At 40.9% G+C, this 144,179-nt stretch overlaps 1 protein-coding gene across 5 annotated transcripts; it reads left to right on the top strand.

Annotated features, from left to right (window-relative positions):
* The first annotated feature begins 58,844 nt into the window (after positions 1–58,844).
* SMCO4 (single-pass membrane protein with coiled-coil domains 4) lies at positions 58,845–143,621 on the top strand. Of its 5 annotated transcripts, XM_043991014.1 has the most exons (4): positions 58,845–58,982; positions 81,053–81,109; positions 96,205–96,263; positions 142,831–143,621. In XM_043991014.1, exon 4 carries the CDS (start codon positions 142,930–142,932, stop codon positions 143,107–143,109), a length of 180 nt encoding a protein of 59 aa, XP_043846949.1. In that variant the 5' UTR covers positions 58,845–58,982; positions 81,053–81,109; positions 96,205–96,263; positions 142,831–142,929; the 3' UTR covers positions 143,110–143,621. The 5 variants fall into 5 exon arrangements, with proteins under 5 accessions (XP_043846949.1, XP_043846948.1, XP_043846950.1 ...); XM_043991013.1 differs by lacking the exon at positions 96,205–96,263 and having other exon boundaries at positions 58,846–58,982; XM_043991015.1 differs by lacking the exons at positions 81,053–81,109; positions 96,205–96,263 and having other exon boundaries at positions 58,851–58,982.
* Positions 143,622–144,179: the final 558 nt, after the last annotated feature.

Raw genomic sequence — 144,179 nt, 5'->3', positions numbered from 1 at the left:
TAATTTGTATGTTGGTCGTGTGTGAATTGATGCTTCTGGAGATCTGAAATTTTGAATTTTTCTCTTATAATTTTGTGATTACTCTTCCAATATTTGAAATTTTTCTCTTATAATTTTGTGATTACTCTTCCAATATTTGAAATTTTTCTCTTATAATCTTGTTTATGTGATTACACTTCCAATATAGATAGGCAGCTAGGTGGTGAACTGGATAGAGCACTGGGAATGGCATCAAGAAGACTCGAGTTCAAATACAGTTTTAGACATTCATTAGCTGTGTGACCCTGGGCAAACCACTTAACCTTTGCCTCAGTTTCTTTAATAGGGATAATAATATCACCTACTTATCAGGGTTGTTGGGAAGATCAAATGAGATAATATTTGTAAAGCTTTTAGCACTGTGCATGACACACAGTAGATAGGAGCTATATAAATTTTATCTACGTTGATGATGATGGTGGCAATGGTGGTGATGATGGTGGTGAAGTAGATAGAGCACTGAACCAGAACGAGAGTCAGGAAGACCCAAGTTCAAATCCAGCCTTATTAGATGTGTGACCTGGACTATTATTATGGGCAACTTAGTTAACACTTTGTCTGTTTTTGTTTGTTTGTTTGTTTGTTTCTTTTTTGTAAAATGGGAATAACAATAACAACTCTCTCACAGGATTGTAAGAATCAAATGGCATAATATTTGTAAAGAGATCTGCAAACTTTAAAGTGCTAGATATTATTATGATCATGGAATAAGGATGTAAAAGCCAGTCAGTCAGCAAGCATTTATTAAGCATTTACTACATGCCAGGCACTGTGCTAAGTGCTAGAACTACATATACAAGGAAAAAGAAAGCTAGTGTCTGCCCTCAAGATGCTTATATTCTAATGGGGAAGGGCGGGGGAGAGACAATACATAAAAGGAAGCTGAAAGGGGGAGGACAAGGAAGGCATCTGGCTGGGGTTGGGGGGTGGGGTAAAACAGAGAAGCCGGGATTGCAGCCTGATAAGAAATAAAGAGATGGCAGTCTGAGTGTTCTCCTTGAATGGAGATTCTGGGAGGAGTCACAGGGGTTGACTTGACTTCTGAGGCATAAGTTCTGGTGCTGAAGTGATGAGTTTTCTGGAGCATGGTGGAGTCTGGATCACAACTTATCGAAAAATGAAGAGATATCTAGCCTGGGAATTCTCCTTAAATGGAGGTTATGGGGCATAATGTGCCTTCCCTACCCCCATTTTCCCACACACACTTTTTTAAAAAATCCTACAACATCTAGAATCAGAAAGACATGAGTTCAAGTCTTGTCTCTGGCATGAACTTTCTGTATGGTCCTGGGAAAATCACTAAACTTCTTAGTGATCATCTCAGTAAGCTCTCTAAGATTATAAATTGCAGAGAATATGAATACTTTACCCAGCCATTTGTCAGATCTGGACAAAATAAGCCATTTCAGTTACATTAAAATAAGAAGCTTGGGGCAGCTAGGTGGCGCAGTGGATGGAGCACCGGCCCTGGATTCAGGAGGACCTGAGTTCATATCTGGCCTAAGACACTTGATACTTACTAGCTGTGTGACCCTGGGCAAGTCACTTAACCCCCATTGCCCTGCAAAACAAACAAACAAACACCCCCCCACCAAAAAAAAAAAACCAGCAAAAAAAGGAGCTAAACTACATGCCCAGAGATTAGTGGAAATTCTTCTCCAGTAGTTCCCTACATCTAGGAAGTCACAGGTCCAATAAAAAAATAAAAAATAAAACAAAAGGAAAAAATCAACAAGACATTGTAAGTAGTTGTGGTGAATGAGAAAGAAAATTCAAAGATGACTCTAACTTGCAATCCTGGGTGATTGAGAAGGTGGTGGTGCCATTGTTGGAACTGAGGAATCATTAGGAGTAGGGACAGGTTTTGGAGGAAAAGTGAAGAGTTCTGCTTTGACTTTGTTGCACTTGGGATGCTGATGGGGTGCCCATGAGCAGGCAAGTTGAAATATGGGAATGAATTTTGAAGGGGAGGGGAGGAAGGAAAGGGAAGATGTGGGTTGGGAGTTTTTTGCTCAGACCAGAACAATTCAAGTCCAATGCCTTGTCTACAACATGACACCAAATACTTGAAAGTATTAATCATTTCTTCCCTTAGTCTTCCCTTTTCCTGGTCTTTTCAGGCTTTTTCAGCCTTCCTGTTGAAACCTTAGGAGTAAATTAGGGATTCAGAGAATAGTGAAAAGAGGACTAAGGACAAAATTTGAATGCTCACCCAGGAAAATCTCTCAGTATTAATAGGAAAGAGGAAGGAAGAGCTATTGAACTTGTGTGAATACAAAACCACTAGACCAAGACTATAGGTCAATATCATTTCCTTTGGGAAGAGGATAATTATGGAATGCTTCTTTTCATCAGTACTGATTTTTAAATAACACTTTTTTTTTTTGGTGGGGCAATGAGGGTTAAATGACATGCCTAGGGTCACACAGCTAGTAAGTGTCAAGTGTCTGAGGCTGGATTTGAAAGGTCTTCCTGAATCCAGGGCTGGTACTTTATCCACTGTACCACCTAGCTTCTCCCATCAGTACTGATTTTGCCAACACTGAAAACTGAGAAGAATCTGTAGATTCAAAAGAATAAAAGAAAAAAATCAAATATAGAACTAACTGGTAACAAAGAGTTCCAGACGCCCACACAGATCAATATGACTACCTACTCAGCCACTTGTCAGATCAGGACAAAATAAACCATTTCAGTTATACTAAAATAAGGAGCCGAACTACATGTCCAGAGATTAGGTTGGAAGATTTAAGAGGTTTTAGCTTCCAGCAAGCTCAGTATTAATTCACCTTTGCATCACAGCATTTACAAATTCTCAGAATTGAGAGGGCCCTCAGAGGCTGTCTAGTCCAAACTCTATCTGAACAAGAATGTCTTCTACAAAATTCTTGACAGATGGTCATCCAACCCTTTTTTGAAGACCCTCCCAGAAGGGGAATCCATTACTTTAGATAGGGGGAGAGAGAGAGAGAGAGAGAGAGAGAGAGAGAGAGAGAGAGAGAGAGAGACAGAATGTTTGTGTTGGGGACAGAGGCAGTCCATGCATGGGATCAGGGTAGGTGGCTAGATGTGATGCTGAATAGACTGAGCTATTTTGGCATATAAAATGGAAAGCCTTGCCTGGGACCTTTTTTATGGATAAGTATTTTATATTTAAAATTTAAAAAAATTTTTATTTAAAGTTTTGAATTCCAAATTCTGTCCTTCCCTCCTTCCTCCTGTCTACCCCCACCCCAGAAGACAAGTAGATATGGGTTATACATGTGCACTTATGTAAAACAATTCCATATTAGTCATTTTGTACGAGAAGACTTGAGTAAAAGAGAAAAAGAAAGTGAAAAATAGCTTGCTTCAGTCTGTATTCAGTCAATATGAGTTCTTTCTCTGGAGGCAGATAGTATGCTTCATCATTAATCCTTTGGAATTGTCTTAAATCATTGTACTGATGAGAAAAGCTAAATCATTCACAATTCTTCTTGGAACAATATTGCTATTATTGTGTACAATGTTCTCCTGGTTCTGTTCACTTCACTCAGCATCCGTTCATGTAAGTATTTCCAGGTTTTTCTGAAATCATCCTGCTTGTCATTTCTTATAGCACAAAAATATTCCATTACAATCACATACCACAGCTTGTATAGCCCTTCCTTAATTGAAGGACTTCCCTTTGATGTTCAATTCTTAGCTAACAGAAAAATAGCTACTATAAATATTTTTGTACAAATAGGTTCTTTTCCCTTCCTTTGGGTGTTTTAGGGATATAGACCTAGCAGTGGTGTTGCTGAATCAAAGGGTATGCACAGTTTTATAGCCTTTTGGGCAAAGTTCATGGGACCATTTAGATATAGTGGGCCAAGTGTCGACTCATCCCCCATCAAGACAGATTGATCCCAAGGCAGAGTTCTGCAAATTACTAGATCAGCCTTCCCAGGGTGATATGGTTTCTGAAGTTCTAATTCCCAAGAGTTGGTGTTCTTATTGGGTGTAAGTTAGAAAACAGCCAATTTCAACTCAGTATAAGTAAGAACTTCCCCACACTTTGAGCTACTTAAAAATGACATGAGTTGCCAGTAAGTAGTGAGTTTCTATGACCAGAAGCATTCAAGTATTGACTGCCTCTAGTGATATTTAAAAAACAAAAATGAAAACAGAAGTCCATCTTGGGCAAGCTGTTAGAATAGATGAACTTAAAGACCCCTTTCCAGTGCTGATTTCATGATTCTATTATTCTATCATCTATGACTGGATGTTAATCAGTCAACTAGCATTTATTAAGCACTTGCTGTGTGCCTAACACCATTCCAAAAGCTAGGAATACAAGTAGAAAGAAAGATGCTGTGGGTTATGTGATATGAAGGGAGGCCATGGTAGAAATGGAGGAGGAAAGTACAATGCTGATAGACACAATAAACCATATTCCAAGTGGTGCCAGATAAATAATCCCAACCCAGTGTTCAGCAGTGGTTCCAAGGAAAAGGGTGTGAGGCTGGTCCTGACTTGTTACAATGAAGACTGACCTGTTATGTGGGATTATGCCAGAAGTTTACAGTGGAATAACACTAAGGAAATCAAGCAACCTTAAGTATCTCGGCTTTATAGGAGCATATTCTATTTCAGAAGACTTTCCTATGAACATTATGGAGTCAAATATGGTCCTTTGAACTAGTATTTGGGCTTTGATGTGAATTTTCTCTTCAGTACAAGTTATTAAAACAAAAGCTACTCTATTTTCCCAATATATTCCAACAAAATCCTTTGTAACTTTTAGCTTCTATGTTAACAAAGGTCTCCTGGACTCAAAGAGCTTATATTCTACTGGGGGAAGACAATACATAAAAGGAAGCTGGACAGATAAGCGATGTGTGTGGGAAGGTAAAGGAAGTCCTGAGCACAATCTGGAGAAGGAGACAAGATTGACCTGGGCAACCTCCTTAAATGGAGGTTCTGGGAGGGATCATCTTCATCAAAGGGAGAGATTACAGAGGGTATCTTGACTGTATGGATTCCAGGGCTGGAATGAGGCTTCAAATAAAGAACTGGAGCATGGTGGAGGAAGTCTGGAGTACAGCGTGGAGAGGAATGTGGCACAGTTGGTGGCTGGAACCTGATTGACAGATGCCATAGAATATAACCCTCCTAGCAAGAGCTCTTTGTAAACAGAATTTATGGTCATGATTGGTTCATGTTTAGTTGGTTATCTATACTAATTACTGTGTTTATTGCTACTAAGGACTAAGTATATAAATGTATGCATCCCCAGGCTCTGTAACTGATTCAGAGACCAAGCAGGCCTAGCGCATCAAACATTTTCATTTGTAGCTTAAAAATGTAACTTAAAAAATAAAAGCAAAAAACTGGAAACAGAGTATGTGCCAATCAAGTGGGTGGATATCTCAACAAACTGTGGTCTATCAATGTAATGGAATATCATTGTACTGTAAAAATGACAAATATGTAGGATTCAGAGAATCTTGGGTAAGCTTGTGCAAATCAGGGCAGAGGAATGTAAACAGAAGCACAACAACAATATACACAGTGATACCAACAATGTACAAGAAAATGACAATGGAAGGCAGAAGGAGCAAGAAGCAAGGTAATAATCAATCTTGACTCCAGAAGCCTGATGATGAAATGTACATCCCTCCTTCCAAGAGAAAGGTATGGAGCGAGACAGATGTTGTCAGACATGTTCAATGTGTCTTTTTTGCTTAATTGTACTTCTACATTATGAGGAAGGATTCTCCCAAGGATAGGATGGGAGGGTTGGGAAATGACAGTGATGCAAAAAAAAAAAAAAAGCATCATTAAGAAATCATTGGAAAAATGCAGCCTACAAAACCATTGTCACTAAAAATTTGGCAGTTGCTGTCATGGAGATAAGCATATGAAAACATTTTTTAACAGAAATATTTGATTCAATGGTTCAGCACAGCTGAGTTAAAGTATTATTTACAAAGAAGCAGGGATAGTGGAAAGGGTGCTGGGCATACCAGTACCTTATTCCCCTTATATATCTGTGATGAAGACCAAATGATGTAATGTATATAAAGTACTTTGCAAATCTTAAAAGTGATGTTTAAATGTCAGGTTTTGTTTCAAAATTAAATGAAAATGACAACTACACAGAAAAGGTTTATTGAGTTTCCTATTTAAGATTACTCTCTGATTTTCTTCTTTTAGGCTCTGAGCAAGTGACCATTGTGTACTCTTTTACATGGCTGATGTTATGTACATAATTCCCAAATACTGAGATTCAGTTATAAAATACCAGAGAAAATGACTACTTATGATTTCCCCTAATCCTTTTTTTTTTTTTTTGGTGAGGCAATTGGGGTTAAGTGACTTGCCCAAGGTCACACTGCTAGTAAGTATTAAGTGTCTGAGGCCAGATTTGAACTCAGGTCCTCCTGAATCCAGGGCCGGTGCTTTCTCCACTATGCCACCTAGCTGCTGCTCCCCTAATCCTTCTTAAACATTCCAATATTGACTCCAATAATAATAAGCACAAGTTGCCTGAAGAAAGACCATTGACTACGTCTAGCTAGAACAATTTATTCATTCACCTATCTAACAAACATTTTGCCTATTGAATGTAGAGCCCTATTCTAAGAATTAAGGAGATAAAAAAGTTAGATAAAGATGCCCTGCCCTAATGGAGTTTATAGCTGGAACGTAAGACACAAATGCAAATAATTATATACTGTAATGTTTAAAATCTAATTGCTATGATTAAAATCTAATGAGTGGTCACCTTAAATTAGAAGCGTACAGCACCAGTCTTTGAGTATTAAGTATTTATTAGAGTATATTAGGGGTTAGTAAAGAGAAGACGTGGAGTTCAGAAAGAGCCTAGCTCCCTGCACTTGCTGCTGCTCCCACGACCTCCAACCGACTTCCTTGAGTGGAAGCCCCCTGTGGGCCCACCCAGGGGAGGTCCCCACACACAGCTCCAAGCTAATTGTCTGGTAGCTGTAACGATTGGAATGACGCCACCTGCTGGAGACTTACTGTAGAAGAGTTCTGCCCATGAAGCGAAGGTCTTTGAGGGCAAGACCAGGAGTCAGGAAGTGATGCGGGCTAGTGGGAGGAGGAAGGAAGAGACTGGCGCTCAGTCTCGCGCTCTCTTTCCTCGGGACTCTGGCGGAGAAGGCAGCTAGAAATGTGCTCTCCCTTTAATAGATAGGAATCTAGGCCTTTTTCTCTCTCTTTACCAAACTCTTATTCTCCTTAATAAATGCTTAAAAGTCTAACTCTTGCTAAAGCTTATAATTTATTGGCAACCACTCATTAGATATTTTAGACAGTTTAGCTAGAATTTTAGCCCTTAACATAGCATTGATTGACATGACTTACAGGCAGTTCTGTGAATAGATGTAACTTCCGGATGCTAGTCACATGCTTTCTCCTCAGCGGGGCATTGCCCTGGTTCTCCCAATGTCTTTCTCAGCAGGGGGTGGCACCCTGATTCTCACATTACATGACAAGTTAATTAGAGGATTATAAAACAAAGTGCTATATGAAATCTGAGCGCACTGGAGAAGACCATAGTGGAGGTGGCATTTGAGTTGGGCTTTAAAGAATGGATAGGAAACTCAACAGACAAAGAGGGGACAAGAAGGCAGTCTGTGTATAGGTGCCAGTATGAGCACAGGTATGGAGATAAGTGTGTGCAGGGTATGTTTGGGAGCAGAGTTGACGAGGTTGTAGAATACTTGGAAGGGAGTTGGTTGGTTGTTGTCCTTCATTCTCAAAGAGGACCAAAATGACATCACCAGGTTAGAGTCAAGTTACAGTGTGTCCCCCTGTGGCTGATCAGACCAATAGGAGCTCGGAAGCCTCTACCACAGGTCAGGCACAAATAGTTCAGGTGAACATTTGGGGTATATTCTCTAAATCTGCATATCTCTTATTTCTTTTGAGTTACTTCAGTTCTGTTTTGCCCATAGAGCAATTGCCTTCTTTGATGAGGTACGCCATGCTTGGTGGTCCTTTGCCAGTGACTCCCATGTCATGCAATCAATGCCAAAGTTTTCTAGAGAAGAGAGGAGTAATATGGAATGTCTGGAAAGGTTTGAATGCCAAGTTATAGAGGGTAATGAATGTCAGGCAATGGAGACACTTACTTTATATGGCAAGCAATAGTGAGCCACTGAAGATTTGTAAACAAAAGAGTGACGTGATTGGATCTGGATATAATAAGATCAATTCTGTCAGCTATATGAAGGAGCAATGTGGGAGACCTGTCAGTAGCTATTGCAATACTCTGGACTGGTGGAAATGAGGGCTTGTACTAGAATGATGTTGGAGGAAACAGAGAGGAAATGATGGGTGTGAGTGCTGCTGTTCCATAGAGATAGACTAGGCAGAATTTCATAACTGATTAGGAGTTAGAAGTGAGATGGGAGGGTCAAAGATTCACTTTAATCTCATCCAATCCAACAACCATGCATTAAGCACTTTCTTGTGCAAGGCACCATGCCAAGCATTGGAGATACAAAGATAAAGACAAAAACAAAAATGTTGCTGACCTCAGGAATTTTAGATATTCTTGGTGAATATAACATGTAAATAATAAGTAAATAAGTAAATACAAGATAATTTCAGGATATAGATAATGATAACTAGAGTGATAATGAAAAGCTTCATATATTAGGGAATACTTCAATGAACCTTAATGGAAGTTAAAGACTCTTAAGGGTCAAAAGTGAGAAGGCAGAACATTCCAGGCATAGGAGACAGCCTGGGCAAAGGCATTGAGGTGGGAGATGGGAATCCTAAGTAGGAAACATCAAACAGACCAAAGCTTCTTAAACTTTTTCTACTTGTGACCCCTTTTTGCCAGAGAAATTTTGACATGACCCCGAGTATATAGATATATATAACCTTTTACTGTTGCCAAATTTTTCACAGCCTCCACATTCAGTTACGAGACTCCATATGGGGTTGCCATATGGAAAGGGAACAGAGGAAAGGAGAACAATTAGAAAGCTACAGCCCAAGGGAGAAGCAATAAGAGGCTGAACTAAGGTAGTAGCCCTGTGAGTGAAAAAAGGGGACAGATGTGAGAAATGTTTTGGACTAGAGCAAAAAATTGGTAACCAATTAAATATGAGAAGTAAGAGGGAAGGAAGAATTGAGGATTACTCTGAGGTTATCAGCTTGGATTTTTGGATAGTAATTCTTTCCACATAAGCAGAGAAGCTTGGAGGAAAAGGTGAGTTTGGGGAGGGGGAGAGGATAAAGAGTTTTATTTTGGACATTTTGAATTTGAGATACGAATGAATGGGGACATTACTTTTTTTCCCCCTTTTTTTTCTTTGTGGGGCAATGAGGGTTAAGTGACTTGCCCAAGGTCACACAGCTAGTGTCAAGTGTCTGATGCTGGATTTGAACTCAGGTCCTCCTGAATTCAGGGCCAGTACTTTATCCACTGCGCCACCTAGCTGCCCGGGACATTACTTTTTGTTGTTGTTCAGTTATTTCAGTCTTTTCTGATTCTTCATGACCCCATTTGGGGTTTTCTTGTCAAAGATACTAGAGTGATTTGTCATTTTGTTCTCCAGCTCATTTTACAAATAAGGAAACGGAGGCAAAAAGGGTTAAGTGACTTACCCAGAGTTACACAACTTATAAGTGTCCAAGGCTAGATTTAAACTCAGGTCTTCCTGACTCCACTCCTGGCTTTCTACTATCACCTAGCAGCTCCCAGGGCCATTACTAGTCAGTCATTACTTTGCTCCAGGTTGTTGACATAGAATTTCCTACTGTTGCCCCTTCTAATCTTCACCATATGATCATCCATCAGGCACCTACCTTGGGCCATGGTATATACCCCTAGAGTTCTGTCACTATGGTCCTCTTCTTGTGGGTCTTACTTTCCTTCTCAACCTGAAGAGAAGAGTCAGACTGCCCCTTCTCCCAGAATGCTATGCTGGCTGTCATACTGTTCTCTGCATCACAACTACATTCCCACCCCACATTTCAATGGGGTGAAAATATTCTCTGTTATGGCTCTGCTGACTGGACATGCAGAAGCTATTGAACAAGTAAATGACTGTGAGGGATTAGAATCCAGGAAAAGAAATGAGGGCTAGATGTATACATTTGGGAGACAACTGCTTAGAGATAATAACTGACTTCATGTGAAGTTGTAGGATTTAAGTCTGGAAGGGAACTTCCAACCTCCTTTCATAGATAAAGAAATGGAGGCAGAAAAAGCTAAAGTGGCAGGATTTGAACCCAGGTCTTCCTGACTTTAAATCCAGGTGACAGGGCAGCTAGGTGGCCCAATGGATAAAGCACCGGCCCTGGATTCAGTAGTACCTGAGTTCAAATCCGGCCCCAGACACTTGACACTTACTAGCTGTGTGATCCTGGGCAAGTCACTTAAATCCCATTGTCCCACAAAAACAAAAACAACAACAACAATAATAATAAATCCAGGTAACGAGATTACCAAAAGACAGTATAGCAAGAGAAAGGAAGAGGACCCAAAAGCAACCTTTAGGGACATTTTCAGTAATTGGATAGAAGATGAATGATGATCTAGCAAAGGGGATATTTACTTATGTTTAATTTTCTAAGAACCGTGTAGTATTTTAATCAAACAATAATGTAATAATAATAATAATAATAAATGGAAAATATTAATGAAGCTTTGTGAGGGGTAGGAATGCCTCTTCTTCTGAGACCAAATGCAAGGAGAAAATGAGAGAATGATGTGTAGAAGTTTTGATGAATAGAAATGGGAGGCTGAGTAACTCACACTGCATAGTCTCATTCTCCTTAGTTAAGCAGGAGGACAAATTATACGTCTTAGGTGTGGGGTATGGTTGGAAGCATGATGAGAGAAGAAAAATTTTGAAATAGTCACAGAAGAGAATTAAATAGAGAGACAAATAAGAAAGATGTTAGGGCATAAGCCCCTTTGCCTATAGGAAAAAGACAATCTATTTTTGCCTAATATTCCACGCTCTTTCCAATCTGACTACAACTCATGTCCATAGTTTTATTTCACACTATACTAAATCATATGGATAATACCCTTTCTAGAGTATCATTCTCCCAACTTGCATTAATGCTGGCAGGGTTCACCTTGGGCATAGCATGTCTGCTAGATGGGTTACCCAGTGTCTTTTCTTCATAGTCCAATTCTATTCTCTGCTGTCAAGGGTCACACATCTTGAGGCTGCTCTTTCCCTTTGGTGATTTTCTCTATATTCATGTCTATCTGGAAATGTGAATGTCTTTGACTGATCCAGTAGCTCCCCTTCAAAGCTCCATAACTAATGCTAAGAGATGTGGGGGTGGGGGGAGAGGGAGAGGAGAGACATTCCTTTCTCTGTCTACACTTTCCACTCTCCCATTTTCTCCATAGGCAGCTCCTGACTTACAATCTCTTCCACTCTTGAGCTGTTGTAATTTGTCCAGGGTTTGGCTATTTTAAAGCCCCATAGAGGGAGCTAATTTGTTTGCTTAGCTAATTGCATTGTTCCTGATCAGAGAAGTATATACACTTTATTTATTTATTTTTTTTTTAGTGAGGCAATTGGAGTTAAGTGACTTGTCCAGGGTCACACAGCTAGTAAGTGTTAAGTGTCTGAGGCCGGATTTGAACTCAGGTACTCCTGACTCCAGGGCTGGTGCTCTATCCACTGCGCCATCTAGCTGCCCCTAATTTCTTGTTTACCTCCAGATCTGTGGCCAAAAATGTGAGAATCTCTTTTCCTCAAGAGATTGAAGCTACTTGGGAAATTCCCCATTTCTTAATAGAAGGCAAGATTCTGGGCTCATACTATCTAGGAATTTTCTCCTCCATCATGTAGGAGACTGGAGATAGAAACTTGAAATAATTGTCCAGAAAACTGAGGTTCAGGGTCTTCCATCCCATTAACCATGTGGTATTCTCCTTCATAACCACCATCACCCAGGTTTCCATTGCCTTATCAAGACTGGGACCAAGAATTTGGAGTCTAAGAACTTTTCATTTGGGTTGTGTGAGAGAGAACACATGAAGAATTTATCAGCTCCTGTTGGAACCTTATTCCAGGACCAGGATCCAGGCCTAGCACATACTCTATTAATCTTTCATGATCATTTGGTGGGAAATCACCTGCCACCCCAAAAGGCCAAAAGCCCGATTCCTCAGTGAAGACTCCTTTTTTCATAGGCCACCAAAAAGGGTGGGTGTTCTTCACCCAGGAATCCAAGCAAACCGATTCACTTTGTTTGGGACAAACTGCCTCAGTTTACCCAAATAACTCGAGGAGACCACCAAGTCAAGCAGAGACAGATTTATTACATCCTCATGAAGACGGGCAAAAACCAATTACACATTGGAGTCTTGCAAATATAGGCCCAATCCTCTAGGTTTTTATAGTAATCTTTTATTTATTTATTTTTTTAGTGAGGCAATTGGGGTTAAGTGACTTGCCCAGGGTCACACAGCTAGTAAGTGTTAAGTGTCTGAGGCTGGATTTGAACTCAGGTACTCCTGACTCCAGGGCTGGTGCTCTATCCACTGTGCCATCTAGCTGCCCCATATAGTAATCTTAAAAAGGACTGTCTCCACGTACACCTAGGGTAGATGAGCTCACAATCTAACATCCAATCCTGTCTCACCCAAGGTGCATACCCAGCTCGTGATCCATGTATGGAGACATGTCCAAGAACAAAGGGGAGAAGGGGAAGGGGTACAAGTCTGAGGAATGTCAAAGAAAGAGGGAGGCAGAAATCACTCCCTTATCTGACTGCAATTAATCATGACAGGGACTGGGGTTTTGACATGTGAGAGGGGAGTAAGTCGAGTATTCGGAGACACGATTTTTATTACAGGCCATAAACCAAGGTGTAGCTGGCATGTGGGAATTAAGCAGAAGTAAAGTAAATAGTGCTAATTGGTAGAACTGTGACAAGTAATAAAACTTACTGGGGGACTGGATATCTCCCAGACCCCATCCCCAAAGTTTACAGAACTGTCCCAAGTCCATTATCTCAACAATAAAACTTAAAGGAAACAGTGAGAATTTGACAAGCAATTAACTTTTAGGCAAAGTGAGAGGCTAGCTATTCTTGGGGGCGGGGCGGGGCTAGGTATCTTTCATACTCCATCCTCAGAGTTTAATCTGACTCAAATCCATAATTTTCCCACACAACTTCTAATCAATGAGGTACCAATGGGCTTGTTCAAAGCTTCAATAGAGTTAGTCTCTTAAAAATGCCCCTCTCCCTACCCCAGGCTAACTTCTCTGTCAGCTCATCTAATTTGTTATTTTGACCCTGTCAACCTCTCCTGTAAGACTTTAAGTTCCTTGAGTGAGGGACATGTCTTAATTACCTTTGTCTCAAGGGCTATAAAACTGTACAAACGCACCCTTTGACTCAGCAATATTACTACCAGGTCTGTATCCCAAAGAGTTGTCTTTTTTTTTTTTTTAAAAGCAAAAGGACCTTTATGTACAAAAAATATTTATAGCAGCACTTTTGTGGTGGCAAAGAATTGGAAATTGAGTGGATGACCATCAATTGGGGAAGGCCTGAACAAGTTGTGGCATATGATTGTGATGGAATATTATTATGCTATAAGAAATGTTGAACAGAATCCTTTCAGAAAAATCTAGGAAGACTTACATGAATTGATGGAAAATTAGTTGAGCAGAACCAGGAGAATATTGTACACAGTAACTGCACTATTTTACAATGATCAATGGTCAATGACTTAACTATCCTCAGAAATAAAATGATCTAAGACAATTCCAAAGGACTCATGATGAAAAATGCTATGCAACTCCAAAGAAAGAACTGATGGATTCTGAGTGTAGACTGAAGCATAATTTTCAAAAACGTTTTTATTTTTCTTGGTGTTTTTATTGGGGAGTCTGTGTTTTCTTTCACAACATGGCTAATATGAAAATGTTTTGCATGACTGGACATGTATAACCTATATCAAATTGCTTGCCTTCTCAATGAGTAGGGAGGAGAGGGAAGGAGAAAGACAATTTGGATCTCAATTTTTTAAAAAAATGAATGTTAAAATTGTTTTTGCATGTAATTGGAAAAAAGATTAATTTCCTTTGTATCCTATAATAGAATGTAAGCTCCAAGAACCATTTCATTTTTTTCTTTGTATGCATAAAACCTAGCACAGTGTCTCATAGTAGATACCGAATAAATGCTTTGTTGATTGATTGATATGGGCAGCTAAGTGGTGAACTGAATAGAAAGCTGGACCAGGAGTCAGGAAGACCTGAGTTAAAATCCATCCTAAGACACTTACTAGTCCTGTGATGCGGGACAAGTCACTTAACTACTGTTTCCCTCACTTTTCTCAACTATAAAATAAGGATAGTACTAACATTGACCTCAGGGTTATTGTGAACAGCAAATGAGATATTTGTAAAGTGCTTAGCACAGTTCCTGACACATAGTAGACACTCAATAAATTCTCCCTTCCTCCCCCCCTCCCTCCTTCCTTCCTTCCTTGTATCTCCTTTCTGCTCCCTTCTCCCAAAGCTAGGCTATTATGTCTCTAGGCTTTAATGGAGAGTTGTTAAGCTGAATAAATCATTAAGCAGCCTGTTATAGTGAAAAAAGATCACTGGATTTGGGGTCAGACTGCCCAGCTCCTATATGCCTACTCCATCAAAACCCTCAATTTCACACCAGACAGACTAATGTTTTTAAAAAATCAAATGAAAAACTATAGTAAATGACTTTTTCCACCCTAGATATTCACAAAATGTCTGCCAGAGGCCCACAAGCAACAATATCCCCTCCTCAGCCACCCCTAGCAAAGCCAACTTGGGGGGGAGTGTGTGTGCAGGATAGCCTCCCAGCATAACCAGAGACAAGGCATGTGTGGCATGTGGCTCTGTGTCTGCAGGCAGCAAGAGTGGGAGGCTCCGCTGAGAAAGCCCCAGAGTGGTCAGAAAACCTTAGAAGCCCTGGGGAGCAGCAGTAGGAAGTGGGCAGCAACCAAATGGGGACAGCAACCAAATGGGGCCAGCCTAGCCCCAGGGATTCTGAAGTTCCTAACATTCTATTCTGAGGTGACAGAGAGGTCCTTGAAAATCCAGGGTTCTAAACATCAAAGGTTTGAGGTGGAAGGTAACTCTGAGGTGGCGATCAGGGTAGAAACCTAGGACAACCAAGTAATCTGAAGCAAAAATACCCACAAAATAATATCAACCACAAGCCTCCCATTTGTCAAGTTTGGTGCTCTCTGCTTTTTTGTCTTGGCTCCAGAGCTGTCATTTCACTGTTTTTGAGAGATCTCCTGGTGTTTTAATCCATCTCACCCCCACCTCCCCATTCATTAGGTATTTGTCTCTTTATCATACTTGGCCTTACATTGTTAGATAACTTTTAAAAAGCACTAATCTGGTCTTCCCTATAAGAAGAAGATTCCCAAGAGCTCATACCTAATCTTTTCATTCTTTTGTATGCTCCATGGTGCCCAGACCATTATAAGAGATCAATGAATACTCACTCAATTGAATTGAACTCTCTGTTTCCTTTGCTCTGCAGACTCCTTGCAATAGGTTATTAAAGAATCTAACTTTCTCACAGATGGATTTCCCTTAGGCTCAACCTAATCACTTCTAGGCCCTTGCTTATTTCTATAGCTGCTTTAATGTCCTTGGGATCTATTAATACACATGGCAGATCTCGTACTGACTTTTTGTAAGCAGTGCTGTTATTACTTAGATCTGAGTAAATAAGAGAATTAAGGTTTTCCATGACCACAACTCATTCTGAAAAAAAAAAATGTTTTTTAGTAAAGCATACTAAATACACACACACCAAAAAAAAGCAAAAAATTCAGAAAAAAAAAATGAACAGAGACTCAGAGGATCAAAAGGCTGGGGGTTATTGGCGAATAAGTTCTAGGGGAACAAATACTCTACAGCCCTCCTACACATAATAATGTGGAGGTAACTCTGGGTTCTTAAGGCTATGTCTATGAAAACCAAGCTCTTGTCAGGTCTTTCCAACCTGGAATGGCTGAGCATAGTGCGTGGGAATGGTGTGTGTGCGTGCCTGTTGTCAAGGCCTGGATAAATGAAGTAAGCTTCATTGCTACAAAGCTGGTCACCAGGTTGGCCATAGCAACGCATGAAGACTGCTTGAAAAGCTGTAGAGGCATCTGTTGAGGGGTTGCACTTTTCAACAACCAGAGATCTTTCGTAGTATTCAATTGAGGCTTTGACACAGCAAAAATGTCATATGGCTCTTGCTAAGTTAGTGTTTTGCTAATTAAAAAAAATATTCTTTTCTTTTTCTGAATTTTAATATTTTATTTTTCCCAATCATATGTAAAAACAATTAAAAACCTTTGGTTTTTACAATTTTGAGTTCCAAATTCTCTCCTACACTCCCTCCTCTCCCCCATCATTGAGAAGGCAAGCAATTTAACAAGGCATAATTATACATGTACAAAACTGATTTTTTCAATGATCAAGTATAAATCCCATGGGTCTAATGTTGATCTCTAGATTGGTGATTCTCAAATCTACCTATCCTGACCCAATCTTTCTGCTGAGCTCCAATCCCCTATCTACAAGTACCTTTCAGAAATCTCAAGTTGAATGTCCAGTAGTCATCTTAAACTAAACACTCTTACACAAAAACTTAAACTAAACACTAAGAACTCATTATCTTTCCCTCTAAACAATGATCCCCTCTCCCAACTTCCCTATTACTGTAGAGGACAACACCGTCCTGCCAGTTTCTCAGACTTACAACCTAGGTGCCATCTTTGACTCCGCATTATCTCTCAACTCTCATTTCCAATTTTTTGCTAAGGCCTATAGACTACTGCCTCTCTAGAGCAGGTTTTCAACACCTCATACCTTGATTAGCAGTAACCTGTTAGTGGGTCTGCCTGCCTTAAGTCTTTCCCTACTCCAACCCATCCTCCATTTATCCATCAAAATGATTTTCCTAAAGCATGGTGCAACTGTGTCACAAAGCCCCCCAGACACCCACCCCCAGTTTCCCTACTCAATACATTCTTTTTTTTTTTTTTTTGCAGGGCAATGGGGGTTAAGTGACTTGCCCAGGGTCACACAGCTAGTAAGTGTCAAGTGTCTGAGGCCGGATTTGAACTCAGGTACTCCTGAATCCAGGGCCGGTGCTTTATCCACTGCATCACCTAGCTGCCCCCTACTCAATACATTCTAATGGTCTTTATCACCTCCAGGATCAAATACAAAATTCTCTGTGTGGCATTCAAAGCCCTTCATAATCTAGCTCCCTCCTACTTTTCCATTCTTCTTCTTTTTTTGTTTTTGTTTTTCTAGTGCAATGAGGGTTAAGTGACTTGCCCAAGGTCACATAGCTAGTTAGTGTCAAGTGTCTGAGGTCAGATTTGAACTCAGGTCCTCCTGAATCCAGGGCAGGTGCTTTATCCACTGCACCACCTAGCTGCCTCCTTTCCATTCTTCTTACACTCCCAAAAGGTACTTTTCAATCCAGTGACACTGGTCTCTAGGCTTTCTTGGACAAAACACTCCTTCTCTTGCCTTCTGGCCTTTTCTTAGGCTGCAACTCTCTTCCTCCTCATTTTTACATACTACCTTCCTTAGCTTCCTTTAAGACCCCACTAAAACCCTGTCTTGTACAGGAAAACTTTCCTAACTACTCTTAAACCTAGTGTTTTCCTTGTGTATCCTATAAGAGAGGACCCCCCCCCACACACACACACCCTGTGATTGTCACAGGAAAACCCATTTCCTTTTCATTTATAAAGACAGACAATGGAGTCCTCCTTGAACTCCTGGGGGATAACCTCCTCTTGACATATAATCTAAAAGATTTCAGTCAGTTTTTATATGAGTAGTAGACTCCATGCCTTGTAAATGTCCACTGGAATAAAATCAGCACCAGGTATTTTGCCACACAAGAGGAAACTAAGGGTATTTAAAAATCTTTTCTTCAGTTGGAAGTTCAGCTAGAGAGGGATTGACTTCAACCTGAGGTATATGGTCAATGGCTTCAGCATTGATTGATGACAGTCTGTTGAGAACACTATGGAAGTGATCAGACCATCTCCTCAGGATCATATTCTTATCACTAATCAATGTGGTTCCATCAGCACTGAGTAGTTGAAATGCACCATAGATCTTTGGCTCACAAATAGCCTTCAGGGCATCATAAAAGCACTTTGGATGGCTACTATAAGTGTAAAACTTGATTTCATCTACCTTCTTACTGACCCAAGAATCCTGCTTCTCTCTAGGCCTTGCTTGCACTTTACTTCCAATGGATTTAAAGGTTACCTTCTTTTAGACAGAAAAACTATCCTGCTAGTAAACTCCATGAAGTTCTTGTTTTTTGTTTGGCAGCTGCTGAATTTCCCCATTGTCTTCACCAAACGGATCTTAGTGTTTTTGTGTACTGTACACCAAATCTCTGAAATTTACCCATTCCTTCTCTGTTCCACTGTGGCAACCATATGTTGCCTCAGCTTTCCCTCCAAGTTAGCAATGAACTGGGAGAAGAGCTCTAATCTGTTGACATTAATTCTTTTGGTAGTCATCTTACCTTGGGGTTGCTGCTTTTTGTGAATGTAAATGTTTAGCTTAGAGAGGATAAGCCTATAATCAGTCTAGCACTCTGCACCACATATCAACTTCCTCATTCTCACATCCTTTCTACCTCTTCTCCTTACAACGACATATTAAATACCAATATCTGCTGTGAGGGTGCATTTGCAATGTTTTACTACATTTAGGTAAATGGAAGACTGTTGGTGATGAGAAAGTCAAGAGATGTACAAGTCCTCATTAGTAAATGATTGTTGCTATTGCTGTTTCTGACTGCATTCCTCCCAAGGACTTCCTGCCATGTCTGATAGTTTGAGCCTATTCCATCGTTGAAGTCGCCCAGAATTATAAGCTTAGCCTCTTTTGGCACATTGATGATGAGGACTTCCAGGTCTTCATAAAATTTTTCTTTGACCTTATTAAGGTTCATCATGGTAGGAGCAGAGGCACTGATGATTGTGGTACGACACTTTCTTGGAAGTGGCAATCACATTGTCATGAGCCTGTCATTCACTCCTTTTGGGAGGCAAACAAGCTTTTGGACTCAATTAGTTTTGATTACAAAACCTATGCCAGCTTCATGGAATTGCCATCATGGTTGCCACTCCAAAAAAACATTTATCCATCCCTGACTTCAGTAAGCTGGCCTTCATTTGCCAACTTTGTTTTTCTCAGGGCTGCTATTTAGATGTAATACCTCCTGAGTTCCCTCACAACAAGAGCTGTTTGTCTTTCAGGTATACTGGATTTTGTGTTTTCCATAATTGTACTCACATTCCATGTACCAATGGTGAATAGAATCATCACACAAAATTTTTTGTACTTTTTTTGTATTTTGATCACAGGTTAGGATCCCCACCTGCTGCAATAAGCAGGCCAGGGTTAGGTTGTGTGAAGCAGGCAATTTTTAGGGTACCTTTTCCACTCCCTTCCTCATGCCAGGAGGTGAGCAGTGTGGCCCTTTCAAAAGGTTGCTCAGGGGGTAGCTAGGTGGTACAATGGATAAAGTACCAGCCCTGGATTCAGGAGTACCTGAGTTCAAATCTGGCCTCAGACATTTGACACCTACTATCTGTGTGACCCTAGGCCAGTCGCTTAACCCTCATTGCCCCGCAAAAAAAAAAAGAAAAAAAAGAAAAAGGTTGCTTAGACACCCAGGGGGCTGCTGAATCCCACTGCTGCTTCTAGTGAAAAGAGGACTCCTGGACTGGTCACCTCAGTGTATCCGCACCTGTTGCTTTATCACCTGCCTATCTACATAGGACTCTGAGGCAGGTAAAATTGTAAGAGGGTATGGGTGATGTCTTTTGACTTATGCATAAGTGGATTTAAGTGACACAGAGTTGTGTGAGGTCGTTGGGCCTCACCTTCTCTTCCAGAGCCACTGGTGTCCAATGGCAAGACAAAAGTCAAGATTACTGATGACAGCTGGGTATACTGTGGATGGCCTTGGTGTTTTCAATGTCTGACTGAGTTCTAAGTGCTCCACAGTGACTGCTGCTTCAGCTGCCTTCATGGATGTTGAAATTATTCACATACACCTGTTCCACTGGGAAAAGTCTTCAGGTGCTTGGGGTAGACATCCCCCTAATTCACCAAAGTGTTTGAGAGACCTCAGTTATCCTCATCCTGATTCAGCCTGTCTGCTGAAACAGTTTACCAGTATAAGGACCAAATTTAGTATGGGGAGAGTTAATTGGGCAGTTTGCCATAATATTGGGTTAAGAAAGGAGATTAACAGCCTCTTAAAAAAAAGCAAAACAGGTTTTATTAATGGGAACAAATTTAAAACACAAGTGAGGTTAATAGAGCTAGGGACAATGAGAAAGGGAATAGGGGAAGAGAAAAAATATGACCTGCTTCCCAGATGATTAGAATCTAAATCTCTGGGATTAAAAGAAAAGGCCCCAGGCACCCAGAACCTGCTTCCAGCCCAGCTAGCTCCAAAGAGCTAGCCTTGCCTCAACAACACAAACTCACCACCACCCAGAATCCGCAGTTTCAAGAAGAACCAGCTGCGCAGCGTTCCTGGCTCAGTCTGAAGGTCCACCACACCAGCATCTCTCTCCCTCTCTCTTGCACTCAGGAGTGAGCTCTCTGCTCCTGAAAACCTCATCGAAACCAGAAAACAGGGCCGTCTACACACACACACACACAACTCCAAGTTAATTGGCTGGTAGCTTTGATTGACAGAACTAACAGGTGGCTCTACAGCTGCAAGCTGGCCAGCTTCCCTCCTGCCTCCCCAACCGGAAGGCGGTCCTTAGCTATGCTGAGTCTCCAATTAGTTCAACATACCCCCTGAGCTGTCCCCATTGTAATTTGGCCAGACCCATGTGGGCGTGTGGGTGTCTGGCATGAGGTCAGTGCACAAGGGAAAGCACTAGGACTTCTAATTTTAGCCCAAGATGGGGTCATAGAAACCCCAAATCACAATTACTTCCTTATACCAGGGTGTGGTTGCTGCACATGCTATGACTTCTTGGAGCTGCCAGTGAGAGTTGAGTGGCAGGTGTACAACAAAGATGGAAAACAACCCTGAAAAGGGCTCTGCAGCCCTCACACCAGAAGTATTAGTCTGCCCTAACATCTATATACCCCACAACACAACTGGCAACACTACTACTACTGCTGCTACTCTACTACTACTACTACTACTACTACCACCACCACCACCACCACCAATTTTAATACCACTATGTCTACCACTACTACCACTATACTACTACCACTATACTACCACCACTATTATAATTACTGCTACCTGACCACTATTATCACTATACCACTACCACCACTATCACTCTTCCTTCTCCTCATCCTCCAACTATGACAATGACTACTTCTACTACTACCACTACCACCACCACTACTATATCCCAACTCAACAAAAATGCAAGTTAGATCAAGAGCAAAACAGAAACTTTGGTGCCCTGCTAATATAATAAATGACAGAAGAGTTACCTCAAGGAGGGTAACTGAAACTACTTTCACTGCAAAACTGGATAAGTAAAGTCAGAGAAGATACATGAGAAATGGATCAAACATCAGAGTGGTACGTTGATTTCTGATAAGGCACTTTATCTGCTTCTTTTAAGACTAAATCTGATTCCACATTTCTAAATAAAAGGCACTATTTATCTACTACCCAAAGGTGAGAATACCAGTGATCCTTCCAAATATATGCCAATACTGTTTTTGTATTTTATTCAAAGCATTCAGAAGTTGTAGCACACACACACAAAACAACAAACAAAAACTCCTTCAACTACAAATACAAGAAAACAGTAGTTTGACTGAGGAGGAAGAGAGGTCTTAAAAAGGTTCCAGGGGTATAAAGCAACTTGTCATTAATATGGTGATTATTGAATAAGCCACCCCAATAACTTTCCTATTGCTTTTATTGACTATTGGAAAGGTTTTTTTACTCCATTTAGCACTCATGGGTTATTCATATACTGTAAATATGGAAAATAGACCAGAATATAGTGAGAACTCTGGAATATTTGATGTCTGCATAGAGAACTATTCCTTATTTAAACATTCCACCAATCAGCCAGTCAATCAACAGGCATTTATCAAGTACTTCCTAGGTTGTTGTTGTTGTTTTTAATTTACCAGGCCCCATGCTATATTCTTAAGATGAAAATAAAAGGGAGGGGGTAAAGAGATAGGGAGACAGGAAAAAAAGTACCTGCCTCAGGAAGCTTGCATTCTAATAGAGGAGCTAATGCCTAGAACAATTGATATAAAACATGATGTCTCTTAAGGAGACAGTTTAAGTCCCTTATGACTCTGCCTGGAAAGGCATTGTGACTTAGCAGATTGCCAGGAAGACCTGGGTCCTACTTCTGTCACTTACTGATAATATGACCCTGGGCAAAAGTCACTTAACACCTCAGTGCTTTAGGCAACTCTCTAGAACCATAAGTTGTTTTGAAGGTGCCAATCTACATTGGAAGAGGGTGTTTGCTCACCTAGAAATTCTTTGCACCAAATCATAGGTATAGTCTCCCTATTACTATGGATCTTCTTGGTCAAACCCATTATCATCTCTCCTTAATAGAATTCATGGTGTCTGACTCCCAAATTAAAGGAGTCAAGCATGGAGGACATCAAGATATATGGTTCCACTAAAAAACATGGTAGATAACTTCTCCATCTCATGGAAATCTTTGTAATAATAATATAATTTCTATATTACTTTCATCTCACATCACTCAGGTGTTTTCTGCTGCTATCTCCTCCTCCCTATCTCACATGTTGAGGTGACTCTTTTCCTTACTCTCTATGAGCACAAGTAATTCATTTCATCCTGTCTTCTCCAGATGGTTTCCCCTCCCATCATCCATTCTCTCACTTAACTTCAATCTTTCCTTGTCTACTGGCTGGGGCAGCTAGGTGGCACGAGCAGGGTGCTGGGTCTGAATCAGGAAGACTCATCTTCCTGAGTTCAAATCTGGTCTCAGATACAAGCTAATTGTGTCACCCTGGGTAAGTCACTTAACCCTGTTTGTCTCAGTTCTTCATTTATAAAATGAGTTGGAGAAGTAAATGGTAAATCACTCTAGTATCTTTGCCAAGAAAACCCCAAATGGGGTTACGAAGAGTTGGACGTGATTGAAAACTCCTGGCTGGTTCTCTACTGCCTACAAGCATGATAATGTCTCTCAATTTCCCAAAAAACCCTTCCTTGGCCCATCTATCCATGTTAGCTATAATCCCATATATTTTCTCCCTTCTGTGGCTAAACTTTTTTAGAAGGCTGTCCTCATTCCTTTTCTTCCCTCTTTCTCTCTCTCTCTCTCTCTCTCTCTCTCTCTCTCTCTCTCTCTCTCTCTCAGCTCTCTACATTCTGGCTTCTGACCATGTCATGAACAAAAACTTCTCTCTCCAAGGTTACCAATAATCTCTTAAATGCTATATTTAATGGCCTTTTCTCAATCCTTATACTTCTTCACTTCTGTTACCTTTGACTCTATCAATCAGTGATCTTTTTGTTACTTTCTTCTCCATTGTTTTCTGCAACACTACCCTATACTCCTACCTGCCTGATTGATTTTTCTTAATTTCCTTTGTTGGATCTTCATCCAGATCAAGGCCACTAACTGTGAGTATTGCCCAGGGCTCCTTTCTAACCCTCTTCTCTTCTCTCTCTATACTACTTCGCTTGGGGATCTCATCAATTCCCATGGATTTAGTTATCATCTCTATGACAATGACTCTCAAATTTACTTCTGTTAAGGGGCTAAAATTCTAGCTAAACTGTCTAAAATATCTAATGAGTGGTCGCCAATAAATTATAAGCTTTAGCAAGAGTTAGACTTTTAAGCATTTATTAAGGAGAATAAGAATTTGGTAAAGAGAGAGAGAAAAGCCTAGATTCCTATCTATTAAAGGGAGAGCACATTTCTAGCTCCGCTCTCCACCAGAGTCCAGAGGAAAGAGCCCGAGACTGAGCGCCAGTCTCTTCCTTCCTCCTCCCACTAGCCCGCATCACTTCCTGACTCCTGGTCTTGCCCTCAAAGACCTTCCCTTCATGGGCAGAACTCTTCTACAGTAAGTATCCAGCAGGTGGCGTTATTCCAATCGTTACAGTCCCCCCTGTTGTTCCTCAAGAAACAAAATGTTTCCTTGACGGAACAGTAAAAAGAATATAATAACTATTGCTAACTAATAATATGTGAACAACAATATAGAAAAGGAAGAGAGGAAAGTTTTGTCCAGAGGGGTGATTTTTTTTTTTTTGTCCTCATGAACCGACGCTTTGACATTGGTCTTGCAAAGGGAGGGCCTCTGCAGAGAATACATGTTACAGATGGTGTATATTATAACAGAAAGAGAAAAAAAAAAAAACAACAAAAACAACAAATCAAAACTGTTCATTTAAAGTCTCTGAAAGTCTTTTCTCAGATGTCCTCTAGGTGTAGTCGTGCAATGGAAGTCTTTTCAGGGGTTGATGTGTGGATGCTGGTAATCAGCCAGGAAAATTTCCTACAAAATCGAGCTTAACACAACTTTAAAATAGCTTTGTCAATAATCAAATCAAACAATGAAAGTTCTCAAAAACATGTCTAAGGGAATTCATAATCTTAGTTGTTACACATGAAACATATAATAAAACAAAAATTGAACCATTCTTTAAAATTATATTATTATTATAGTCCCCCTTTATGGAGGGTAATTGAGAAGACAATTGCTGCGATATTAATTTTTAAAAATAATTTTTATCTTTGTTTCATCACTTTTTGCATCATCTGCCTAATTATCCTCATGCCATTATGAGAAATTAGAAAATCTAATATAATTGGTAACAGGTGTCAAGGCCAAATTCAACACTGTATTTATCATGACACCTGAGATAATTATGGGGGTTACCATAAAAGAACAGAGAAATGATGGGATATGAGCATTCCCACACTTGAGCAATATATACTGCCCATACAGTATGCCAGGCTTAAAATAGGTGGATGGAATATACGTCCATGCCACCGAACATGTTGGAGGAAACTGAGTCAGACTTAATCAGATCCATGGGATTAAGATGTCCATGGCATCAGGCATATAGGAGGGAGCATAGAAGCCAGGTGTAGAAGTGAGATGGGTGGGATGAATACTTCCAGCCATCTGTACAATATTGTGGGGAAAAATAAAATAAAATATTAAACCAAGAGAATCCAACCTCAACATTTGTCAAAAGCCGTTCTCTCGGCCATACCTTGACTTCATGCATGTCTCCCCTCATGTGACAGTTCAGTGTCTGCTCTTGCATGTATTCCTCTTGTGATTGGATGGCACCTTGGCCAACTGGCATCTGATAACTCAGAATAAAGGTAATTAGTGTCTTAAATGATAAGTTCCCATAATCCAAGTCTCATATGGATTTAAAAATTGAGGATAATAAATGATTGCAAAAAATGCGAATACATCTTGACTCAGAACACAATATATAATTATGCAACAATTTCAAATAATACCCCTTTTTTTAACTAGTATACAATTACTTTTTTGAAAAATCTGAACATATTTAAATACAAGTTAAAGCACAACACAATCTCAAAGAAAACTTTTACAAATGTTCCCCTCTTTTTTTTTTTTTTTTTGGAATATGCTTATCAAAAATAATACTTCTAGAATCAATTTACACTTGCCATGGCAAACAATTTGCCAGGGAAATGCTTTAAAGAGTTTGATCAAATAATCAGTTGAGAAAAAATAACAAAAACAAACAACTCAGAATATGGGAGCACAATACTCCTAGAATTAACATTGTATAATAAAATCAAAACCATCTTGCAATGTTTCAAAATTAGATAGACAAATGAATAGAAGAAAATACACATGGAACAATAAAATACAGTGAAATTCAAACTAAGGAAATCTAAATGAATATGAACTTAATATCAATAAGAGTATTATAAAATATAAACTTGATCACATGACTATAAAAAGCTTTTACAAATATTCTCCTTGTTTTAGAAACTAAGTATAAGACACAATCTCAAAAGCATGAAAATCTCTATGAAAATAAACCCATACCATTAATTTCAAAATGTATATATAATAGCACAGAAATCCTATGTAACCTCTGAACTGATACTATTACTCTGAGTGAATTCAGAACACTTTTGATTCTGATATCTAAAATCCCCAATACTCATATCAATACCTTGCTGTTTACTTCTACATTTCTGTAAAATATATATACTTCCATGGCAAAAGAAGCGGAGTCTTGAACTATGGTGATGATTGTCATTCTCATTCAGCTTAAGTTTTTCTTCTTTAACCCCTCTATATTGTCTGTCAGTCTTTTCACCATACAAATGCTTTATAAGATTACTAATTAAAGACAAAAGCAGGTTAGCAAAATTATGAACAAAACGAGTATATCTGGAATTTAAAGGGTTTTCTAAGGTTGTCTCAGAAGCACAGCCAGGCTGGGGAAGGGCTGAGCCTGAAGCTGCAAATGTAGTTAGAAAAAGGTGAGCATGCGCATCAGATCTCTGGACTTCCCAGGCAGGGGAAGCTATGGGCTTGGCCATAGGAGGAGTAGAGGGTGGGGTCTGGAGAGGAGGGGAGGGACCAGAGCAATTTGAATCAGACTTGATTTTGAACTCAGGCCTGGATTCCTCTTCCCCCACTTTGCCTCCAGGTGCTAGGGGATTAAAAGCTTCTAGAGGGTGGGTCATTGCCTCCAGGCATGCAAAATTAGAGCAACAATTAGTGTTAGAACTGGGAAAAGCTGCAGGAATCTCTTCAGGTTTCTCTGAAAAAGCATGGTTGGGAGAGGGAGAGATATTTCCTTGTGTGAGTAAGTTGCTGGCTCTTTTAACAAAAATAAAAAGAAAAATAGAAAATCCACAAAAACAAAGCATTAACATGATCTTATCTCCCATTTGTCTGGTTAAACAGACTAAAATAAAAAATAGGATAATTAGGGAGTTTAAAAGGTCCATTGGAAAAAATTTAAAGGGAAAACACAGCCAATGCGCCAGTACTTAGCAGTTTAAAGGGAAAGGGAGGGGAAATTTCTTACCCAACCAGAAGATCAGAAGAAGACTGAGGGTTAGCTTTCCTCTTCGTGGTCAGCCATCTGTTAAGGGGCTAAAATTCTAGCTAAACTGTCTAAACTATCTAATGAGTGGTCGCCAATAAATTATAAGCTTTAGCAAGAGTTAGACTTTTAAGCATTTATTAAGGAGAATAAGAATTTGGTAAAGAGAGAGAGAAAAGCCTAGATTCCTATCTATTAAAGGGAGAGCACATTTCTAGCTCCCTTCTCCACCAGAGTCCAGAGGAAAGAGCCCGAGACTGAGCACCAGTCTCTTCCTTCCTCCTCCCACTAGCCCGCGTCACTTCCTGACTCCTGGTCTTGCCCTCAAAGACCTTCCCTTCATGGGCAGAACTCTTCTACAGTAAGTATCCAGCAGGTGGCGTTATTCCAATCGTTACACTTCTCCAGCCTTAAACTCTCTCAACCTCCAGACTTGCATCTACAACTGCCTATTAGATATCTCAAATTGGATTTCCTATAGACATCTTACACTCAATATGTCCAAAACTGAAATATCTTTTCTCCAAACCCTTCCCACTTCCAAACTTTCCTATAATTGGTCAGGATGTCACCATCCTCCAAGTTACCCAGACTCATAACCTAGGAGACATCCTCAACTTCTCACTCTCACCTCCCATATCCAATTTGTTGCCAAGTCCTGTCAATTTCATCTTCATAACATCTCTTGTATATGCCCACTTCTCTCCTCTGACACTGCCACCACCCTAGTGCAGTCCCTTATCACCTAGATTTGACCATGTTACTTTCGTACTCAATAAATTGTAATAGCTCCCTATCATCTCTAGGAGAATATCTAGAGGATGCAAAATCCTCTGTTTGTCATTCAAAGTACTTTATAACATAGCCCCCTCCTATATTTCCAGTCTTCTTACAACCTAGTGAGACTGACCTCTTTGTTGTTCCTCACATCCATCTCCCAACTCTAGGCATTTGCACTGGGGTTTCCCCATGGCTGGAATAGTCTCTCACCTCACCTTCACTTCGTGCCTTCTCTGCCTTGCTTCAAGTGCCAGCTAAATCCCACCAGCCTTTTCTTTCCCTTAAGGTTTATTGTTGTTCAGTTGTGTCCAAGTCTTAGTGACCCCATTTAGAGTTTTCTTGGCAAAGATACTGGAGTGGTTTGCCATTTCCTTCCCTAGCACATTTTACAGATCAGGAAACTGAGGCAAACAGGGTCAAGTGACTTGCACAATGTCACAAAGCTAATAAGTGTTTGAGGCCATATTTGAACCCACAGACATGAGCCTTCCTGATTTGAGGTCCAGCATTCTATCTACTGTGCCACCTAACTGCCCATCTGGTTCTCTTCATTCTGGAAACTCACTCTATCCCTGGACCATTCACAATGTAAGTCCCTCTACACCTAAGTTTTCTTCCTCTAAATAGCTGTCCCCTCCCCAAAGCCTATAAAATGGATAAGATTCAAGAGTGGAATCAAAAGGTCCTCACTGAGAAACACCCACATGCATTCCTCCATCAAACAAATTTAAGTCATTGGGATTTGTTGACAGAAACAAGGCTTATGATAGTAATTTACAGCTAGCTCTTCATCACCAGAAATTTCAGAAGTGTTATCTATAAGGATCCCAGACTTTCTGAACAGTGCATATTATGCAGGGAAATAGTAGCAATTCTAATAGCCATGAAGAATATAAAAATGTATCCCCTGCTGAATACCTAGCAACCTGGTTGCTACAATTATACATCAGAAGCTCAGTTTTAAAAATAAAATAGCATTAGACAAATCTCTGTAATACAAACATCCTTGAGGATTCATCATATAAATTGTACTTGAACTGGACCATTATCACAGATAGAATATTTTCCCACAACTTTTTGGACATTACATTGATCCACAAAAATTTAAGAAGGGGGAAGGGAACAAGGATTTGTCAGATACCTACAATGTGCCAGATACTGTGCTTAAAGTTTTAAAAATATTATCTTATTTGATCCTCACAACAACCCTGTGAGGTAGGTGCTGTTGTGATTCCCATTTTACGACTGAGGAAACTGAGGCAGACAAAAGGTTTAGTAACTTGGCAATAGTCATACAGCTAGGGGGCGGCTAGGTGGCGCAGTGGATAAAGCACTGGCCCTGGATTCAGGAGTACCTGAGTTCAAATCCGGCCTCAGACACTTGACACTTACTAGCTGTGTGACCCTGGGCAAGTCACTTAACCCCCATTGCCCCGCAAAAAACCAAAAAACCAAAACAAAACAAAAAATAGTCATACAGCTAGTATTTATCTGAAGCCACAATTCAGCTTAGGTCTTTCTTACTTCAGGTCCAGCCCTCTATTTATCGTGCTGCCTAGCTGCCTCTAAACAATGATTTTAATAGATGTCACCAAACAAATATCCATAAATCTCCAAGAGGTATGGAACAAAAATCTTTTCAAGTAAAGATAAAGAAGAAGAAATCAAAATAATGTGGCAACAGGACAAAGTACATACATTATCCCTGTTATTCTATCTACTATCAGAATTGACTCAGAGATACTTTCAGTGAGCCTACAGAAAATGAGCTCATATCCCAATACTTTTGTTTAATTATAAAAATCATCTATTTTATCCACTTCCTCAATAGTCCACAGAACATTAAATATAAAAGAATAAGAGCAGGGTAATGACATGTCCCACAATCATTTGTATCTGAACTCCATTAAAAAAAGATGAGAAGAATGAGATGAATAACAATAATAAATTCAACAGTAGAAACATTGCCAGACATCGCTGGAACAAAACTGGAGGGCTAAGCAAATCAGAGTGAAGTAAATTGAAATTTAGAGTCTGGATTGGCTCTTCATACACTTAACACATTATAGATTAAGAATATATATTTCTAAAATTTTGTTTTCTAACCGGGGACTTTAAGTCTCAGCACAGAAGACTTTTTTAGTGTTCATACTGCCACAATTAACTGAGAAATAAAAATAAAGCATGATTGTAGATGTAGGGATACAAGAAACTTTAGATATCATCTAGTCCAAGTCCCTAATTTTATATATGAGGGAACTGAGGTCCAGAGGAAGCAGTAATTTGCCCAAGGTCACATAGAAAGTAAATAATAGAGCTGGGATTCAAACCTATGTCCTTTTTTCCCAATAGAATGCTATTTCCCATTTCACTCTGCTGCATTACCATCATCATTTCCTGTTAAATTATAAGCTCTGAGAGGGCATGGGCTATGCATCTTTTTTTCCCTTTATTTTGATAGTCTCAAGATACAGCATAATACTTTGCACAAGATAAAAGTTTAAGAAATATTTACTGAATTGAATTAAATCATGCAGTCAGCTCTCAACTTAAATGCTTTGTGGGTTATTTGTAGACAATTCCTGATGTAAGGCATTGTTCCCTCACTCTTGGGAATGTCTCTACATTGTCAAAACAATAGACCCATACAAAATTAAAATAATTTTCATGTCAGCCTATACTAAATATAAATGATTAAAGTAAACATATAGAAAAGATGTGCCCATGATGCACTGGAACAGAACTTTTAATTACAAAAAGCAGTTCCACAATGGTCCACAGAATATTAACTATGACAATACCAGCAGCATAGTGACTTGTGCCTGGGCCATTTCCTACTTGAATTCCATGAAACAAGACAAGAATGATCTTGGGGGCAGCTAGGTGGTACAGTGGATAGAGCACTGGCCCTGGATTCAGGAGGACCTGAGTTCAAATCTAACCTCAGACACTTGACACTTACTAGCTGTGTGACCCTGGGCAAGTCACTTAACCCTCATTGCCCCGAACTAAAAAAAATAAATAAATAAAAAAGTAGAAGAATGATCTTTCCAGATCATCTGTATTGTTCCTCAACTCAAATGTGGGCAAAATTTGTTTTCATGCTAATTATTATTACAAATAGCATTTTTCACATTCAAAATCTTTCTTCCAGAGATCTCTTTGGCATGGTTACCTCTCCCACTAATATAGCTCAAAAGCCATCCTTGCCTTCTTTATCCTCTGTGATTCTTTTTCATGTTCTCAAATGATTCCTTTATAGAGATCTACCCAACACACTGGAAACTTTCTCTTATTTACCTCATTATTTTGTGGATGTTAGTGTAACCTGTGGGCTATTTATCCATTCTATTTCACTGTTGCTACATAACTAGATCACCTCCTTTTACAGCAATTTGTATGTTTGAACTATCAATCAGTCAGTTAGTTAATAAGCCTGTGTTAAGTGCTAGATATACAAAGAAAGACAAAAGACAGTCCAGGAGCTCACATTCTAATGGGGGAGAAAATAAGCAAACAAATATGTACAAAGAAGTCATGGAAATAATTAATGCAGGGAAGCACTAGAATTAGGAAGGATTTAGAAAGGCTTCTGTAGAAGGTAGGCATTTATTTGGGACTTTAAAGGAAGCCAGGGAAGCCAGGAGGTAATGATGAGGAGAGAGCATTCAGGGTATGGGGAATATCCAGAGAAAATACCCAGAGTTGGGGGCAGCTGGGTGGTGCAGTGGAAAAAGCACTGGCCCTGGAATCAGGAGGACCTGAGTTCAAATGTGGCATCAAACACTTGACACTTACTAGCTCTGTGACCCTGGGCAAGTCACTTAACCCTCATTGCCTGGAAGAAGAAGAAGAAGAAGAAGAAGAAGAAGAAGAAGAAGAAGAAGAAGAAGAAGAAGAAGAAGAAGAAGAAGAAGAAGAAGAAGAAGAAGAAGAAGAAGAAGAAGAAGAAGAAGAAGAAGAAGAAGAAGAAGAAGAAGAAGAAGAAGAAGAAGAAAGGAAGGAAGGAAGGAAGGAAGGAAGGAAGGAAGGAAGGAAGGAAGGAAGGAAGGAAGGAAGGAAGGAAGGAAGGAAGGAAGGAAGGAAAAAATGCCTAGAGTGGAGGGATGCAAAGAGATCATACAAAGTGAAAAGGACCCACATGTACAAAAATACTTATAGTAGCTCTCTTTGTGGTGACAAAGAATTGAAAATTGAGGGGATGTTCATCCACTGGGGAAGGGCTGAACAAGTTGTGATATATGAATGTGATGGAATACTATTGTGCTATAAGAAATGATGAGCAGGCTGATTTCAGAGAAACCTGGAAAGACTTACATGAACTGATGCTGAGTGAGATGAGCAGAACCAGGAGAACATTGTGCATAGTAACATCAACATTGTGCAATGATCAAGTATGATAGACTTGGCTCTTCTCAGCAATACAATGATCCAAGACAATTCCAAAGGACTCATGATGGAAAATGCTCTCCACATCCAGAGAAAGAACTATGGAGTCTGAATGCAGATCAAGGCAGGCTGTTTTCACTTTGTTTTTTCTTTCTTGTGTTTTTCCCCTTTTGTTCTAATTTCTCTCACAGCATGACTGATGGCAGAAATGTGTTTGACATGATTGTACTGTAGAACCTATACCAGATTGCTTGCAATCTTGGGGAAGGAGGGAGAGGGGGGAAATTGGGAACTCAAAATCTAACATATAATGAATATTAAAAACTATCTTTACATGTAATTGGGAAAAATAAAATACTAATAAGTGAAAAAAAAATAAAAGGGAGGGATGGAGTGCGAAACATCCAAGAAGCCAGTGTCACTGGATTAAAGAGTACATGTTGGAAAGGTAGGAGGGGGCTAAGTTATGCAGGGCTTTGAATGACAAGGATTTTGTATTTAATTCTGCAGGTAATAGGGTGCTACTGGAGTTTATTGATTAGGGGAATGACTGTTTTATCTGCACTTTAGGAAAATCACTTTGGTGGCTGATTGGAGTATGGTCTGGAGTAGAGAGGAAGATCCACCAACAGTAGAGTTAGAACTGGACAGGTCCCTGGAGGCCAGTTGGTTTAACCCCCTCATTTTATAGGTGAGGAAAGTGAAGCCCAGAAAGGTTCATTGACTTGCCCAAGATCACAAGGTGGTAAATGGCAAAGCTAGGATTTGAACCCAGGTCCTCTAAGACCAAACCCAGGGCTATTTCTGCTAGGACATACTAATTCTTTTCTACCACTTCTGGCATAAAAATAATTGTTAATGAACTATGGTCTACTTACGCCTTATTTGTTTTTCCATTGTTATTTAGGTCATCTGAAATTTTGATTCTTTGGAGACTGTCTGTATCATATGAGAGATTTGGATCTGTAGCCTTAGAGGAATCACTCCTACAGATTCATGAACTATTGAGATGAAAATCCTACAGGTAAATGCTTGATTCAATACTCAGATACTCCAGTAAACCTGCAATCTCATTGAGGTGGGTGTCCCCTCCGGTCATGCAAAATCCGCCCTATTCATCTACTTATCTTTTCCATCCTTTCTTATGCCCGAATTAGGCATACCCAACATGCTGGGGGCCTTTTTCAGTTTTTCCAGATATTATGAGGACAGATAACATGGGCTATCCACTAATCACCCTCACCACACAACCGGCCCATCTTCTTTTTCAATTACAGGTTTTCTTGATTCTGGTTCTACTAAGTTCCTTATTTGCTATATGGTATAGCTTGTTCACAGCAACCAGTCGCCTCTCTATTGTCCTCTGAATGATACTAATTCTTAATTCCTTGGAGACTATTGTGTTCTAGGACTTTTAGCCATAAAATCTTATCAGTAGAATAGTGTTATTAAAAATATAGACCTTTATTTCTGGAAGATATTTGGGGTCATTAAAAGAGTTCTGCAATTTCCTGAAGGAAATCTAGCCAATTCTCCTGCTTATTCTAGATCCAAATTATTATCCCATTTATATTCTCTGTCCAAGATGAATACAATGAATACATGCTAGTGAATGATCTATGTAAGTTGTCTTTATAAGTACTGTGAAGTATTGCTTGTGAGAGCTTGCCTGTTCCCTACTAATATTCTCACTGAGAATGCCATATATATGGGTGTGTGTATCTATGTGTGTATAGTGGTCCTATCATATCATATATATGTGACATGATAGGACCACTATACACACACACATATACACACACATGTACATGTATGTGTGTGTGTGTATATGACATGATAGGATCACTAGGATTTCCCCTTTTCCCACTACATGGGTCAGGCTAGTTTTTCCCTAAAAAGCAAAAATAACTGTTCCTGGGATTTGACTGATGAAGGATGCTAAACCTCAAGCTGTAGCCCCTTGACACAACTTCCTAGTGGATTCATTCCCTATTGATGTGGCTTTCTGGTTGGCTAAAGGCATAAAAAGACCCATCTACATGAGTTGGGGCCTTTCAGACTTGATGGATGTTCCAAGACTACATTAGTCACAAAACCCTATTCTGTTGATGAGATACGTTTCATATGGAGTTGAAAGGGGTGACATCTACTCAAGCTAAATGTTACAATATCCTTGTTGAATATCCTTTCAAGCTAAGTAAAACTGTTATTAGTGTTAAATGACCTATAAGTGTTTCATTTTGTTCCAGCACCAAGCCTAAATTAATAGGGTACTAGCCTGAGTTAGGTGCTCTCATTTTATATATATATATATATATATAAAAACATACACATATATTATATATATATACATACAAATATACACACACATATATAGGTAAGTTTCATAGAGATTTTATACAGATAGGAAAATGGGAATATAGGTTGGCATTTGTTGATGTCTCAGCTGCCTTTTTTTCAATATTAATAAGATTAATTAATTTTTTTTCAATACTTTTCACATATTCTCCTCCTTCAGATAATTTGTGAATCAATATTTCAAAATTGACACAATTTCATCACCTCCATCATGGATCTCCTCCATGCATATCTGGTCTAATCCAGTTGTTTTTCCTATCTTCATTCTCTTTAGTACCATTTCTACTTGCTCTCCGAGAATATCCCATAAAGTGCTATGAGAATTCATGTGTAGTGATACCTCCAGCCTTGATAATGAACAAGACTTGTTATAAAAATCTTTGCATTTATTCTCCATTTTTCTTCTGATAGCTGTCCTTCCATTTTCAATTTTCAATGCCCTTGGAATGACTTTGCTTAGCTGAGACTCTTCCTAACTTTTTCTTTCTTTCTTTTTTTTTTTTTTTTAGTGAGGCAATTGGGGTTAAGTGACTTGCCCAGGGTCACACAGCTAGTAAGTGTTAAGTGTCTGAGGCCAGATTTGAACTCAGGTCCTCCTGACTCCAGGGCCAGTGCTCTATCCACTGCACCATCTAGCTGCCCCCTAACTTTTCTTTGAACAGGTTTTGCCCTCTGCTACTTGTCTATTTTGAGGCAATAGTGCTCATAATCTTCCATCATCTATCTCCATAAGATTTTACAAATGAGTTTACACTCTAAACTGATGTTACCCTTGGTTGCCATATCTTTCTTGGCAATTAAGTCGAGTATTTCCTGGCTAAGATGCTTCTAAGTCTTTTTTATTTTCCTAGATATGGTAATTGATTTACATTGGTTAAACTTCCATATGTCATTGATATAATTTTTGTCTATAGCCTTTCTTCTGTCCACCTCATTTTTCATCATCAGTAACTTGTTTAGATGGGTCAGGATAGAGGCATTTTAATCGCATTCCATACACTTCTGAGTTTTATTTTTATTCTCTCTTTTAACTCTACTAATTTTGACCTTTACTCTAATAGTGGTTCTGAGTATACACAGACAGCTGTTTCAGGAACAATTCCCACATCGATAATGAGTCATCATCTGTTTGTTAAAAATAAAAACATTTTTGCTAATATTTTCGAGTACTTGCCATGTCCAGTTCCTGTTCCCCACTAATCCTTTAGGATCCTGTTGCAGAGGATGAAGAGGTAGAGAAATCCCACAAAGAACTTGGCAAGACCCTCCAATTAAACCAGAGTATACTTTGATAATTGGTGACTTCCTTGCAAAGGTAGGAATAGGTGAATATGGTAGAAAATATGTTGGAAGACATGGATCAGGAATAAAGAATTAGAGAGACCAAAGACTTGCCAGAAGCGTCAAACATGCCACCACATTGCACCCAGCAACATTCCTGAGTGTGGCAGGAAACAGATTAAAATGTAATTGGGAAATATTTAACAAAATAAATAAAAATACACTAGAACATAGATAGTGTTAATATGTGGTTTTCTTAATCAATATGTAGCCCACAGGGATCCTTACATATGTTGTAGTGGCCCTGTTTCTATTTGTGTTTGACACCATTGTTGTAGTCTATGTTTATACATCATGGATACTTTTGCTGGGAAAAATATATATGTGTGTGTATCTATATGTATGTACGAATATATGTATCTATATACATGCATGTATATACCTGCGTATGCATATACATGTATATGTGTATAGATTTATAGACACACACATATACTTATACATATATGCTTGTATTTGTATATATCTATGTATATATATATATACATAAATATATGCATGGGTATATATATACACTTGTACATGTGTGTGTATATTTGGGTGTGTATAATCTCTGACAGAATACCTACAGTTCTCCAGTTGTCCTTATTCCTCCTGAGTCTCTCCATGACCTCAGCACAACCAGGCTCTTACACCTCAGCAAGTGGTAGCTTGTAGGCAATAAAAAGTGTCCTGCTCACCTCAGGCAGTGACCCCAGACACAGGTGACTGCAGGGCCTACCTCTTTCCTTCTAACAAGGGACAGAAGCCCAGTGGAATGGCTTCACTCAGTTAACAGTGCAAGGAGGTATGGAAAAGCATGAAGTGTTACTCCCTAGGGTTTCTGAAAGCCTAGTTACCAACCTCTGCATCAGAGAACTGGGTTTATCATTACCAACATTTTCTCTTGGTTGAACAGTGTAATTGGAGTTCTACTGAACATAGAAGGCCTAGTCCCTGCCCAGGAAATTTAGCATTCCAAGTGGATTAGGACTTGGCAGTTCCTGCTATCTCAGGCTGTACTCCAATCAGCTGCTGGTGCTTAGTATGCTGTGACATAGTCACCCTCAAAGGGAAAGGCTAGCAGCAAAACTTTGCTGTCAGCAATGCATGGTTGATTTCTGCTCTAATAGTCTCTTGTCCCAGTGTGCCCTTACGTCACTGGGAGTTCTAGGCACTGGAGAAGAATGGGATGTCTGAATCAAGCTCCAGATTGCAATTTGGAAGGGAGAATTTTGCCTGAAGCCATTTAATTTCTTACCTGTTTTTCGGCCTTAAAATATAATTTTGGGGGAAGTCTCTGCCTTTATATGTCTTCATCTTCATGTAATCAGATCTTCATCTGTGATTTCATTTTTATTCTCTCTTTTTGTATTCATGAATTATGAATTAAAGATGTGAACATGGGGGAGAGGAGACCATCCATTACTATTTTGCCAAACTTTCTTTCAAATTTTTATTCTGCTGTTAAGGCAGAATGCCAAAGTTTGTCATTTTGGTGGCACATTGGAATCATTGGATTTAATGTGTCTGCTTTTTTTTTTTTTTAAATAAAAAAATTGAAACTAACTGAATCTCATAGTTGGAAGGAACCTGAGGAGTTATCTAGTCCAACATCTTCCTGATGCCTGAAACACTCACAATATCCTGAACAAAGAGTTATTCAGGCTTGTTACAAATACATACATTCATAAAGAAGCCACTACCCAATGGGACAACTCATTCCAATTTGGGAAGACTCTAGTCGTTGGCAAGTTCTTCTTTCTATTGAAACGCACCATGCCTCCTTTTAATTTTCACCCACTGGTCCTAGTTCTCTCCTGTAGAGCTATACAAGATAAACCTAAATATTAGCTTTGGAGACTTAATTAGAGTTAAGGGCCTGGATCTGATGTACTGTGTGACTTTAGAAGTCACTTCTCTCAAGGGAGGCTTAGTCTTCTCATCTATAAAAGTAGGATGATCGTCTTTCTATCATCTATCAGAAAGGGCTGCTTTGAGAAAATCACTTGGTAAACTAGTAAAATATAAATCTGGGGGCAGCTAGGTGGCACAGTGGATAGAGCACTGGCCCTGGATTCAGGAGTACCTGAGTTCAAATCCAGCCTCAGACACTTAACACTTACTAGCTGTGTGACCCTGGGCAAGTCACTTAACCCCAATTGCCTCACTAAAAAAAAATATAAATCTGGTCTTGTTCAAATGTATGTCTTCAATTTTCTCTTCTCCAGGTTAAACATCCTTTTCCCTTCAAATGATCTTTATTTGGCATGGTTTCAGTTTCCCTCTTCATTCTCTTTGCTGCCCTCTAGACATACTCTAATTGTCAACATCACTCTTAAATTGTGCTGGCCAAGAAATGAACACAATATTCTAAATATAGTCTGTGGAAGGGAGGGCACAGTAGATCCGGTCATGTCGCTCCTCTTTGGAACCTGTCCTTGGCCATTCCCTACCAATTAGTGTTTGAACTCTTTAGCTTGTTGTTAATGACCCAGGATCTGGTGCCAATCTAGCTTTCCAATCTTATCTCACATCACTCCTTTCTCTATAGTCTCTCCTTATATAATCTGTCAAACAGGGACTCCTTCCTTGGATTTCTCCCTTTGTATTTACAGTTCTGTGGACCTCTGGTTTCATGGAAGTCTGTCTACTGGTTAGCAACATCCTTCTTCTTTCTTTCCCCTTCCAGGTATGGATTCATCCCTGATAACAGTTTGGATTAGACTGACTCCCTAGTTCTAGCTCTTCTGTCCCTAAATGCTAGGAGGTATCCCTCCTTTGTGTCAACACCTCCTAAAGGTCTAATGGTTCAGCAGAGCCTCCTGATTCAATTTGGTTCAATTCAATGGAACGATTATTCAATAATTTATTAAACACCTAAAATGTGCCAGGCATCATGCTAATATATCTAGGAATACAAAGAACAAAAGAAAATAGTTCCTTCTGTCAAGGAGCTTATATTCTATCCCACCCCCACCCCCAGTTGTCCCTTTGGGACTCATGAATACTTTTGGGGCCAACTAGGCAGAGTTATTTAAATTAGCTAAGGCTGATCCCCCAAGTGAAAGGTTTAGGTTGGTTGGGTGGGTGGGGATAGGGTGGAGTCATACTGGGGTTATACTGTTAAGGTCTATTTTGAACCTACCCCAGAACCTAAAACAGTAATTATCAGGAGGACTTTAATAAATGTTTGTTGAATGAAGTGAATTAGATTGCATTGCATTTGAGAGTGGTAAAGATTTAGGTCTTTATAATATGAGCTTAGTTAAGTATGAGATGTTGATGGGACATCTAAGTGTAAATGACTTGTATGCACCCAGGAATTCAGAACAGGAGAAAAGGTGAGAGGCCAACTCTGGAGACATAGACTTGAGAGCTCTCTGCATACAGTTGGTAATTGAAATCATCTGAGTGGAACTTAGGCTAATGAAGTAATCTCCATACAGAAGGAGCTCTGAATTAGTTCTAGGGACACAGAGGCAAAAGATCCAAGTCTCATAATTGTTCATGGGGAGGATATAGTATAGTGAAAGGGATTGTTTCCTTCCTATTCACTGCCAAGAAACTGTATAAATGGACAATTTGGCATTCTAAATCATCTGTCCAGTCAAAAAGCAGAAGGAACAGGACTTCTCCATAGCAACCCAGTCATGGATGGGCCTCAGATAAGATCCAGAGCAACCACTGACTTAGGAAAGCCCCTTCCAAAAAAGCCTGGTCAAGGTTTCAGAGTTCTTTGTTGGGATTAGGGTCTGAGAGCTAGAAGAGACTTCATTTTATAGGCAGAAAAACTGAGGTCCAGAAAAGTGAAAGGATTTGCCCATGGTGACCCAGGTAGCAAATAGCAAAGACATAATTTGAACCTGTGTCCTTTGACTCTGTACTCATTCCCCTCTGCCAGACTGCCACTTCCTGTGGAAGTATCAGGAATGAAATACCTATTTGCTAGCAATGGGAATATGCCTATCAAATTATTTCAGAGCAACTCTCAAATCACAAAAACTTTCACTCATCTCATTGTTAACCTCCAATTGCCTATTAGATATCTTGAACTGGATGTCTCGTAGATATCGTAAACTCAACAAGTCCAAAACCAAAACTCATCTTTCTTCCTAAAGATTCCTCCTCTTCCAAATGTCCCCATTACTGTCGAGGGCACTGCCATCCCCCTAGTGCCCCAGGCTCACCTTACTTTATACCTTACACCTTGCCATCTCTCCCCAATGTACTCTGTGTTTCAGTGACATTGGTCTCCTTCCTGTTCCATGAAAAGACACTCCACCTTTGGAATCCAGATATTCTCTCTGGCTGTACCTCATTCATAGAATGCCTTTTTTTTTTTTGTCCTCTCCCCGTCCTGGCTTCCTTCAAGTCTTAGTTAAAATCCCACCTTCTAATCCCCTTCGAGTACCTTCCTTCTGCTGATTATTTCTAATTTAACCTGTATATAGCTTCATTATACATAGTATGTGTTGTCTCTCCCACTAGACTGTGAGCTCCTTGAGAACAGGGACTGCCTTTTGCCTTTTTTGGTAAGTCTGGCACTTAGCACAGTGTCTGGCACATAGTAGTTGTTTAATAAATGTTTGTTGGTTCACCACCACTACCACCACCACTACTACTGAATCCAATTCCAGCATTAAATAGAATGTAAGCTGAGGGAGGGGATTGTTTTGTTTTTCTCTTTATGTCCCTGGTGACAAGGATAGGGTATAGAACATATAGTGGGAACTTAATAAATGAACATTTAATGATTGAGAAAACACTTATTAGCAGTGTAGTCATAGAGAAGTGACTTAGTCCCTCTTCAGTTTCCTCATCTGTAAAATGGGAATAATTATATTTTCACTGCCTTCTTCCCAGGGTTGTTGTAAACCTTAGATCACTATGTAAATGTGAATTATTATTATTACATAAGGTTAAAAGAGGAAACTACTCTCATTTGAGCTGTCTTTTATGATATCTGTGAAAGGGACATTAATGGTTACTGAACATAAAAATAAATGTCAGTGTAAAACTTGAAATTACTGTGTTTTAGGGGAGAGATAGGTATTATTTTTCACATTTTTTATGTAGTGTGAGTGGCATGATATGGAGTAATGTGAAAAAAATTGTAAATAAGCCTGAAGAGTGCTTATTTTAAGACTTGGCATGAAGCCAGCTTATGCGCTATCTTTACAATATTTGCAAAAATGTGTGACATTTGTCACTGTTTAAAGAAGAGACATTTTCTCACAATATTTATCTGTCAAAATGAGATGGTGCAACAAAGCCATAGCTGTGTTTCCGAGGACCTAGTTTATGATCTCTTGCTTTCTAAAAGAGATTGACTCTGCTGATTTTGACTTTACTGGAAGAATACTGGGTGGGCAGACATAAAGAAGATAGCTATGGGGCTGGCCTTAGGACAAGATATGAAAACCATCTCCTTTCCCTTTCCAACTATTTCCATTAAAATACCTTGTTTGACCTTCTATCTTGCTACTTAGGTCCTGTGGCATTAAAACATCTTTTTTCTTTTCAACCTATTCCTAGCTCCCTAAGGGGGCAGCAAGGTAGCACAGTGGGTAGAGTGCCGGGCCTTGAGTCAGGAAAATTCATCTTCTTGAGTTCAAATCCAGGCTTACTGGTTGTTTGACCCTGGATGAATCACTTTACTCTGTTTGCCTCAGTTTCCTCATCTGTAAAATGAGCTGGAGAAGGAAATAGCAAACCACTCCAGTATCTCTGCCAAGAAAACCCCAAATGGGTTCCCAAAGAGGTGTCCATAATTGAAAACATCTCAAAAGTGTCTTTGATACATTTATCCATTAAAATGGGAAGAGTCGAGAGAAGATTGTTCTTCCTGTCCCATCTTCTTCCACTTCTAAGTAACATATGAGTATTTTACCAGTGGTAGAAAGAGACAATGCTTTAGGTCATAGGATTACAGGATTTAGAGTTGAGAGGTCCTAGTCATCCAGAACAACATGTGGAAATTGAGGCCCAGAGAAAAGAGTTTGTTCAAGGCCATACAGCTATAAAGTGGGAGAGCGGCGATCTGAATACAGGTCATCTGACTCCACGTCTGGTGCTCTTGAGCATCTAATCTGAGATATTCATCTTATAAATGAGGAAAGTGAGGTCTAGAGAAGATGTGCCTTGTCCAAAGTTTTGCAGTTAAGTTGCAGGGTCTGGATTCAAATCCTGGTTTTTGACTCCACATCTAATGCTTGCTCCCTTACATCGAACCCCCTCCTTTTGACTGGCATTGACTGTGTTGGGTCTGTATATTCCTGGTGCTGCTTCAGGATGCCAGGCTGCTTTTTTTTTCTTTTTCTTTCTTTTTTTTTGGTGAGGCAGTTGGGGTTAAATGACTTGCCCAAGGTCACACAACTAGTCGGTGTTAAGTGTCTAAGGTCAAATTTGAACTCAGGTCCTCCTGAATCCAGGGCTGGTGCTCTATCCACTGCGCCACCTAGCTGTCTCGCCAGGCTGCTTTTTAATGCTTACAGGATGTGCCTCCAAGTGAAGAATGTGTGATAAGAGTAGTAGCTCCTTTCACTTCCATGTCCCACCTATTTCATTGGGCCTCATTACTCCCCTAATAAACCTACTAATTTTTAGTTTGAGCAATGAATGGATACTGCACAGATTGCTGCACAATTGATTCTTACAACAATCTCATGAAGTAGATAAAGGGATTATGGTACTAATTTTATGAGTGAGGAAACTGAGGCTTAGAATGATTATGGCACTTGTTCAAAGTCACACGCCTATTAAGTGACGCACATTCAGGATTAAAACTCCAAGTTCAATGCTTTTCCCTCTAAAATGTATCCAAATGAAAACTTAAATAATATAAGGCAACGTATGAAGAAGCACAATGCCTTGCACATCTTTTTTCAGTCATGTCCACCTCTTTGTGACCCCATTTGGGGTTTTCTTGGCAGAGATACTGGAATTGTTTGCCATGTCCTTTTCCGGTTCATTTGACAGATGAGGAAATGGGAGCAAACAGGGCTATGTGACTTGCTCAGGGTCATATAGTTAGTGTCTGAGGCCAGATTTGAACTCAGAGAAATGAATCTTCCTGACTCTAGGGCCCAGCGCTTTACCCTTTGCACCATTTAGCTGCCCACTTTGTACACAGTAGTAGCTTAATAAATATTTGTTGAGCAATACCTCTACTTTTGTAGCTGTGGGCAAAGCATTGATCAAAAGTTAGAAAACCAGTATTCTAATCTTGAGTCTGACCTTACCTTGGCCAAAGGATTAAACTACAATATAAGCTACTTGAGGGTGGGTTCAATTTTGTTTTTGTTCCTGTTTCCCCAGTCTTAGCACAAAACTTTGTGCAGAGTCGGGGCTAGATAAATGTTTGCTGATTTGAGTTGGATTAGGTAAGTCACTTTATCTTTCTGGGCCAAAGTTGCATCATCTGTAAAATGTGGGGGTTTAGAAAAGTCAAAATCCTTTCCAGGTGTAAGGTTCTATGATGGGAATTTTAGATGAAATAACATGGCAAGTTGGCAGGGGAATGGTTTAGGGACAAATGAGGTTTCTCATTCTCTCTCAAATCACGCTGAGGAGGCAGCTGCTCTTCACCTAATAGGTCACTGACTCCCAGTCTATGGAATTCTCTTTTGTATAGGTAAGACAGTGCCAGTCAAAGTTTTGCAGAGAAGTCCAAACCTGCCTCCCCAGAACCCAAAGATGTGGGAAAGCAATTAAAAACTCCTAAACTTGATGGGGGGTTGTTCCAACCTTAGTCTTGGGGATGCTAAATCGCCTGAAAACCCTGATGAGCTAACTCTTCTGCCCTTGGGTTAAGAGAAAGAAAGCTGTAGGAGCAGAGAAAAGCCGGGTGATTAGTAGAAAGTGAGGGGTCTATGATATTTCCCCTGTAACTTAGTGATCCCTTTTTCATCTTGCCAGTAAGCAGTAGATGGTGTTGTATAGGTAATTTATGTTGTAGATCATTTCCCGAAAGCTCTCCAGAGTCATCAGGCAACAGCAACTGTCAATCACCGAGGCAGCACTGGAATGTGTGGATTCTGGAAGTGGGAAACTCCACCACCTCTGATCAATCATTGGCATTCCCTGTTCTTCACTTAGAATGAAATTTAGTAGACATATTAAAATGCAGCCAAGCACAATAAAGTGTACTTTGAAGTCTAAAATACAGCTTGTCAGTGGAGTATTTAGTAGTGTGCTTTAATATGCATAAGTGCAAACAAAAACTTAGTGTGTAGGCTAAAATACACATTAGCAATTTCATAAGTGAGATGAAATTGAAGGATATGGGAGGAAGTTTTTGGAGGGTTTAAACGAGAGGGGACCGAAAACGCTGTAAATCTTCAGGACTTCCTCCTTTCTGTTCCCAAATAGAACACATTAGGTTTTCAGGCTAACGGTGGTGTTTTTAAAATTTTATTTCATACACCTGGGTGGATCTCTTGACACCTGCATGCTCTGCTGGGGCACAGGAGATGCCTGCTGCTCTGGAAGAATTCTGATGCTGCAGTGCAGGGGGATGGAAAGCCAGGTTGTTCAAAGTCATTGGGCAAGCAGGAGGAAAGCTACCAGATGGAAACTCAGATTTGCAGCAGACTTTGGAAAAGGGGATTTGGGCTGGCATCATCACCCAAAGTGGAGAAGGATGCTTGCCTTGGTGATTGAGCTCTATTGAGTCACTTGTGATGTACTGAGTCTACAACAGCAGGCAAAGTAGAGGTGCTGAAGAGAGTACTGTTTGTGAGGGGAGAACACACTGCAAGGAGCATGTGTGGATCTGAACTAAGCTCTCTCTGGCCATGTCCAAGGATGCATTTGCTCAACACTGAGGTTCTCTAGGAGTGATGCAGTCATCCCTTAGTTCCCATGATGGTAGTAAGGGATTTGGTCTCTTGCTAAAGAACATGCTCAACTCCATATAGCTCCCCTATCCCATGATAGAGTTCTTCATCAAAGAGGATGGACCACTGACCCAGGAAGAGTGGCCCACTCAGTGGACCTTAAAAGGAATTACTTCACCCCATCTTTCCCCTACTCTTAGAGATAGCTGGTAATGCAGTGGATAGAGCTTTGGGCCTGGAGTTTAGAAGATCTGAGTTCAAATTTGGCCTCAGACACTCACTAGCTATGTGACCCTGGGAAAGTCACTTAATCTCTGCCTCAGTTTCCTCATCTGTAAAATATGGATAATTATAACACCAATTTCACAGTTATTAAGATTAAATGAAATGTAAAAAAACAGCACACAGGGAGCAGCTAGGTATCATAGTGGATAAAGCACCAGCTCTGGATTCAGGAGGACCTGAGTTCAAATCCAGCCTCAGATGCTTGACACTTACTAGCTGTGTGACCCTGGGAAAGTCACTTAACCCTCATTGCCCTACCCCCCAAAAAGCAGCACTTAGCACAATGCTTGACACATAAGAGATGCTATATAAATGCTTATTTCCTTTCCCCCTTCCTTTCCCTTCTTTCCATTGGAGGAAATGGGCTGAGGCTTTCTTCTGGACTTCCCATAAGGAGTTGCTCTTATCTCCTCCAGCTTTGGTGGCTGCTCTGATGTGTTGCCTAGGTAAGTTTGAGCTTGGGCTGCTTCTAAAGCTTTATTTTCCTTTCTTTGACCAAACAGAATCTCGAGATGGACATTTCCTCCTTTGGAGAGGTTGGGAGCCCCTGGGTCTCTCATTTAGAGCTGACTGGCAGTGGGAAGAGCTCTCTGCAGCTATATCCTTTTTGGAGAAGATAACCATTGAGAGAAGGTTGAGCCTAAGCTATTTCCTGATTTTCCAGCAGGTTTTTCCACCTTAAGGATGTTGTTAGGATAGTGTTGGTTGGTTGTTATCCTTCATTCTCAAAGAAGCCCAAAAGGACATCACTTTGTTGGAGTAAAGGCACAGTGCTCCCAAGTGTGGCTGATCAGACTAATATGAGCTTGGAAAATGCTACCACAAATTGAGCACAAATAGTGCTTGTAAATATCTGGAATGGACATGTCTCTGTGCACATCTCATATATTTTCTTTCTTTCTCTCTCTTTCTTTCTTTCTTAGCTACTGCATTTCTACTTCACTCATAGAGTACATATAGTCCTTTCTTTGATAGGGTATGCCATGCTGAGTGGTCCTTTGCTAGTATCTCCTGTGTCACACAATTGATTCCAGAGAAACCTTGAGAGTGCTCTTGTATTACTTCTTCTGACTACCATGTGACCGCCTGCCTTACTCAAGTTCTCTGTAAAATTGTCCTTTAGGTCAATGTATATTTAGCATTCAAACAACATGGCCAACCCATTAGAGTTGTACTCTCTGCAGCAGAGTTTGAATGCTTGGCAGTTGAGCTAGAGAAAGGATTACAGAATGCAGTACCTTATCTTGCCAGGTGATCTTCAGAATCTTCCTAAGACAATTCAAATGGAAGTGATTCAGTTTCCTGAAATGGTGTTGATAGACTGTCTAGGTTTCACAGGCATATAATAATGAGGTCAGACCAATGCCTCTGTAGACCTTCAGTTTGGTAGGAAGCCTAATACCTCTTCTTTCTCACACTTTTCTTCAAAGTTTCCAGGGGCAGCTAGGTGGTACAGTGGATAAAGCACTAGCCTTGGATTCAGGAGGACCTGAGTTCAAATCCAGCCTCATACACTTGACACTGTAAAAATATTTTTACTGACTAGCCTAATTTGGGGGCTAATATGACTGGGGTACTAATTCTGGGACTTTTGACCTATTCGGCTATCTGACTTCATTAATTTAATGTGGGCCGTTTATAAAGTTCCACCACATTGCTCCACTCCCAAAATTGATAAGCAAAGAATTAAGAAGCCTCTTAACCAAATAAAGCAGAGTTTATTTATGAGATACTATTTAAAATTAAGAATATAGGGAAATAAAATGTACAACCTGACTGCTTTCCTGCGGTCTCTTTCCACCTGCTGCTCTTTGAACTTCTTGAATACAATAAGGGCCTTAGCCACCTCTGGCCTCAGGGCACGTTACACTTTCCCTGGTTTGTAATAAGGCCTGTAACCTTTTTTTTTTTTGCAGGGCAATGGGGTTTAAGTGACTTGCCCAGGGTCACACAGCTAGTAAGTGTCTGAGGCTGGGTTTGAACTCAGGTCCTCCTGAATCCAAGGCTAGTGCCTTATCCATTGTGCCACCTAGCTGCCCACCCTGTAACCTTTTTAATACAATAAGGGCCTTAGCCACGCCCCACCTCAGGGCACTCAGGTCCTTTATTCTAACTCCAAGCCCCTTTCACTTTGTAAATCCCCTGCTTCTAACTTTTCTCTCCTCCTTACTGCCATCACTAAACCCCTGTGTTTCTTTCTCACCGACCTTCTGTCTGTCTGCTCCGTCAGTCTGCCCTTCGGCCTCTCTTTTCCCTGCTCCTAGTCCTTCTCGTCTTTTCCTGCGTCCTTGTAGCCCCGTCTCTAGTCTGTCTCGCTCCAACCTTTCTAATCTCACCAGCCGCCTCTTGACCTCTTCTCCGCCCTCCGTCAGCAGCCCCTGTTCCTTCTCAGCCCCATCTCTCCTTTTCTGAACCGAACCGAACTCTCTTGCTGTCTCACTCCCAGGTCTATATATACCTTTTCTTCTCTCCACTCAAATCTCGGGGCTTCTTGTGCCCCCACAGACCAAACTAATCTGCCGGCCAGGGCTGCAGCTGGTGGGGGGGAGGGGTGTGCTCCAGCCTCACCTGCTACACCGGAGCCCAGCCTGGGCAAGCTCAGGATCTCTCAGATACCTCCACTCAGGGCAGAGGAAGCTGGGGGCTTTTTCCCCCCAGCTGTCTGACCTGGCATCTTGTACAGCCCACGGGGCTTTTGGGCTCAGCTGAAGCAGAGGGGAAGCTAAGGCTTTCTAATCTCAGCCTAAAGGTAGGGTCCCCAAATCAAAATAAATTTCCACAACACTTAACTAGCTGTGTGACCCTGGGAAAGTCACTTAACCCTCATTGCCATAGCTAAAAAACAAAAAAACAAACAAAAACAAAGTTTCCCAAACACTGAGCTAGCTCTGGCAATGCATGTATCTACCTCATCATCTATATGGACCTTCCTAGAAAATATACTGCCAAGTTAAGTGAACTTATCCACAACATTCAAAATTCCTCCATTGGTTGTAACTGATGGTTTTATGTATGAATGGTGTAGTGCTGGCTGGTGGAGATCCTGTGTTTTCTTGGTGTAGTTAGGCCAAAGATAGCACAGGCAGCAGAGAATTGATCCATGCTTTGTTGCATCTCAAGGCCTCAGTGGCTGCACTGAGTGCACAATCATCTGTGAACAAAAAGTCAGTCACCAATTCTCCTTCCACTTTAGTTTTGGCTTGCAGCCTTTTAAAGTTAAATAATTTACTATCAGTGAGGTGGCTGACCTTGATGCCATTTTTGTCCTTGTTGAACAGTAAACAGACCAAGTGAAGGTGAAATGACTGTTCAGCTGTCCCATTAAACATCTCAAGTTTTAACATTTTATGAATCACGTTTTCTGGGTTGGGGGGGAGAGTATGATAGGAATTGGGGGTTACTGTTTCATATTTTAATTCTTTGTCAGTGTCTGCTTATTAGTCTTTTGTTTGTTTCAAGTATTTTTTAAATTCAAGAAAATAAATAGCTACCTTAAAACCAATCTATATTGGGTTTTTTGGGGTAACTTTCTCATCACTTTTCTGGGAGATTTGAGGCAAAATTAAACTGTAAGTGATTTCCCCTAAGGCTCAGGAGAGAGAACATAAAAACCCAGAGAGTATAAGCAAAATAACTTCACCCCAATCTTTAGAGGTTAGGAGCCCCCAGTGCTGAACTCAATAATTTCATGAGTCCAGAGCTGGCCCTGCTTAATGTAAAGAATTAATTGTGATTTGAGGTTCTTATAACCCCATCTTTTGGTTAGAATTAAAAAAAATCTCCAGTGCGAGCAATGGCTGGGGCTCAGGCGCCATGCTACCACAATGACGTGGTGCTCCACCCACTGGCTGTAGCTGTCACCATGGCGCTGGCAGTTCACATCATCACTACTCACTGACGCCTACATGGGCCTGGCAAAATTATGACTGGAAGCCTGGTGAGGGCAGTCATGGAACTGTCAGTCAGGGCTGCCAGCCAATTAGCTTGGGACTGTGTATGGACAGCCTGGGATCTGCTGGGAAGGAGAAGGGAGGAGATTCACCATTTTGGTGTTTGAGCTGGAAAAAGACCAGATGCAGCTATATGCTCTGCTGAGCCCCAGGTAGTGGTGTGATTCAGGTGGTATTATTTTCCTTCCCCCATTCCCTTTTTTCCTTTTCCTTAATTCTACTAATCTTACTTGTGTTTTTAAGTTTGTTCTTGTTAATAAACCCTGTTCTGTTTTTGAAAGAGGCTGTTAATCACCTTCCTTGCCCCAATATTGAGGTGAACTACTTAACTAACACTCCCCAATTAAAATTTGGCCCCTACAGTAGTGAGAGAGGGAATCCTTAGTTGTCCTAGACCCAGGGCCTTGTTACAATATTATAACATTTCCTGCCCTCCCCCCCAACACCCCCACACCCCAGATTTGTGATTTAATTGTTGTAGTAAACTGACATTGAAGAAGCTCTCTCTACCAAAGCAAATACACTATCCCACAACTTACACAGAGAACTGACACGGCCAACATTTGTGATTCTTTTTTCCTTTTGTCATCTTTACCAAATTGACAGCCTTAAGACGAAACTTCAGAGCTCACTTAATTTATTTGTTGTTGTTCAGTTGTTTCAGTCATGCCTAACTCTTTGTAAGTCCATTTGGGGTTTTCTTGGCAAAAATGCTGGAGTGGTTTGGCATTTCCTTCATTTTACAGATGAGGAAACTGAGGCAAACAATGTTAAGTGACTTGCACAGGGTTATACAGCTTGTAAGTGTCTGAGGCCAGATTTGAACTCAGGAAGATGAGTCTTTCTGACTCCAGGTCCAGTACTCTAGCCACTGGGTAACATGGCTGCTTTTTCCCCTCTACCCCCAATTGTCTTGGATCATTGTATTGATCAGAGTAGCCAAGTCCTTCACAGCTGATCATTTCAACATTGCTGTTACTATGTATGATGATCTCCCATTTATTCTCACTTTACTTTGCATCAGTTCATGTAGGTCCTGTCATGTTTTTCTGAAACCATATCTATGGTACCTTTTAGTATAATGTAGTTTCCTTATCTCTTTTAAATTAGGTCAATTTTTGTTTTTGCTTTGTCTGAGATCATGATTGCTACCCCTGCCTTTTAAAAAATTTAGCTGAACCATATTAGATTCTGCTCCAGCCCTTTATTTTAACTGTGTGTCTTTCTGTTTCAAGTGTGTCTCTTGTAGACTCTATACTACTATAGCTGTGGCACTTCTGAAGCTGTGGTGCGGCTTCCGTGTGTGGGCTCTGGACAGGTTTCCATACCAGTGTCACAGACTTCCCTTGCTAACCTCCTAAGTCTCCTTAGGCTAGAAAAATGTCTCACCCTGACCTTTTCTTGGCTCAGCTGCCTTAAAATTTTATTGGAGATGTCATTTTAAAAATGTTTGGAGGGGAATGTTGGGAGAATTCAACTGGGTGGCTGCCCCTAATCTACCATCTTGGCTCCCTCAGCCTTTGACCTTCTAAAATGTATTAATTTAGCTTTCTAGTCCCAGTTGGATGTTATCAATGTTGTGATGACATTTAATTCAACATATTTCAGCTCTGTTCAACTCAATTCAATTCAATAAGACTTTGGGCTGCCTCTATGGAAGAACAGGGACTGGAATCAATCCCCTCATATTCCTTTTACCTGGAAAAAAAGGATTCTTTTTGCCTTCCTTTTCTACTAGCAATTTTATACTAAGAGGGACAAAAAGTCAGAGGTGCCATTGCTATTATGCTGGAACTATTGGTGAGTGGATCTTAGAATTCTTTATCTTTAGATTTGGGAAGTTCAAATTTTTAATTTTATAGATGAGGCAATTGAGGACATGTGATTTGTCCAAGACCCATTTGGACAAGGTATTGTATATGCCACTGAATACACACAAAACCCCTAAAAATACATTCTAATAATGATGAAGTACAGTCAGAGGCAAGGACAGTCAGCAACTGATAATGTCTAGTCAGAGACAAGGACAAGTTGAGAGGAAATATCTTTTGATTATAAAAATGTATTCAACCAAATGAGGCAGTTGGTACATGAGCCACTGATTAGGTACCCTAGGGTTATTGGTAGGAGAAGTAAGGTAATTAAAAGATCTACATTTCCAGATTGAAATACTAAAACATAGTAGACTATTTACATTCTGAGGAATCAAAGTATATTCATTCTCCCTGTTCTAATCCAGAGGAAGGTCCTGCCTTTAATGGGACCCCTAGGGATTATGATTTTAGTGTGGTCTTGCTTTATAGAAGAAAAACAAAATGCTGAAAGAAGTTAGACTAGATCAAAGGAAGAAGAGTTCATGAAGCTCATGTTTCTCCTGAAATAGAAACTTAGCATTGCCAGTGTTAAGAAAATTGTTAAAAAATTAAACTGAGAAGAAAACATTGGTATTTTTGGTGAGGATTAGTGTTTGAGTTGTTGGTGGGAAAGATCTTCCTTCAGTGGTAGCCTACATTTCAAAAAATTGGAAGCAGTGAGCATGAGAAGTTGGTTGAACTTTTGATTAATACTCTAGGGTCTTTTCTTAAATTAAGGCAGTGATATTAAGTCTTTGCCATATCTAGTTTTGCATATATTTATGAAAATGTTTCATGCCATTGTCATTGTCAACATAACAAATATTATATCTCACATGCCATGTTTAGCTTTATACATATTTACATAAACATATATATGTGTTTGTGTGTGTACTGCCATCACTGAGGAAAGAATGCATTTTGAAAATTATAATGCTTTATATTTATGCAGCACATTTCCCCAAGAAATTTAAATCACAGTGGAATAGGCATACAAATTTCTAGGTGAGATATAGATGTACAAGACAGTGTTATACTGCTTCTCAAACCCAATGAGCCAGATTTTCTCCTCTAAGCTCAGAGGGTAAGCAAAACATCCTTAGCCCCGAGCCCAGGGCCCTCTGCTAATTTTTTCCACATTTCTATCTTATCACTAAATAGGGAGGGATTTGTTTTCTAGGACCAGGAGCATTCTGCAACTATTAATTAGTCTTGTCCCCTTTATGACCAACAGGCAGAGAATTGGCTAGGTTTAGTGTGTAGTGGGTGGGAAACATCATGAAGCTAACAGGTACACACAGAGAGTGAACGTATGATCTTGATCTCATCAGCATCATGCCCTAAAAAACTGATATGCTGAGGTAGATAGGATGAGCAAAGAAGGGGGAAAAAGGCTTTGCCTAAACGAGGAAAAATACAGTGTGAAAAAGAGAATACAGTATTTTATATATATTTATTGAAATGTGTGCATTGCTGCTGTTTCTTGTAATATTGATCCAATGCTTAACACAGTGTGTGGCACATAGTAAGCACTTATTAAATGTTTATTTATTGATTAATTGATGCTCTTTTCTTTTTTAAACATCATTATAACTACCCAAGACTTCTTTCCCTCCTAATAGAAACTTCTTGTAACAAATATGTGCAGACAAACAAAAGAAATCTACACATTGGCCATGTCTGAAAATATATGGCTCATTCTGTCTGCACTTGAGATCAGATGCCTCTTTATCAATAGACAGGAGTCATACTTTACCAGTTCTGAGATTCTGACATCTCAACTGGTCATTGCATGTTCTTTTATTTTATTAAATAATATTTTATTTTTTCCCAATTACATGTAAAGAGAATTTTTAACATTCATTTTAAAAAAGAATTTTGAGCTCCAAATTTTCTTTTTCCCTCCTTTTCCTCTCCCCTCACTGAAATGGTAAGCAATTTGATATAGATTACATATGAGCAATCATGCAAAACATATTTCATATTAGTTATGATGTGAATGAAGAAACAGACCCAAAGGAAAAAACACACACACAAAAGTGAAAAGTAGTATGCTTTGATCTGCATTTAGTCAGACTCTATCTGTACTTTCTCTGGAGATGGATAGAATTTTTTTCATCATGAGTAGTTTAGAGTATCTTGGATCATTGTATTATTGAGAATAGATAAGTCACTCATCGAACAATATTGCTATTACTGTGTACAATGTTCTGGTTCTGCTCCCTTCACTTTGCATCAGTCCATGTAAGTCTTCCCAGGTTTTTCTGAAATCGGCCTGCTCATTATTTATTATAGCACAAGTTTTCATCACGATCATATACAACTTGTTCAGCCATTCCCCAATTGATGGAAGTCCCCTCAATTTCCAGTTCTTTGCTACTATGAAAAGAGCTACTATAAATATTTTTGCATATGTCATTCCTTTTCCCTTTAAAAACATTATCTGAGTTTTAAAGTATTTCAATGTCAGCATTCTATTCATTATGCCACCTACCTGCCTTTCTCTCACCTTTGACCTCCTTGGAGTATGTGATTAATAATGGTATCACTAGGTCAATGGGTATACACCTTTACTTAGTATCTTTTAAAAATATAACTTCAAATTGTTTTCCAGAATAGTTAGATCAAATCACAGTTCTACCAATAGGATATTGGAAGGCCTTCCTTCTCAGTCTCTCCAACATTTGTGATTTTTGTCTGTCATCTTTACCAAACCAACAGCTTTAAGACAAAACCTCAGAGCTCACTTAATTTATTTGTTGCCGTTCAATTGTTTCAGTCATGTCTGACTTTTTGTCACCCCATTTGGGATTTTCTTGGCAAAAATACTGCTGGAGTGGTTTGTCATTTCCTTCTCCAATTCATTTTAAAGATGAGGAAACTGAGGCAAACAAGGTTAAGTTACTCGCCCAGGGTCACATAGCTAGTGTCTGAGGCCAGATTTGAACTCATGAAGATGACTCTTCCTGACTCTAGGCCTAGTGTGCTTTATCCACTGTACCACCTAGCTGCCCTATTTAATTTATACTTCTCTTATTTTCATTGATTTGGAGCATTCTTTCATATGGTTTTGATAGTATTCATTCCTTCTTTTGACAACTACTTGTTCATTTCCTTTGACCACTAATCTATGGGGAATAGCTCTTGTTTCTATGTTTGTAACAATTCCCTACACATCTAGAATTCAACATATTCAACAATTTTACCAGGCAATTTATGTCAACAAATGCGGTGCCAAATTCTCAACTGAATGAACAAATGATTTGTCAGACATATTTAACTATAGAGTATCTCAAATTAGATGTCCTGTAGACATCACAAACTCAATGTGTTCAGAACAGGCCTCCATTATTTTTCTTTTCAAATCTTCCCCTCTTTTCAAAATTCTTACTGTTGTCAGTGGGCACAACAGTCACCAAAACTTACAATCCAAGATTTGCCTTTAAAGGCTACCAGGAGCAGTAGTAGATAGGTTAGTTCAAATCAGACATCAGACACAAACTAGTTGTGTGACCCTGGGCAAGTCACTTAACCTCTCTTTGCCTTCATTTCATCACCTGTAAAATGGGAATAATAATAGCATCTACCTGCCAAGGTTGTTCAGAGAATCAAATAAGATAATATTGGTAAAATGCTCTGCTAACTTTCAAGTCATGAAAATCAATCAATCAATTAATAAGCATTAATTAAGCATATGCTTTCTGTCCAGTATTATGCTAGGTGTTAGGGATATAAGGGCAAAATACACTTCTGTTACAGAGGAAGAAGAGATAGAGAAATTATATGAAGAATGTGACAAGATTCTCTAAATCAAATCATGTTTGTAACTTCAATGTAAAGGTGGTCACAGGGAACATGGTAAATAATTTGTTGGAAAATATAGTTCCTCATTAAGAAATGAAATAAGCCAGGGGCAGCTAGGTGGTACAGTGGATAAAGCACCGGCTCTGGATTCAGGAGGACCTGAATTCAAATCTGGCCTCAGACACTTGACACTTGCTGTGTGACCCTGGGCAAGTCACTTAACTCTCATTGCCCTGCAAAAGGAAAAAAAAATGAAATAAGCCAAGAGTTATAGATTAGATTGATAAAATATTTGTAAGCTCTTTTTTATACACCAGGCATCCTGCTACTGTTGTCAATACAAATGTAAACAAGCAGGACAGTCTTTGCCCTCAAAGAGCTTACATTCTAATAGGGGAAGAAAACACATAAAACTACTCAGAAACCTTCCACATGTATATATAAGTATATATACTTTGTTTTAAAAAAAAAGAACCAGAAGGCATTGCAAATGATAGCCACTAAACAAAAGCAAGCGCATACCCAAATGAAATTGACGCTGATTTCTTACTGTATTCCTCTCCATCCCAAGCAATACCCTTATGCTAGAGAACTTTGAGACACATGTCAATATCCTCTCAGACCCTAGCTTCCCACTTCCTACATCTGCTCAACTTCCATAACTCTCACATCATCTTTACCTCAATTGTGCCCAGGGACAGTCGCACCCTTGATTTTTTCACCCCAACTTCCACAATCAGATTCCTCTAATTGATCATAAACTCATAGCATCCTACAGTCACCAGAGCTGGAAGGAACTTTAGAGGCCTTTGTAGCTTTTTGTTTCTTCCTGTGACTTATTTTTCTTAAACCTATTCTTTGCCCATACCATATCTTCCAGTCCCTTCATTACTCAGTTGTCTTGAAGACCATCACCACTTTTCTACCTTTCTAAACATTATTTTGTAGCTAACCAAGGTAACTTTAAACTGTCAAATCCCTTGACCCTTTGTTGTATTATTGATCATGTCTTGTCAAATCCCTGCTCTGCATTACCTCTGCCATCTATTTCCTGTTCTCCAACTCACATGCTTACTGAATAGTGATGCAGGAACTCCTGCAAATATGCTGACTGAGTCCACTACAAATGTATGTTATCTAATATTTACTGGGCTCTTACTGCCTCAAGGTAGTCCCCATTTTTCTTCCTTAATTGGCTTCTACCACATTCTCCACTGAAGCTAATTCAAATCTCTTCTCTCTGGAAGCCTCACCCATACTACTTCCTTATCCTCAGTAGAGGTTATTGACTCATATTTTGCTGAAAAAAGAGAAGTCATTTGGATAGTGCTATCTTTTCCTTTGTACTCAATAACCCTTGACAGTATCCTCCAATCTCTCCTTTACTATAGTGTCTGATGAAGAGGTTGTCAATTCCTTTATTTATACCCTTGATTCCAATCCTCTCCAGTCTCCTCTGGAAGATTGCTCCCCAAATCATTCTCCTCCTTACTATAATTTTTAATTTTTCCTTATTTGTTGGCTCTTTCCCCACTGCCTATAAACATGCTCAGGTCTTCCCCGTCCCTGAAAAACCAAAATAAAACAAAAAACCTCTTCACTTGACCAGATTATTTCCTTAAACTATTGTTTTATATCTTTCTTCCCTTTCATAGCCAAACTTCTGCCAAAAAAAAAAAAGTTGTTTATATTCCTTACCTCCATTTTCTCTTCTACTAACTCATTTCTCAACCCTTTGTAATTTGGATTTTGACCCTTAATACCCAAGTGAAACTGCTGTCTCCAAAAGTTATCAATTATCTCTGAATTACCAAGCTCAATGGCATTTTCCCAGTCCTCATCCTTCTTGACCTGAGACACTATACTGACCATCTTCTTTTATTTCACTTCTCTCAAATCTCTCCCCTCTCCAATCCATCCTCCTCACAGCTTCCAAAGTGATATTAAGTACTTTCCTACTTCAAAAACTCCAGTGTCCCTATTGCTGTTAGATCAAACACAAAATCCTATGGCCTTTAAAGTTCTTCGCATTTTGGTTCCCTCCTACCTTTCTACACGTATACTACTACCATTTACACTCTCTTTGGGGACTTGGCACAGTGCTTCTTATATAGGAGGCACTTAATAAATGCTAGTTCATCAAAAAAGGAAAATAATAAATGTTGGAGAAGCTGTGGAAAAATTGGAACACTAATGCATTGTTGGTGGAACTGTGAACGGATCCAACCATTCTGGAGAGCAGTTTGGAACAATGTCCAAAGGGCTATAAAGCTTTGCATACCCTTTGACCCAGCAATACCACTATTAGGACTTTTTCCCAAAGAGATCATAAAAAAGGGAAAAGGACACACATGTACAAAAATATTTATAGCTGCTCTTTTTTGTGGTGGCAAGGAATAGGAAATTGAGGGGATGCCCATCAATTGGGGAATGGCTGAATAAGTTGTGGTATATGAATGTAATGAAATACTATTGTGCTGTAAGAAATGATGAGCAGGCTGATTTCAGAGAAACCTGGAAGGACTTACATGAACTGACGCTGAGTGAGATGAGCAGAACCAGGAGAACATTGTACACAGTATTGACAACATTGTGTGTTGATCAACTGTGATAGACTTGATTCTGCTCAGCAATACAATGGCCCAAGATAGTACCAAAGGATTCATGATGGAAAATGCTCTCCAAACCCAGGAAAAAAAAAAAAGCACTGTTGAATCTGGATGCAGATCGAACCATACTATTTCTATTGTTTTGTTGTTGTTGTTGTTTTTCTTTTTGAGGTTTTTCCTTTTTGCTCTGATTCTTCTTTCATTACATGACTAATGCAGAAATATGTTTAATGTGATTGTACATATATAACCCATATCAGATTACTTGCTGTCTTGGGGTGGGGGAGGGAGGGGAGGGAGAAAAATTTGAAACAGAAATCTTATAAAAACAAATGTTGAAAACTCTCTCTACATGTAACTGGAAAATAATAAAATATTTATATGGAAAAAAATAAATGCTAGTTCATTGAGTGACCCTCCTCCTTACCACTCCCTGGCTTCACAGACTTCGTTCAAATTCCAACTAAAGTTCTACAGATGGCACAGTGAATAGTGTGATGGCCTTGGAATGAGGGAGACTGATTTTTACTGAGTTCAAATCTCACCTTAGATACTTTGTCATTTAAACCTGTTGGCCTGTTTCCTCAACTGTAAAATGAGCTGGAGAAGGAAATAGCAAACCACTCCAGTATCTTTGCCAAGAAAACCCTAAATGGAGTCAGGTAGGGTCAGATAGGACTGAAAACTGAACAACAACGAAAAGTTCTTCCTTCTAAAAGAAGTCTTTTTTTTCCTGTCTTCTTTAGTGTCTTTCCTCTGAGAATAATTTATCCCATATATGTATATGTTGTTGTATATATGTATATATATTGTTTATGCATAATTGTTTGCATGCTGTCTTCCTCATTAGACTGTGAGCTCCTTGAGGGCAGGAATCCTTTGGTTTTTGCTTTTCTTTGTATCCCTAGGGCTTAGCACCATGCCTTGGCACAGTTAGCCCTTAAAATGCTAGTTGACTGACTATTTGCCGTTACTCTTACATGACAATCTACCTCCTGCCTCCTGCTTTTTGCACAAGCCATCTCTCATGCCTGGAATTCACTCCTTCCTCACAGCAGCCTGGCTTCCTTCAAAGCTCCGCTCCAGAGCCTACTTATGCCCATCCCCCCAAATTACTTTCGACTTAGTTTGTAAAGATTTTAAGATTAATTATCTACAAATATGTTATTTCCCCTATGAATAGTGTTCATTTTTGTCTTTACTTCCTGTGTCACACATAGTAGGTGCTATTAAATGAATGAATGGATGGATGAACGGTTGTTTGTACCAACGGTTACTGCTAGATTTCTAATGATATTTAATTTTTTTCAAGTGACTGCTGGGTGCTCCTGTTGGGGGGAGGGAGGGAGACAGACAGACAGACAGACAGACAGAAAGGAAGAAGGTGGACACGACTGGAGGGGTGGCGAAAGCCGGGGACGAGGAGGAGGAAGAGGAAGAGGGCCAGGGAGGAGGGAGAGGGAGGAGCGCCAGCCGCCCCTAGGGCTGGGAGCCGGGTTAGGGTTAGGGGGCGGAAGATCCCGTTTCCCAGCAGCAGAGGGCGCCTCTTGCTCCCGTGTCCAGCCTGCTGGGGCTGGGGAGAAGAGAGGGAGCTAAAGCACGAGCGGCTCCTGCCACGTATTCCTCCCGGCCGCGGCGGTGAGGCAGGAAGCCGAGGTGAGAGTGGTGTCGGCGGCTACGCCGAGGGGACTGACCCAGCGGGAAGACCCGGAGGCAGGGGCTAGGGTGCGCGGCGTAGGGGCCGGCCCGGGACCTCCTCTCTCCGGTCCCCCTCTCCTCCCGGAGCCCAATCCCGGGCTTGCAATCCTCCGGCAGTTCCCGACCCGCCTGCGGGGCTGCCTAGCGGGCTGAACTCTGAGCCCCGAGAAGGAAGGAAGGGGCCGGGAGAGGACGCGTCCCCGCCCGTCCCGGCTCAGGAAGTGCGGCCGGGGCCGCCCCGAGAGCGAGCGGGAAGCGGGCAAGGGAGCCGGAGCCGGAGCCGGAGCCGGAGCCGGAGCCGGAGCCGGAGCCGGAGCGTGGCGTGGGGAGGCGGGGGAAAGTTGGGGCGGAGGGGGAGCTCGGAGCGGGCCGGGGCTGTGGGGAAGGAGGCTCGGGCTTGCGGCGGGAGAAGGTAGAAGGGGAGGTGGGGTGCAGGGTCGCGGCGTGGGAGTTGGGGCCGTACATCGCCGGAGTTTGGGGAGGGGGTCACCTTTGGGCAGGACGGAGTCGGGGCTGGGGAGGGGGCGGTAGCAGAAGTCAGGAGCCGGGAGCATCTGGAAGCGTTCGCTGGGTCCGAGCAGTGCCGGAGGCGAGCCTGGCTGCAAGTTTGGGTCATGGGGAGATGTGGGAGGGTCAGCTCCTCGTGGCCCACGCTGCTTCATACTGACTCCAGGAAGGAAGTGACCTCTGGTCGGCTTAGGGGCCGAGACCTGTGAAGGACAGAGAGCTGGGGAGGGAGAATGGACCTTAGCCTCCACCTGCTCCCTCCACACCAACCCCCTCTCTGCTTGTGCCATGTGGGGAGTTCTTGCCAGTCTTCGAGTGGATGTCAGTGTTGGGGTTTGATCCCAAGCAATCTCCCTAAAAAAGTGCCTTGTATATAAAAAGGGTACTTGTATAGAGAGGAAGCCAAGTTAGTAGTTGAGAGCGGGCCTCTAAGCAAACTAAGAGTGGGTTAACAGTTTGTGGTTACCTCTTTTTTCTCTACTATTACCTCACTGCAAATACTCCTGTGGTGCTTAATCCTCCTAGACTACAATCCTTTATCCTTGGGGAAGTTCGAACCAATTTGAATGGGTAAGACTTTAAGGAAGGCTCAGAGTTTAATAGGATTAGACTGCTTGAAAATCTACTCATCTTTCACTACCTTGTCCCATCACCCTCATATCTTTTCCATGCTGTGGTTAACCTGGACATAACAGGGTCAAAACATTATTTTAATGAAATTTCTCCTTTACACATCAGCAACTTCTATAGCCCCAAAGATCCACTTGAGGTTTTCTATTCTAGTGTTGGTTAGGGTCATCTTTGGAGTAAGTTGCTGCTCAGTTCTTTTATACGATTGTCTTTGATCAGGTTATTTCAGCAACAAGTGGTTCTGAAAATTTGGTTTCCATGAACCTGTTTCATACCTTATGAGAGTAGAAGTGAAAGGTGTTGGCTTTTTTCAGTGTGCTGGGGAGACCTAGATTCAACTTCGAGTCTGGGTCTTGCCACTATCAGTGCTTGCCTGGACCAGGCACTTTCTTGTCTCCCTCCCCCATTAGATTGTGAGCACTTCCAGTGCTTTTTGCTTTTTGTATCCCCCAGCGCTTAGCACGGTGCCTAATGGTGCTTCATAAATGATTATTAACTGACTACTTAGTTTCTTCATCTGTAAAATGATAGAAAGTCTCTAGGGTCTCTTCCAGCTTCAAAATCATGTCATCCTGATGAGGGCTGGAATGGGTTCCTGTGTAATCTCCTTCCTTGGAGAACTTTTAAAAATGATTCTAGATCAATCGTGCAAATCAAATTCCTGGCTTGCAACTGCAAAGAAATGTGGATAGGCTTAAGAGGAAAGTCTGGAGGCAAGAGAGGCTATATATAGCAGGAGTGGAAAATTCAGCCCATAGGGTTTCCAGAGGTTAAGTGACTTGTCCACTGTTAGTGAGTTAGTGGTAGGGCCATGATGGGAACTTATGGCTTTGGATTCTTAAGCATAGTGGTCCCTGTGATTTCGTACCTATCTCACTTGATTGTCACAACAATAGCATGGGGCAACGGAAGGAAGATAAATTCGAATCCAGGAGGCTAAATTCAAGGCCTTCAGGGGCTATTGACTAGCAGTGGCACATCCATTGAATCTTGTCACCAAAATAGGCCTGTTTCCCTCTTTGTAAAATGTGATGGGGTTGGATCTGATGAGCCCTCAGGTCCTCTTCAACCATATGATTTTTTTAAAGTCCTATGACAGAGGCAGGGTAAATATTTTTATTTCTATTTTACCAGTACCTCTTAAGCATCTTAGAAGTTGTGACTTGCCCAGAGTTACACAACCAGTGGCTCTGGGATTTGAGCCTAGATCTTCTAACTCCTACTCTAGTTTCTCTTTATACTTTGAGCATTTACTTCCCAGGCTTGTTGCAAGCATAAAATGATAAAGTATATGTAAAGTGCTTTGTAAACCTCAAATATATGTGTGTGTGTGTGTAGAGAGAGATACATATATACATGTATGTATATACCACATATATACACATACACAAACATATAGGTACATATGTATGGTGGGTGAGTGTGCACATGATCGATCTTTGGATTATAAGCTCTTTGAGGGCAGGAGTTTCTTTTGCCTCTTTTTGTAGCCCCAGTTCTTAGGAAAGTTCCTGACACATAGTGAGTGCTTAATGTTTATTGCTTGATTTCTTGGCATATATCTATGTGTGTGTATATATATATATATATATATATATATATATATATATAATATATCTATGTGTGTGTATATATATATATAATATATCTATGTGTGTGTATATATATATATAATATATCTATGTGTGTGTATATATATATATATAATATATCTATGTGTGTGTATGTATATATGTATATGTATATATATAAATGTTAGCTTTTATGAGAGTGACTAAACATTTATTAAGAATGGAAAGGGGCGGTGGAGGCAGCTAGGTGATGCAGTGGATAAAGCACCAGCCCTGGATTCAGGAGGACCCGAGTTCAAAGCCAGCCTCAGACACTTGACACTTACTAGCTGTGTGACCCTAGGCAAGTCACTTAACCCTCAATGCCCCACCAAAAAAAAAAAAAGTATAAGAATGGAAAGGACAGCTCAACTCTTAGATACACATGTTGGAACACATAACATGGTATGTGTTCTGGCAGCCTAATGATTTTGGAGGAGGAAACATCTAAGGCTGGACTAGATGGCAGTTAGGTTGGCCTTGGTATTGTGATCTTCCCTGAAGGATGTCTGTATGAGCCCACACCACTTGTAGGGTTCTTTTTGAGTTGAGTAATTCTGTGATTCCAGTGAAAGGTAGGCACCTTGTACCTTTTTTCACCTTCATGCCCATTTTTCACCCTCACTTGGACAGTTATTGGTGGCTCCTGGTTCATTTGACATCTCTCAACCTCAGATCATCCTTTTCTGGTAGGTATGCACTGGGAGAAAACGAGTGTAGTGAAAAGCAAGCATACAAATAATAAAAGAGAGCATGAGGCAGCATTATTTTCCCTTCTCTTGAGTGGGAGGAAGAGCTGAGGTTCAGGTTTATTTCCCTGAACCAAGTGCTTTTGGCGGTGGTTGTTAAGTCACTTTAAAAAATAAATACTCTGTTTAACCAAATCCATTTCAGTAATCCATTTTTGCTGGCTCTTGGAAATTGCAGTTAGTCATGCTTTAGTCTGTGTTTTCAAAGGTAGTGGTAGAATTATAGCCTCTACCCACTGGTTTTAGTAAATATTTGACTTGTTAGCCTAAGTTTTACAATGTTTAATTTATAAAATTTACTTTGATCCATAGTGCTAGAAAATTGATCAATCAAACAGAAGTGAAGGAACAGGTGTGTGTGTGTGTGTGTGTGTGTGTGTGTGTGTGTGTGTGTGTGAGAGAGAGAGAGAGAGAGAGAGAGAGACCAAATTTAAGGGGTAGCTAAGATGTAGAAGTGTTGAATTTGATAGGGACAGGAAGACTTGGGTGCAAAAACCACTTCTGACACCCCATGCCACTGTGGGAAAGTCCTTTCTCTGGTCATGACTCCTCTATAAAATGAAGATTAGATGACCCCGCAAGGTCTTTCATTTGAGGCTCTAAGATATAATAGTCATTAGAGCAGTGTTATTTTACTGTTTCCACAGGGGGCTGTAATGGGACTTTGGGACATATGGTAGCAAATTTTGTTGCCCTGGTAAATGAACCCAATTATTGCCTTAAGCACACAAACGTAAATTTCTGACTTTGTCAATATCTATTTATTCAGCTTTTAAAATCACATCTTTTACAGGAGTGCCCCAGGGCACAAGTCCAGAAAGCTGATACATTAATTATAATAAGTAAAACATCACAGAACAACAACTAACAATTTCACCTAATAAAATAGAAAAAAACCAACAACATGGTAGTCTACTGATTGTGGAAGACCACACAGAATAAATGGGAGATCTTATACAGGTAGAAACAATAAGTTTTATTCTATAAAGCACCTTCCGCCCATTCCTCTGGACTCCAACTTGACAAACCTCTCCCCTTCCTTATGGAAATGAGCAAAGATTGTGGTTTAATCCTTCTTCCTTTGAGCTTAGTTTTTACAGTTTGAAGGTCCAATCAATTAACTGACATTTTTATAGCCCCTACTATGTGAGAGGTACCCTGCTGGATGCTAAGAATACAATCAAAATAGCATTAATTCCCATGCTGTGCCTCTCACCCCAATTCCCTTATGGTAACACCTCACTGATGAATACTTTGGGAAATACTTACAAATAGGTAATTACTTTTTTCCTTGTGACTTTATCACTCCAGCCCACGGCCCAGGAACATTTGTTGGGGGCAGGGAAAGGAGGGTGGAGGGCAGGGAGGAAGGGTTAAATTTGACCCAGCAAATTCAGGAGGCATTGATCCAGTGCTTGAGTAGACACATAGTGGAAGAGAGACCTCCATCTTCCAGATACATATAAATACAAATATTTGGACACAGTGTGTAAGGCTTGAAAATAAACACTTTGTCTTAGTAAGGGGAATTGGGAAAAGAAGGCAAAATTGATTTCTGCCATGCATAAACTATTCTGTATCTCTCCCTCTCTTGAATAATTGAATATTTCCTAAACTTGATCTTTGGTCTCTTCATTTTCTGGCTTTTCTATTCTGAAACTCTCCCTGGTGGAGGGAGAGAACTCGGAAAGGGGAGGGGGCAATGTTCCAATCAGTCCACAAGCTTTTATTAAATACCTACTGTGTGTTAGACCCTGTGTTAGGCACTGAGCATGTAGAGACAAAAGAGAATGGTCCTCAAGGAACTTATTCTTTTGGGGTAAGGGGAGAGAAGAACAAATATATAAGTGTATGGTGGGGGGAAAGTACATTTATAAGAATGTATGGGCAGCTAGGTGATGCAGTGGATAGAGCACTGGCCCTGGAGTCAGGAGGACCTGAGTTCAAATCTGGCCTCAGACACTTAACACTTACTAGCTGTGTGACCCTGGGCAAGTCACTTAACCCCAATTGCCTCACAAAAAAAAAAAAAAAGAATGTATGAGATCCTTGAGAGTAGGACAGTTTTTACTTTCTTTGTATCCCCAGTTTTTAGCACAGCACATGGAATATTTTAAGTATTGAATAAATTTTTGATGCCAAATACATATATATGTGTGTATATCTATATCTATATCTATATCTATATCTATATCTATATCTATATCTATATCTATATCTATATATCTATATCTATATATGTATGTGGCAAGACATACATATGTATGTGTGTGCATATATGTATATATGGCTATATAACAAGTTACTTTTCTTGGTAGGGGGAGCCCCTAACAATGGGGGGAAGGTGGATGTTGGATCAGGAAACACCTTCTTTCTTGGTAGTAGCTCTTGAGCTGCTCTTGGAAGGCAGGTAAAAATTCTACAAAATGGAGGTAAAGAAGTTGTACGTTCCATATATGGGGAACAACCTGTGCGAATACATTGATATGGGCACAGAACAGTGAGAAGGGTGTTTTGACTGGAGCTTATGAAGGGGAGTAATATTGGGAAAGGAACGGAAGGGAATAAGCATTTATTAAACTCCTGCTATGTATGTGCCACGCACTGTGCTGAGCACTGTACACATTTTATCTCATTTGATATATAATAAGGATGGAAAGTTAGGTTGGGTCACAGTTGCAGAGGGTATAAATCCCAAACAAGGGCATCTATTTGTATGTCCTCTCCAACCTTAGTGTGAAGCCTCATTATTTCAAGGGGATGATCTCTGGGTTCCTTATGTATGCCAATAGAGCATAAGCTCTGGTGAGACCAAATTGGAAAGGTTTCAGTTCTACCTGCCCCATGATAAACTGTGTTTGTTCAAAGCCTAGCTGCTTTCAGAATAGCCCATGCTCAGAGGGTGATGAATTTTTCCTCCAGGACAACTTTTGGAGACCATCTATGAAATTATAGAGGGGTTAAGGAGCTGTATAGGTAGAGGTAGGACCCCTGTTAACAAGTGCACATCCCTGAAGTATGGAAGAACTGGAAAAAACTTCCTATTTATAATAGTACTTTGCCTTGCCGGCAGGGCGGATGGGGTACTAGTCTTGAAAAGAGGAAGACCTGGCTTCAGATCCCACCTTAGACTCTTAAAACTTGTGTGATGCTAGGCAAGTCACTTAATCATTCTGTGTCTTAGTTTCTTTTGCTGTAAAATGAGTGACTAGGTCTAGGGTCTTTTCCAGCTCCATATCTCTGATAATATGATGCTAAGCTTTGTAGTTTGACCCATATCTGAACAACAATCTGTGGTGTTCAGAGTGCTGAAACATACATATCTTATTTGAGGCTTTTAACACTCCCATTAGGGGAGGAAGACAGGGCAGCTGTTCCCTGTGTGCTAGAGGAGAGGAAAGGCAGTAGTGGGACAGGTAAGGGAGAGTAGGTTGGCATGTTAGCACTGTCTTCTAATACCTCTACAATGCCTTCCTCCTTCAAATCTTTTTGGTAAGTAAAGAACATTCAGTAAGTTTCACTAGACCCCTGGTGGAGAAATTGGGAACTTTAGAAAGATATGGGGTAATATTTCCTCCTTTGTAAAATGAGGGTGATGCTCTATTCCAGGGATTCTTAACCATTTTTTTGGTCATTGATCTCTTTGGCAGTTAAGTGGTACAGTGGATAGTGTCAGGCCTGGAAATCAGTTACACTTGAGTTCAAATCTGGCCTTAGATGCTTACTAGCTGTGTGACCCTGTCCAAGACACTTAACCATTTGCCTCAGTTTCCTCATCTGTAAAATAAGCTGGAAAAGGAAATGGCAAACCACCTAATTATCTTTGCCAATGAAACCCCAAATGGGGTCACAAAGTTGAATATGATGGAACAAAGACAGCTACCCTTCAGCAGTCTGGGAAAGCTTACACAGATCTCTTCTCAGAATCATATTTTTAAATGAAGGAAATGCTAAATTTCAGTTAAAGATTACTGAAAATAAAAATACTCCTCCCCTCCCCCCCCATCCAAGTTTGTGGATATCAGGTTAAGCCTTCAACTAGAGAATCTCTGAGATCCCTTCTATCAGGAAGGGCCCAGGATAGGAGATGATAGGACTGAGAGGATGGGGGAGAGAGAAGAGGGAAGATTCGAATGGGCAATCAGTGCAAGATGGGAGAATATTCCATGGCTGACATGCATATTAAAGGATTTTGTTAAATATTGGTATAATTTCCATCCAGCCCTATAGGCTTTCTCACAGTGCTTTGATGTTCTCATGTTAGAGGCAGATTTTGACTACTTGTGGTAGCATCATAAATGAGTTTCCACAATAAGTATGTATGCTGGGAAGGAAATTAAATTCCACTAGAGTGTTTGTTGTGACTGATGCCAGAATTTTGCTGAGAATTTTATTAAGATTCACTTAGTCTGTGAAAAGTGCTTCTTAGTTCTTTGGGTATTAATTAGGAAATAGTTAAAAATAAGAAATGTCTCTGTTTTGAGATGAGGGTTTGTTAATTTAATCTTCCTGAACCTTCGCGACAGATTGTAATTCCGATATGATTTACAATTTATTTAGTCAGTTTTATGGAGTCAGAGAACTCATTTAGCTCAGTCCCTTCATTTTACAGAGGAAGAAACTGAGACTTCTTCCTTGACTAATGAATTGGGTCTCTCTGGCTCAAGTCTCTTCAGTTCATTTTACACACTGATTGTTGCCAACAGGATTTTCCTTAGATGCCAATCTGGCTAGTTCACTCCCACTCAATAAACTTTGGTTGGTGCCTTTTGCCTCTAAAATCGAATGTAAATTCTTCTGTTTAGCTCTTAAAGGCCTTTGTATCTTGGCCCCAGATTATCTTTCCAGGCTTCTCATTACAGATTACTCCTTCTCTCATAGTCTGCTTTTTCTCTCTGTTGCTCACACACTACACTTCCTGTCTCCCTTCTTATCTCTGTACTTTTGCTTTGGCCATGTTCCACACCTGTAGTGCCCCTCCTCACTCTGTCTCACAGACCCCCTCTCTCTTCCTTCAGGGGAGAGTTTAGGCACCATCTTCTACAGGAATCCTCCCTAAGGCCTCTCAACTATTAGCATCCTCCCTTCCAAACAACTCTGGTTTAACTGCTTTGTATTTGTTCTCTTTATATTTATTCTGCCTATATTTGTTATCTCCTGCATCTCTCATAGAGAACAGGGATTATTTCATTCTTTTTATTTGTACCCTAAGCCCCAAGCCCAGAGCCTGGAACATGTTTGGTTGTTAAGTCATGTTCGACCCTCTTCATGATCCTGTGCACCATATTATCTATGTGGTTTTCTTGGCAAGGTTACTGGAGTGGTTTGCCATTTCCTTCTCCAGTGAATTAAGGCAAACAGAGATTAAGTGACTTGCCCAGGGTCACAAAGCTAGTAATTGTCTTAGGTCAAATTTGAACTCAGGTCTTCCTGACTCCAGAGCCAGCATTCTATCCATTGAGCCATCTAGCTGTGGTGTTTAATTAAAAAAAACAAAAACAATCTGCCTTTGCTGGCACATAGTAGGTGCTTGATTAGAGAAAAAAAGCTTGTTGATTGCTTTTTTGTCCAAGGTAACATAGGGGAGTAAGTGGCAGTGCCCTAGAATGTGAATCCTTGTCTTCTGCCTCCATCTTTCTTTTTTTCCTTCCTTCCCCCTCCCCCAGCATTTTTAATGACTTTATTTTAAATTCTTCCCGATTTTATTTCACAATGTGTATGCTTGAACCTGGTTCAACTTTTACTTGTCATTTCTGTTTTGACCTGGTCCTCGGGGGCCTCTTTGTGTAGATTTCCTTTGGAGACAAGAATAATCTTGGGTAACCTTTGATTTTTTTTTTTTTTTGACACAAGGTAATTGGGATTGCCACTTGCTCTTTGGCCCCTACCACTCTTTCCCAACCCAGGCTGGGTGGCCCCAGGCTTTAATTTTTGGTTAACTTTTGAGCAGGTACAGAGCATTTTATCATTGCCTTACTCAACCTGTTCTGGGTTTTGTAAAGTGAAAGTCAGGGACGGGTGGTTTTTTTATTTTTGTTTTTGTTTTTTGTTGTTGTTGCTTTTGTTTTTTTACTGTGTAATAAAAGCTGAGCATTTTATGTCTTCACTGGATATGGTCTCTGACTTCCAAGGGATCAGATAGTCTTTTTGCTCATGAATGGCGGCCAAGGTTCCTACCTCTTCATAAATGTGTTCCTAAATGAAGGCCAGTTGGTTACTTTGATGCTTTTCATTGAGTACATTTTTTTCCTATCACTAGGGCAGAGAATAGAAGTTTATCATGTTTTTAAATCCTCTTTATTATTAAGGTACTATTTGTGCTTGCATATAAATATATACATGGAAAACTAGAAAAGCAGTCATCTATTTTTTTCATGGGGTCATAAATCTACAGGTGGAAATGAGAGAAATGATGATTTCTTTCTTGAATCTGGACCAAGGTTTTTCCCCTTTTGTATTTCCTCATACAGAAATCAACCAGTGTGGGAAATTTTTCTTAGAGATTTACCCAGACAGGATGGCTAAGATCTAATCAAAGACAGTAAAAGAAATTCTAAGTCTAGGCAAATAGCTGGATTCCTGCTCTTTGTGTTTGACTAAGACAGGTCTATGGAAATGTGGATTCTCCCTTTGGTCAGCCAGGTGGTATGGAAATTGATAAGTCTCTTTGACCAAGATTTGGATGCTCATTGTCAAGTACCTCAGACCTTATTATTGTAATATAGCCCATCTCTCATTGTATAGTATTCATTCTCATTAATTGTTAGCCAATCAGAGCTGATTGCCATCCTTGGAACACCTACCTTTCCAAGGATGGCTTCCATGGGGGGAGGTGTCTTTGGCATTTGAGTGCCACTCAACCCTTTTACCAATATCATGCTAGCATCATTAATAAAATGATTAATTACCCAGAAACTATGTCTGTCGAAGGGACTTCACACAGGCCAATTTACTCTACTCGATGCTTCTCCCTTCACCCATTTTACTGTAGAGGGAACTGAGACCCATGGGGTTTAAATAATACTTTCCCCAGGTCACACAGGTAGTAAGTATCCAACACAAGATTTAAACCCAGGTCTTTTCATTCCTCCCATTGTATCCCATTGCCTCCTTTCCTCATCATTGCTGTTTAGGTAGAAAATCCATTTCAAGCTCTTGGTTAAGTTTGGATTCAGTTTTCTGTGTGTGAAAAGATTCTGGGCTGCTGGCCCAGGTTGAGGTTCTTTGAGCAGTTAGCTTCAGGGCTGCCAGGCTTCTGTTGGACCTCCTTTGTCCTGTTGTCGTCCCCCCACCCCCACCCCCTTCTTCAAGAATTGGCTTTATTGTCATGTGGAAGATGTATTTTTTTGTCCTTTTCCCCTCCCCTTGGTGAGGCAATCCAATCAAAGGTAAAAACTATCCTGGTTGAATATAAATTTACATTGTTTACATGTAAACAGATCATCTACTTTCCTCTTCCCCCTCCTCTCTTGCCCCCCTCCCTTAGGGGTTACCACTCTCCTCCCTCTTCAAATAACTAAAATTTATTTTGTATTTGCTTGGTCTACTAAGATTGACTCTCTTCCCTTCCCTCATCCTGGGAGGTGCCCCCTCCCCAGGTAAACTCCTCTAGGGCAGGAGCTCTTTCCCTTTTTGCTGTTCTTTGTTTCCCTAGCATCTATCCAGGTGCCTGGCAAGCAGTAGATCCTTAGAAACTGTTTGTTGAATTTAATGGTAATGAGAACAACCACAATAATAAGTAGCATTTATATAGTGCCTACGGTGTGGCAGGCACTGTGTTAAGCTCATTAAGCAATATTATTTCATTTGATCCTCACAACAGCCTTGGCAGGTAGGCGTTTTTATGATTATTCCCATCTTACAGGTGAGGAAACTGAGGTAAACGGGTTAGGTGACGTGCTCATTCACACAGCTAGTAACTGTCTGTGGCTGGATTTGAACTCTGGCCTTCTGATTCTAGGTCTAGTGCTCTATCCATTTCGCCACCTAGATGAAGAAACAAAGGTCAACACAGACACCTCATCAAGTATTTATTAAGCATCTACTATGTGCAAGGCACTGTGCTAACTGCTGGCAGATGGAAAGGCAAAAAAAAGATCCCTGCCCTCAAGGGGCTTACCATCTAATAGGGAAGACAGCATTCAAACAAATATGTTCAGAGAAGATACATACAAAATAGATTGGAGAACCTCTCAGAGAGAAGGTACTAGAAGCTTCTTGTTTACTTGAGCCGGAGAGAAGTTAACCAACTTGCTCAGGGTCACACAGCTATTATGTGTTTGAGATTGTACTAGATGACCTCTATTGTCTTTTCATCTATCATCCTATGAAGTGGCACATGAGTTCAGTTTTGAAGGAAGCCAGGGGATTCCAGAAAGTGAAGGCAATATATTCTAATTATGTAGGGTAGCTTTTGCTAAGACCCAGAGTTAAGCTACTGAATAGCAAGGTCTTCCTGATTCCAGGCCCATTGCTAATGGGTGGCAGGCTTTGAACAAGTGGAGCTATGGACAAAGCAAAAGGACCAAGCTTGGAAAGGTCAGAATAAGAAAAGAGGATGGCAAGTGGTTTAGTTCACCTGAATCTGGGTGTCATTACTCCTGGTTTTGTCTTCTAAGGTGAAACAGAACAAGTCTGATCCCTCCTTTATTGGACAGAGGCTTTAAACCAAGATCCCAATCTCGAGATTACTGTCATAGTCCAGGTTCAAGAGGACAAGGGACTAGGTGTGGCCACTAGTCCACAAAGGTGGTAGCCATGTGAGTAGAGAGAAGGGGGCAAGATAAGTTCAGGAGTATGGTAGCTGGGAGGCAAGATAAAATCAGGAATATGGAGACTAGGAGGGAAGAAAGCCTAGCTGTTGAGTACAAGGAGGGCAGAATTGAGGATAATTAGGGATTTCTTGTTGAGACTCTTGGCTTCTTCTAGGCCATTCTGAAACTTTTTGTTTTCAGGGCTCCTTTCTGTGCTTAAAAAATTATTTTGGACCTCAAAGAACTTTTATTCATGTAGGTTTAATCAATATCCACTGTATTAAAAATTAAAATATGTTAGTATTGTCATGGCAATAGTTTTACCCTTTCTTAGCTCTTAAAAGGGTCTTGTGGTCCAAGGACCACATTTTTGAGAACCACTCCTCTAGTTCAGTCCTAGGTGAATAGTTTGTAAATCAGACTTATCTTTGAAGGGGGTGGGGGTGGGGGGGAGAGTGAGCTCTTGGAAGATGTTCTTCCCCATAGTTTTTACCTTTGAAGGAAGTGAAGCCATAGAAAGCATGAAGAAATTTGCCCAGAGAGCTATATCAATTCTGTGTCAGAACAGAAAATAGAAAAGACTTCACATTATGAACTTTCAGATCTGGGAGAGGCCTTAGAAATTATCTAGACCAAACTCCTCCTCCCCACCCTCCCCCTGCCCCCAGGAACATTTCAGAGGTGAGGGAACTGAGATTGTGACTTGTCTGAGATCACATAGGATCAGGGTGTCCTCAGTCCCAGGAGGTTATGTGCAAAAAGCATTATTTTGGGTGTAACTCGCTTGCTACAGTGTTTATGAAAACTTGGAACTGAAGTCACACAAGTGCCACATTCAGACCAATCTGTCGTTCTATTGATGCTAATGTGTGTATTTTAGTCCATGGGATGTAAACTGTGAAAACGTTTTCATGCACGTGTTTATAATACATAATATGTTATTCACAGAAGCTTCTCACTAAGTGAGCTTCTCTTAATGTGCTGAAAAGATTTCTCAGCCTTGTGATGGTTATTTTCCCTTATCTGCTGGCCAGGTTTGGTTACATATTAGGCCATTTCCCCTCTTTAAGGGGATGCCACCTACCACAGTGCCTTTCACATAATAGGTACTTAAATAGTAACAATGGCTAGCATTTATATGCCTCTTTATATTATATGTTATATATGATCCTCACAACTATGCTGAAAGGTAGGTGCTATTATTGTGCCCCTTTTACAATAAGGAAAGTAGGCTAAGAGGTTGAGTTGCCCAGAGTCACACAGCTAGCTAGTTAATGTCTGAGGCAACATTTGAACTCAGGTCTTCCTGACTCCAAATTCAGTACTTTGTCTGGCACTACTGGTACACCACCTAGCTTCCTGATTAATTGAATTTAAATATCACTTTGAGGCCAAAGTAGCACTTTTGGGGTCAGTGATGTAGTTTTCACAGTTTAGTTTGTGGTTAGGAGGATCAAAGATCCTGCCACTTGAGTTCCAGGTAGGAGAACTAGGAACTGCTTTAGAAAGTTTTGTCAACTTTTGATGTATTGCCCAGAAGCTACAGTGTTGAAGTTCACAGAGAAGTCATGAGAAAGTGTGATGGGATAGCTTCAAAGGGAAGTGCCCCCTTCTCCGTCCTCATTCTAGCCTTCCATGACGACAAAGTCCCTTCCCAAGAATACGCTGCCCCAGATGGCAATCAGGGACAGCCTTTCATTTTCTGGAAACTTAATCCAGTCATCTAAGTATGTCTTTGTGCCATCATAATAGTGGTGACAATAAAAACAAGATCACAACAGGAATAAATGAGTCTTTCTAAACTGAATGGTGACAAAGCCCCACACCACACATATAAGGCCCCTAACAGATCTTTGTGAATTCAGCAAATAAACTGAGCTGGAATCAGAGAACAATCCCCTGGACGTGACATCAATCCATAAAACAAACAAACAAAACCCAAAATATAAAATGAAAAAGAAGAGTTTTTAGTAGATTTTGCAATTACCAGGTGGAGTGAAGAGCTTCCACATACAGACCCCAGGAAGAACTTAAAACCTTGTGATTACAGGATGAGGCATCCAAACCTTGTCAAAGGTTGTTCCATACAGGTCATCTCCAGGGTCCTTTCTGCTTTAGAATTGTCCTGAAGAGGCCTTCAGGGAGTTTACTGAACACGAGCTCACATAACAACACTCCTATTCATTACAGAAAGAAGGCTTTATCCACATGTGCAATAGTCCATCATTAAATATACAGTAATAATGGATGTAAGTAGTGCTTTGCCCTTGTACTAATTTGAACCCCATAAAAATGAGAAGGAAATAATAATGATAACAATAATAGTAACAGTGATTAGTATTGTTGAATGGTCACTTCAATGGTTCAAGGAACTGGGATTTCATTAAGGGTATATTTTTCACCTTTTAAAGAAATTAATTCAGGTTATTCACTGAAAGGTCAAATACTGAAACTGAAGCTTAAATACTTTGGCCACGTAATGACAAGACTGGGCTCATTGGAAACGACCCTGAGGTTGGGAAAGATTGAAGGCAAAAGGAAAAGGGCACAGTAGAGGATGAGATCCGCAGAGAGTGCCATGGAAACAATGAACATGGATTTGGACAGACTTGGAGAGATAGTGAAGGATAGAAGGGATTGCTGTGCTGTGGTGCATGGGGTTACAAAGAGTAGAACACGACCAAAAGACCAAACAACAACAACAACACAGTTTCCACCTATGCAGGCTGTGTTCCCTATACATCTCACTAAGTGACGATCTTTATGGCTCATTGTGGCAGAAAAGATTCATTTCTAAGATGGCCAGCCCTCTGGGGGCAAAGCTCCCTGAGCTTATCCAGACTGGTCCTTGGATCCCAGACGTACAGTCCATCACTGGGATCACATCAGCTTTCCAGTTTCTTTAGACACCTTTGAAGTCTGGGAATTTGAACAGAGGCCTGGATAATTTATGCTGTCTACAGTGTCTTCAGGCACTTTTTTTTTTTTAAGTTAAAATGTTGTTGCTATACAGAAACTTAACTGTTCCTTGAATTATTTTTTTCCATCTCAGTACCTTCTCACCCACCCACTCTTATTGAAACATAACTACATCACAAGTCTATAGCAGAGAGAAGGTAAACAGGTCCAGGCTCTAGGGAATGAGGAAAGCCATTAGAAAACTTCTCTCAAGCTACTGATCATTTGCTATGGCTCCAAGAAATCTCAGGGTCATTGTAGGAAGTTGCTATTCTTAGTTTCTCTGATTTTCCCTCGGCCCCCCCCCCCCCCCAATAAAGTCATGATACCATGAAAAATTTGAGTCACCTTCCTTGGATGGTAGGCAGTATTTGTTCTAAAATATATGAGGCAGGAAGTCAAGTGTAGCTGTGTCCTTTGAGAGGGTGAGTTAGAGAATAGTACAGCCTGACAGATAAGGTAAAAAAGATAGCGAGAGAGAGAGAGAGAGAGAGAGAGAGAGAGAGAGAGAGAGAGAGAGAGAGAGACAGACAGACTGATCAATCTCTCAAATTATAACAGGTAGGCAAAATTCAGCTAAAAACATTTATTAGTCTCCACTGTGTGCATAGAGTTCTGTGCTAAGTGGCAAGTTTAGCTGGCAGTCCCTGCCGTTACAGAGCTAATAGTCGATTAGGCCCATCTGATGCATGTACCAGTGATTCCCTATAGTACATTGTAGTAGATGATAATTGCATTAGAGCGGTACTGTGCAAAGTGATAGAGTGAGAGCTTTAAGTTTTCTCAATTCTTAATAATATTAACAACAAATATAAGTTTATGAAACATGTTATGTCTGTTATACCCTTTGAGCCTCACAACAAGTGGAAGATGGTAGGTGCCATAGGCATAAGCCCATTTTACAGATGAAAATAAGGCTGATTGCAGGCCCGGAGTCATCCAACTAGGATTTATAGACAATTATTCTTGACAGTGCTGCCTCATTCTTATGTGTGACAGAGGTGACAATCAATAACGTGAGCAACCAAATTTTAAAAAATAGACTGAAAATCTCCTCTCGGAATGTCCAGCCAATTTTCTTTGAGGCCTTTGCTGTAAGTAATGGCTGTGGAAACCTTAATTTTGCATTTTGCTGTGCTTCCCAATTTAAAATCTTTTTCTCATCCTGACATTTAATTTCTTCTTCAGGGCTTAAAGGGACAAAGTTAAATTTGTATGTTTAGCATGAACTGCCTGTTGGTGGGTCAAATTTCAGGACATCTCTAAACTTACTTTAAAAATAAAGCAGGGCCAAAACTCAGGTCCATTCAACAAGCATATACATTGTGCTATGTATTATGCTGGGAGGGGAGGAGTGCGGTGGTGGTGGAGGATGGGAATAGGAGTGAGGGTGGGGTGTTGTGGGGGAAATTGGTGGGGTTTTGGGGTAGGGGTTTGTGGTTTTCATTATATATGTTCTATTCCTCCCCTGCATTCAAAAAATCTGGATCTCCATATATCCAATTTTCAATCTCACAGGTTCTTAGGAATTCCCCTTTAAGGAATTACACCCTCAAGGGGCAGCTAGGCAGCCCAGTGGATAAAGCACTGGCTCTGGATTCAGGAGGACCTGAGTTCAAATCCAGCCTCAGACACTTGACACTTACTCGCTATGTGACCCTGGGCAAGTCACTTAACCCTCATTGCCCCACCAAAAAACATAAAACAAAACAAAAACAAATAAATAATTACTTCTCTTGCACACAAATCCAATTAGAATAAAATAATATTTTATTTAGGAGCTAGGGAAAGGAAACCAAGAGAGAAGTCCTTGGACTTCTCCTGGGGAGAAGGCATGGCACAGAGGCCTGGTTCTCTAAGATACCTATCTCCCAAGCAGGAGATAGGGAAATCCTTTTATAGAGGACCTTTGGGGTGATTATCTGACTTTGGAAAGTTCTCTTATTGGGGGAGGACTGAAACCCACTGGTGGTGTCTGTTGGGTAAGTTGGGTAAGAGGCAGCTCCTATCTCTTGAGCCATGTCTGTCCCCCTCATGCCACAAAGGCAGCAGCCACAGCCAATAGGTCTATCTCTTTATGTGTGTCTGTCCTTTGGTTTAGCTTCTCAAGGAGAAGGTTTCTTGATTTCCCCCAGAAAACTTCTGAGGTACCCCAGGTCCATAACATGTGGTATAGCTAAAAAGTTTGGATAAAACTTCTCATTCTTGCTGTCCTCCAGTTTACAGTCTAGGAGACTACCCCATAGAAATAATTTTACAGCACATTGCAATGAGAAGTGTAGGTAAAAGGCTAAGAGTGTGTGTGTGTGTGTGTGTGTGTGTGTGTGTGTTTCATTTACTACTAGAGGAGGTTATAGCTAAACTTGGAATGGATGTAAACAGTAGGGAGGAATTAAATAGGAGAGAAGGGGAAGAGGAGAGGATATTCCAGGTGTAGGCAATAATAGCATGAACAAAAGCCCGAAACTAAGTGCAGGGTGTCCAGAATACAGTCTGGTTGTAATGTAGAGCATGTAGCAGATAGCAGCATGAGAGACATTTGGAAAGGTAGTTTGGCCCCACTTATGGAAGGTTTTCAATGTCAGGCAAAGAAGTTTCAGATTACCTGATAAGTAATAGGGAGCCATATAAGGGTTCTTCTGAGCAGGGATGGTATAGCTTGATTCAGTTCAGTTCAGTTAGCACTTAATAAGTGTAAGGCACTGTGCCAGGTACTGGACATATAAAGACAAAAAACAGGGCCTGCCCTCAAGGAACTTAAGTTTTACTGAAATCATATATAAAGCTTGAATCACAGCAGGATGAATGATTGGCTTAGAGGAGTCATAAGTAGAGGTAGTGTCTTTTTTGAAATTAATGTGCTGTTGCTATAGATATCAGTTTTGGTGGTGAGCATATTATTAATCTTATTAATATTACACCAGTAAAGGATTGAGCACATCTCCCCCTAACTTCTCATTGTCTCAAGTCGTGTGGTAGAAAGCAGGGAGAGAGCTTCCGCATGCCAGTTAGTGTGAGCAGGAGAAAAGCCCCAAAAGCCCCATGCTGTCTCCAGCATGTGGTCTCAAGGGGACACAAGAGAACTCAGAAGACCTAGGAGCCCCAGGAGCCCCATGCTGTCCTAAGAAGAGAGGCAGAGCCAAAACACCTCTAATAGCATCTTCCAAGGGTTTTTATCCTCTTTTGACAGAGGTGGGTCATTATACATTGATCAAAGCTAATTGGTTAGCATCATTCAATTCCATTGCTTGATGTGATTTGAAGATGGTCTGCATTCAACTTAACTCTAGAGGTGACTTCAGGGAAAAGAAAGCAAAAGACCCTCACTCGAGTTGCTTAAGGCAAAGTCCATTATTTAGGTGAGCTAGACAAAAGGGTCTGTCTTCATTTCTTTTGTTTGAACCAGATGAGATTTAATAAAATTTCTCTAGGAAAAATGAACTTTCTGGAGTAACGGGGGAGAAAGCGCTGAGAAAATGATCTCTGGGTCCCTCCAAAAAATTAGTTTCTCACAGTAGAAAACGCTATCATGAGACTATGGCATTACTCCTGATAGGTGGTGGTAAAGAGGCCCTAATCTTTTTTCATGGCAGTGGAAATAGAAGAGGACCATTGTGAGAGATCATGGAAGTACACTGGATAAGGCTTTTCATTCATTCATTCATTCAAATATTTATTAAATGCCTGTGCTAAGTGCTGGGGGTACAAAAAGAGGCAAAAGACAGTCCCTGACCTCAAGGAGTTTATGATTCAATGAGAGAGATGACAAAGCAAGATATTGATAGGATAAATCGAAAATAATTAACATACGGAAGGCACTGGAATTAAGAGGGGTTAGGGAAGGTTTCCTGTAAGAGGTGGGATTTTAATTGGGACTTAAAGGAAACCAGAGAGGTCAGTAGTCCTCTGAGCAGAGGAGGGAGAACATTCCAGGCATGGGGGACTTCCTAACTGATTGGATTTGAAGCACGAGGGGAGAGGATGGAGTAAAAAATAATTGAATTTGGGAGATTAGTGGAATGGTGGGATATATAAAAAACAGGGAAGTTAGGAAGGGGAGCAGGTTCTGGGAGAAAGATAATTAGCTTAGTTTTGAATATATAGAGTTTGAGGTTGTCAGTGGGATGCCTAAGAGACCTCTCTTTACGGGTGCAAGTCTGGTGTTCTGGGAGAGGTCCAGACTGAAGATCGAGATGTGAGTGAGGTTCGTTTGCATAAAGGGCCTTTAGAGAACAGGGTCTACATGATTATTTGAGGAGGAAGAAGAACAACACTAACAACTATGGGGATCAGGAATGGCTCAGAAAGCTCAGCTTTCTAAGAAGTAAGAATTCTAAGAGAAAGTGGAGATAATTCTAAGTGGCAGGAAGGAAGAAGCTATTTTCTGGGCTTGGAGACTAAATAAATGATCCATCTCCAAGGTCCCTTCGCAGAATAAATCTAGGTGCCTGTAATGATGTGCTGCAAAAAGTAGAATGGAAAGAGGGACCAGTTATGATGGTAGTAGAATAGAGAAATAGAAGATTGTGTGGTAAATTACAATGCTTGGAGACCAGAAATTTCAAGAGACTCAATGGCTCCAGTTAGAATTTAGTTCTCAGAGAAAGTTTAGAAAGTAGTAAAAAGTAAAAATCCAAGGCTCAAAGATAGTGGTCCCCAAAACTGGCTCAAAGAGAAGCCAGTGGCCCCAGAAAGCTGGAGACAGGTGGTGGACAGAACCCTGGGACTTAGGGAATCAGGAAGGCCCGAGTTTGAATCTTGCCTCAGACACTTAATAGCTGTCTGATCCTGGACAAATCATTTAAATTGTCCCACTTTCTTCATCCTGGAAAATGGAGATAATAATAGCATCAGCCTCCTAAAGTTGCTTTGAGATCAAATGAGGAATTACATGTAAAGTACTTTACAGTGCAAAGACCTGGGGATGGGAGAAAGATGGATGAGTTAGGGGGACAATTTGTAGGGACTGCATGTAGGGTGGTTTGTGAAGTGAGCCTGGAAAGACAGGCAGGAGCTATAGTTTAAGGGGCTGGGGATCAGCTAAGAATTAAGGATATATTTTCTTTAAAATGGCAAAGAGGTGGTAGCACTGGAAATTTTTGAATAGGGGAATTTAGGGGGAACCTCTTCCACTGTCCTCTTTCTTCCTAGTAGGGAATGTAGTTGGACGAATACTTGGGGTTTTTTTTGTTGTTGCTTTTTTTTTTTTTTTGGCAGGGCAACGGGAGTTAAGTGACTTGCCCAGGGTCACACAGCTAGTGTCAAGTGTCTGAGGTCAGACTTGAACTCAGGTCCTCCTGAATCCAGGGCCTGTGCTCTATCCACTGCACTGCCTAGCTGCCCCCGTAGTTGGACGAATAAAGAGTATAAAAGGTTTATAATCACTGTGGTCAGATGGGACAGGTCCTGGAGTCAGGAAGACTCTCCTTTTTGTGGGTAAATCTCCAGCCTTAGATACTTACTTAGCAAGTCACTTTAACCCTGTTTTCCTCAGTTTCTCATCTGTAAAATGAGCTTGAGAAGGGAATGGCAAATCACTCCATTATCTTTGCCAAGAAAATCCCAAAAGGGGTTAGTAAGAATCGGACACGACTGAAAGGAAAGAACAGTAATCACTGTAGGATATGAGATAGGGAGTTTGTGGTCAAAGGATTATCCATCAGCGCTGTGGGCTAATCTGAGGTTCTAAGGTTATGCTACTGTTAGCACGGCCTTTTGTTGGGTGGGGGTGGTGTTAGTTGCATCTTTGAGGGCCAGTGACTGCATTTCATAGACTTGCAGAAATATCCTCTCAGTCCTGACCCTGTGGGATTCTACGGGCTCTACACAGTGACCTCTCCAGGGAGCACAGATTTAGAAGGGAGTTATGAATAAGTTAATATGAAAACAGAATGTTCCTTTGTTTTTTTCTTTGCCTTTGTTCTCTGGGATTGAAACAGTTCTGCTTCTAGAGGCCTACTCACTTATATACTCCTCCCTTAGGACAGCACACCTGGGGAGCTGTGGGGAATATTCTTGGATGAAAAATGAGTGTGTGTTACAAATATGTTTTGCTAGATACTTAATCCATTTTCTGAGTTATTTATGGAGAGCTTTCTGTCGCCATATAGTGCTTTAAGAAGAGCTGCCTTTTAAATAATAGAATGGCAATTCATAGCTTCACAGGAGTTCAAAAGCTCTGCTGACGTGCTCCAAACCCTGGCACATCCCTCAGCGTTGGTGGGGGCTAGTCTTGTCTTCAGTTTATAGACAGAGAAACTGAAGGACAGAGGAAGACAGGAGCTGGACCTGGGTTCACATGGATCCTCAGACTTGCCACCTTTGTGACCTCAGGCATACCACCTAACCAAACCAGGCCTGGCCTCCATTACTTGTAAAATAAGGGGGACCTTTGAGAGTGCCTTTCAGCTGGAGATCTCTAATCCTGTGACCTGAAATTTTCTAAACCTACAGGAATCCCCATTGCTAGCATCTAATTCTCATATTGCTAAGAGATGGGTCTTGCCCTTTTGGGGATGACTTTTTTCCCAGTCCTATTCCTTTCCCAGTATACCACCTATTACATAATTTTCCTCTCAGGGTTAACATTTTTCTTAGTGATCTCTAGTGACCTGAGAAAGAAGGCTGAAGTAGTGATAATTTTCATGTCAAGGTTTTTAAATCGATGTTCCGAGCCTAGCTAGTGCCACGTGTCCAAGTTGGTGAAGATCACTCAGTTCTTTCCTCAAATTCTATGTAACCTTTCATGCTTGCTTTGAACCAAGTCTCCATTTCTTGAGGTCCTGCTTTTTTAAGCAGTGTGTGGTATTTTTATGTTGCAGGTTAGTGGGTCAGAGAAGAACTCTGGTCTGCCTGGAATCTCCTGGGTTTTCTGGCTGGTGAGTATTGGGTTTGTATCTCCTCAGCTCATCCTGTACTGTATACTGGATTGTTGTCAGATAGATAGCCAGCTAGGATAAGATTTTTTTTTTTTCAGTGAGGCAGTTGGGGTTAAGTGACTTGCCCAGGGTCACACAGCTAGTAAGTATGAAGTGTCTGAGGCTGGATTTGAACTCAGGTACTCCTGACTCCAGGGCCAGTGCTCTATCCACTGCGCCACCTAGCTGCCCCTAGGATAAGATTTTGAGAAAGTTTAAAGTCATCTGATTCTAAATTTGTGTAAAGAGATTGCTAGACAATCCTGAGGGGCTAGCACAGGAGTTCTGATTCTTTTGTGGGTGTGATGGACCCCCTCTGAATGAAAGAATAACAATAATAGTGAACATAGAGTGTTTTACATTCTGTAAAGCACTCACTTTACATGTAATGCTTTGAGTCTCACAACAACTCTAGGAGGTCGGTGCTATTATCCACTTTCTAGAATGAAGAAAGTGAGACAGAGAAGTTCATTGATTTGCCTAGGGTCAGACAACTATTAAGTGTCTGAGGCAGGATTCAAACTCAGGCCTTCCAGACTCGAAGTCTCAGACTCTGTCTGCCATACCACCTGTCTCAGCCTTCTGGGGCCACTGACTTCTATTTGAACCAGTTTAGGGGACTATTATCTTTGGCCCTTGGATTTTCAACACTTTCTAAACCTTTCCTGACCATTGAATCCTAATTCAAACGATTGAGTCTCTTAAAATTTCTGGTTACTAAACATTGTAATTTACTGTACATGATCATTCATTATACTTCTCTTTTCTACTTCTACCATAACTGGTCTCTCTCCATTCATATTACCATAAAAGCTCATGGATCTATATCAGCAAGGGACCTTAGAGGTCATTTATTCCAGCCTACTCATTTTGCATATGTGGAAAGGGGAGCCCCAAACATTCAAGTGACTAACTTGAGGTCATACAACTATTAAATTTAAGAATTTATTACAATTTTTATAAACACAAATCTTAAACATACAATAGATTTACATAACATACATAGATACTTGTTGATAAAATGTGTTCTAATTTTAATATTTATAGTTTTATAAAGAGAACAAAATCATTCATGTGAAGGGATGGGCATTTTTTTTGTGTGTGGGGGGCAATGAGGGTTAAGTGACTTGCGCAGGGTCACACAGCTAGTAAGTGTCAAGTGTCTGAGGCCAGATTTGAACTCAGTTCCTCCTGAATCCAGGGCTGGTGCTTTATCCACTGCGCCACCTAGCTGCCCCAGGGGGCTTGATTTTCAGTATAAAATTTCTTAAAATGTCATGTCATGAGTGATATCATTACTCTTCTAGACTGTCACAGTACATTTCTAGGATTTGTGTTTTTTTAAATAATTACTATTGCTATAGATACAATTTTGGGTAGGCATATATTACTTTATTAATATAATATCAGTAAAGGGTAGACTATGTATCTCCCTAACTTCTCATGGTCTCAGGCCTCCTGGTAGTGAAAGCAGGGAGAGAGCGTCAGCATGCCAGTTAGCATAAGCAGGAGAAAAGGCCCAGAAGACCCATGTTGTCATAAAAGAGAGCAAGAGTCTCTAAAACCCCCCAAAGAGGGCTCTGATGGCATCTTCCTAGGGTTTTATCCTCTTTTGATAGAGGCAGGTTATTATACATTTATTAGCATCATTCAATTCCATTGGTTGACGTCACTTGAAAGGTGGTCTACATTAAAATGAACTCTACAGATGACATCAGGGAAAAGTATGTAAAAGACCCTTACTCAGGTTGCTTAAGGCAAAGTCCATTATCTATGTGTAGCTTGATCATCCTTCCTATAGCTAGACAAAAGTATCTATCTCCATTTCTTTTGTTTCTGTGTTTGTCCCTGGTCAAAGAGAACTGGACTTTCTGGAGTTGTGGGGGTGGGGTGGGGTGGAGAAAGGACTGAGAAACTGATCTCTAGGTCCCCCAAGAAATCCATTATTTTTTTTTTTTGCGGGGCAATGGGGGTTAAATGACTTGCCCAGGGTCACACAGCTAGTAAGTGTTAAGTGTCTGAGGCTGGATTTGAACTCAGGTACTCCTGAATCCAGGGCCAGCACTTTAACCACTGCGCCATCTAGCTGCCCCCAGAAATCCATTATCAATAATTATTTTCTCACAGATTTATTTATAAAGGGAAAGAATATACAAATTCTTTTAAAAAATATACATATATGCACATACACATGTACATGTACATATAAATCTATAGATATTTCTCTCTTTTTCAGGGAAAGGTAATTTGAAGTTTATGTAAAAGAAAACCAGCTAGTGCCTTCTGCTAGGGTGGTTTCTCAACTTTCTAATGTACGTTCTAAAGTTCTTCAGACCTTCACTTTTTTTTGTGAACCTTCTTTCATGAACCTTTCCAGACTGTAAGTTTATGACTCCCTCATGGACTCATAAAAGAATGGTTTCTACCATCCAAGAAAAGCCCCATGCTGGTTTAGGATTTACCCACATGGGCACTCAAGCTCACTCTCAGCTGATCAGGATGCCCCCAAATTGTATGGTGGGTTCTGTGACAAATGAAAAGCCCCAGAGACAGTTTCTGGGTAATTAATAATCAATTTATTAATTAGGCTAGCTAATAATAAATTGATGGTCAGTGGATTCTCTCAGCAACCAAAGACACCTAATGGAGACACTGAATGCCTTAAATATTTTTTTGAAAGGAAATGCCCCGGACAGGAGAAATTAACCCTGATTGGTGGATGAGGAGAAGGGCTAAAAGTCTTCAGCTCCTCTTGCTGAAAGTGACTTGATCTTGAGATTCAGCTGCTTCCAGTAATCTGGACTGAGGAATCCATGTCTACCCAGACCATTGGTTGATTTTCTCCTTGAGCTGGGTCACCCTAAACTCCAGTGGGGCAAGAATTAACCTACATTAGATTCTTTTTACACTCTAAACACAAGTAAGGTCTCCTAGTTGGGTGGGGTCCCACCCATGATCCAAGCCTTGAGGATTAGGGCAATCTCATCAATTAGCCATGTTCTTCAGTCTGGGCCCTAAATAAGGAAATTAAGGATAAAAAAAACCTGACTCTTAGTTTAATAATTGTTTATTAATATAATAGAAACTAATCATTTTTATCAGTTCTGTAATGTTCTCCTACTTTCCTATTTAATTCCCATAAAATTATCCAACTCTTGTTTTTTTCTCCTCAGTGGGCATACCCCACCCCCCTCAAGAAGATACAAACCAGTTACAATGTTCCTATCTCCCCCCAAATAAAATTCACTGCCATTCTTTAAGTTACACAAAGATGAGCCCCAATCCATCACCTCTACCTTGGAATCTTTTGTGTTGTTGACACAGGGAGACTTTACACTTTTGGGAAAGAGTGGAGATGAAGTAGGCATGTACTGCAGTCTGCATACTACTGGTAGGACTAGCATCACCAGCAGGTTCCCCACCTTTTTTCTTCAGCCTCAGTGGCAGTACCCAAGGGGAGGTCTTCCCCACCCTGGCTCATCCAACACTAACCTTTGAAACATCACTCTCCTGATTTCCTGGGGTCTTCCCTCTGCCACAGCTGATTTTATGTCGATTCCTGGTATTATTTTGACATCATGAATTAGATTTGATTTGAGGACTTTTCCTGATGCTTCCAATGTGACCAACATTGTTGGTTATGTTTGGTACTTATCAGTAGGACATTTAGCCTCCAGTTCCTGAGCAAGTTCGCCATTTTTATATTCACACTGGTGAAAGAGATTGTACATTCTGTGAACACAGACTAGCTATGTGGGATGTTTAAAGTACTTCCATGCCTTTTCCTGTACTCATTAGGTAGAATCAATCTCTGGCAAGCTACCCCTTGGTTTGACTCTGAATTGGTTGTTAGACTGGGAGGCTGGGAATAGTTTAAGTAGCTAATGAACCTCTTTTCCACAGGCTTCATTTCACAGATGAACAGGACCCTGCCATTTTTAGTTCCCCATCAGTGGAAGTCTTAAGGCAGAGGTTGAATGACCTTTTTCTCTAAGGTGCTAAAGAACGGATTTTTGGTGAGGTAGATCAGCAGACTACATGACCTAGATGGCTGTTATTCATAACTAGTGAGTAAGTAATAAAGGTATCTTTCAGTGGGTTGGCATCATTTGGTGGTAGTTGGTAGGAGCCTCCTTGAAAATTTTTTGCCCTTTAAGAGCCATTTGAATTACCATTTCAAGTTATCTGTATGCCTGTTTATCTTCCAGAATATTTTATACTTAAAGGAATCTCTATGTCTGTTTATCTTCAAGAATGTTTTATGTTTAAAGGAAATTTTGAGGAATTACTATCAGCAACGGACATTCGGGTATTGTTTTCTTTTGATATGCAATGCCACATTGCGTTAGTTACATATTTGAGAGTGGGACTGTTGGCTAGGTAGGTGAGCTTGCCTTTCTGTCTTGGCATTTCTTGGATATGAGAGAACTGTGCTTGCACACTAACTAGGTCATTGATATCTATTTTGAAGGGAATATGGCCACAGCTACATGAATATTTAATTTCCGGATCAAATCCTGTTGGACTGGTTTACTAGGGAAGCAGGCAGCAAGCACTCCCTGGTTGGTCATAGGGGTATTTATAAAGTGTTAAGAGTCTGAGGGTAATGAAGCACTTGAGTTCTGTTTTCTAGGGAGCAGTGTAGAGGTTTTTAAAAACCCTCAGGAAAAAGACTGCGTCTTTTTTTCCCCCCTAACCTGTTCTGTGGCATATTCTGAAAATGATTGGTCCTTAATGACTGCTGCATTTTTAAATTTTGGGTGAATCTGTTTTTTTCTTTCTTTCACACTGTCATCTCACATTTTGCTTTGTAAATGAAGATCTTTCTAAAGAATTGATGAGCCCTGCTAATCGAAGTCCCTCTAGAGCCCTGAGGCCTGGATCTACATACCTCAGTGTTCAAGTATTAAGAAATCAGTGTGTAGGAACTTGGATTACACTGTTACAGGAACATCTGAGCATGTGCAGGATCACATTGGATTCTCCCTTGGCATAATCTACTAGGATGCAGGATTTGCAGTAGTTCAGTGGGTTTTCTCCGGTTTCCCTCACTGTTGATTTCTCTGACTTCCTTTAAGTCCAGACTGAATTCCTACTCCCTACGGGAAGCTTCTCCAACCCCTCTCCCTTCTCCACCCATTGGATAGGCAGCGCCTTATGGGCAGGGATTGTATTTCGCCTCTTTTTCTGTATCCCCAGTGCCTAGCTTAGTGCCTGACACTTAAAACATTAGGTGTTTAATACATGTTTACTAAATTGAATTGAATGAGAATTTTGAAACTTTTTGTTCTTTTTCACTGTGGTATTTAAGAAGCCTTTTCTCCAGATAAAGATATGTAAATTTAGTCTGAAAAATTTGCACTTGACAGGTTGCCACATTTACATGAAGAATCCTCCCTTTCCCTTTTCCCCTCCCTACTATTTTTGAGGAGAAACACAGGATACTTTTTTCTTTCTATAACCCCTGTCTCTCCCTGCCCCCCAACCCCTCCAGTGTCCACTTCCTGTTGTTCTTGCCCTCAGCTCCAGCAGCCCTGAACCTCTGAAGGCATGGTAAGAGCAACCAGAGAGGTGTTTAATTAAAATCTGTTTTCTGAAAGTAAAAGAAAGACTGTGAAACCACTGCTGATTGTTTTTCAAATGCTCTTATTAAACTTTCAATCATTGTATTCTAAAAGGGAATCCAGCCAGAGCAAGAGGGGAGGATTTTTTTTCCCTAGCTAGAGTCATCAAAAAAAACCAGGATTACCACATAAGCAGAACTCACATTCCCTCCTCTCCTCCTCCATCCTCCAGTTAATCATTAACACGTTTTCTTCAAAGTTTGGGTTATATTTTATACCATAAAGGACCCATCAAGATTTGGACTCTTTTCACAATTCATGTTCTCTCAGTGTTTCTGGGATAAGTTAGTGCTGAACTGAGACCTCTAAAGGCCTCAATATGTTCTGCATTTTTGACCATTGAATTGAAAATGCCCTCCTGACTTTTTTTTGTACTTTGTATAGATAAAGTTGTAAGGGACTTTAAAAGCCATCTAGGCCAACCCTCTCATTTGACATATGAGGAAATAGGCCCAGAGTGATTCAGTGACTAGTCCAAGGTCACACAGTCACTAAAAGTGAGAAATGGGATTTGAACCCAGGTCCTCAGACTCTCAAAAACTTTCTACTGTACCATGCTGTGTTTTTAGAGGGAACTACAGATGAAAGGTGATATTTTGGAACTTTAGGAACTCTAATTTTGTGAAAATCACCACTCTGTGAACTCAGAGTTTATGAAGCTCCCAGCTGATGGAGCCTGAAGAAAACAGGAACTGGTAGGCTGATGTCAGTTAGGAAAAGGGTTAGAAAGACAAGTCTGTCATTGGGAAAAGCAGTTGATTTGCAGTGGGGGGGCAGGAACTGCTTTTTCCACGTACTAGCCATGTTCTCCGTCCCGCTAAAGAGGTGCTACATTTTCCCACTTCTGTATCTTCAAGCTAATCATCACGTTTGGCAAGTTTGGGGGCAGTTTTAAGCTAGTTTAGGCAAGATTCAGACTTAGGTTTTTCTGGCTCCAAGTCCATTGCTATATCCACAACACCACCTAGTTTCCCTTCTCCCCTAATTGGTCATGATCCTTTCTGCATCTGATCTCTGTAGTATTTTTTTAGAGTGACCTCTCTATGTAATACAGTGCATTATGGTTACCTGTGTTCTTACTGCATTTTCCTAGTGGCTGTAAGCTCCACAAGGCAGGGACTATATCTTAGCCAAACTTTGTGTCATCCCTAGCACCTAGCACAGTACTCTTTATCCAAGAAATAAATATTTGTCAACTGAGAACAGAAAATGGGATAGTGGATAGAGTGCTGGCCTGGAAGCCAGGAAGACCCGGACCCAATTCTAGTCTTGCCCCCGACTTATACAGGCTGTGTGACTCTGGGCAAGTCCCCAAATTATAGAAAAGGTACCAGCCTGCAACAGTAGGGGGAATTCCTCATCTGAGTGAAATCACCAGTCTAGTCCTTATCTTTACCTGAGAACACTGGGCTATAACTTAATTTGGCAGCAGTTTTTTGTGGGGGAGTGGATGGGGAGGTGGGATGGTAGGGGTAAGGCCCTGCTTCATTCATTGGGAATGAGAAGAAGATGGAAGTTGTTTCTGTTCTCTACCTTGGGGATTGGGGTGGGAAACAGCTTTCATTGGAAAGGATCTAATTAATTAGATTCTTGAAAATAGGACTATCAGTAATGGAATCCGCAAGAAAAAATGATGTCTTGGAAGAAAACAAAGGGCTTTCTAGAATTAGAAGGTGACATTTTTCTCCTTAAACCGAAATAGTAGCATTAACTATTTTGGGTTTGGGTGGTGGGGTTTTTTTTTTTTTTTGGTAAGGCAATTGGGGTTAAGTGACTTGCCCAGGGTCACACAGCTAGTACATGTTAAGTGTCTGAGGCTGGATTTGAACTCAGGTCTTCCTGACTCCAGTGCCAGTGCTTTATCCACTGTGCCACCTAGCTGCCCCTAGCATTAACTATTAAAACAGAGAATTCCCCATCCAGTCTCATGGCGTGCCTTTGGAGGGAACCTCAGGAAAGGAAAGAAAACTCTGCCATCAGCAGATGGGATAAATAATGCCTGGGAAAGTCATTGACCATAGTCCCCCTGTATGACCCTGCTCAGAACTAGCTATATGAAAATAAACATTTGAAATGTTAAAGGCCTTGATAAGTAATAAGCTTCTTTCCTGCTCTGACCTTTCTGCTTTGCCATGGGCTTGGCAGCTCTTATTTTGTGTGGGACTCCTGAAAGAGTCACAAGGTGTGACTCCTGAAAGAGTCACAAGGTGGGGGGCAGGGTGTGGAGTGGCCCACGTCACCCTTGAGAATGTAGATTCCCTTTGTTGTGTCCCTGTGATTGCGGAAAGTTATGCTTTGCATCTGTCTTCAGTCAACCTTATCTTGGCTTTTGATTTCTTCCAGAGGATGGAATTAATTGAGTTGTCTGCAGCCCATTTTCCATCTAATTAAACACTGGCCTGACAAACCCTGCCAACCCACCTGGTTTTTGTATGTTTTTATTACCTGATGTGAAGGTTGGTTTTGTCACCAAGTCATGTTTATGTCTTACTGATATCTGGAAAGTTGAATTTGTTGTTTGTCTTGGATTTGCTTTGTTGAGGCAATCACTTAAAAAAAAAATCACACTATTGCCATCCCTCACATTTAACCTTTGAATTTCCTTTATAATTCTTTAGTGGAAAATTTGGAAACTTTAGCGGTGATTGATTGCCATAGAAGAAATTGCATCATTTCAAGTCACATAACATTTACTCAGTGTCTGATGTACCCAGAACACTGCGCTAAGCTCCAGGGGAGAGAGATCTTTGAGTAAAATAGTCTGTCTGCATGGAGCTTAAGTTTAATAGGGAACAATATGAAGTACACTTGTAATTATAATACAAAATAATACATCATAAATACACAAGAGAAAGGTAAGCAGAGTGCTCTAGGGATTCTGAGGAGGAAATGTCTGGAAGTTTCATAGAAGAGGTGGTATTTGAGTTCACAGGATATTAGATTTAGACCTGGAAGGAGTTTTAGATCTAAGCCCATCCCTCTTTTGCAGTCTGGAAAGATTGCTCTTTAAAGGACTGATAGCATTGAGTGTTTAGGAAAAAGCTGCATTTGCCCAGAATATAAGTACAGTTAAGTGAGAAACAAGAGTATACTTGAATTTGGCCCAAATATGTAGTGAAGTGAATTTCCAGCTTATGAACTCTTTGTTTTTGTTTTAATGGTATTTTATTTTTTTCAAATTACATATAAAGACAGATTTTAACATTCATATAAAAAAATTGAGTTCTAAATTTTCTCCCTCTTTCGCTCAATTTCTCCCCTCCCTAAGACAGTAAGCAATTTAATAAAGGTTATATACGTCCACTCACATAAAACATATTTCCCTATTAGCCGTGTTGTGAAAGAAGAAACAGACTAAACAAAAAACCAACAAAAAATTAAGTGAAATTAGTATGCTTTGATCTGCATTCAGACTCCATCAGTTCTTTATCTGGATATGAATAGTGTCTTTCTTCATGAGTCCTTTGGAATTGTTTTGGATCATTGTATTGCTGAGAATAGCTAAGTCATTCATAGTTGATGTACACTGTACAGTGTTGCTGTTACTATATATAATGTTTTCCCAGTTCTGCTCACTTCATTTTGCATCAGTTCACGTAACTCTTTCAAGGTTTTTCTGAAATCAGCCTGCTCGTCATTTCTTATGACACTATTGTATTCCATTACAATCATATACCACACCTTGTTCAGCCGTTTCTCAATTCATGAGCCTCACCACAATTTCCAGTTCTTTGTCACCACAAAAAAGAGCTGCTATAAATATTTTTGGTACAAATAGGTCCTCCCGCCCTCCCTTTTTTTTTTTTTTAAATCTCTTTGGGATACCAGCTCATGAACTGTTTAGAAGTTGTAAATATTAAACAAGTTGATTCCTTCAGAAGAACAGGAGATTACTGGTAGGAAACTCATTCTATGTCTTTACCATCCTGGGACCTTTTATCCATTACCTTTCATGTGAAATGTAATATGTAAGTGAACTGTGTTCGAGCCTGGGTATGACTAGAACCTGGTTCCTTCCATTAAACAATTTTCAGCCCTTTTTGGTCTGGTCTGTGATTTCATTGGTTTGGCTAACTCAGTGTAGATGAACAACCATTCTGCAATCTAGACTCTCAGAAGATCGACCTGGTCACTGAGAGTAGAAGTTTGGTGACTTGCCTGTGGTCACATGGTCACCAAGTGTCAGAGATTGGACTCCCACCTACTCCTTGAAGCTAAGGCTGCTCTTGCAATTTCACAAGGTAAGATACATCTGAAAACCCAGAGGTTGCCTCTTCAACCCTTTTGCCTGTTTGCCTGTGGTTGAAGAACTTTAAAAACACCACAGAAAATTTGGTGGGTCCTATTGATTGATCCCTGACCTAAAGGTATTTTAACATTGACAGCCATGCTAACCTAGTAGATTAGGGGAATGCTATAGTTATGATTTACCTGGGTTGCAGATAAAGCCTTTTATGCCTGTCTCCTTCCTCACACAAGACACTCCAACTTCAGATGGTGGGTATTTTCTCTGGCTGTCCCTCATGCATGTAATTCTCTCTATCCTTATCTCTGCCTCTTGGCTTCCCTGGCTTTCTTCAAGTCTTAGCTAAAAATCCATCTTCTACAAGACTTTTCCAGTCTATCTTAATGCTAGTGACTTCTCTATGATTATCTTTAACTTATCTTGTATGTGTCTTGTTTGTATATAGTTGTTCTCATTTTATCTCCCCTTCTAGGCTGTGAGATCCTTGAGAGCAGGAACACAGAATTTGTTGTTTTTTACCTTTCTTTGTATCCCCAGCATTTAGCATGATATCTTACATATGTGCACACACAAACACATACGTATATACATATATTTATGTATAGAAAATATAGATGGATAGATAGATGAAGGAGGGAAGGAACTTAAATACTTTTTGACTTGACTGTTCTTGTAGACAAGATGAAAAGATGCAAGTTAGGAAATGTTACTTCACTAAGCAATGTCAGTTGTTTCTTAGTCCTTGTCCTCCTTGATCTATCTGCACCACTTGATGCTGTGGATTCCCTTTTTTGGGATACTCTTTTCTTCTTTGATTTCTTGATCCCAGCTTTACTTATACTACTTTGACTGATCCTTTTGTGGGATTCTTTCCCCCCCCCCCCCCCCCCATGTTTGGATGCTCTCTGGTCCAGTAGTTTCTGCGGTCCTTTGTATGCAGATGACTCTAATACCACTTGTAGCTCTCTGGATACCTCTCCGTTCTCTCTAATCCCTTGTTTCTAAATAGATGTGCTCTTGGATGCCTTCTTAACTTGTGGATAACTCAAGTTCAACTCATCCAAACCATTCCATTCCTATCCTTCTCCATGCCCAACACGCTGCTCCTTTTAACTTCCCCATGTCTGTTGATAGCACCATTATCTTTCTAATCACCCAGGCTCAAAACTTTTAATCATCTTTGACTCTTACCATCCTGCATCTGGTCAGTTCTGAAGCCTTGTTGGTTCTACCTCCACAAGACTTCTTCCACCGTTTTCACTTTTATTAGGACCATTCTGACTTAACTGCTAATACTTTCTCCTCCTCTTCTATTCTTTCAGCTCATTGTCAAAGTAATCTTCCTAATGTACAGGCTTAGATATGTTCCCTACTCAAAAACATATAGCGACTTCCTGTTACCTAGAGAACAAAACAGAAATGGCTTACTTCGTATTCAAGGCCATTCACTCTCTGCCCCCCCCCCCCCAAAAAAAAAAATTGGTTCCAGCTGAACTAGACTGCTTGCCACCTTTTTAAATTCTGACCTCTCAAAGCTTCATGCTTTTGCTTTGTCCTTATCTCCACTTACTCAAGTCTGCCCCTTCAAGGCCTAACTCAGGTTCTATCTCATCCATAATTCTAGTTATTTTTATGCCTGAAATATCTCTAAATTAAAGAGAGACTGCCATTTTTCATCATTGTCTCTGCAGTGCCAGAGAATGTTTTGTACATGGTAGGCACTTCATAAATGTTTCAACTGGATTGAAGTGCCTTGATTGTTTCACATTACTTCCCGGTGAATCTGAAAGCTGGGGGGGGGGGGTGGAGAAGGGGTGGTTGGTGGGAATGGACCATATTTGCTTTCTACTTTTTGTATAACCTGTAGTGCCGGTAGGTAGGTGGCCCCCAGTGCTTCGTGTATGATGTCAGGAGGAAGTGAGTCAGATAGTGTGAGAAAAGGTGCCAACCAATGTAGGACTATCTAGGGCATGCTCAAGGGGAGTTATTAAAGGCTTTTGAGTTAGTGAAGTGTCACTGTGATATTTACTCTGTAGGGCAGTTTTTGAATTGGCAGAGAGCTATTATCAAAGCAGTAGGTGATTAGATTGTTGGTGGTGTGTGAATTAAAGTTTGGCAAGACTAGTGGCTGGGAGACAGATCACTTAGGATTCTATTGCAGTAGCTCAGATATATTGTTGTTGAGGGATTTCAGTTGTGTCTGATCCTCTGTGACTGCATGTGGGCTTTTCTTGGCAAAGACACTGGAAGGGGTTGCCATTTCCTTCTCTAGCTCATTTTACAGATGAGGAAACTTAGGCAAAGAAGGTCAAGTGACTTGCCCAGGGTCACACAGCTAGTAAGTATCTGAGGTCAGATCTGAACTCAGGTCCTCCTGACTTCCATCCTATCAGCTGCCACTTAGCTCAGATATGACGTGATAATCTGAACTCTAGAATAATGGAAGTAAGGAATGGATAGATAGTAGAGAGAGGTAGGGAGAAGACTCATCAGGACTGGGGACTGTCAGAGAAATCAAAGTTGCCTGAGGCTTTGGGCCTGCATAGCATGACAATGAATGTATGAGTGACAAAAATAGTCAAGTCAGGAGCAGGAGTGATGGTAGATTGTTCCCAATAGAAAGGTCCAGCAGGCGGTTGGAAATATGAGGATAGAGATTACAAGAGAAGAAAAAGAGATGTAAATTTGGGAGTCAGCAACAAAAAATAGATGTGCTTTCCATAAAGTGTATATATAGAGAAGCAGTGAGTTGAGCATTAAAGTGGAGATAACCTCCACATTTAGGATAATTTGCAAAGGAGGCAGAATGATGATGTCATCGGAAGAACTTTATAGGGTTAGGATGAGATTCTAAAAAAGAATCTAAAAAGAATACTTTTTCTTTTTTTTTTTTTTAAGCATCCCTAACAAGTAGTCCTTTAGAGTCTGCCGGAAGATTTCTGGTGACAGAGAACTCATTATCAAAGATGAAGGACCAGCTACTCTGTAAAAGGGGGTACATGAAGTTGAGTTCATTATCTTGTGGTTACTCCAGCCCCTCAACCAGCAATTGAAGGGAAATATTAAACCAAAGGGTTTGCCATTGGTTTGTTGGGGTCCTAGCTGATGAGTTGAGGGAATCAGTCAATCAGCAAACATTTATGAAGTGTCTCCTATGTTCCAGGCATTGTGTTAAGTGCTGGGGATGGAGCTAGAAAAGTGAGACAGTCCCTGCCCCTAAAGTGCTTATATTCTTTCTATAAGTTCTTTACATCTCCTGCATGGCTGGTTTATGCTCACAGAATAGGCACTCTGTTTTCTTGTCGTATGTGAATTCCAGAAAGAAAGAATCCATGAAATTTAGGCTGTATAAAATAAAGACTCCATGTTAGCCACAGGATGGCTCATTTCTAACTCTTTTTTCCTGCCCTCTCTCCTTTCCTCCATCCACTTCTTTGTGACAGAGTCCTGGTTTGCTTTCCAGACTGCTTTGCTGGGGTGAATAACCAGAAAACAAAACCAAACAAAGAAACAAAAACCTCTTGCCTGTTACATGTGCTATAAGTCTGATTTTTGCTTGCAGACTAATTATTTTCTGTTTACTTCTACTGAACTCTTGTCATTTGTTGGCCTAGTCACTTAAATGATCAGAATCATCTTGGAAAACTCCTGCATCCCTTTTGTCTTTTATTCTGCCTTTCTACTGTTCCCTGAATTTGGAAATTGCATTTTCAGTATTATTATGCTAATTAGTGTGTCAACTGCTCAATCTTTGTTTCCTTAATTTGGCCTTTAGCTCTGTAGAGAAGAGGATGGAGTTCTGGGCTTGGAATCTGGAAGACTCATCTTCATGAGTTCAAATTGGACTTTCAGACACTGAGTAGCTGTGAGACCTTGGGCAAGTCACTTAATCGAGTTCCTCCTCTGCAAAATGAGCTGGAGAAGGAAATGACAAACTACTCTAGTATCTTTGCCCAGAAACCCCCCAAAATGGGGTCATGAACAGTCAGACTGAGTAAACAATGAAAATTGCTGTAGGTGAATCTGAATGGTTTTTTCTTCCTTCCTTTAATCGTATTATTAACATTGTTCTCTTCATATTATGAGATGATTCTATAAACTCCACTATTCAGTAAAAAGATACTAGCATTGAGGGAGACTGGGAAAAAATATTCTTGCAGAAGGTTTTACTGTAGCCAAGACTTGAAGAAAACCTGTGATTTACTAGATGAAATAACTCTGGTGTTTATTCTAGTTCTCTGCTCTAAACAGCTGAGGGAACATAGCCACAAACTAAAAGCCAGTGAACTAACATGCTTTAATCATCTGTTACTGAGGTTATTATTTTCTTTCTCAGGTTTTGAGTTCTTTCCAGATCTTGCTAACTTTAGCAAATCAATACCTAACCCTAGTTGTCACTGTTTCCACCTTGAAATCCAGCCTTCATTTTATTTTTGGAGGCAGTCAAGGTTATGTGACTTGTCCAGAGTCACACAGCTAGTAAGTGTCTGAGGCTAGATTTGAACTCAGGTCCACTTGACTCTGGGGCTGATGCTCTATCCACTGTGTCACCTAGCTGCCTCTACCAGCCCTTATTGTAAATACCATTCTTTCTTGACTCACACTAACCTCATTTACTAGTTTGCCAACTTAAGAGTTAGATGTGGAAGAGACCTCAGAGGTCATCTAGATAAACCCTGTCATTTAAAATGGGCAGATCAGAGACATTAGATGACTCTGCCAAGGTCACACCCATACGTAGTAGGATTTGAACCTATGTCCTCTTGACTCTAGAGCCGGTTTCCTAAAGCTCCTTGGGGCTAGAACTTGACTTTGATCTTTTCTCTATAGTCTATAGCTTTCTGTTGGTTATGTTTCATTAAACTAGAAAACAGAAAGGCAAAGTGGTGTACTAGATTAAGAGCTAATCTTAGAGCCAGGCTTCATGTCTTGCATCTGACACATCTTAGCTGTGTGTTCCAGGGCCAGTCACTTCTCAGTACCCTGGGCAGCTATGGCTAGAGACAGATGAATTTGCTTATGTGTGTCTCAGTTTCCTTTAAAATGAGGACAAGAATAACACCTGCCTCCCTCCCAGGGTTATGCTAAGGATCAAATAAGATAATAAGCAAAGTGTCTACCACAAAGTCTGGACTGTGTTGTTATTGAGTCATTTTTTTTGTCTGATTCTTTATGACCCCATTTAGGGTTTTTTGAAGAACTGAGGGCAAACTAAGGGTCTGAGACTGGATTTAAATTTAAGAAGGTAAGTCTTGACTCTAGGCCTGGCACTTGATCCACCTTGTCCTTCCTAGAAGGTGCTATATAAATGTTTCTTTCCTTATTGTTTTTCCCTTAAATAATTTCATTGGAATACTTTCTGACTTTTAAGAATTATTTGTATTTCAAGACTAGGGAATGAATTTTGGTTTTTGGCCTCTTCTGTGGTTTGAAACCTTTTACTTCATCACCATTTGGATTCTAGCTGGCCAGAGCTCTTCTTTGAAATCTTCTTTTTATCTAAAGCCCTAGTATTTTTCTCTTCTAAGTTCTAAAGAGATTTATCAGTATTTTAGAACCTCTGCTGTGGTGATGGGATCCTTGGTGCCCTATAACTTGACTTTTCATCAGACTGATTCAATTGTCAGGGACTTTTTTGTTCCTGGCTTGGTCAGTTCTCCCAAATACTTGGTGTCTTTTCTCCCCCCACCCCCATGCCCTTGTGATTCAGGTGATCAAACATATAGTCTGTAAAGATGATGAAAATTTTTGTTTAACTCCAAGGTCTGAGAATTTAGATTCTGGGAGAAATGTTTTAAAGTACACCTAAACTTTAGGAAAGTGGATTTCACCGAATCCAGAGTCAGAATAGCTTCAGGATCTCAACATACTGAAATTTTAAAAGCAAAGTTGACTTAAGAAAGGATGGGACAATAAAATTCTAATGTTGTGATCACATAGGAAAAAGTGAAGGGGGCAGGGGAGTAAAATCTAAAGAAATGAATGTGGCTACATAAGGAACTCATTGATGAGCTTCACTTTTTAAAAAGATAATGTACAATAGAGGAGTTCAGTATGGGTTACTGAGGACAGGTAACCAAAGAGCAGAAGAATAGCATCTGGCTGAAGACCAAAAGGAGTTTAAGCTTGAAATAGATGCTAAGAACAAGAACAAAGAGCTTTTGAAAAGCCTTTTAGTGGCCAGAGGAAGATAAAGGAAGGGATTGAACTACTCAGAGTAGATGGAAAAACAGTAATAGTTATTGGAAGTAGAGCAGAACCATTCCACTTAACTCCCTTTTGCTCCGAGCCCCCCCACCCCCCCAAGGAGAATGAGTATAACCAAAAAAAACCCAGGAAATTTGCATTGAAAAGCACAGACCCAGTAAAAAACAAAACAAAATACCAACCTTCCCTTAATGAGTTCATGTTACCTGGTTCCAGTGAACTACATAAAGGACTTGGAGATGTGATTCTTCATAAGTCTCTGTCAAGATCTGATTTGATGAATTTTAGGGAATGGAAGGATTAGAAATAGGCAGATGTCATGATTGTCATAAGGAGAGAAGAAGGCAGTTGTCTCATCCTGTAGGCTGGTGAGCCCGTTTTATTAATTATTGGAAAAGATCCAGAGCAGATTATTGAAGGGATTATTTTGTGAGTCCTTAGAAAAGGAAGTGATAATTACAGTGAGCCAGCATGGGTTCATTAAGAACAAGTCATGTCATAATAACCTTGTTTCCTTTTAGTGGGTGAAAAAGCAGGTAAACATTTATTAAGCACCTGCTATATGCCAAGAACTGTGCTACGCACTGGAGATTAAAAGAAGAGGGGGAAAAAACAGTCCCTACCCCCAAGTAGTGTAAAATCTAATGGGGGAGACAACATGCAAACAAATACATACAAAGAAAGCTATAAAGAGGATTAATGGGGAATAATTAAAAGAGGGAAGGCACTAGAATTAAGAGCAGTTGGGAAAGGCTTCCTGTAAATTGGACAGGGTTATTAGGCTGCTAGATAATGGAAATGCTTTATATATAGACTATCTGGATTCCAGCAAGGCATTTGACAAGTCTTCCATGATTGATGTCTTAGTGACTAAATTGCAGAGATACAGGCTTCACAATAGTATAATTAAGTCAATGGAGAGCTAGTCCAATGAGTTGGTTCCCTCTCCATGGACATCTTCAAATAGGGAGTGACTGATGTCAACCTGGAGGTCTCTGGTAGAGTGTCATGTGGCTTTTCTATTCAGTATTTTGAGTCATAACTTGAGAGAACACTTAGCTGACTTTATAAAATTTGCAGATAACCTGAATGTAGGAAAGGGAAGCTAACAGCTTGAGAGACAGAATAAAGATTAAAAGACATTTTGGTAAAATGAAACAGTGGACTGACACTAATAAGGTGAAATTAAATGGGAAGTCCTGGAGTTTACGAAGTTGATTGCAAATATATACCATGCATAGAAGCACATATATGTATATACATGCATATAATCTCTCAGGGTATATGACTAGAAACTATTTCAAATGGATTTTTTGCGGGGCAGGGCAATGAGGGTTAAGTGACTTGTCCAGGGTCACACAGCTAGTAAGTGTCATGTGCCTGAGGCTGGATTTGAACTCAGGTCCTCCTGAATCCAGGGCTGGTTCTCTATCCACTGTACCACTTAGCTGCCCCTCAAATAGATTTTTTAATAGACTTAAGTTCATGTTGAGCCAGAAGTGTGATGAGGCAGCCAAAAGAGCTAACTTTATCTTAGTTGGTTAGAAGATACATCTATAAAAAAGGATAAATGTTGCCTTCTTTCATGGTCTCAGCATATTGAGACTTAGTGTGTTCGGCGCTGCACAACACATTTGAGAAGAAATACTAACAGGTGGAAGATGTTCAAAGGCACTTGATCAGAATGGTGAGATACCTTTAAAGTCTTGCCATGGGAAAATTGGTGGGGATGATTGGATAGAATGAAGGAACTGAAGATATTTTGAAAGAAATTTATTAACAGTAATAACCACATCAATAGAGGTAGGGGGAACAGGAAGATAGGGGTATTAATTATGATTTTGTTGCTGTAGGGAACCTCTGGAGTGAAAAAATTTTTTCCACCAATTCAGAGTTGTGCCTTTCTACAACACTTATCAAGTGGCCTAGAGCAGAGCTTCTTAAATTTTTTCCAATCGCAACCCCTTTTTTTCACCCAAGAAATTTTTATGTGACCCCAGGTGTATAGGTATATAAAATAGGCATACTTAATCTTTTACTGTTGCCAAACTTTTTGTGGCCCTTACATTTATTTATGCACCCTCTATATGGGGTCTTGACACACAGTTTAAGAAGCTAGGGCCTAGAGAACTGAGAAGTTAATTGACTTGCCTAAGGTCACACAGCCAGTATATGTCAAAGACAGGACTTGAAACCAGGCTCACTATGCCAGCCTGCTTTCCCATGTGAATGGCCTTGGAAAGGCAGACTATGGTCATCGCATGTTACAAGGAGACAGAATTTTATTTAATCATAGATCCTTACAGTTTATATACCTTCACATAGTCTGAAGCCCACAGAGATAAAAGGAGTTGTTTAAAGGCACATAGTGAGTATCTGAGCCAGGATTAAACTCAAGTCCCCTGGTTCCAAGCCCTTTCCACTTCTCCCTAAACCCTCCACACTGACCTGTGTGTGTGTGTGTGTGTGTGTTGATTGGGTGGAGGGGTTTCAGTGTTCACCATGCCTCAGAACTTCTAGATTTTCTTCTTGAAGAAACTATTCATGACATACCAACTTTTATCCTATGTTGCCAATCTGTGTCCTTCCAAATGTGAGATTCTGTGAATTCATGAGATGGTTGCCTATGGCAGTTGGGGGTTCCAAAAGGGAATACCCCATGTGGGCATTTATCCCATTATTTATTGGCCTTATTATCCTCTAACCAGCTGAGTTATTTTAGCCCACAGACTAAAGTCACTCAACCCACTTTATCACACTTAATCTATTGCAGGTTCTTTCCTCCTTCCCCCACCCCATTTTGGGAGGAAATTGATATTTTGATGCAGTGTTTTTAGCAGCAGCTATTTGTGGTGGTTAGCTTGATCCCTCAAACAAAAAAAAACCCCTCCTAACCTAGTTTCTAATTTGACTTAGAATTGCTTACATGTTAGGGGAAATGCTAATGCAGTATTTATGTGGATTTAATATTTAATCAAAAGCCTTGATGTTGATACAGTAAAATTGGGTTGCCTTCAGAAGAAATGGAGTATTTGAGAAGGGAGCATACATATATAGGTCTATACATGTGTGCCTGTGCTGGTTGAATCAGTGGGTAAATGAAACTAGAAAGGTTTGCAGCCAGATGGCTGGGGAGTCAAGACATTAGCAGAAAGATTAGCCTGGTGTTTAATTTGATGTTTCATTTTGTGAAATCACCTACAGAGAAATAAAACATTTACATGTTTATTAACCAGCATTTGCTGGTTCCTGGCATGGAGCCACACATCTCTGGGCCAAACAAGCATACTGAATGAGTAATAATCTCCCATTGTCTGTCCTAATTTATGGATGGATAGACAGAAAAATGTTTGCCATTTCAGGTTGTCCTATTACCTCCAAGCCTCAAACTTCTTCTGTGCTTTTGTCCCTGCCAGAGTCTGAGACTTAATAGGTTTTAGAGAAGCGGGAATGAATGGGGGAAAAATCCCTGTTGTGGATTGCTGATTTTTCAGCAATATAGTGATGAGATTGAAGCAAGACAAATCCTTATAGGGAGTATGGATTCCCTCGATTTTGAATTCGTGTTGTTCTGCCAGTTTCAGGAGAATGTTCTGAGTAGAGTGGAAGCTCCTTTAGGGCAGCTGTGCCTGTTTTCTTCTGTCTTTTCTCCCCTGTGTCGAGGGAGGCAGAGTGCTTGGTGTGTTGGGTAGAGCTGACCTCATAGCCAGGGTTCAGACTCTGCCTCCAGTCCTTACTGGCAGTGAGACCCAGGGCAAGGCAGGTAACCATTTGGGGGCTCTAGGAACCTTTCTAAGAGAAGGTGCCGACCCAGACTGTTCAAAGGAGTTTAGTTACAGGGGATCTTCCCATACTATGAAGTCACAGCTCTGGTTGCTATCCCGATCCCCAGGACCTGGGGTGGTGCCTGGCACACACATAGTAAGAATTTAGTAAATGCTTGTGGAATTGAATTGAAGAGCTGGAGCAGGCCATGGAAAATGCCAGCACTTTGGGCCTTAAACTTTCAGTCACAGAACATTAGAGCTGGAGAGGGACCCTAAGGCTTGCTCCTCCTGACTCTCCCATTTTACAGGCAAGGAAGCAGAAAGAGAGAGGAAGTGAGTTGGTTGTGGTCATACAGTCAGTTTAGTGGCAGAGTCCTTGTATGGCCAGGCTTGGGACTTCCCGCCACACCTCCCTACCTTTGCAGAGCCAGAAAACTTGTTTTGGAAAGGTAATCATCACTTTGTCAGGTCTCAAGAACTCTGATTGCTGCTCTGGATGGAAAAAAAACAACTGGCTTCACTGCTAGTGCTTTTTCCGGAGTGGCTGTATTGGAGAATGGGAGGAGTGACTATTTTAGTTCAGCTGATCTCACAGGGTTTCACAGAAGGGTTATTTAAACCTTGTTTTAGACTTGAACACAAAACAGATGAGGCAGATAATGAGCTCATGAAAACTACAGAATCGAGGAGACCACAAATTAAAACATAATTCAGTCAAATCAAAGCCAAAACTTGTGAGGGATGGAGAGGAGAGGGGTCATTGGAGGGGTCATTGCCAAGAGAGCTGTGGAGGCTGGCCCTGGGAAAGGGATTGAGGTTAGTGTTTGGTAACTCCTTTCTTGCTTCTATCCCCATCTTCCCCCTTCCTGTAAGCCGAGCCCTACCTTTTGGGCTGGAAGCAGTGAGAACTGGAAGGGTTGGGACCTTCCGAGCTGATAAGCTTGTTTGGGGACTGATGGCAGGGATTTCTAACAGAAACCCTTCAGCAGTTCAGCCATCATGAAGCTGGAGCCTGCTTATGAAAGTGTGGGAGGCAGTACACAGTCATGAGCCCTAAATCATATGTCTTTTGGCCTTGGTTTCCATCTTTCAGAAGAGGTGGCTGGGTTGCATAGTGGATAGCGTACTGGGCCTGGAGTCAAGAAGACTCATCTGGTGAGATGAGCAGAACCAGGAGAACATTGTACACAGTATCATTAACATTATGTGTTGATCAACTGTGATAGACTTGACTCTTCTCAGCAATACAATGGTACAAGATAGTTCCAAAGGACTCATGATGGAAAATGCTCTCCAAATCCAGAAAAAAAAAAAGAACTCTGTAATATGGATGCAGATTGAACCATACTATTTCTTTTGTTTTTGGTGCTATTGTTTTTCCTTTTTGAGATTTTTCCTTTTTTGCTCTGATTCTTCTTTCACAGCAAGGCTAATGCAGAAATATGTTTAATGTGATTGTACATATATAACCTATATCAGATTACTTGCTGTCTTGGGGAGGGCGGGGAGGAAGGAAGAAAAATTTGAAACTAGAAATCTTATAAAAACAAATGTTGAAAACTATCTCTATATGTACCTGGAAATAACAAAATACTTTTATAATTAAAAAAAAAAAAGAAGTTCCAATCTGGCCTCAGACATGTACTAGCTGTGGGACCCTGGGCAAATCACTTAACTCTATTTGCCTTGGGTTTCTTATCTGTAAAAAATAAGCTGGAGAAGGAAATAGCAAACCATTCCAGTATCTCTCCAGGAAAACTTCAAATGGAGTCATAAAGAGTTAGACAGGACCAAAAAAATCTTTGCAACGGAATTCCATCTTTTATAAAATGACATGGTTATACTTAATGATCTAGTTCTAAATTGTATATTCCTAAGTAATAAATCGATTTGTTTGTTTTGTTTGGATCTGAGATGTCTTTATATGAATGAATTCCTTGATGTAGAAACTCCTTTCACCAAACAGCAATGACAACATACCTCATCTAGCCTTAGAGAGTGATTTGACGATGACTACATAGCTGGTACAGGTGGCAGAGGCAAAGCTTGAACCAAGGCTTCCGGGATTCCAAGCCTAGCCTTCTAAGCACCATGCCTCTCGAATAACAAGAAATGAATTTAAGTTCCATAGATCTGACTCTACTCTCTTCACCATCTCTAGGGCCTAGTGAACCCTGCATAACTCCAATCTTACAACTAGTCTAAAATGCCTAGTAGCCAATAGAAACCTGACAACAGGCCTGAAGCCACTGAACAAATATCATAAGATAGTTAACCTTTAAAAGTGAAGGCCATCCTATTGATTGTTCTTAACTTCCTTTCTGACTGAATACTGAATTTTTGGCAGGTGTTTCATGTTTCCTCTGTCCCAGGACTAAAGGAAGGCTAACTTGCCTGTCTCCTGTATGGTGGTGTTACTAAAGGAGTCATCTGGTTGTAGCTACATTTTCCAAGTTATCTTTAGCTTTTAAATTACACCCCACCCTACCCTCATGATTTCCTTTGCCACTCTTTGTGGCTGATGGCCCCAACCACCCAAGAATTCAGTTCAACAAACCCTTGTTAAACTATGTAATATGCAGCTAGGTGGCTAAGTGGATGGAGTGCTGGGACTGGAGTCAGAAAGACCTGCGTTCAAATCTGGACAGAGACATTTACTAGCAGTATGGTCCTGTATTTGCCTTAATCCACACGAGAAGGAAATGGAAAACCCCTCTAGTATCCTTCCCAAGAAAACCCCATTATGGGGTCATGAAGAGTTGGACACACCTGAGTGACTGAACAACAACATGTTGTGTGCAGAGCATTATGCTAGGTGTTAATAATAATAATAGCTAACATTTATATAGCACTTTAAGGTTTTCAAAGTGCTTTACAAACATCTGGTTTTCTCACAATAACCCTGGGAGGGAGGTGCTTTTCATATCATCTCTGTTTTACAGATGAGGAAACTGAGGTGAAGTGACTTGCCCAGAGTTAAATAACTACTAATTGCCCAAAGTCGAATTTGAACTCAGTTCTTCCTGACTCTGGGTCCAGGACTTTATCTATTGTGCCATCTCGCTGCCTTCATAGCTTTCTTTGTGTTAGGGACTCAAAGACAAAAATGAAGCCAACCTTGCCTTCAGGGTACTACATTGTTTTGAAAGAAATATAATCAATGAATCAAACGTTTATTAGGCACTTATGTATACCAGGTAATACTCTGGACACTGGGGTTACAAAGAGTAAAAATATCCCCTGCCCGCAAGGAGCTTTCGTTCTACTGGGGGTTGTAATATATATGGTATATACAAACTAAATACAAAGTTATTTTGTGGGAGAGGGCACTATTAGCTGGGGGGATCAGGAAAGGATTTATGTTGAAGGTGGCTCTTGAGCTGAGTCTTGAAGGAAGCTAAAAGTTTTAAGAGATAGAGGTGAGGAAGGAGAACCTTCCCGGAATAGGAGAGAGGCAGTGCAAAAGCACAGAAATGGGAATGACGTGTGTAAAGAAGGCCGGTTTGACAGGACTGTAGAATGTACGAAGAAGACTAGAAACATGCACACAACCAAAAGCAGTTTCAAGAGGGAGAAAATGCTAATAACTAGGAAGAGTAGGGAAGGGTTAGGGTGGGGCAGCTGAGTTATCCTTTGGAGGGAAGCTAGGGCTTGAATGAGGTGGAGATAAGGAGAGAGTGGGTTCCAGATGTGGAATACAGTTGGCTGTCAGATGGATATTGTGTTAGGGGTGGGGAAGTTAACAGGTTAGTTTAACTTGGAAAGAGAGTGTGTGGTGAAGAGGAGTATAAGAAATAAGACTGAAATGTACGTGCAAACCAGATTAGGGACAGCTTTAAATACCAGGCTCAGGATTTTCTATTTTGTCCTAAAGGCATTAGAGAACCTTTGAGGGGATTTGAGTTGGGGGGAGGGAAGATGAGGGTGACATGGTCAGATATGTGTTTTAGGAGTGTCCATTGAGCAGCTGTATGGAAGATAGATTGGGGAAAAGAATAAACTGGAGGCAGAGAGCAATTAGAATACCATCCTGATAGCCTGGGGGTTCTTAAATCTTTTTTGGGTGATAGAATAGATCTCTTCTGACAGTCTGGTGAAGTCTTTTGGCCCTTTCTCAGTATAATATTTTTAAATGCATAAAGTTTTTAAAAACATAGCATTTCAAAGGAAACCGAAGATATTGAAATAGTTAACAAAATATTTTTTTAATTAAGGTTCAGGGACCCTAAGATAAGCACTGCTGTAGTAATCGCCTGGTGGGAGGTGATATGGGCTCAAATGAGGATAGAAGTTTTGTGAGTTGAAGAAAGGGAGTGGATGAGGTTGAGGTAGTAGAATCAAGTGTACTTGTCAGATGATTGTATTTAGGGCTTAAGGAAGAGAGAAGAGTGGAAGATGACTTCACAGTTGCAAACCTGGGTGATTGGAAGGACGTTGCTGCCATCAGTAGAAATGAGGAAGCTTGCAGGAGGACCAGAGTTCCATTTTAAACGTTTTGGAGATGCCTAAATGTCATAGAAGTGAATATGTCTAGTAGGCCATGGCCTTTCTTTATCCTTCCCCACAATTGTTAGCACTCTTCCAACCCCACCCCACCCCCATTACTTTGTATAAATTTTGTATTTATTTATCTGTGTCTATGTTGTTTCCCTCTAGCAGAACATAAACTTGAGGACAGACTGTCTTACTTTTTGTCTTTGCATCCCCAGTACTTCTTAGAGTTCTGAGAAAAAGTAAGTTCAGTTATTCAGTTGTATACTGCTCTTTCTGACCCTATTGACCATAGCACACCAGGCCCTGTTATCCTCTACTATCTCTTGAAGTCTGTCCAAGTTCATGTTCATTGTTTCCATAATACTATCTTGTCCATCTCATCCTTTTGCCTTCAGTCTTTTCCCATCATCAGGGGCTTTTCCAATGAGTCCTGTCTTCTCATTATGTGGCCAAAGTATTTAAGCTTCACCTTCAGTATTTGACCTTTACATAGTAACTACTAAACAGATATTTGATGTGTTAAGTTAAATTGAATTGAATTAATATGGGACTGAATGTCAGGAGAGAGATTAGGTCTATGTTAAATAGATGATTTTTTTTATTGAAGGGTTGGGAATCTTTATTATGTATGACTTGATTTCCCTTTTAAATATATTAATAAATTCAACATGCAACTTTCAAGGCTGTCCTGCTTGTCTATAATCCCTTCTGGTCTTCCTTCAGTTTTCTTCTATTTCAAAAACATGTTTCAGTTTCCCTCTTTCCTTTCTTTTTGAAATTCTCCCTCTTCCCACCTTCCCTATCTCCCCTCTTAAAATTTAGGGAAAATATGAAAACAAAACCTTTGACTCTATGCAAGAGTCAAGAAAAAAAATCTCATATTGGCTGTGTCTTGAGAATCTCATTCTTTACTTTGAGTCCATTACCTCTGTGAGAAAATAATTATTAATAATGGATTTTGAGGAGCACCCAGAGATCACTTTCTCTCCCACACTCCAGAAAGTCCAGTTCTTTAGAAACTTGGGACAAACTCAAGAGAACAAAAGGAATGGAGATTCTTTTGTCTAGATCTGTGAAGGACTGATGAGATGAAACCACACCTAGATAATGCCTTGAGCAACTTCAGTGAGGGTCTTTTGCACTTTTTCCCTGATGTCAACTGTAGAATTCATTTTAACATAGCCCACCTTCGAGTCATGTCAACCAATGGAATTGAATGATGCTAATCAGTTAGTTTTGTTTGATGTACCCAGTTAGCTTTGATCAATGTATAATGCCATGAAAGATCATCTGGGTATTCTGGGGCTTCTAGGGCTTCTGGGGCATCTTCTGGGCTACTCGCTTGGTTCTCTGAGACCACATGGTCTTGGGTCTCCGTGAGATCACATGATGTCTCCTTGGAAGCCTGATTCGATGAGAAGTTAGGGAGACGTGGTCAATCCTTTCCTGGCATAACATTGATAAATAAATAATATGCTTATCCCAAACTGATAGCAATAGCAATTAATTTTTTAAAAACCCACCTCTCTGTTAGGAGATTAACATGCTTGCTCATCAGCATTCTAGACCCGAAGTTGGTCATTGCATCAGAAATCTTAAGTCTTTCAAAGTTGTTTGTCTTTACGCTATTATTGTATAAATCACCCCCCTGGTTCTGCTTACTTCACTCTGCATCCATTCTTGCAGATCTCTCCAGGTTTTTTCGAAGCCATCTCCTTCATCATTTTGTACATCACTTTGTATTTCATTCCATTCATATGCCATAATTTGTTCAGCCGTTGGACAACTCCTCAGTTTCCAGTTCTTTGCCAGCACGAAAAGAACTGCCATAAACATTTTTTGTGCTAATGCATCCTTTTTCTCTTTCGCTGATCTCTTTGGGAGTATGCACCTTATAGTGGTACCTGTCTTCATGGATTTGAGAGTCATCTACATAGAGAGCTCTTCTGACTGAGAGATGCTCTGATTCTGTGAGACGATCTTTGAATCCATGGGAGCTGAGGGGGGTCTTTTAGGGACTCATGTCTAGTACTACTTTGATTGGTGCTCTTGGCCCATTCTTGGCTTCTGGGGAATAAATAAGAATGAGGAGTCTCTCAGGGAGCTTTGTTCTCACTCACCTCAGACTCTCAAACCACTGTATCAGTCTGAGTGCTATACAGACTCAGAGAAGGAGGGGGCTTGTTTTATATAAGCTGTACTAGAACAGCAGTCCCCTTTTATGACATCCTCAACAGCCTCCACTTGAAGGTCTCTCCTATGAGAGGGGAATGCCTTACTTCCCGAGCCAGCCCATTCCATTTTGGGGCACCTTTGTTAGGAGATATTTTCTTGGGTCTGAAATCTGCCTCATTACAACTCCATCCACTGGTTCCTTGTTCTGCCCTTTGCAGTCACATAGGACAACAACTGCCACGGTTTGTTTTCAGTTTCTAATTGGAGGCAGTTCATTCCTATGATGGAGTCATGCATCTGGCTGGAAAGTCAAGTCAACAGGTACCACTACTGTGTTCCGGACACTGTTCTATGAGCTGGTGGTACAAAGAAAGGCAGAAAACAGCCCCTTCTCCAAAGGAGCTCACAGTCTAATAAGAGAGAACCATTTCCATTGGATGATACAATAGCATTTTCCCCATGGGCCTTTTGTCCTTGCCTTACCAGTTGCACACACACCTTATCCTTCCCCTGAGGTCAGTGTGATTTCAACTTTTGTCACGTCTGCCCTTGTTCCATCTGGATTCTTTTATATTTGTGTCTTGCCTATACAGTTAAAAACTCATCAGGTCCTTACCCATTACCTGTCCCATCCTCTCTGCTAGACCCCACCTCCTCAGGGGTGTGGAGCTCACAATTTGGTGATAAATAGGTGCTGTACCCTTGCTTCAGAATTTTCAGTTCTCAGTGCCTCTCAGTGTTTACTGCTGTTCTGTGATCTAGCAAAATCATTTTTTGCTGCAGTTATTCTGGGTGTGTTCTGTATTTCGAGCAAAGCAGTTGCAAAAAATGAAGTCTAGTGCATCCAGCTGTGTTTTATTTTATATAATTCATGCCCTCGTGCATAGGAAGGTAGGGAAGATGAGTATTGGGGGGGGGGCTTTCTTCCTCTGTCTTCTCCTAGAGCAGTGGTTCTTATCTTTTTTTTCTCATGGATCCCTTTGGAAGTTGGTCTGGTGAAGCCTATGGACCCCTTCTTAGAATAATTTTTTTTTTTAATAATCAAAGGAAATGCTAAATTTCAGTTAGAGGTTAGTGAAAAATAAAGTTACATTTTTTTTCCCCTGACCAAATTTCCAGACCCCTGGAATCTAACCATAAAACCCTTGGGGATTACTGTCTCAGAAGATCAGAGGTGCTTTGGAATTGGGGGGCAGTATATAAAGGGGAAGCATTCTCTTAGATAAGGACTTCTTCCTCTTTTTCCTAGTGTAATGCCTCTCCTTATTCTACTCAAACTCAGTCTTTTCAAGTCAGGAGACCTGTTTTCTGGCTTGGTTTTTGTTTGTTTACGATTTGTAAAGACTAGGTCTTGCCTAGGCTGGAAATACAGAGTCTATTCACAGGCCCAAACTCCCTTCTCATCAGCATGAAAACTTTGACCTGCTTAGTTTACAACTTGTGTTGGTTCACTTTTCCTTAGGCAACCTGGTGGCCTCCCACTCATGAGGGCTCGCCATATGGATACCAGACTTAGTTCACGCACCTGATTGCCTTAGCCCCCTGCAGCTCAGAACTCCAGAGCTCAAGGTTCTCCATCCTCAGCCTCCTTGGTAGCTGGGATTATGGGCATGCCCAGTTATTTTTTTTGCCTTATTATCTTACTGTTCTGAGTTGTTTTCCCTTCATCAGCTCATTAGGACACAAGTGTCCTGCTTATCTCACTACCATTATTTCCTACCTACTCCCAAGATTGACTTACAAGCCTGGGCATAGCCCCTGCATTGCTGGCTGAGAGATTTGTTTTTAGACACTGCAGCTAAAAAATTTCAAGTATATTTGTATATATATAAATATATATTTAAAAATATATATTTAAATATAAAGTATATATATAAATATATGGGGCAGCTAAGTGGCACTGTGGATAGAGTGCCAGGCCTAGAATCAGGAAGACTCATCTGTCCAAGTTCAAATGTGGCCTCGGACACTTACTAGCTGTGTGACCCTGGGCAAGTCACATACCCCTGTTTGCCTCAGTTCCTTATCTATAAAATGAGCTGGAGAAGGAAGTACCAAACTACTCCAGTATCTCTGCCAAGAAAACCCCAAGTTGGAATCATGAAGAATCAGACATGACTGAAAAATGACTGAACAAGTTTTACTAAAAGAGAAAGGGACTTTAAAAGTACCCTTTCCCTATAGCTATATCAAATAAATGGTCTTTTTTAAAAAATTGTCTGGCCCACTTCTTGGCCACTTTTTCTTCTCAAAGTCAACTAGAGAATCTGTGCAGGAAAATTCGTTTTAGTGTCAGCTGAGGAAAAAGTAGATGATCAGTGTGATCATGGACCATTTCAAAGTTAACAAAGTGTAATGGGAAAAGCACTAGCCTGGGAGTTGGGAGGCCAGATTTTAGGTGGTGACAAAGAATGTTTGATCTGGAGTCACAGGAGCTGGGTTAGAACCCTTCCAGTATTTAGAGGCACGTCACCTAGCTTTTCTAAGGCTCAACTGTCTCATCTCCCAATGAGTGGTCTTGGCTAAATGACCTGAATTCACTCTAACTCTGAATCTGTGATCCTAAGCCTGTTTATAACTTTGCCCCTTGACCACATTGGGTTTCAGTATCTACTTGTTAAATAATAAGACCCCTTCAAGATCTGATTGCCCTCTGATTATATGAATCTTAAATTATGTGTAAGTAGGATCATAGACTTAGAGCTGCAAAGGACCTCAGAGGTCATTGAGGTCAATGAGTTCAATTCCTTCCTTTTACAGACTATACAACAGAGGCAGAGGAGGCAAAATGACTCCCCAAGGGTCCCATAGCTAGTTAGTAATTTAAGGATTTGGACCCAGGTCTTTCTGACCTCAAGCTTTGTATCCTACCACACTGTATATAGCTCTCCATGACATCATCCGGATGTCATGGTTCTCTTCAAGAATGAAGGACAGAGGGGCAGCTAGGTGGCACAGTGGATAGAGCACCGGCCCTGGATTCAGGGGGACCTGAATCCAAATCTGACCTCAGACACTTAACACTTACTAGCAGTGTGACCCTGGGCAAGTCACTTAACCCCAATTGCCTCACCAAAAAAGAAAAAAAAAGAATGAAGGACAAACAACTGTCTAGAGCACTTCATAGCTACTTTTGTTCATGCTTTTTGTTTTTTCTTCTCCAAAACACTTTAAAACAAATTTTTTTTTTAGGAAGTCCAACTTTTCCTTGAGTTTCCAACTGCTTTTGTTCCCTTTCCTACCCAAAGGATCACAGCATAGTCATTTCCTGAATTTTGTCCTGATTTGTCTAGGTGAGATGATTAGTAGAGGTAAAAGGATGAGTTATGGGAATTGACCTGCCTTCGTCCTAAAGCCTTGAGGCCAGGGACCTTGTTTTATCTGTACCTTGTATCTCTCCCCAGTGCCCTGCACAGGAATCTGCTGAGCTAGTAAACACTTTTAATCAGTGGTTTTTTAATTGAATCAAATTTTTAGGAGTACAGATTTCTTTCTTTGACACTATGAAGTCTGCTACTAGCAACATTATTCATTCCACAAGAATGCTCAGACTTTGGGCTCTGTATAATTACAGAAGTGTCCTGTATCCACCTTGTCCTTCAGGATGATTTGTCATACCAGGTGTGACTTAAGGGTTAGTGAGCTGACCCTGGCCTTAATTTGCTTTCTTGAAAAAGCAAATACCTTCCTTACTCCAGCTTTTCTTCTAATCTTTATTTTTGTTAGGGCTAAATTTAAATGCAAGGCAATTTAATTAGTTTACATTTATGTCATGCTGCCTTATTTTACTATAGACAACCAACAGGAATTTGATTAACCTAATCTAACTGTCTAAAATTCTCTCCATCCCCACCCCCCTTCTTTGTCTAAATAATTGCAAATGGGTTGTATCAATCAAGGCAGAAGATACTAGTGCTTTACTGCTATTCAGAATTCTTTAGTAAAATTTAGTAATAAAAAAAGGCACAGATTTTAATTAGAAAACAGATGTTGAATCACATTTTGATTTGCCCGCTGCTGGGAAATAAGAAAATGCTAAGGAGTCACAATTCCCCCTAAGCCTTTGGGGAGGGACATTGACTTAGGGCACGAGGACACAATTTCAGAAGAAAAGCAGCATCCCTCTCCCCTTTGGTCATTTCTACTCTTCCTGATTCCATGCTAGAGCAGTAGGGTATAATGGAATATTCCTCATACTTTTTGTTTTTGCTCTCAGAAAAGTATTATTCTTATGCATAAGGAATCATGGCACATGATGAGAGAGCTGGTAGACTGGCCCATGCCATTCCAAGTGTAGGTTCCATATCAGCTCATGACATGCCTACCTGAAACTTTTCAAGGCTCATTGTTGGAGAACCAATGGTACAGTGTAATGGGTATAGGACTGGGGGTCAGAAGACTTAGGTTCTCCAGTTGCTGCTACTTAACAGCCTGACCCCAGGCAAATCTCTGGGCCTTAGTTTCCTTATCTGTGAGGGGGTTGGATTAAATGAATTCAAACAGTCTACAAGCCTATGAGACACTATCCACCCTCTTGGCCTCCAAGCAGTGCAGTCTGCCAGAAATAGAAAGGGTTAGGCTGTAGGTCCAAAAAGCAAGGTGTTTCCACTGAGAATCTTAGGAAATGTCAGCATTCAGAAGGTAATAAGCCCGCAGATGGTAGTTTTGATTTGGGTAGATCCCTTTTCACACTTTATTTCCACGGTTTTGATATAGTGCAAATACCAGGTCATTGGCAAAGTTATTGTTGTTTTTTTTACCCAGAGCCAGTATGTGTACCACTGAAGATTACCATAGAAACAGTCCTTAATGTTGTGTTGCACCTACTGGGTGGCAGGCATTCCCTTAGAAGGGGTTCATCATTCCAGCACTTAGGCTGTCTGCCCTTCAGGGTCAGCTGGGAAAGCATTGCCAGGGTAGGATATCATGGCCTTCCCTCTGGCTCCTATCAGCATCCTGGGACCATCATGTAACAGTGGGTGCCTGGATCAGATTGTAGCTAAGGTGGGTTCAAAAAACCACATAGACACAGGGGCTCAGGGCCAAGAGAGAAGTGAGGTGGCTCAAGGCCATTAAGAGGATTCCCAGTCTTTGACGGAGGGTTGAGCGAACCTCAGTTTCCTCTTTGCTTCTCCTCCCTGCTCTTCCCTTCTTTCTCTATGCCTCTCCCCCTCCCACCCCTATCCCCTGGCATCAGCATTTCAGAGCTGCCCGGAGCTCAGGGATTACCTCCTGGGGGTACTTAGGGCCTTCATGGACCAGCCCCAGTTCAAAGTCTCCTAAAGTCAGGAAGCAGCCCAAGCCAGGGAAAGAAGCACCCTGGGCTTGGGAATCCACACGGGGTTTGAACTCCAGCTGTGCCTCTTACTGAATGGACATCATTTGTTATCATTCCTTTCTTCACATTCAGAAACTGGTCCACTTTCAGATAAGAGAAACAACATGACCTCCTGGAGTGAGCACTGGATTGAGAACCAGGAGAACTAGGTTCTGGTTTCATCTTGGCTGTAATTAGTAGTGTGGCTTTGGGCAGAGCCCTTCCCTCCTCTCTTACCTCTTTCCTCATCTGTAAAATGAGAAAGTTGGATTGAATGGTTTTTAAGGTCCCCTCTAGTTTTGATTATCCTTTGATTCCATTGTGAATCTCTAGAGACCATTCCCTGGACCCCCTGCCCAGACACTAGACTGTCCCAATCAGCAAGTTAAGTTCATAATAAATCTTCCTCCCCCTTCCTTCCTTCCTTCCTTCCTTCCTTCCTTCCTTCCTTCCTTCCTTCCTTCCTTCCTTCCTTCCTTCCTTCCTTCCTTCCTTCCTTCCTTCCTTCCTTCCTTCCTTCCTTCCTTCCTTCCTTCCTTCCTTCCCCCTTTCTCTCTCTCTCTCTTTCTTTCTTTCTTTTCCTTTCTTTTCCTTTCTCTTCCTTTGTCTCCCTCCCTCCCTTCCTTCCCTCTTCCAAACCTGACATATAAAATCTGACATTCCAGATCTGCAGTGATCTGATAAAATGTAAATCCTAGTCATAATTTAGGGCCCAGAAGCTCAAGTTCTACGTCCTCTGAATTGTTCTTTTCCCGGATGCCCCAGGACTCCATGATCTCCACCTTCATTGAACTTCTGTGGCACTTTTTGTCTTTACCATTCACTTGCCATTTAATGCCTTCAGCCCAGTTTTGCAAATTTTTCCCAACTAAATGGTAGGTTAACCCTTTGAGGGCAGGGCTCATGTGTAATATAACCCTTCCTATCTCCCTCTGTGTCTCTCCTTCTTGCTCTCTGTTGTGTGTTCCCTTCTTCCTATATCTGCCCTCCTTCCTCCTATACATATTTCTTAGACCTTTCAGACCCACCTTGAGTTTCAGCCGTTTCCTTATTATTAATGAGGGATCCCTAAGTTCTGTCCTAGTGAAGGCCATCCCCAAGTTGTGCCTCTGGCTTGACTTTCCCCTCAGTGGAGCAGTTTGGAAAGGATAAGAGTGGGGTCTAGTACAAGTTTTGTGACTGGGGCTAGGATGAAAAATGCAGGAGAGACTCTGGTGGTGTGCTTGTTCTCCTCTTTCCCCTCTGCAGAACTCACTACATCCTGATTAAGCACATCCCACTTTAGCTAAGTTAGAGGTTTTTCACCACATTAGCTGCAGTCATGATTTTTTTTTAGGGGCAGAATAATTGTTTCAAGACCATTCACTAATAAGTTAATAGCGTCATAGATATAGAAGTGACCTTAGAGGTCATGGAGTCCAACCCCCCTCATTTTACGGATGGTGAAATCAGGGTTAGACTGGGCCAAGTAGGTTAAGTGGCTTGCCCAGTCACATAGCTAGTGGCCAGAAGAGGATTAGAAGTTGTCTTCAAGACTCTTAAGTCCATTGCTCTATCTGTTTCTCTACCCTGCCAATTACAGAAGGGCTGTTGCCTCCATTGGTGAGAAGACTTCATATGCTCACAAAGCTATGAATCCTTAAAGTAATATTCTATCCCATATACTTGAGGGATCTGTAATCCTTCTCCACCTCTCTGTATCTTAGCCTCCTTCAAGAGACACTGTCTTCCAGAGGTAATGTGGCCAAAAATGTCCATCACCCTTTGGCCTATCTGGTAATGAATCTCTCCAAAATTAGCAAGGAGTGTTCCTTACCTGGGCCCACAATCAGAAGCTTTCTATCTTGATAGGACTGGCCCAAACTAGTACCTAATGGCATAGCCTTTGAGAGCCCACAGTCACCTCCACACTACGATGAGGCATCAAAGCAGGGCCTCTTCAGTGTACATCAGTAGACCAACATCAGTATGCCACAATTTATTAAACTATTCCCCAGTTATTAAACACAGGCTTTTCCCTCTCTCTCATTTTTTTCACCATCACAAATGTATCAGCTGTGCCTATTTTTGTGCAGAGAGGGCAGAGGTAAGCTAATTTTGAAAGCATGATGCATCATTGTGGTTCTGTTCTGTCCTCTTTCGTTTTCCTGTGAATTCTGACAGGTTTGAGTCATTAGAAGTGTCTTCTGGCTTGGGAAATGGTGGGCAGGGTTGTTGAGGAGGAGGAGGAAGGAAGAAAGGAAGGAAGGAAGGAAGGAAAGAAGGTAGGAAGGAAGGAAGGAAGGGAGTAAGAGGTAAAGCTGTAGAGCCATCTCTCTCTCTCTCTTTTTTTTTTTGGTGAGGCAGTTGGGGTTAAGTGACTTGCCCAGGATCACCCAGCTAGTAACTGTCTGAGGCTGGATTTGAACTCAGATCCTCCTGACTCCAGGGCCGGTACTCTATACACTGTGCCACCTAGCTGCCCTGCCATCACTTCTTTTTGCTAGAAGGTAGTTGTATACAACTGTCTATGTACATCTAGTTTTTGTCAACAAGACAAATCTTTTTCATGGCAAGCTTGCCAACAGCAGAGTAAGTGAAGGGCAGTTTAAAACAAAACAGCTGAGCACACAGAATGATAGAGGAGACAGTTTCATCTCTTCATGAAAAAATATTTCCTGGGGCAGCTAGGTGGCCCAGTGGATAAAGCACCAGCCCTGAATTCAGGAGGACATGAATTCAAATCCAGCCTCAGACACTTGACACTAGCTGTGTGACCCTGGGCAAGTCACTTAACCCTTATTGCCCTGCTTAAAAAAAAAAAAGACAAATATTTTCTGAATATACTTCTGCTTTTCTTCCTTCCTCTTCCTCTTCTTCCCTTTTCTTTCAACCTGCCTATTTCAGAGGTATTTTCAAACTACTTGATTTGATGTTTTTTCCATCATCTTATCCATGTAGATATCTTGGAAATATCTAACTGTCCATCCACTGCTACTGATTGCAGCTCATTCATATCTTCTCAATCTTTCATGATTCTTATCCATTCTTTTTCACAAATCCTCCCCAGAAGTTATGTGCATCCCATGGTTACCAGTGTAACTCCAGCTCAATCTCTGTTCTTATTAAATGACTGGTCAGCCTCACTTGCTGATCACACATTTCTTCATTGATAGTCCTTATTGCACATCTTGAGCACAAGACCATCATCGGAAATGTATCCATCATCCCTTTGCCTACCATGCTTCTTTTCTCTTCTTTGCCCTTTCAGGGGTCTATGACTTTGATTTTTCTGGAGGTCGAAGTGCTCCAAGGTCTGAATCATGGTTTAGATGAGGAAATAACTGATAAAATTGAGCTATTTTGATTATACACATTTGATTGTACACATGTGAACCCAGGTGGAGATGGGTTATTTTTTCCTTTTTTTAAGTGGATCCCAATTTTATTAATAGAATTGATATTTTTTCAAAGGTATTAATATATTTTTATATCACTTTAACTTCCTGTTATATCCATTCCTTCTTTCCCTTACAGAGAGGCATCCCTTATAACAAAAAAGAAAAAGGAGAGAACAGTTCAGAACTAACACATCAGCCATGTCTGACATTATATGCCCTGCTCCATACCCTTAGTCTCCTAAATCTGCAAAAAAGGTGATTCCTCATCTCTTCTTTGGGGCCATACTTGATCATTATATTTTCATAGCATTCAGTTTCAATTTTTGTGGTTGTTGTTTTAACAGCCATTTATTATGCAGTAAAGGGCATTCTGCTAAGGACAGCAAGAGATGTGACTTGGACTAATCAGTCAACAAGCATTTCATTAAATGTCTACTAGATGCTAGCCATTTTTCAAGGTGATTGTGATGATGCAAATATAAAGAATGGAATAATAACTCCTTTCCAGGAACTTACGTTTTCATGAGGAGACAATAACTATATATATTAATATATTCAGAATAAATGTAAAGAAAATAAATACAAACATAAATAAAAGATAGTTGGGGGGGGTCATTAGCAGTTGGGAGTTTTGGGAAATATGTCATGTAGAAGATGGTTGTCCTTAAGCCATGTCTTGAAGGAAGAGAGAGATTTTAAGAGATTCCAGGCTTGGAGGATAGTCAGAACAAATGTAGGGAGATGAGAAATGGAGTACTATGTGTGAGAAACAGGGAGAAGGTCAGTTTGGCTGGATTACAGAGTATGGGCCTGAGAGTAATATACAGTATGGTTCTGTAAGTAAGTTGAGGCCAGGTTGTAAAGGTCTTTAAAATCTAAACAGATTTTTATATGTGTGTGTGTAGAACAAAATCTAAATTATCTCCATATAAATAGAAATAATTTATATTTCTATTATATAATACATAAAATATATTAATTTATATAAATGTAATATATAAATATAAATGTCTCTATATAAAAATATGTACTTTTTTTTTTAGGCAACTGGGGTTAAGTGACTTGCCCAGGGTCACACAGCTAGTGTTAAGTGTCTGAGGCCGGATTTGAACTCAGGTCCTCCTAAATCCAGGGCCGGTGCTCTATCCACTGAGCCACCTAGCTGCCCCATAGGTATTTTTTTAAAACCCAGAATTGGTAGGTGCAACTTATAAATAAGAAATGGAAATACTGGGTACTCAGTTTTCAAGTTTTCCTCATTATCTGTGGCAGGCATCCTCCTGGAAATCCTTCTGATTCCCCATTGTAGTATGGGGGAGATCTTGTTTGACAGATTATACCATGCCAGGATCACCCTCACTAAATTTGAAGGCCCCTCACCAGCAGCTAGACCAATAAGTAAGGATGATTACAGCCAGATGAAAATGCAGAGTGACTCTTAGTATTATGCAGCTTCCATAGTATTGCTGACAGGTGGATGAAAAAGGTAGTCAAGGCTGCTAAGAAAAATACAGTTCTTAGAAACTTCAAATATGAATTGTTGGCCTTCTTCATGTGTGATCTTTGTCTCACAATATGGCACATTAATGAAACTATATCCCTAGTGACTTATTTGTCACTAATGAAAGCAGAAGACATAAAGTTATAGCTGAAAGGAAAGAGAACTCACAGTTTCTTGTTGAAGAGAGAAACACACACATTAGGGATGGCTTTAGCATACTTCCAGGGTCAAAAGAAAACATAGAAGGCATACTAGGTTAGTTCTCCTTGTTGTACAAATGACTACTATAAGCCAACACACCAGCGTGAAAATAACTGAAACTTAGGCACTAACATCCATTGCAGAGGATAAGGAAATAGAAAAGGACAGCTAAGTGGCACAGTGGATAGAGCCTTTGCCTTGGAATCAGGAAGACTTCATGAGTTCACATCCAGCTTCAGACACTAGCTGTGTGACCTTAGGCAAGTCACTTAACCGTGTTTTCCTCAGTTCCTTATCTGTAAAATGAGCTGAAGAAAAGATCTTTGCCAAGAAAACCCCAGATGGGTCACAAAGAGTCAGGCATGATGAACAACAAAGAAAGAAAAAATAGATAACAATCTATGAGGAACTGGATAACAAGATCCACCAAAGTCTGTGTACATGGTTACCTTGGGAATTCAATAAGGGGAGGGTAGTGAAACTGGTGTTGGAAAATGCAGTTCATTACCAAGAAAGGAAAAGAGACCCAAATCTTGAAACATATATCATAAATACTTTCTTCCAGAGAGTCAGCAAGTACTGATCTTGGTGAGTACCAAGCAATCCAGTGTAATGGAAAGAGGGCTGGATTTGGAATTACATGTAGACTTGGGCTGGACCCCTAGTTCTGCTATGTCATGTAGCTCTGGGCAAGTCATTTAAGGTCACTGGGCTTCAGTTTGCTCATCTGTAAAATGAGTGAGTTGGACTATACGGATCTCTAAGGCCCCTTTGCTCTGTGCTCCTGTGAGCTGGGATCTGGGATCCTATGGGTCGATTTGTGGGACGATGAGCACAAGAAGTGTGAATAATGAAAAGACCTGGAACAACTATAGTTACAGCAGCTGTGAACGAAAGGAGCAATGGAAAGATGAGCTCATGAGCCTCAACAATCATGGGAGTCAGTTTATCAAGAAATACCATCCTGGGTTCTGGAGGCTTTCCAGAAAAGGGTAGGCAGTAACAGTTTTGAAACATTTGTCTTCCTTACTCCCACTCCCTGGTGTCCTAGCAGACAATATTCTCAAGTTTTACTCTAGGATGGGGAGCCTCTGGAGGAAATTGAAACTAACGTTTTCTTATAGGAGGGAAGAGCCCCTGTCCACCAGAGTAGTGCTAGATAGTAGATCTCCCAGGTAGGTTATCATTAGGCTGCAGTCCTTCCTTAATTCACTGTCTCCCCACTGAGGAAGTCCCAGGAATGTTTTCAGGGCTTATCCTAAGAGGCATCCTTTAGCTGTGCTGACTTGAGAATATTTGTCAGTCAAGGAATATTTATTAAGAGCCTACTGTGTGCCAGTTACTGTGTTAAGTGCTGAGGACAAAAAGAAAAAAAAATGTTTGTCTTCTAGCAGCTCCCATTAAATGGGAGGTAATCTTAAAGGACAGCTACAAGTCAAGTGAACACACATAACCATGGGAAGTATGATAAAGGTGCTTCACCCTCAAGTCCCTTTCAATTTGGTCAGAGGGAACACACCAGATGAAGACCCTTTGAGATATACTGTGTTGATCCTTATATAGGATGCCAAAGATGAGATCCCTTTGAGGAGAGGGAATAAAAAACCCACAAGTTTATCCTGAAAAATAATTCTACAAAATTACCATATATCAGAAAATGTTTGCTGTGAAAGGGTTTTTTTATTTTACATTTCTTTCAGAGATGTGTTACTCATTTTTATCATCTCTCTTCCCCCTTGTATTTGTCACAAAGAGAGCAATTATGATAAAAATGAGCAGAACTAGGAGCACAGTAAGAGGCAACACTGAGGTTTTGTAGAAGCCAGAAAATGGGGGGGGGGGTTGTATAACCTATATTGGGACCACGAAAGTATATATCAAAAAGTGCCAGTTGGCATAGTACTAATTATGCTTGCTGCTTATACCAAGAAGATGCAGAATAGCAGTGAGATGAATCAGGTAAAGCTTCCTGAAATAATAGAGAGAGAGAGAGAGAGAGAGAGAGAGAGAGAGAGAGAGAGAGAGAGAGAGAGAGAGAGAGAGACAGTATCTATACCACATTAATACCACCCTGTCCCCACCTCTCCTGTCCCCCATTAGATTATAGCTTCTTTGAGTCAGACTTTCCTTGTATTCCCCAAGCTTCTACATAGCAGGAGCTTGTTGAATTGAACTGAACTGAGCCGATCGCTAGTGAAGAAACTAGATTCCAAACCGCCTGAAGATAAGGAATATGTCTTATTTAAAAATTAAACTATTATGCTTTCCAAGGACTCTGGGTATGTTAGGCGCTAAATAAATGTTGTTGAAATTGCCTTTGAAGGAAAAGAGGTTTTAGATGAGGGTCAGCCAGGGAATTACACTTAAAAAATCCTGGAAGTGTTGGGGGATACTTGCGACCTGGATGGGGGAGGGGGGAATAGTTCACCTAAAGAGTTGGAGGTCCTTCATGAATCTTGTAAAATAAAAAGATTTATTAGGAGAGAGGAATATATGACTGGGGGGACAGATCACTATGGAAAGCTATCCCACCTGAGTGAGAGAAGACCTAGTCTTTAGGAAATTACAAAGCAAGAGGAAATGCAAAAACTGGGAAGGGCAAGATAACTGGGTGGAGTATCAGTAGGACATGCAGCATCTATTCATATACTGCATATCGTCTTGCAGACCTTGGTATTGCTTATCGGCATACCCGGGCCTTGCTTGGCAACACCCATTCCTTTTTTAAAAATTTTTGCGGGGGCAATGAGGGTTAAGTGACTTGCCCAGGGTCGCACAGCTAGTAAGTGTCAAGTGTCTGAGCTCAGATTTGAACTCAGGTCCTCCTGAATCCAGGGCCGGTGCTTTATTCAACTGTGCCACCTAGCTGCCCCTACAATACCCATTCCTGAGGTGGGGGGCAGTGCTGCTTTTCCCTTGGGAAAGTTTAAGGATTCTTTGGGGGTTAGGAACTTTAGGTTTCTTGGGGTCCCGCTACAATCCCACAACAGAAGCACCAAATGAAGGGGAGAGTTCAGGAGTAGGTAGGATTGTGTTCTGCCCGAATAGGAAAGTAGTTTCTCATTTTTTTTTTTACTAGTGAAGCTAACCAGTAAATCTGCTTCATATAGTTGTTTAAAATCACCTTGACATGGAGGGTTTTTTTCTTCTGCCTCTTCCTACCTCACTTACTTTTGACATCCTTAGCTGTTTGTAAAGGGTTTGCATTTTCTAAATGTGAACTATGAGAGGTGATATAGGTATAAAACATGGAGAAGGATGGGGTAGTTAGGGGAGGGAGAGAGAGAGAAAGAAGAAGCGAGATAATAGATCATTTATTCTTTCTTTGGGCATATGATTTTGGGGCAAAACAAAAAGTCAGTATACTGTGATTTCATGTGCTATCTTGATAAAATGATGAACACCATGTACTCAGCTAAAAGCTTTTACCTCTCAGGACAGGGTTTATGGGATCCAATGATAATGTCTTAATAAAGGCATTTGTCAAGAGAATTGGAGTTAAATTGAGTTGTTGATTCACTGAATGCTAACACACAGTCAGGATACAGTCAGGACACAGAAAAATGGACAGGCTAGAACATTGCACTGAATCTAATACATTGAAATTTAACAGAGATAAATGTAAAGTCTTGTGCTTGAGTCCAGAGAGATCAGTTTCACAAGTACAGAATCAGGGAGACATGGTTAAGTAGCAGTTTATCTAAAAACAGACCTTGGGTTTTAGTGGCCTGTATCCTCTGTATGAGTCAACAGTGTGGTTGGATAGCCAATGAAGCTAATGTGATCTTGGGCTGAATTTGGAGAGGGCTGACTGCTTGGGAGTAAGTAGCTAATAGTTGCACAGTCCTCCGCCCTGGTCACAGTATTTTGGGAAGAGCATTGATTAAGTGAAGATTGCCCAAAATAAGGCATATATAATGATGACGAAGAAAATTAAATAAATATATTGTGAAGATGGGTTGAAGGGCTAGGGAGAAGTTAAGACTGAAATGGAGAAGATTGGGGGGTGGGGGTGGGGGTGGGAGGAAATACTAGTAATCTTCCAAACAGTTGAAGGGAGGTCTTGCATATGAGGACTTGTACTTATTCAGTTTTGTCCCTGAGGATAGATAGTCCCTGAGAACTAGAAACAGTAGTTTGAAGTTGCCAAGAGACAGTTAAGGTTTGATGTCAATGAAAGATTTTTCAGTAATTAGCACTATTCAAAAGTAGAATGGGCTGCCTCAGGGAAGGGGTAGGCCCCATTTCATTGGAGTTCTTAAAAGCAGGATTGAGGTGACTACCTGAGCAAATCAAGGTGGAGATTTTTGGGGGGGCTATGGGTTTGTGATATTTAAAAAGTTTAAGAGATATAGTTTAATCATTTTATTAATAAGGTTAGTGGTCAATTATAAGGTTATAGTGGTCATTAATAAGGTTAATAAAAAATGGTCAGTGGCACTCTTGAATACCAAAGACCCCTCATGGCAGTGGGCTCACAGTTTATATGCCTTTGGAAGAGCAAGTTTACCTGAGGGTGGCAATTAATTCTGATTGGTTAATAATTAATGAGAAAATGAATATTACAATGAGATGTGGCCTATATTACAGTGAGGGTCTTGTGGGTACCTTGGATCACCTAAGTCTCCTCAAAGACACTTATCAATATCCATTCTGACCAAAGGGAAAATCCACATTTTCCTAGACCTGTCTGAGTAAACATAATGAGCAGGAATCCACCCATTAGTCTAAACCTAGAGTTTCTTTTACTCAGAAAGATTTCCCACACTGGTTGATTTCTCCATGAGGAAGTAGAAAAGGGGAAAAACCTTGGTCCTCATTGAATAATTAGTAATACAAGAGAAAAATAATCGTTTCTCTCACATTGGAGGAGATGGATTGCAGATGAGGTTCCTGATCCAATTCTGAAATGTCCTGATTCTGTGAAATGCCTTATTATGTGTAGTTTAGCTCCTTCAGGGAAATTAGATTGTAATAGGGTTGATGGAAAATAGACACAAATAAACCATAATATAAAGTAGTGTAAAAAATTTGCATGTTAAGTGCATGAAAGAACCACAATGACAGGACCATGGGAGATCCTTGAGGAAAAGATCATAATGAACTAAGGAAAATGGGAGAAGATTTCATGGTGTAGCATCTGAGCTGAACTTTAAAAGCTGGGCAGGATTTCATAGGCAAAAAAGGAGTTGGAGAAAGTTTTTCAGGATAGAGAATAGTATAAAGAAAGGCACAGAATCAGAAAAGTTCATTATGGAGCTGCAAATGTAAGCAGAACCAAGAGAATAATGCACATGCTTCCTACAAAAATGTAAATGAAAGAAATGATAAAATGAAATTGTAGAAATTTGAATGACCAACCTTTGCCTTAGACCACATGTGAAATCTATTTCTCTCCTTATGGCAGAAAATTGGAACATCACTGGGGCAGAGTTCTGTATGTATGTAGTCTGCCAGAAAGTTATATTTGCTGAATTCTTTTTCTTTATCACAAGGGCGACTTCAGTGGGGATAGAGGAGATACTAGATATGGAAATGACTCATATCCATACAAAAAGCATAAGTAAAAATTTAAAATGTACTAATCCCTTATAGTGAAGAGAAAAGTGCAAATAAAGAATAAGTTTGTCACTGTAGTTTTCTGGGGGCAAGGGTACTCAGATTAGAGATGTCTAGCATTGATTTTTTTTTTTTTTTGCAGGGCAATGAGGGTTAAGTGACTTGCCCAGGGTCACACAGCTAGTAAGTGTCAAGTGCCAGAGACTGGATTTAAACTCAGGTCCTCCTGAATCCAGGGCTGGTGCTTTATCCATTGCACCACCTAGCGCAGAGCCGCGCGCCCTTCCCCCCCCCCCCCCAGCATTGATTCTTAAAGTAGAAAAGACTGTTTATCCATCCACCCTAGTTTAATAGAAGTATCTCTGAAGGATATCTAAGGTCCATTTTAGCTCCAATTATATGATTTGGGGGTAATGGACTCCCCCCCCCCTTTAGTTCTATAGGAAGTTACTGTTGTGTAATTTGTTCCTCTGAGTGGATTTCTCCTCTACAGTGGGTTGTGCCGGTGAGACTGGAAGACAATCACTATGGAGACTGTCTCAAGAGTAAGGGAAGACTTGGTCTTTTTGTCATCTGGGAGGAGCAAAACAACTTAGAAGGGAAACAACTGGAAAGGAGTATGTGAAGTATGAATAGTACCCATCCATATCAATATATCATCTACCGAACTCCAGATGGGAGGCAGAGCTACTTTTCCCTTGGGGAAGTTTAAGGACTCCTTGGGGATTAGGGTTCCTTGTCCCACAACATGACCAATTCCAGTTCTAAGTCTTCCTTTGTAAATTAATAATAAGAAAGGCATCTACACATCTGCACCAAAATATTGATAATTGGATTTTTTTGTAGTAATAAAGAACTGGAAATAAAGTAGATGCAGGATTAGGTTAACAGATGGTGGTACATAAATGTAATAGAATGTTTTGTTTTGTGAGAAACCAAGAATATGATGAATACAGAGAAACATGGGAAGATATATAAGAACTGATGCAAAAGCAAAGTAAGCAGACACAGGAAAACCATATATGTATGTATAATATATAATATGTGTATGTATGTTTGTACACATGTATTCATTTACATGCATATGCATATATACATACATGTATGTGTATATATGCATATACATGAATACAACATTGTTAGTGGAAAAACAAGTGGACAAAGAACGTTAGAAATTATAATGACCAAGCTTGGCCCCAAAGAAGAGACATGAGTATGCACCTCTCTGCACTCCTTTGCAGAGATGAGGGCCTATGGGATGTGTAACATTATAAAATTGTATATAATCTCAGACTTTTTTTTAATGTGCTGGCTTATTTTGTTGAACTTTTTCTCTCTTCTTTTTATCCTTTGTTATAAAGGATGGCTCTGAGGGAGAGGATTATATTGGGAAATGTAGGCAATGTAGAAACAGAAAATATTAACTCCCAAAAAAATGTTTTTAAAAGAAAAGAAAATAGTCCCAGAGAGGATCCTTCAAGACTCATTGTCTTCCCATCTCTGGAAAGCAACTAGTTTGTAGACACTGGTGGCCATCTAAGCAGAGCAATTGACAAGCCAATGAGCTAGGACTGATTAGATCAGTTTATTTCAAATGAGTATGTGCTTTCATGTGAGAAAAGGTTCTGACTAGATTCCTTCACACAGACATTGGGTTCCTTCCCAGGATCACGATTCTTTTAGAAATCCGTGAGCTCAGGGCAGCTAGGTGGCACAGTGGATAGAGCACCAGCCCTGGAGTACCTGAGTTCAAATCCAGCCTCAGACACTTAACACTTACTAGCTGTGTGACCCTGGGCAAGTCACTTAAACCCAATTGCCTCTCTAAAAAAATAAAATAAAATAAAAAATAAAAAAGAAATCCATGAGCTTGACCTCCATCAGATTTCTGTAATTCACTGACAGCAGCACAACTGAAAAAGACTTGGTGCATTCCAGATCTTGTTAGCCTCAACCCTTTGTGTTCCAGTCTTGGCTTTCTGACACTTCACTTATCTCCCTGGGTGTTATTCTTATAGGGAGGCTTATTCTTTTTCACTTGAGACAAATACCTTTTCTCCTAAGGTGGGAGGTGTGCTGAGACTATCTCCTCAGGCTGTTTCCCTTAGGAATCATAACAGAACACCCACTAGTTAATCACTGTCCTATTTAAATAGCCATTATAACTTGACCTATAGACTTAAAAATAGGTTTTTGGAAGGGAAGACTCATCAGTTGGGCATTTTATGTAGTGTCAACCTTTATCTGAAAATGAGGGAGGAGGGGGACTGTAAAGAACTGAGGGAGTTGGGCTGTATTACAAACAGGACAGGAATAGAATGAGGTGAACAAGAAAGCTTTGAGTCCACAAATCACTGGTTTCCCAATTGTTTTGTCATTCAACTTTGGTATGATTTCCTCAAAGATGTCTTTCAGGTGACATGAGGTCCCAGGCTTCTTTTTCTACTTATCATCTAGTTTTCCACCTGCAGGATAGAGGGGAGTGGTGCATGGGTTTGCATGGATGTTCCAGAGAATGTGTAAGGTGGTTATTATAATTTCTAATGTTCTTCATGAGAAATGTGGCTAGATATTGGGATTAGGCACTTAGGTGTTACTTTAGCTGAGACTTGAAAGAAACCTGGGAAGCTAGGAGCCAAGATGAGAAGGAAGAGAGTTTCAGCCAATGAAAATAGTCAGGAGATGGACCTTAGTGTGGGAGGAATGGCAAGGAGGCCAGTGTCACCAGATAGCAGAGTTACATGGAGAGTAGTTATCTCCAAGAAGGTCAAAGATGAATAATACTAGAACAAGCTGGGAAAGATAGGTTAGAGGCAGATTCTGAAGAGTTTTTGATAGCAAGCAGAAGAATTTTAATTTGATTGTAGAGGTAATAGGTCAGTAGAGTTTACTGAGAAATGGAGAGACCAGATTAGACTGTGCTTTTAGGAATATCACTCTGGAAGTTATGTGAAAGGTAGATTGAAGAATGGAGAGATGTCTGGAGATAGATCCATTAGGAAGCTATTGCAGAGGTCCAGGTGAAGAGTGGCGAGGCCCTTAGCTAGACTGGTGACTCTGTGAGTGCAAAAAGGGGGACAGTTGTGAAGGGTACTTTATAAATCCTTGTTATTGATGCAACATCCTTGTTGTCTTTGAATGATAGAATAGACATAACTTGGGAACTGATTGAATATGTGATTGAATGAGTGAGATTGGGGAGGCAAGAAACGCTCCAATGTTGTAAAAACCTCAGTGAGTGAAAGGATGGATGGTGTCCTCAACTGAAAATAGCAAGTTCAGAAAAGGAGTTGGGTTTTAGAGAAAAAGGTGATGGGTTCTGCTTTGGAAATGTTGAGCTGACATTAATATTATCTTTAATTTTTCAAATGTCCAAGTTGATTTGCCTGTCAAGTTTGGGAAACACTGGACTTGGTGTCTGAGACTCATTTAGGGCACTGAATCTTGGGCAACTCATTTAACCTTGTAGAGCCTCAGTTTTCCTCCTCTGTAAAATGGGGGTCATTCTTGTACTACCCGAGTAATAGTCATTGTTATTATCATCTTGTTCCTGCCAAAACCAGTATCTCTACTTATCTAGATCAGGTCAAACCCAGGAGGTCTGCCTCAGTTGGCATCTTAATGAAACCCTGTGTTATGAGATCCTCCTCTGCCTTGATGATCCTAGGAAGATGTAAGGGGAATCATGAATTAGGTGAAAGTTGTCTTTGGTACTCCTAATTCTCTTTTTGGTGTTGCTATGAACCCAGTATGCTAGGGTTCTCATCCTCTCCCCCCACCCCTTTTTAAAAATCATCTCACACTCTTTTAAAAAATGTATTTAGGGAAGAACCTGAAACTCATTTAAACTAAAGGGTAATTAACTCCTGACAGCTTAAAGTGTTAACTTGTCCTTGGGTTTATTTGTATTTTACTGGGATCAAACTTAACCCAAATAACAAAGCTCCACTGATGGAATCTTAGTGTAATGGGGAGAAATGGAGTATGAGTTGGGGTAGGCGTTGGGGTTCTTAAGAATTCCTCTTTAAAGAATTACACCCTCTTGCACACAAAAGTAGTTAGAATAAGGTGATAGTTTATTTAGGAGCAAGGGAAGGGAAGGGTGGGGGGAGGGAAACCATGAAAGAAATCCTTGGACTTCTCATGGGGAGATAGGCATGAAGCACATGGCTCTGAGGTACCAAATCTCCTCGAACAGGAGACTGGAAGGTACTTTTATAGAGGACTGATGGGGGTGGACCATCTGCCCGTGAAAAGTTCCTTTAGTGAGAGAGGACCATCCCCCCACTGGTAGTGACTAGAGGAATTGGGTGAGGGGTGACTACAGATTTCTCTTCAGGACCAAAGGCCGAAGCCACACCCAAATTTATCTCCCCGGGGTAAGGGAGACCAGAATGAAGGTTGGGAATCCCAAGCTAGCTCAGTCTGATTTGGTTCAGCTTCTCTCTCTAGGCGTTATCTGTCCTCTGGTTTAGTTTCTCAAGGAGAAGATTCCTCTGTGTGCCCCAGAGAAATTCTGGGGTGCTCTGCACCCCATGACATTAGTCATCTCCTGCCTGAGGGTGGAGAATCTCTTAGCATGAGGGGGCATTGTAGAGAGGCTGAGATTAGGGACCTTCTCAGCATTTCTGAAATCATGCTTTGTAGAGGGACAGTTCCCCTACCTTGGTGTAAGGCTGAACCCATAGAGTTGTTTCCAGGCTCCTTATTTAAGGAACTGCCGCCAACACCACCACCACCCCACTTCAAAAACCTAGGTGGGTGGAGGGGCGGGGCGAGGTGGGGGGGAATATGAGTAAGGCCTCTTTCTGAAAACCAGATGCTGTAAACCTTCAGGACTCATTTCCATGTCATCCCCAGGATATGCTGGTTTGGGGAAGGGCCTCCTCTGCTTCTCACTTGACAGCTCATAAAAGCGTTCTCTCCCTCAATATTTCTGCCATCAACTAGAATATGTAATTAACTTACTGCAATTTAGCTTTGAGATGGATTTTCCTTTTTAGGGATGCCATAAACAATGATGCCTTCGATCTCTGGGTTGTTAATGAAGTATGTGTTGTAGAAAAAAAAATTTTTAAAGAGCAAGAAGAAACCTTCATCTCTGTGAGGCAGCCCAGCATAGTGAACAGTGTGGAAGGGAACTGGGAGACTTGGGGGCAAGTCCTATCCTAGCTATACAACCAGAGGGCAAGATGTTTAACCTCTCCAAGCTTCAGTTTCCTCGACTGTAAAATGGGTTCAATAATACCTAGCTAACAGACTTGTTGTGAGGTTCAAATTAGATAGACTAAGGAAAGCGCTATATAAATGTCAGGATTTTAGTTTGTTGTTTGGTATTTGAGGAAGAGATGAGTTTCACTGCAGTTCCTATATCCAGAGGTCCAGGAATTTTGTTTTGTTTTGTTTTGTTTCGTTTTTTAAATGCTGGTTGGTTTTACTCTTTCCCTTAAAGGAACAATTTTGCTGACAAGCATATTTTAGAGAACTTTTTTTTTTTTGCCCAGTGACCTTGGCCTTGCCTTCAGCTGTCAATAACAGAGTGATAAATACGCAACACTTGATTTTGTCAAAGACTTCTTTGCAACAGTTCAAACATTTGTGCTTTTTTTTTTTTTAAACGCCAAATGAAATAGATCCAGATGAGGAAGGCATGCACAGGATTGGACAGAAGTGTCTCTGAGTAGTAATAATACGTAGTTTTTATAGATCGTTTAACTTTTCTAAATCCTGTCCACATGGCTTTGACCTCATTTGATAACTTGAGCCGGGCTTCTGAGGTAGGTGGAACTGAGAATATTACCTCCAACAGTTAGAAAACAGGCATTGTGACTGTTTCCTAAGGTCACACAGCTAACGAATAACAGATTCAGGACTAGAGTACAGGGTCTTCTGCCTCTCTAGCTTTTTAACCATGATATTCACCCACAGGAGGGGAGTGTGAAAAGCTGTGTCCATTCTTTCAGGAATTCCTAGCTGATTGGGAGAGTTGCTTAGATCTGTGATAAGCTGTCTCTATACTGGCTTACCTCTGGTTCCAAACCACCACTCACCAGTGAGTCATGATTTTTTTTTTGGTTTCCCAGTGCACATAAATGTTGTTCCTTTGTTTTCGAAGAGGACCAAGAGTGATGTCTATAAAAGTTATGTTTACATTATTCTGTAGTCTGTTACCTGTGTAATAGTATTATGTATCTTATTTATTCCTACAAAGTGCTAACCATCATCTGAGCCTTCAGCGAGTTGTAATCTCTTTGCTGGTGGAGGATCTCGCCTCTGTGTTGATGGCTGTTGATTTAAAAGGGTGGTGGTTGCTGAAGGTTGGGTTGGCTGTGGCAATTTCTAAAAATAGGATAGCAATGAAGTTTGCTACATCGATTGGCTCTTCCTTTTACTTGAACGCTTAGAGGCTGTGGTAGGGTTATTAATTGGCCTAATTTCAATATTGTCGTGTCTCAGAGAATAAAGAGGCCTGAGGAGAGGGAGAGTCAGGGGAACGGTAAAGGAAGCTACTGGGCCACATTGCTATGAGGAGATGGACTATGGCTTTGTGGGTCAGGCTAGAAGGAGAGCTGATGTTGGTAGGCTACATGGGGGTGGAGTTGGGTGGGGAATAGGGGAGGGAGTTCTGCTGGTAGCAGGATTGTTGGGCTTATCTGCCTGTCATTTGGCAGTTGTTCATCATTTGGTGATGGTGGAGATGGCAGTCAGCTGGAAGCCAGTAGAAGCCCCTTTTCAGAAAATTATATTTATTTTTCTTCTTCCCTTTCTTTGGTTTGTCACCAACCTCTACTCCCCCTCTCCTTGGGGTCAGTGAGACAGATTTATTATTATCACCAAAATACTTCAGATCATATGATTTTCTCTTAAGCTGCCCTAGAATAAAGAAATGTTGGTTTGATGCTGTTAAATGCAAAGCAGTTTGACCTTTACTTGTAGGTAAAGAAGTACATAGGAAGCCGCTAGGTGGCTCAGTGGATAGAGCACTGGACCTAGAGTTAGGAAGACCTGAATTCAAATCCAGCTTCAGACACTTAATAGCCATGTGACCCTGGGCAAGTCACTTAACCTTTGTCTTTTTTTTTTTTTTTGAGAGGCAGTGGGGATTAAGTGACTTGCCCAGGGTCACACAGCCAGTAAGTGTTAAGTGTCTGAGGCCAGCTTTGAACTCAGGTCCTCCTGAATCCAGGGCCAATGCTTTATCCACTGCGCCACCTAGCTGCCCCCTAACCTTTGTCTTAATCCACTGGAGAAGGAAATGGCAAACTGCTCCAGTTTCTTTGCTAGAAAAGCCCATGGTCAGTATGGTCTATGGGGTCATAAAGAGTCACACATGACTGAAGGACTAAATAACAGCAACAAAGAAAGAAGGACATAGAGCTGGACTGTGTGCAGTTAACTAAGTCCTCTCCAGACCTTTTCCCTCATTCCTTGCTTCTCCACATTCAGAAAGGGCAGTAATAGTAGTAGGCTATTAGAGGCCATTTAGCTCTAAAATCTGTGATCCGAGGCTTTCCAGCCTTTTAGGGTATTATAAATAAAGGGAATTCCTGGATTGGATGGGAGTTTGGACAAGCTCTAAGCCCTTTCCAACTCTAAGATTCATCCAGACGGGTCAGAGCTTCACTGACATCAGCATGTGTGCAGTGACAGGCAGTGGGGGAGGACGTATACCTGTGGCTCTTAGTCTTTGTCTATGTATTCCTGTCCTTCTGTGGAAGAAGGCACTTATGTCATTGGCAGGTGTTTACAGTGTCATGAGGTACATCTTTCCTAATTTCCCTGGCAGGGCATCCCTTTCCTCCACCATTCTCCTGCTCTTTTGGCAAGCTGGAATAAAATGATTGCGGAACCATTATTGCTAAATACCATGGACATAAAATGAAGCAACTGCATGTGATGAACCAAAGAGTGGAGCATTTACAGCTCTGCAGTGCTGAATTTATGTCTCCTCTTACCTACGACAGCTTTCTTATGCACATATCCTCTAGTGCTATTCCAGCCACTCTTCTATTTAATATTATGATAATGACACTAGCAAAAGAGATGGCAAGGTTTTATTTGGGTTGGGTTTGTTTGTTTGTTTTTTGGCCTTTTCTTTGTCTTGTTTCTCTGTATTCCTGATTTTAAAAAGATAGAGGCTTTTCAGTTATCTTTTTAGCCAACCTCTTAAAAAAATGATCAGACTCTGTTGAAGGGTGGGCGTTTTCTTTTAGATGTTGTTTTGGGTTTTTTCTTTCTTTCTTTTTTCCCAGTAGAGGTAGTGATGGTGTAGGCACAGAGCAGAATTCATTCACTTCTATTTCAAGGAAAAGTCTCCTTGGAGAAGCCTTTCCTGCTTGCTTTTAACATTTATTGTATATCAGAAAGATAATCATTGCTATCCCCAACACAAGATTAAAACTGGATTCCATCTTTGTAGGATGGTCAAACTAAAACTAGACTCTTGGTATTACTTCAGGGGGTAGTGATCTTGTAGGTGGTCCTGTATACATAATTTGTTAGGATGAAGTTGTTAGGATTTTTATACTTTCAGTTGGGTCTACCCACATTGAAATCTTATGGCCACAGTTAACATCTCATGTTGGGAGAGAGGGTAAATACACAAACTCCTTCAAAAGGCACATTATGTAATTCTTCACTGTATACATGTTCTGAGTGGGGCATCCTATCATCACTAATGAGGGGCCAGTCCTCAGGCAACCATGGAGAAAATTTAGAATAAGTAATTGCTTTATCAAAGGAAGAGCTTGACTTTTGCCCTACCTTTCCTATTACTCTACACTTTGGAGATAAAGGGTTTGTTCATGATGATGGTAGTATTATACTAAACCCAAATTCCTTGTATGGATAACTTCCTACATTTCACTTGACTGCTTGGTCCTTGGGTCTCGTAAGTTTGCTAAATGACCTAGCCTAATTCATGCCAAAGGGGTCAGCATGGCATCATGGATTGAGAGTAGGCCTCTGAGATAGGAAGACCTGAATTGGAAGCCCCATTGTGCCATATACTGCCTGCATGATCCTGGTCAAATCACTTAGCTTTTTATTGCCACACTTTAAAAAGACTGAGTGGGGTAGCTAGGTGGTGCAATGGATAAAGCACCAGTCCTGTATTCAGGTGGATCTGAGTTCAAATCTGGCCTCAGACAGTTGACACTTACGAGCTGTGTCATCCTGGGCAAGTCACTTAACCCTCATTGCCCTGCACCAAAACAAAAAAGAAGGAAAAAAAAAACTGAGTTAGAGTGCAATGTCCAGTCTGTATTAGGAGAGGGAGTTTCCTCACCAGGACTTCTCTTTAACCAATTGAATCAGAAGTCTAGACAAAAAAAAAGATGTCATGCTAACAGGTGACTAACATTAGATAGACTATGTAACTAGAAGCTTTGAACCTCAATATGTCAGAGTCAGTTAAATTTGGAGTCAGTTTCATTTTCCATTGTATGGAAGGTCTGTCTATTTTACCACCATGGGAAGTTTATAAAAACTTGGGGTATTATCCTGTTATTTAATAAGATATGCTTTGTCAATGATGGTGGGGAATGGGAATAAGTACATTCTTCCTGCATTTGGCAGATAGCAGAAGAAAGGGAAGCTAGTAGCCAAGAAAGTGTATGGATATAGTCAAGAAAGTGTATAGGTGTGTCCAAATGACCACAAGTAGGCCGTATGTTTATGGCTACCCTTTATCCACTCAGGATGCAAAGCATCCTTTATCCTCTCAGTCCTACACACTCATACCTGACTTCTTATGAGAAATCAACCCTCAGATTGATGGAACATTTAACACATACCATCTCTTTGCTTTTGTTTCATTTAACATGTATTCAGCAAATCTGTTTTAGGTATCTGCTTTATTAGCTTTTTTAAGCATCTACTGTGTTAGACTACTGTGTTAGGGGAAGGGTAGATGTGAAGTTCAGAAATAAGATGCAGCACCTTCCCTTATCAAGGTTATAGGAATTGCAGAACAAAGTATGCTGTGTGAGATCCAAGGGAGAGAAGCATGGACCAGCTAGGAAGGCTTTACATACAGCCTTTGAGATGGACTCCAAAGGATGAGTAGAAGAATCTCTAAGGAAAGAGGAAAAAGAAGGGCATACCAAGCATTGGGAACAGCCTTGCTAGTCCCAGACTAGCCTGTCTTCCTGCCTTAGGGCACCATTCACTCAGCCTCCCCCATTCATAAATCTGATGCTGTCTCTGACTCTTGCCTCTCCCTTTACCTCTCACATCTGATCAGTTACCAAGTCCTGCCAATCCCTCTCCTATCACCACCTCTGTCCTCACTGCCATTTCCCAAGTACATGCCCTCATTGCTACCTGTCTGTCTTGCCTCCTCTCTCTCCTCCCACGAATCTGCCCTTTGTATCGCTCTCAGAATAATCTTTCTAAAGCACAGATCGGGCCATCTCACACCTCTGCTAAGGAAAGCTCAAACTTCCCTGCCCGGCATTCAGGGTGTTCCACAATTATGTCAGCCTGCTCTTCTGGCCTCATCTCAAATTATGCCCCCCAACACCCCCACAGTGTGTTTTATGTTCCTCCCCAAATAGAAAATCCTCTCCTCCCTGCGGCAAGAAGAGAGAGATCAGGAGGAAGAATGAGCTTGGTCTGTGACATTTTGAGGTTCCAGTGGGATATCTGGGCAGAGATGGGCTATAGGCCATTAGAGAGAAATCACACATAGTCATTAAGCATTTTTTAGGTGCTTACTACTGCCAGATGCTGGGCTAAGCTCTGGGGACACAAATATAAGCAAACAGGACAACCCCTACCCTCAAGGAGCTTCTATTCTAATGGGGGAAGAAAACACATAAAGGGAAGAGACTGGGGGGAGGGGTACCTGAGAGGGTACAAGTTTGCTGTTGAGGAGTGGGAAGGAAGGAAAGAGTCAAATCAGAAGTGAAGCTAAACATGACTAGGATCCCTAATGAAACAATGGACTAAGGCTAGGAATTCTGCAATTAGGAGACCCTCAGTCAATCAGTAAAGATTTATTAAGTGCCTAGGTGGCACAGTGGATACAGCACTGGGTCTGGAGTCAGGAAGACTCCTCTTCCTGAGTTCAAATCCAGCCTCAGATATTTACTAGCTGCGTGACGCTCGGCAAGTCATTTAACCCTGTTTGCCTCAGTTTCCTGATCTGTAAAATGAGCTGGAGAAGGAAATGGCAAACCACTACAGTATCTTTGCCAAGAAAACCCCAAATGAGGTCGCAGAGTCAGATACAACTGAAAAATGACTCAGCAACAGCTATATAGGCACTGTGTTAAGGGATGGGGATACAAAAAGAGGCAAAAGACAGTCCCTGCCCTCAAGGAGCTTAAAGGGAAGGCTGCTAGTGGGGAGGTAAAGTCCAGAAAGAATGTAACATCAGTAGAAGGTGATGCTCTTGTCAGACAGGATTATTGGACAATAGGGGAAAACATGGACTGTGAAACCTCCTCTCTCTTTTTATTCTAAGCTTAGAAACTTTCATCCAAACAAACATTCAGATAAAAATAATGGAATTCATAAAAAATCCATAAACTCGGAGGAATTGGTCACCATTGTTTTTATTTTGGCTGCTGGCCCCACCCCTATCTAGGAAGTGCAGGGCCCACTTGCAGACCTCCCTTCCCTACAGCAAAGGGCTGGAGAGCCCATCCTCGAGCAGCCTGGTGGTGGGTGTCCCCTCCTCCCGTCCCATATTGCCAGAGACCTCGTCACTATGCAGTCCCCTCTTGCCCGGTTCAGCACAGAATTCCTGCATTCAGACAGTTCACTGGTCTCAGCCTCCTCTGTTAGCAGGGATTACAGGCCTGCCTCAGCAAACCCAGTGAGTCAGTCACTTTGGAGTCTTTTTCTTCCTCCTGTTGACTTGCTGAATGCCTTCGTTTTCTCTAAGGCTCAGCCCAGGTGCCATCTCCTATGGGAAGCTGTGCTTGATTCCCTCCCCACCCCCACACCCCAGCAGAAGGTATTCTTTCTTCATGATTTCTGAGAACCCTTTGTCCAGAGCTCTCCTATGCCCTTGTCACACTTCTCCTTTGCGTCATGTTTTATTCTTTTGTTTGTTGTAACAGTAGGACCATCATTTAGCAGGCACAGCCCTTGCAGGTGTCTAATCAATTTTGTTGATTATGTACATTGATGATAATTTGGGGGGTTGGAGTGATTACTAACAGATAAGGGGATCAGTCAGTAAGCCCCCAAGCATTTATTAAGAATGTATTATGGGAGCAGCTAGGTGGTGCAGTGGATAAAGCACCGGCCCTGGATTCAGGAGTACCTGAGTTCAAATCCAGCCTCAGACACTTAACACTTACTAGTTGTGTGACCCTGGGCAAGTCACTTAACCCCAATTGCCTCACTAAAAAAAAAATGTATTATGAGCCAGATCCAATACTAAGCACAGGATAGAAAGCATCAGAAAAGGCTTCTGAAGAGATGGTGAGATGGTGACAACGATGATGACAATGACAGTAATGACAACAGCAATAATAACAACATTGATATAACATTTTAAGGTTTTCCAAGCGTTTCACAGATATCTTATTTTATCCATACAAAAACCCTGAGAGTTAGGGGCTATTACCCCTATTTTACAGATGGGGAAACTGAGGCAGACAGCAGTTAATTGACTTGCCCAGAATCACACAGCTGGGAAGTTTCAGAGGCTGGATATGGACTTGGGGCTTTCTGACTCTAGGTTCAGCACTTTATCCCCTGTAACCCGGGCTGAGTCATAAAGGAAGTTAGGGATTCTAAAAAATGGAAGCCAGGAAGGAAGTGTATTCCAGGCACAAGAAGCGCCTTGTGCAAAGGTGTGGAGGCAGGAGATGGAGTACTAAATCCAGGGAACAGCAGTCAGTTGGGCTGTAACATGAAGTGCATAAAAGGGAAAAACTGTTCAATAAACCTGGAAAGACAGGCTGGAGCCAGATTATGAAAGAAAGGCCTGAAATACCAACCTGAGGATTTTGTGTTTTCTCCTACAGTCTCAGAGTCTGAGACTGTGCCTTGACAGAGGAGGGTGGAAATGCTGAAAGGGTTCATAGGATCATAAACTTAGAACTACAAAGGACTACTCTGACCTCCTCACTTTATTACAGAAAAGGAAACAGGCCAGAAAGGGGCAGGGGTTTGCCTGAGCTCACCCATAAAGTAAATTGTGGTGTGAGGCAGGGTCCTGACTCACGCCCTCTGACCCTGGCACCAGTGTCCTTTGTGTTATTGCTGGGCCCCTTGGCTTGGAGGCTTCTCCTCGGGGTAGAAGATGGCAAACAGAGTGGGCCTCCTTCCCACACCAAAAGAGCATTGTCCCTGAAATGGGAGAATGGACAAAGAGAGGCTCTCTGCTTTGTGCTGCTCAGCAGAGACCAGCTGATACGTGTTTTGCCCCTAAGACTCCAAGCATATTTGTTTGTCCTTGAAATCCTGACCAGCCCTAGGCAGGCTGGAGCAGCTGTTTGCTTTTAGTTTTAAAAAAATTTTTTTTAAAGCTCCAGGCACTTTTGAATTTACTGTTCAAATCCAAGAGCTGGTCCCTGTGAGCATCCCATAGAGTTACATGAGAAAGTTCCAGCAGCTTGTAAGGAAGTAAAATGGAAATAGCCACCTATATCCAGACTACTTATTATATTTTAGAGCCCCCTCTCAGCTGACTAATCATGTTTCTCCTCCCCCCCCCCCCAAGCAATATTGGTGTGGGAGCATCTGCAAGGTGTCTTATCCATTGTGGAAGAGAATGTTCAAGAGTTGTTTCCTAAAGTAGGATGACTCTTTAGCCACTGTGGGAAAACCAGCTGTATGAGTGCATGCATCCACCCACACACATGCACACACATACTCACACTCCCCCCACAGCCCATTCTTGTCCCCATATTCTTAGGTGGGAATTGGGGGTCCTGAGTTGTGTCCTTCAGAAAGAGACTGACTCATTTGAAGTCAGTGCATACTGACAGTACACAACCAGGAGCCCTGAATACCGCCTATCATCTCTGAGTCCTCAAACAATAACCGGAGTAATAGTAGCTAATGTTGAGATAGCATTTTAAGGTGAGCAGACTCCTTAATGTATACTGGCTTTAAGAACTTCAAACAGCACTAAGACTTTTGGGATACCCTGTATCACTTCATTTGATCCTCTCAGGCTAAGTCTTCTAGCCTGGTATGGGGGTGAGGAGGACTCTGGGCTTGGAGTCAGAACAAAACTGTGTTTGGATGCTGGCTCCAGCACTTGTTATATGTATTAGCTTAGAAAGGTTATGATGTTCTCTTCATCTCTTAAAATGCATGGATAGAATACTTGCACATACCTACTTCACAGGGTTGTTGGGAGGAAAGTGCCTTGCAAAGCTTAAAACTCTCAATAGATGTGAGATAATGTTACTAATAAATTAGGGATTGTATTAGGATTTGTTTTACACGGCTTGATCTGCAGTGGGTAGATATTGCAGATTTGGGGGTCTCTGGAAGGGAGGGAGAAAGGAAAAAAGGCGGATGGAAAGGAAGGAGGAAGACAGGATGGAAGAGACAGAGGGAAGAAGGAAGGGGAAGAAGGAAGAATAGAGGAAGGTCAGAAAAAGAGGATGAAAGGAAAGGAGGAAAGAAGAAAGGAAAAAAGGAAGATGGAGGAAGGAAGGAAAAGAAGGAAGAGTAGAGGGAAGAAGGAAGGACAAAAAGGAAGGAGGGAGGAAAAGAAAAGAAGGAAGAGAGGAAGGGAGGACAGGATACAAACGGAGGAAGGAAGGCTCACCAGCTCTGGGCCAAGCACCATGCCAAGTTTTTTACAGGTATTATTTCATTTGATCCTCACAACAATCCTGTGAGGTACGTTCTGTTATTTATCCTATATACAGTTGAGGAAACTGAAGCAAATATAGGGTAAGTAACTTAGCCAGAGTCATAGCTACTGAGTGTCCAAGACTGGACTTGGACCTCAGGCTTTGCTAATTCCAGCCCCAGTGCTCCCCATGCCTTGCACCGTGCTGCTCCCTGGGAAAACTTTTGAATAGTTAGAGCTGTCCAGAAGTCAAATGGGCTGCCCCAAGAATTGAGTGGTTTCCTTATCCCTGGAGGTCTTTAAGCAAAGACTGAATGAAGCCCACTTGCTGGGGGCCTCTTGTTCAGCTCTGACACTCTGCAACGTCTGATTCTAGAGCAACTGTATTTTCCACCTTGGGGCAATTTGGACATGGATGCTTCTAAACTCTAAAGTGTCGTATAGAGAAATAGCACTGGTTATCCTTATATAGTATTACTACCACCACCACCACCACCACCACCACCACGACTGCTCCTTGTTATAAGCAATTTTCGTAGGTATAATGTATAATGTTTACTATTAATGTTTAATTATGGTCTCTTTACTTAGAACTTAGACCATAATCACAGAATCCAGGGCCAAGTAATTGCCACAGGATTTTTTCATTGTAACATTTAGGCATGAACTTTCTGTTCCCTTTCAGGGTGATGGTCTCTACTGCCCAGGGACGGAATTGGTGAAGAAGTGGTTAAAGGGATCCTGGCCACCATATCTTGCATAACAGGCTGTTTTGCTAGAGGGATATTCTCTTGGAATGACTTTCCTTTTCCTCTTGTGAGGAGTGGCAGCCTCAATAATAAGTCCCTGAAGAAATTCTCTAGAGTGTGATTGTTAGCAGTGAGTTTTCATTTAGCTCTCAGCTTCAGACAATAAGATTGCTACTTTCTTTGTGTCCCAAGGAGTTCACAGAGTTAATCGCAGTAGAGTCAAGAGTTAGCATTCCAGAAGTTAGGTGCGAATACGGGCTAGGAAATTGGCAGTGGCAGGACCAGATGGAGCGATGGTATTGATTTGTTTCCTTATCAGGGTTCCCCTGGACTATCACCAGAAAAGAGCTCCAGCAGGTAGTTAATTGAGGAGACAGCTTTGGTTTAGAATAAGGAAACGTAGGTATAATTGATGTAGGATATAGGGCCAGTAACATCATCTGTATCAGGAATTGAATAGTAGGAGAATCAGCTGCATCATAACACCACCTTCCACCCCCTCCACCAGCTACCAGAGCATATGCACCTAGAGTGAACCCAGATCCTCTGCAATGCCCCTACGGTTCCTCCTGTTTCTCTCCCTATTCCTGTAATAAGCAATCACTAGCCTTTCAGGAGATAACTGTTTCCAGCCCCTTCTTCTCATTTCTCATCCCAGTCCTTCTCAACACTAACCCAAACTATGTCCCATTCCAACCTGCCCACCACTTTCACTGTGCCCTTTGGAATTCCTGTTCTATAGAGAATACATTCCCTTTCATCTTGGATCTCTTTCTCTTTCATTCCTTCCTTCTACTAGTCCCTTATGGAGGCCTGACTCCCACTTGACTCTCCCCAATGCAGAAATTATCTACACTACATTCCCAGTTGTAGCACTTACTCTACTTTCTGATATCCCCCAACACACTGGACCTGGAGAGAGAGTTGGAATATTCCTTGTTCCTCATTGTCCTTTCTAGACACTCTGTCTACTTCTGTCACTCCATAGCTTCCATGAAATCCCCAGTAACCCACTTGTTAGCCATTTTACCTCCACACTGTCTGTCCTCTGTTCCTGAATGAATCCCTTGCCCCTTTTTCCTATTGTTATTCATTTCTTGCAAACTTCAGCATTGGATTTTTTCCCATCATCCTCCTCCTCTGCTCTAAATCACCATTTGCTGAATGGAGCTGGAAAAGGTTACAATCATCTCTACTGACTGAGTATATTATAAATTCGTATTATCCAACCTCAACTGGGTCCTCACAACAGCAAGGAAGTCCTTTTTTCCTCCCTAATTGATTACCTATCTCACTCCCCACAAAATTACTTCCAAACCTTCTCTTCCGTCTTCAAGTTTCCTATGCCACTTTCCTCCTGCCCCTCTGCCTAGCCTTGTCATTCAGTTTGCTCTTCATCCTCTCCCAAGATCTTCAACTCAAAACCCCATTGACATCATCTCCTATTCTCTCCTTTCCCCCAGTCATTGACAAAGAGGTGGCCTTTGTTTTTGCCAAAGCTGACCCTTCTACACGTGGACTTGGTCTCATCTACTTCTGTCTTCTCCAGCAGATCTCTCTCTCTCCTTCCTTCCTTCCTTCCTTCCTTCCTTCCTTCCTTCCTTCCTTCCTTCCTTCCTTCCTTCCTTCCTTCCTTCCTTCCTTCCTTCTTTCCCAATGAAAGTTAAGTGACTTTCCCAGGGTCACACAGCTAGCAAGTGTCAAGTGTCTGAGGCCAGATTAGAACTCAGGTCCTCCTGAATCCAGGTTCTGTGCTTTATCCACTGCACCACCTAGCTGCCCCTCCCCTCTTTCATTTTCAACTTCTCCTTATCTGTGCTGATGCCTTTCCTATTGCCTTCAAACATGTTCAATTCTGTTTCCTCCATCCTTAATAAATGTTCACTAGAACTATCTTCCCTCAATCCATTATGTTATTTCTCTCCTCCCATTTCTCACCCAAATTCTAGGAAAGATTTGTTTATCTTTGCTGCCTCTCTTCCCTCTACCCGCTCACAACTGAAAGTGTTCTCTCCAAAGTTACCAGTGATTTCTCAATTACTAGATCAGATGATGGTCTTTTCTCACTCCTAGTTGCTCTCAGTGTCTCTGTACATTTGACACTGCTGATCACCCTCTCCCCTTGGATACTCCCTCTGGATTTTTGTGATTCTCCCAGTTCTCCTACCTTTCTGCTACTCCTACTCAATCTTCTTTGCTTATTTGTCATCCATATCCTAACCCCTCCCTGTGGAGATGTTCCCTAAGGTTCTGTTCACTTCTTTCTCTACATTCTCAGTAGCTTCGTCAGCTTCTGTTGATTTAACTATCATCTCTAATGCCAATGTCTCCCAGATCTATATATATATATATATATATCCATCCCTAGTCTGATCTTCAGTCCCCCAAACCTTTCAGACTGGATGTCCCAGAGACATCTCAAACTCAAAATGTATGAAACCAAACTCATTGTCTTTTACCTCAGATCTTCCCCTCATCCAGACTTCCTTATTTTTGTACAGGACACCACTACCCTTCCAGTCTCCCTCTTTTCATAACCGTGGCATTATCTTTAATTCCTCGCTCTTCTTGATCGCACATATCCAAATCATTGGCCAGATCTTGCCATTTTTACCTCTCTAATAGTTGTCTCTTATATCCGACCCCTTTTTTCCCCTTACATAGTTACCCCATCATTTTAGGCCCTCATCACCAATCAGGTAGATTCTTGGAATGACTAGGTCTCCCTTACTTAGGTCTTTCACCACTCCCATCTATGCTCCTCAGTGCACATCTGACCGTATGACTCCCCTACTCAGTCAATGCCAGTAGCTTCCTTCTTGCTTCTTGAATCAAACAAATTCCTGGTTTGCTTTTAGAACCTCTTACCACTTAGCCCCAATCTATTACCAGCCTCATTGGACACTTCTCTCCCTTTTATAACTGTGTTCTAGCCAACTATCCTCCACATGGTTTAGTAGAAACCCCGGATTTTGTGTTAGAAAAGGTAGGTTCAGATCCAGGCTCTGCCACTTATACCTTTGGACACATTATTCCTCCTCTCTAAATGTTTCATCAGCCATCAAGTGAGGGGTTTGGACTAGATGACTTCTGTGGTCCTTTCTAGTTATTGTATTCATGTTCTTTTTTATACCACCAACTTCCTTCCTTAACTACAGTTAAATGAAGCAAATTGCCCCATTGGCTATGTCTGACATCCTGGGCCTCCTACTTTTTTTGTTTTTTTGCAGGGCAATGAGGGTTAAGTGACTTGCCCTGGGTCACACATCTATTAAGTGTCAAGTGTTTGAGGCCAGATTTGAACTCAGGTCCTCCTGAATCCAGGACCAGTGCAGTGCCACCTAGCTGCCCCCTCCTTCTATTCTTTTGGTCTATCAGCTCCTCTCTCCAGAGAGGAGGGAGGCCTATTTCACTGAGTCCTTTGAAATCGGTTCATCATTAATCTCAGTGTCTCTTAGGATTTATTCTGCTGTTTTAGATGTACATAGGGACACAGGGAGAGTCCGATGATGTCCCCTGAGACAAATTTCTGCCAAAGTGAACAATACAGTTTAATTAAATACTTACACTGTATTACATGGCCTTCAGGTGCAGTTCACATGGAGTGAGCTATAGAAATCTTTCTGGGATGCAAGATTCTTCCCCAGCAACTTCACTTAAAAGACGTGTCCTCTTTTTTTTCTTGCTTGTAGGTCTTCACTCAGAAAGCAGCAAGTCCGAAGCAGGAAGAACTAGACACCTTTCTTAACACCCAGTTCCGGGAACGCTTTCCCAGGGTCCTCCTGGTAAGGATGAGGCAGCTCAAAGGGAAACCCAAGAAGGAGACTTCAAAAGATAAGAAGGAGCGGAAGCAGGCCATGCAGGAGGCACGGCAGCAGATCACCACCGTCGTGCTGCCCACACTGGCTGTGGTGGTGGTCCTGATCGTGGTGTTTGTCTATGTTGCCACGCGCCCCACCACCACTGAATGAGCCATGCCCCACCCCACCTCAGGACTGGAGAGGGGACTAGATCAGTAGAGAAAAAGGAGGCAGAGAAGAAAAGCCAAAAAGAAAAAAAAAAGATTGCTTCCAATTTCAGAGACTTTATTGATACTGAGCCTGAAGCTCCCTATGTTCTCTGGCCTTGGGCTTGATTAAAGTTTCTCAGTTCTCTTGGAATGTAATAGGAAATGTATTATCAGTGAATGTGCCATACACTTTATGGTCCACTTCATGTGCCTTTCAGACTTAAAAAAGGGGTGTTTCTTTCTAAAAGCGATGTATATGTAGCTCCACCTGGAGAAGGGAGAAATCTGCCGTGCCATCAATCTGTATGAATGAATCAGCTTCCACTCATCCCTGTCACCTAGAGCATAATCTTTCATACATGCGCTTCACCACTTCCAAAGGGACTGTAAGTCTCTGTGCTTCATGTGATTTGAAATATATCAACTCAAAGGTGAAATATTTATTTTTGGAATAAAGGAGATTATAGCCTTAAACGGGATGTAATTTTGTGTTTCCTGGAGTCTGTAGCCAGTGTCTTGGTCTTCCTTGAAGTGCAGAGTTGTATGTAACATGAGTGCTGAACTTAGAGTCAGGAAATCTGGGTTCACCTTCTGGCTTGACCACCTGCCCACTAGCTCTGGGTCCCTTCCCCTCTTTGGACTTCACTCTCCTCTTTTGTAAAGTGAGGGGCTTGGCCTAGATGCTCTAAGATTCCTTTGAGTTCTAACATTTCTATGATTCTGGGACTTCCTTTCCACATGCCATTCTTTTTTCTACCTCCCTCAACCTTCTGCCTTTCTTTCTGCACCTCTCCTTTTCTTCCCTGCTGTTATTAACTCCATCAAAATTATGTGACCTTATTATAGAATCTGCCAGCCAGATATATAGTTCTGGTGGACACTGCCCCAATCAGACCCCATCTTAGTTATAGGGTTCTTTCCCGGGTGCCATGTTCTAGGAAGGCCACATAGACAAAGTGGTGTCCCTTCCAATTATGTGATTGTTTCCTGAGTGAATCATTTTCAGATCAGATTGAGAGTATCTTAATCAGT

Source organism: Dromiciops gliroides, chromosome 3, assembly GCF_019393635.1.
Source record: "Dromiciops gliroides isolate mDroGli1 chromosome 3, mDroGli1.pri, whole genome shotgun sequence".
NCBI lineage: Eukaryota > Metazoa > Chordata > Mammalia > Microbiotheria > Microbiotheriidae > Dromiciops > Dromiciops gliroides.
The sequence above is the reverse complement of the archived record's forward strand: the minus strand, read 5'-3'. Positions and strand labels throughout refer to the sequence as shown.

Bases quoted from the DNA above. Each gene is read 5' to 3' on its own strand.
- SMCO4 (XM_043991012.1), top strand. From the start codon at position 129,355: ATGGCTTTGACCTCATTTGATAACTTGAGCCGGGCTTCTGAG. The intron at 129,397-142,830 runs GTAGGTGGAACT...TCTTGCTTGTAG, and splicing joins ACTTGAGCCGGGCTTCTGAG to GTCTTCACTCAGAAAGCAGC.